This window comes from Amblyomma americanum, chromosome 10 (genome assembly GCF_052857255.1).
Source record: "Amblyomma americanum isolate KBUSLIRL-KWMA chromosome 10, ASM5285725v1, whole genome shotgun sequence".
NCBI lineage: Eukaryota > Metazoa > Arthropoda > Arachnida > Ixodida > Ixodidae > Amblyomma > Amblyomma americanum.
In genome coordinates, this window is record NC_135506.1 from 115,171,993 (window position 1) to 115,316,171 (window position 144,179).

General features: G+C 47.8%; 2 protein-coding genes and 1 pseudogene across 2 annotated transcripts; 2 read left to right on the top strand and 1 right to left on the bottom strand.

Annotated features, from left to right (window-relative positions):
- Positions 1–21,028: 21,028 nt before the first annotated feature.
- LOC144108647 (uncharacterized) lies at positions 21,029–66,863 on the bottom strand (annotated as a pseudogene).
- Positions 66,864–78,701: 11,838 nt separating this feature from the next.
- LOC144107722 (sodium-dependent proline transporter-like) lies at positions 78,702–102,910 on the top strand. The gene is made up of 4 exons (XM_077640855.1): positions 78,702–79,258; positions 80,053–80,184; positions 92,590–92,765; positions 102,749–102,910. The coding sequence occupies exons 1-4, from the start codon at positions 79,117–79,119 to the stop codon at positions 102,908–102,910; spliced, it is 612 nt and encodes a 203-aa protein (XP_077496981.1). The 5' UTR covers positions 78,702–79,116.
- A 1,295-nt stretch (positions 102,911–104,205) lies between these two features.
- LOC144107485 (sodium- and chloride-dependent glycine transporter 1-like) lies at positions 104,206–134,094 on the top strand. Its single transcript, XM_077640505.1, has 10 exons — positions 104,206–104,332; positions 106,427–106,561; positions 113,720–113,823; positions 116,937–117,064; positions 118,189–118,301; positions 119,080–119,211; positions 123,715–123,814; positions 126,563–126,663; positions 132,184–132,342; positions 133,768–134,094. Exons 1-10 carry the CDS (start codon positions 104,216–104,218, stop codon positions 133,936–133,938), a joined length of 1,260 nt encoding a protein of 419 aa, XP_077496631.1. The 5' UTR covers positions 104,206–104,215; the 3' UTR covers positions 133,939–134,094.
- Positions 134,095–144,179: the final 10,085 nt, after the last annotated feature.

Genomic DNA, 144,179 nt, shown 5'->3' on the forward strand with positions numbered 1-144,179 from the left:
TGGAAACGTCCAATCCTTCCAACGACCAGATATTCTGGACGCCAGGGAACCTCTCAACGACGGGCAATGAGGCGGCCAACACAGCTGCTCGAGCTCTTCTCCTCCGAGCATCTGGCGCGCAGCCTCTCACTACACAGTTAACAACCCCTCACCCTTACTAAGCCACGCAGAAATTACGAAGTACTATAAGATCATCAGAAGGAAATATCTTCTTCCTCACAAGACCCTTAGCAAATTTGAGGAGCGCATAATCAGGCGACTACCAACTAATACTCTGCCCAATTTCTACTTGGTGAGTAAATGGTATTCAGACGTACGATTCGTCCTGCCCCTTCTGTGGAGCAGTTGGCACACTCTTTCATACAGCTTGGCAATTTCAAGAAAACCCAGACTTGGACAGCAATCCCGATCCGACATATGAGCGCTGGGAGGCAACCCGTCACAGCCACAGTTCCCTTGACCAGAAATCGTCGGCTGAGAGGGGCCGGAATATGATGGCGACCAAAGGGTTCTCCTACCGAACCCACCCAGTGTTTGTGCTCCTAATAAAAGTTTTTCCTCTTCCTTCTCTTCAAGCTCGCACTCGAAGAAACAACCATCTCCCCATCCGGGCATTGATGTTACGCTTGAGGTGCGGTCACTAATTCTGGGCGAAGAGAAGGGCGACGACGGCACTAAAACGATGCTAGGAGACTACTTTGGCAACTGCGCGGGCATGGTGCCAGCGTCGTCTATGACGAGTCTGTGCGATGATGAAGATGACCAGTTGTCGCTGTCGACATGCACCATAAAAACAGTAACATCAGCACTGAGCAGCGAAGCGCTGGGATGGATGGATAGAAATAACATTATTTTCCACTTATTTTAGGTGTTCGTGGCCCTTACGGGTCACTGGGGGCCGTGGCCTATCAGGGTCAAAGGTGCTTGTCGTGCAGAGTGTTGAGTCAGCTCGGCTGACGTACCCGCGAGCTAACTCGTCTGCTGCTTCGTTGCCCCTCATCCCCTAAAGTCCCGGAACCCATACTATACTGAAACTATGTTTAGTGTTTGTTATGAGTCTCGTTGTGTGTAGAATACGATTGGCGATCCTGTCGATCCTGCCTCTTGTGTAGTATTTGCACGCTACGCTTGCTTGGAGCCCGTCACTATAGTGAGGTTTTGTCCTGTTCCGTTGCCGACGCTATTTCCAAAGCGATGGTGGCTTTTCCAGCTGCCACTACACTATGTCAAGGAACGAAACAGCGCAACTGAAACGAAGGTCCAGAAAAGGAGAAACACGGACAAGCGCTGACTTACAACTGACTGTTTTAATGGGAAAACCACATATAAATAATCTCTTTGAACTCATATTTTCTAGCGCTTAGTGAACACAAGGGACAAGAACACAAATACACAGGACGTACGCTAGTCTTCAACTGTCGTTTAATCGAAAAAACATTCAATATAAGACATCTTGTCTTCACCTTGTCCCTTGTGTTCACTAAGCGCTAGAAAATATCAGTTCAAACAATATCCAACTAGCCCAAGTTTCTGCCTTACTAAATAATCTCTAATCACTGCGTCACACCCCCACGTCATGATCACAAACTACTAACATATAAAGAAAGGAAGTAACATTTGCTGGATCTTAAGCGCCTACAGGCTCCCACGTTGTTCCAACAGCCATATCTCACGCTAAGACAAGGCCATCGAAGCGCTGCTCACACAAGAGTCACCTTCTGTGAAGATATTGCCACGCTGCTGACTTTCCGCCGGCGCCACCTGGAGGTCGAACTGTGTTCCCGAGCGCGTGGCCGAACGTCTTCTTTGTCCAGAACGAGTGCGGCGGTGTTGGCAAACCTCGCCCGAGTGAACAGCTTTGTTCTCTGTATTTTCGCCGGTGACAATATGATAAGCTTATCATCATAACAACAGTGAAATTACTTGCCAACCTTCCCGACCCGGCCTGCGAGGCGCTCCTCGCATGCATAAACTCGATCTGGCTCGGTCAGACACCCCTGCCAATCGAATGGAATACTGCCCTGGTCGCTTTCATTCCGAAAGCCGGCAAAGCCATAAACATGGATAACCTCCGCCCTATCTCCCTCACGTCTTGTGCGGGAAACTGATGGAGACCGTGGTCCGAGACAGGCTGTCCGAGTTTTTGGAAAACCAAAAACGTATTCGCAGACGCCGTTATCGGGTTCCGCCCGCATCGGCCCGCGCAGGATGTCCTGCTTCAACTAGACCGCGAAATTCTGAATCCCGTCGAATACCCGAGTAAGGGGGCTTTCGATAATGCCACACACGACATAATTCTGACGCACCTCTCCCAAACCAATAGTGGACACTATTACCCCGCTGGGCGCGGTCCTCTCATCCCTATTATTCAATTTGGCAATGATGACACTCCCGGCTTAGCTGGAGAATGTCGAATGCATACAGTACGCGCTGTATGCCGCCGACAAGACCACGTGGGCTAAACATGGATCGGTAGAAGACAATGAAGTCCAGCTGCAGCAAGCGGCGAAGATCGTGGACGCCTGCGCCCGCCGGTGCGGCCTTCAATGCTCCCCGGCCAAATCGGAATTTGTGCACATTCGTCCCTCGCCGAAGTGCACTACCAAAATCGAGCGGTCCCTAGCGAGCGGACCGATCCCAGAACACGATGCGATCAGAGTACTGGGTCTCTTTATTCATAAACACCGCCGAGTGGACACAACACTGGCCAAACTACGCAAGGTGGGGGACCACGCGGGCCGCATGGTCCAAAGTAAGAGTAAGAGACAGGACACACCCTGAATCGTTCTAACGGTGTTGCTAGGTCTGAGCCTTACAAGATGTGGACAGCTGTACCGAACATGCACGGGTTGTCACACCGGCTCAAAAAGGTGGCGACGAAAAATGGTTTCTCGGTGGTGTTGACGGCGCCCAATAAACTGGGCAGGTTGTGCCGTATCGTGAACGGTGACAGCGGAAACAGCAGTGCCTGCACCAAGAAACACCGAAATAGACTCGTCAAGTGCCAAAAGGATGTCGTATATAATATCCCCTTGCCCTGCGGCAAACGATATTTGGGGCAAACCGGCCGCAGCCTGAATGAGCGGCTGCAGGAGCATCAGCAGTTTCCATAGAATGCCATCTGGCCGAACATTGCAAACTGCGCGCATACAAGCCAGCATGCATACCAGAATGGGATAAGACCGTGGCTGTAGGAAGGCTGAAAACGAAAGATGGAAGGGAGATCCTTGAAGCCTTCCACATTGCTAATTGCTAAGGCAGGGGAAGGCTGTGCAAGCAAACAGTCTGTGGCCTTAACAAGGAAGGAAATGCGCTATTTAGAAAGGTATGTTTCACGGTGCAGTGTGTGATTGGTAGGTTTGTTCACACTACCTTGAGTCCATGCGTCTCCAGTGTTTAGTATTCCATTTAATTTTACTATGTTTGACAATATTGCGTTTAGGGCTTTGTTTGATGTGTTTTTTAGGACCATTAGTGACGAGTTTTTATAACCACGTTTATTCGGGCATAGTGTACGTACCATCCAATTTTGCTAAGTTTATATTGTCGTGTGTAGGCCTTCTTTATAGGTCCCGTTGTTTTTACAGTTTTCATTCTCTCCGTCCTTTGGTGTGGTCATCAGCATTCGGTAGGCCCTGGTATTCCTTCCTTTATCTGAACATTGGTGCTGTTGGCACGTGTTGTTGGTCTTTCTGCAGGTCTCTCGTGCGGGTTTTAGCTTCTTAATAAGTTTTCATCTGATACAGACCACACACCCTTTTTATGTTTAACTTTTAGATCCTCCTCGTTTTTCGTTTGTGTTTCGCGCCACATTAAAGCACCCTATCAAGTTACATTTCGCTTATCGTGTATTGCTAGATGTCTTCGGGGTGCTCCCGAGTGCATGTGCCATGTTCATATTGTTCCATCAAGCTTCATTTCATCGTCATTTGACGCGACGGCAACTGATAGGTGGCACTGGTGGCGCAGAAAGTGTATAAATACTGTGTTTCAAGTAAAAGATCCAGTTTCAAGTCCAGCGTGTGTCCTGTCTCTTACTCTTACTTTGGTCCCTGTCTGTGTTTGCGCTAGTCAATATGTTTCACTGCTACAACCAACTAGCCCAAATGAAAGCCTTAGCACCGCATGGTCCGCCGGGTTTCCAATAACCACGGGGGGTTACGGTGCAAAGAAGCCTTGCTGCTGGCGCACGCATTCGTAACCAGTCGAGCCTTGTACTGGACTCCTTACCTCCACCTTTGCAGGCTCGACGAGGACACCCTCTAGGTAATTCTCCGTAAAATTTGCAAGCGTGCTCTCGACCTCCCGGTCACAACGTCCAACCAGCGCCTCCTGAGCCTGGGGATGGTCAACACCTTCGCGGAGCTTCGAGAAGCACACTTGACGAACCACTACACAAGACTCCCTTGGACGCCGTCGGGTCGCAGCCTTCTTGCCCGAATCCACATCCACCATCCAACACTGACGGAAGAGCGCGTGCGCATCCCCGAAATATGGAGATACAACCTGCACGTGCGCCCTCTTCCGGCCAACATAACTCGAGACGCAAGGGTGGAAGCCTTGGCACGCCACTATGGGAACAAACACAGAGTATTTTACGGGGACGCATCCGACCCACACCATGGGGGTTGGTACACGGCCGCAGTCATTCACCAAACCATCGCGGTGAACGGCCTTACGTTCGAAGCACAACACATGCGGAAGATCGAGGCGGCAATCGCTCTCGCCACAGCCGATCAGGATTCGCTGGTCATCATTACCGACTCGCGAAGGGCCTGCAAAAGCATCGAAATGGGCTTTTGTTCTCTATTTTGCGTACGCATACTTCAAGATAGTAATTATCTCAGGGCTCCCGCGTCCCACACGATAATATAGACTCTCGCGCACACGGGTCTCAAGGGCAACGAAGCGGCTGACGCAGCTGACCGCGCGCTCACTCTCCGGGCATCACCCTCGCCTTCTCCTGGTGTGGGCTTCGACCTAAATACGGCTTTTACCTTTAAGGAAATTACACAGCATTACCAATTAGGCCATGCAATTTTTCCTAAGCCCTGTGGGCCTCACGAAGGCGGAGGAGCGTTTGCTCCTTCGCCTTTTTACTAAAACTCTGCTGTGCCCGGCAGTTCTAAAATATTTCGACCCCTTGTGCACAAGGAAGTGCCCACACTGTGAGAAGTCTTTGGACATTTTAGAGAAGTCTTCGGAGCAGTGAGAGGGGATGTTGACCAGCTCACGCCTGCACAACCAGAAAGCGCTGGTGTAGCGGGCGAAAAAGGCGGTCATCTCCAATTCGGTCCTGGACTGACTCAACTATCTTTTAATTGCTCATATATCAAGTCTCATTCATTCATTCATTCATTAGACATTTTCCACATGGTGTGGCCTTGCCAATCGACCCCGCACCTTCGCGCCCGAGCCGCAGCTACAGCCAATGGGTTCCTGTAAGGAGGAGCACACCTATTGTTTGTAAGGAACGGCGCTTTAAGGGCCACTCCGCGCCCTCCCTGTAAATACTTCGGCCATTAAAGTTTTCAGTCAGTCAGTCGGTCTGTCGGTCGGTCGGTGTAGACAACGTTGGTGTTGCTGAATTCCCTGCTGAGTGCTCGGACTCTGGCTAGTCTTCTTTCATGATGCATATTGGGGCCCAGGTGTTTGGGTATGGGTCTCACCAAGATGTTTCTATCTGCATCCTTTATCCTTTCCTAAGCGCTGGACTTCATGGGGATGACGGCAGGCTCCGCGAGCGTCACACCGTCAGCATCACCTGATGCATCAGAGCTCGCCGAGGTCGCGGCAGGCTGGTTATCCAAAGGAGCTGCTATGCTATTAGACGTAGTTTGGTTTTCAACAAGCACCCCGTCACATTGCACACTGCATGAATGCTGTCGGAGACATATCAACAGGTGCTGGTTCTTCCGCAGTCCTTATGTCGGGGAAATAGGGGAAAGTAGCAGAAGCGGCGTCATGAGCATGCAGTGGTGTCGCCTCGCAGACAGCTTGTTACTTGCTCACTGTGCTCCGGTGGCTTTGGAACAGCAGCGGCAGCGTTCTGCGGGGGAGCAAGCCTTCTTTCCGCCTCCGAGAAAGACGGCGGCTTGATTGAGCCACCATTTTAATGTGTATCTACGCCACGGCGACACGGAAGAACACATCCCTGGTCTTGGTGGCCGAAGACCCCACAGCGGGCGCAGGGCGGATCCGTGCACTGTTCCCTAAAGTGCGCAGTTGACCCGCAACGCCGGCAAACGCGTTGCATGCCTTTGTAGTCGCATGTGACGCGATGGCCAGCGACCCTGATATAATTGTGTACGGGTAACTCCGGTCTCGTTTCGATTCAGGCTTACAGTGCCCCAGTCGTGACGGTTGTACGAGACCCCATGATACCACGACTGACGCGCAGAACATTGCTATAAGAGTCTGAGGAAGCCTTAACAAGGGCGTCACTTGGTTAAAGGGTGGGCAAAATTAGAACAGTCAACTGGGTCACTCCGGTCTCATTTCGTACACAGGCGGGCACAAAAGGAACAGTCACCTAGTCTAATGCCGGGCTGCTATGAAATGATGGGTACGCGTTGCTCGGCGAGCTGCTGCTACAGGTGTTGCTGATAAGAAGAAAGGAAAGGAAAGTGTACGGGCCTGCCTACTGGCTCAAGCAGAGCCATGCTCGCTGCCGCGTGCTGAAAGTAGGAGAGTTATAGGATAGGAGGGGGGGGGGGGCAAAGGTAGGAAGAAAAGGCGCGCGCTAATATGCCCCGGGGCGGATCCCGGAGGCAGTTTAATAACGGGCTGACCCGTGCCAGAGTGCTTCAAGCCAAGTACTCCTACATAATCCAAAAATAAGTTTAATATGTAAAGGGAAGTTTATTGGCACTCCAAAACCAAATCAACAAAATCAAAACCCGTCTGTACATGACCGCAACGAGTGTAACAGGCTAATGACCTAAACATCGGGTGATCACATAAAAGGTGCACAGTACTTATTTAACATTGATAAGTTCTGTTAAAATGGCGCGGTACTGTACGTAAGAATCAGCCCTCCCCAAGTAAACTGGGAGGGGGGGAAACTGCAACATGCCAGGGCTACCCCTCAGGACAGCTACATGTAAACAAACCACAATCTAATTGCAAAACAGCCAGAAAAGGGGGGGGGAGCGGTCTAGCTAGTACCCTAGCATCGGAATAGATAGTTGGCCCTCCCGTATATGACAAAGAAACGGGTGTGCCAGCGCCGCAGAAACAGCGCCTCCCCATCCGCTGCAAGTCGGTCAGACAGGTGAGGAGACGCTGAGTCCGCAACGCTGGGTACACTGCTCTCGCCGGCTGCCGCCGGGCTACGGCCAGACAGCGCTGACGCCACAATACAAACATAGCGCCGACAAAAACAAGTTTGCCAAACTGGCTGCGTGGTTTGCGGACACCTGGCCCGGCACGAACAGAAAACATGCGGTAAACCAATCGCCACATCGCCCGCGCGACGGGAGACATGAAGAAAATATGGCGCGCCGTTTCTTGCGCTACACACTGCGCGCAGTGGGCATTGGGCACAACGGCCCACGATGCGAGTCGTTCTCGCGTGGGGAGGACGCCCCATCTCCTCCTCCACTCAAAGTCGCAGACATCGGGAGGGAGGCACCACGTACGCCACTTGTGTACCGCGGTGCGCCGCTTTTCGTCGGGGCCAAGGCCGGCGCACGCGACCATCTCGCTGAGCTGAGATGCAGGCACCTCGCTCAGGTAAACCTCCGATAGATCAGAGGCTACAGACAGCTTAAACCCCGCTGCTGCTCTGTAGAAGGCCAAATGCATCTCTGCTTGCGGGCCTGTATGTCTATCCGGGGTGAAAGCACGACGCGCCGTGCTCATCCAATAGAGCATGCGCGAACGCCCCAGATACGACTCATTTCTTACCAGCGCGGTTGCAAATTTGGCTCCGAGAACCCGCGCTACTGTAGCTACACAGGGTAGCCCGAGTCCTCCCCGTAAAGGCGGCAGCAGGCAAAAGCGTCGAGCTACCTGCGCAGTACCACCATCCCATAGAAAAACGCCCACGAAGGACGCTAGCCGACTCGCGGTACGGCGCGGCATCACTACCACGCGTGCTACATAGTGGACAAAGTGCATGCGCCGCCCTTCACCACGGCTATCATTGCCTCCATAGAGAGGTCAAACTGAGCTGCCATTGCTACCGCAGTTGTCGTGCGCTCAACAACCTCATCCCACGTCTGGCACGAAACTACACCCTGTTCGAAAAGGACCCCCAGCACCCGGACTCCGTCCACGAAAGGAATAGGCACCGGGAGGGGATCACAGAAGGGCCCAAAACGTAGCACCCGGCTCTTGCTGGCATTGAGCTCGGCGACAGACAGCGCCACGTAAGCCTGAAACGTGGCCAGGAAACCCTCAAAACTGCGGGTCTCCCGGAAGAAGATTGAAATGTCGTCGGCATAGGCCGATACGACGATCGTTTCCTGTCCTGTCAATGGAAAGCCGCGGATGCGTTCGCTGGAGGCAACGCTGCACAGCAGGGGGTCCAATGACAGGACGAACAACGACGGAGAAAGAGGGCATGAAAATTCAAACAGCGCTAGACATCAGAACCAGAAAGAAAAGGAGACAAGCACAGAGAAGACAAACACAAACTCTTTGTGGTCCTGTTGTCTAGCGTAGTTTGCATTTTCTTGTTACCATGGGACACCAACTCGCCCAATCTGCCGTCCTTCTAAAGAGGGCATCCCTGACGCACGCCACGCGTCACCGGAAAGAAGGCGGTTACACGACCATTTAAGGTTAGGTCGGCCGTGAGGCCAGAGTACAGCAGAGTTACGCAATTAAAAAAGCTGGTAGGCAGCCCAAAGCACCTCAGGACGGAAAATAGGTAAGGGTCTTCCACCCTGTCAATTGCCTTCGCTTGGTCTGCCGAGACGAAAACACCCTTAGTCCCCTTCGCGTGTGCGTACGCGAACACATCGCGCGTGAGCGTGACTGGCGCCAAGACCGAGCGGCCTGGCACAGCGCAGGACTGGCAGGGGCTAACGAGGCTCGGCAAAAAAGGCCGCAAGCGACTAGCCATGAGCGACGCCACTAGTTTATAAGTCCGTGTTGAGCAGGGTTATCGGCCGCCACGCCGCGAGGCATGACGACGTCATTGCCTGCTTCGGGACTAACACAATTCGGCCCTTGGCAAAGGACGGCGGCTTAACTCCTTCCTGAGGAAAAACGTTGACTAGGCTCGTAAGGAAGTCACCCAGCACATCGAAAATGACGTAGTAGAAACCGGCGACCAGGTCGTCTGATCCCGGTGCAGATGCACGGTTCATACTACTCAGGACTGCGAAGAGATTCTGCCTTTGACGCGGAAGCGCAAAGTGCTGGTTCCGCGTCGTCGGGTAGGTGGGGGAGGGTTGCGCAAAATGCGTCTACCGCGGCTTCAAACCCATCCCGCTCACATAGACCCTGCGAAGCAAAACATTCCGCAAAGTGCTCGCGGAAGACAACCAAAATATCGTTGGCCTGATCACAGATCGCACCATCTGGCATGGTGACGCTATCGATACGGGCCGGTCGATCCCCCTTATGACGAAGGTGGCATGTCTAAGACCTGCGGTATCCTGCGCCGGCATGTGGAGGCTCGCTGCAGTACAGGAGGCCTGGTGTTGGGATTCAGGTAGCAGCATCCCACCGCTGCCACCAGTTGTTGGGATTCATGTAGCGTGTCTGGGCCGGAGAAGAGGCGAGGTCGATCGGAGGAAGAAAACTTGGAAAACTTTATACAAAGACTATTTACATAATGTACAAGTAGGGCAACTGAGAGTGCTTCTCAGTAAAGAGAGCTTCTTAGCAGTCGGGAGTCTCTCCCAGCAAAGGGCATCTGTCAAGAAGGGGGCTCTCTTCCGGTACCAAACCAGAAGCTCCTTAAATACTCTTCGTATTCCCCAGATCCCTAGCTGGGGAATACAGTTCGAAGAATGACGTCCAATCACACGATAGCACTGATGGTAGCACCCACGGCAGGGCGGTCCTGATGTTCTCTCGCAGCTCGGTCGAGGGAAAGGGAACAGGAGCCGGTCACGTAGTCATCCACGCGACTTCCTGGTGGGCGCGCACGTGGGTCCGGACTGCGCCCATGTGGAACCGGAAGGCGCCTGCATGACACAGGAATGCGGGCTGCCTCCCAGCAGGGGCTGAAAGATCTTGTACTGATGACTGGAACGCGGAACCTCTGTCGAAGGCGCAGCTCTCGGGCAACTGTTCAACCCCAGCGTGACTGAAGAGGGCAACACTGATCTTGTACTTTGCCGTCTGATGACCGGAACGAACACGCGGGGACGCTATTATCGTCGCTGCACCCGATGACCTGTTCGAAAACGAGGGGACGCTATTATCGTCGCTGCACCCGATAACCTTTTCGAACACGAGGGGACGCTATTATCATCGCTGCACCCGATGACCTGTTCGAACACGTGGGGACGCTATTATCGTCGCTGCACCCGATGACCTGTTCGAACACGAGGGGACGCTATTATCGTCGCTGCACCCGATGACCTGTTCGAACACGAAGGGACGCTAATATCGTCGCTGCACCCGATGACCTGTTCGAACACGTGGGGACGCTATTATCGTCGCTGCACCCGATGACCTGTTCGAACACGTGGGGACGCTATTATCGTCGCTGCACCCGATGACCTGTTCGAACACGTGGGGACGCTATTATCGTCGCTGCACCCGATGACCTGTTCGAACACGAGAGGACGCTATTATCGTCGCTGCACCCGATGGCCTGTTCGAACACGAGGGGACGCTATTATCGTCGCTGCACCCGATGACCTGTTCGAACACGTGGGGACGCTATTATCGTCGCTGCTTCCGACATTCTTGCAGCCACGTTTCTTCCAGAGGGCTCATTCACCTTCGCGGTGGTTTTCAGGGAATCCTCCCCCATGTCCAAATTCGCCAAACTCAACAGCAGGAAGGGAGCGCGAGCATAACAGCACCCCCGCCGCCAGATATTGCTCCCGGAAGATTAACTGCTCGCACGTAGCTCGGCTGACGGGGCGTGCCATGAGCCAGATGCTCTCTGGGAGTCTTCGGATGACCTTCAGTGCCGAAGCTCGGCATCGCTTCCCCTCTTCAGATGGCCGTTTTGGGAAATTCTCTGCAATGCTAGCCAAAAGGGATTACAGACGCCAAACCACACCTTAGAAAAGCAAGCGCCCTCAGAACCCACTCATCCCGCCAGACCAAAACTCAGGGCCAAAACTGCACTTAGCAAAAAAAAAAAAAACTTCGACTAAAACTTGAAGAGATCAAATGTTTTGCCTGAATGAACCCATGGTGTCTCCCGACGAGGAATTTAGACAGGGCACCTATCCAAGGCGTGTGCTCCCGCTCGAGGTGCACTCGGAAGCAAAAAAATTCGCTAAATGAAATCAGGTTGGTGCTTACAGGGCACACGGTACGGGAATAGTTGACTGGTTTTGGCCAACGTGGCGTTCAATTTTGCCCGCCCCAATACCTGAGTCAAGGTACGTTACACCACTCGCTCTTACTTATCCTTGGCCGAAAGAAAGAAAACGTATTCCTAGGTATGTTACCTGATTATGAACAACATTATTGCAAAGAAAGTTGGAGATATACGCTCTCCATTAGGAAGAGAATATGAAATAAATCTCCAAAACTAAACATTTTGGGGACATCCCCTTTTGGTAAAATCTTTACCAGCTAAAAGGCTCGGCTTCGCCCGTCGGCATTTGTGTGGAGCTTGCTTTTCTAGTAGCGAACCTCGAAGCTGTGGTGCTGGAGTGCCAGGCTCCACCTCAGTAGACGACCATTTTTGGGCGACATATTGTGCAGCCAAGCCAAAGGCCAATGGTCCGTTTCTACTGTGAAACGGGGCCCGGAGACGTAACATGCCAGTTTTTCTATAGCCCTAACGAGGCATGCGCATTCTTTTTCAGACGTGCTATACGCCTCTTCCCGCGTGCTGAGCTTGCTGCTCAAGTAAACGACAGGCCGTGTGTGCCTGCCATCGCTTTCCTGGCAAAGATTAGGTCGCTGGCATCACATTGTATGATAAAGGGTTTCGAGAAATCTGGCGCTGCCAGTATTGGGCGCTCGCTTAGGGCCGTTTTCAAACTCTGAAATGCCTTTTCTTTCTTTTGTTCCCAAAAATGATTGGTAGGCTCACTCTTTCTCAGCGCGTTGGTCAGGGGGCTGGCTAAATCAGAGTAGTCCTTTACATAATGCTGATAATAGCCTGCTAGGCCAAGAAAAGCCCCGAGTTCCGATTTTGTGGTTGGGCGACGGTACTCCACCACGGCAGCCACTTTAAGTTCTGCAGGTCTGCGTTGGCCTCGTTCAACCACGTGCCCAAGATAGTTCACTTCGGCGCACCCCAGGTGGCATTTTCCGCCCTTACCGTTAAACCAGCCTCAAGCACTAGGCTCAACATAATACGCAGGTGTTCAATGTGCTCCTCCCAGTTTTGTGAGAAAACGGCCACGTCGATCGTCAAGGTAGGGGAGAGTGAAATCTGCAAGTCCCCGCAGCACTGGTCCATTAACTTTGAAAAACAGGACGGAGCATTTTTCAAGCAGAAGCTCAACATTAGAGGGCGAAACGTGCCCGCGGGGGACACGAATACTGCATACCTGCTGGTGCGCTCAGTGAGTGGCCAGTAACCACGAACTAAATCCAGTGTGGATATGTATTATGATTTAGCGACAGTTTCAACCCTCTCCTCGATGTTCGGAATGGGGTAGGTCTGGTCCACTGTGATTGAGTTCAGTCTCCGGTAGTCCACGCAAGGTCTCGGATCCTTGCCTGAAAACGCTACAATAATGACTAGTGACGTATAGTCACTTTCGCAGGGCACTATGACGCCAAGTTCGCACATACGGCGGATCTCCGTCTCAATGATTTCCGTTTGTCTTGGAGAGACACGGTACGGTTTGCTCCTGATCGGCTGTTCGCTGGACAGCTGAATGTCGTGTTCGATGAGGGTTGTTTTTTCTGGCTTGTTTGAAAACACCGTCTCAAAGTCGCGGACGATGTTTTTCATGTCTCCTCGTTGACTTTCCGTCAAACGTGGCTCTCTGTCGATTGAATTTAGCAGCTCATTCGTTGCTTCCTCGTCCTCATGAGGGACATAAAGTATGTCTGAGCTCTTCGTCTGGCATGTTCAGCGCCATGTTAACCATGGCCTGACGCTGTACATAAGGCTTCATCAAATTACTGTGGATTATCTGATCGTCTTTGTTCTTAAATTTTACCTCATAGTTGGTGTCCGAAAGCTTGGACACCACCTTAGCTGGCCCTTCCTATTGCACCTCAAGCTTGTTCCTTTTTGACGGACGCAGCAACATCACCTGGCCGCCAGATTGAAAGGTGCGCTTGCGTAGAGATTTCTCGTAGTACACTTTAGAAAATGACTGCGCTGCTCTGACATTTTCTTCCACGAGGTCTCTGGTTTTCGCAAGTCTTTCCAGCAGCTTTAGAACGTATTCCACTACACAGGGATCCTCTCCGTAACCCTCCCATGACTCCTTCAGCATGCGCAACGGGGTCCTCAAGTCACGCCCGTAGACTAGTTCAGCGGGGCTAAATCCTGTGCTAGGATGGGGGACGGATCTCATTGCAAAGAGTGCTGCTGGAATGCAGCCTTCCCAATCTCCCTTATTCTCAAAACACAGAGACCTGGGTATCCGCTTTAGCACTGAGTGCATGCGCTCGACTGGATTTGACTCAGGGTGGTGAATGGAACTGCGGGTTATTTTAATCCCGCACCGTTCAAAGAACGTTGTTGTCAAGCAGCTTGTGAACACGCTCCCGTTATCGCTTTGTATCTCTACAGGAAACCCCACGCGAAGAGAGAAAATTGACAAAAGGGCGTCTACAACACATGCGGAACTTAGCTCCTTCAAGGAAATGGCCTCGGGAAATTTGGTTGCCACGCACAGTGAGGACAGAATGTAGCGACAACAAGAGTTGGACGCTGGCAGTGGGCTGACAGTATCTATTACAAGACGCCGAAAGGGCTCTGTAATGATGGGAACTAGTGTCGCGGGCGCTTTCCATTTATCCGTCGACTTGCCGACCTGCTGGCAGGTGTCGCAAGATCTAACAAGCTGTTCCACATCCTTCCAGCAGCCTGACCAGTAATATTCGAGGGCTAATCTAGCTTTTGTTTTCTTTATGTCCAGGTGGCCCACCCATGCACTTCCGTGTGCGAGCTCTAGAAGCTGCCTCCGGTAATTCTCAGGCACCAGGAGTTGCTCATATGCGCGTCCCTTTGAGTCGCATGTATTCCCGGTACTGAAGGCCTGATTTTTCATGAGAGCTGATGTTCTTTCTGGCGACTCCCTCTCTCACATTATTGCTTAGAGGTCTTAACGATGGGTCGCTTTTCTGCTCTGCAATGAGTGCTTTCCGATCAACCTTAGTCAACTCCTCCCAACAAGTCAAAGCAGGTGTTAATGTCGAACCCTTCGCGTTGGTTCCTGTTGCCCCGTTCTCTACGGAATCGGCAGTTGCTTGGATTTCATGAGCTACCACTGGTTCGAGAACACCTTCATGGTCATGCTTATGCTGATGAGACGGATCAGTTTTCCTGCAAGGATCCGCCGGCTGGTCGCGAGAATGGTTCGGTGCCTGCTCATTTATCGGAGCGTAGTCGAGTTTCTTTGCGAGCTCTCGTGCTCGAGAACGTGTTTGCACCATGCAAGCCAAGCCCGAGGTGAAAGAGAGACCTTTCTCTTTCAGCAGCTGCTCAGATTTCTTCGAAAACAGGTAGGGCAAGTGTGCCGGCAAGTTTGTGCTAACTGCCGCTTTTGTGTTTAGCCTGCCAAAAGTCCCCTCTACAGTCACCTTCGCTGTAGGCAAGCTGTCACTATTTGTCGAGAACGTGAGCCAGAACCAGAGAGGTGTACGTCTCCAAAAACAAGATTTAATCAAACAATGCACATCAACTGCAAAACTGAATAATAAAAAGGTGGTTTACATCACATCGATAAGCATGCACAAATCAGAGTTTCCACGCGCAGGTGGTGGTAAGAATAACGCCCAATAGTTCTAATAAGAGTCTTTGGAGTCAATGTAGAATAATGAAAACAGTCCAATCGGTACTCAAAGTGGTTGGTGGTGAGGAATGTCGCTGAAGGAGACCTCGCCGGGGCCTCCGGAGCGAAGCCGAAGGAGCGTCTCGACGGTCCGGATCGTTGCCGGGGTTGCGTCGGCCCAGGAGGGCAGCCTCGGTGCGTGTTTCCTACACCGGCGTCAAAGCTCGAGTCTCTTTGCCTCAACTCGGGGCGGCCGCACGGAGGGGATGCCGTTGCATACCGTTCTCCTCTCCCCGCGGGTGCGTTGCGCCCATGTATCTTCGCGGCCATGGATTCACACGCACTTGCGGTCTCCGGAGCTGTGCGCCCACGCCGTCTGCTTTTCCTCCGTCTCCACGTAAACGATTATTGCTTCCGCGCAGACGCGCGCACTTTGCACCGTCTGCTCCGTTCCCTCCCAGTGTCTATGTCGGTTTCGTCCGCTGCGTGCCGTGGTTTCTTTGGCGGTTTGACTTCTTGCCGCGGCGTCTCGCACTCACTCGTGACACAAGCATGCACTCTGTTCTTCGGCGACCGGCTTAATCCAGGCGCATTCGCCGGTGTAGTCCGTGGAGGAAACACAGGACGGTTGAGTAACATCCATGGTAGCCGCTGAACTCCGTAGTGCTCTGAATTTCTTGCCATTTATCACCACGTCCCGCATGTATGGATCCAGCAATTTAAGGTTTTCCTCCGACTTTCGCATGCACGCGAACACCATCTTTTGCTGTTTGCAGTTCAATGAGATGTGAGCCTCCTTGTATCAATTATAGCAGACAATTGGCTTTCGCACTTCAAACGCGCGAGCTGCTGGTGCCTGTTGTTTCGGCGAATCGGCAGATTTGGGTGACTAAATCTTTTTTCGCTACCTCCTCCTTTTGATCCCGCCTCCTCTGCTCGGTAATCCCGGCGTGCTGGTGGCACCCTTCGGTCTGGGATTCTCTTTAAATAGGTTTCTCCCTTTCCTAACTTGTTATAGTACCCTGCCTTGCTTTGGAGGTTTCGACGAACGTAATACTCGTCTGCGAGCTGTGCCGCTTTGTCTAGGTCTATATCTGTTAGCCTATCTTGCAGCCATATCCTCCCCTACTGAAAAATGCATATATGTTTGAACGGGTCAGTAAATAGGATTATGACACATTTGGTCTGTCTTTATAGGATGGACGTCCCAAAGCGGCTCAGTCTATGAGGGACGCCGTAGTGGAGGGCTCCGGATAATTTCGACCACCTGGGGTTCTTAACGGGCACTAACAATGCACAGTACACAGAATGTTCACATTTTTTGTCCATCGAAGTGCTACCGTAGTAAGTGGGTTCGAACCCACGACTTGCATGCACTGTGTGATGTAAGTGCACGGTAATTAACCACGGGTAATGGTAGCTATACGGAGCCCTCCACTAAGGAGTCACTCAAAGGCTGAATCGCCTTGGAAGCTTCATCTTATAATGTTAAAACGGAATGCGCCATAATCCTATTTGTCTCCTATTCAAACCTGCACACATTTTTCGATTGGGTCAGATCTACTGGAATCGCGCTATAGTACTGCTCTAGTGCGATGCACTCCAGTACCTTGTCATGACTTCCGTGCACCTCAGCGGTCTTAAGCAACTCGATTAAGTTGGCTTTAAGCCGGTACGCGAAGTCAGTATAAGACTCTCCGCCTTTCTTTGCCTGCCTGAATCGCTGCCTAAAGCTTCAGCAGAAAGACGGTACTTTCTAAGCAGCGCGCTCTTTACGTTCTGGTAGTCATCACAGTCTTCCCGTGAGAGACGAGCGACCACTTCGGACGTCATCACAGTCTTCCCGTGAGAGACGAGCGACCACTTCGAACGCCTCACGCGGAAGGAGAGGAAGTAACTTCTCCGACCAAGCGCTCTTGTCGATGTGCACCTTCCCGCATGCACGTTCGAAATTTACCAAAAAGAATGCAATATCGACTGCCACGCGGTATGGTGAAACGAGATCCTGCAAATCTCGGCCTCTCTTGCTCCTCTACCGAAGCTACAGGGCTAAGACGCGTCATATTCCCTCCGTTCGACGCGATTTCGAGCTCCTTCATTTTCGAGCATGTTCTCTTCGTTTTTTCCTCTGCCTCACGGACCTCCCGTCTCTTTTGAGACAACCGAAGCTCTTCTTTTTCTTTCTGCTCGAACGACACACGTCTTTTCTGCTCTTCTTTGCGTCCAACAATCGTTTCCCAAGCCTCGTCGACCTCCTCAGTAGTCACCTCCTCCTGCCGCATAACCTCAAGAATTTCTTTTTTTTTTCGAAGAACGTAGCGAAATCCTCAGCTCCTGGCAAGTTTCGAGCAGCTGCTGCAGTTTTAACTTCTCCATCGTGAGTTCCATTATGCGTTAGCAAGCCACTAAAACAAAAGCTCTAGCTTGAAGTGAACAAAACAGTTTCCCGAAATCAATTTCCCAGACAACAGGAATCCGCACCTAGCATCTGCCTGTGCTAGTACGGTCTGGCGAAATGAACGGAAAACATTCGGCACTCACCCTGCCAAGGTATAGCTGACGCCCGTCAGTCCCGTAGCTGCCGAGGTCCGTTGGAGCCGGTAACTTCACGTGGACGTCCCACCGCTGCCACCCAGTTGTTGGGATTCAGGCAGCAGCATCCCACCGCTGCCACCAGTTGTTGGGATTCAGGTAGCGGGACTGGGCCGAGAAGAGACGAGGACGATCGGAGAAGAAAACTTGGAAAACTTTATACAAAGACTATTGACATAATGTAAAAGTAGAGCAACTGAGAGTGCTTCTCAGTAAAGAGAGCTTCTTAGCAGTCGGGAGTCTCTCCCAGCAAAGGGCATCTCTCAAGATGGGGGCTCTCTTCTTTGTACAAAACCAGCTGCTCCTTAAATACTCTTCGTATTCCCCAGATCCCATAGCTGGGGAATACAGTTCGAAGAATGACGTCCAATCACACGATGGCACTGATGGTAGCACCCACGGCAGGGCGGTCCTGATGTTCTCTCGCAGCTCGGTCGAGGGAAAGGGAACAGGAGCCGGCCACGTAGTCATCCACGCGACTTCCAGGGGGGCGCGCACGTGGTCCAGACTGCGCCCATGTGGAACGGAAGGCGCCTGCATGACACAGGAATGCGGGCTATCTCCCAGCAGGGGCTGAAAGATCTTGTACTGATGACTGGAACGCGGAACCTCTGTCGAAGCCGCAGCTCTCGGGCAATTGTTCAACCCCAGCGTGACTGAAGAGGGGCAACACTGATCTTGTACTTCGCCATCTGATGACCGGAACGAACACGTGGGGACGCTATTATCGTCGCTGCACCCGATGGCCTGTTCGAACACGAGGGGACGGTATTATCGTCGCTGCACCCGATGGCCTGTTCGAACACGTGGGGGACGCTATTATCGTCGCTGCTTCCGATATTCCTGCAGCCACGTTTCTTCCAGAGGGCTCATTCACCTTCGCGGTGGTTTTCAGGGAATCCTCCCCAATGTCCAAATTCGCCGAACTCAACAGCAGGAAGGGAGCGCGAGCACAACACTGGGTTCCCTCCTCCAGTACGCGGTGGTGCCCGACGGAAACGTGTCCAAGTACTCGTGCATCGCGGAGGTCAGTTCACGTGCTCGCTTCACTATACGCATTCGACGCAGCACGTCATTGAGCGCCGCGGTCCTCCGTGCGCGCTTTGCTCGACCTGCTTGGCCTAGGCAGCCGCGCCATCGAGTCTTGAGGTTATCCCAAGTCGAGGGAGTGAACTCGACGACCCGAGCACTGGACTCTGACAAATCTTCGCGGATGCAGCGAACGCTCAATCCATCCTCTAGGAGGGAGACGTCCATTCGCCAAATAGCGGGGCCACCAACGAGACCCGGAGCGCACCTCAGGCAAACCGCGACCGGAAAGTGATCACGGAGCGCTCCGGCACCGGCCGGAAAGGAGACAACCTCGCAGGACCTTAACTGCAGGACGAGGACTCTAGGTAAATACACCCGATCGATTCGAGTGGCGCTGCGACTCCTAGCACGTGTGGCCACGAAGAGGTCCCCGTGAAGCTCGATCCCCGCGTCCCTAAGGTGTAGCCGGCGAACCAGTTTGCCTAGCTCTTTGGCGTGGTAATTGGACGCGCCTTGATCGGGGCCCTGAACGTCGCGCAACGTGTCCAGGAAGCAATTAAAATCCCCCAGCAGGACATATGGAACAGGTTCAAGAAGGTGGGATGTGAGCGAGCGGTAGAAATCGTTTGTTAATGCACGCGGGACGGGTGCGTATACGTTCACACAGCGAGTCCTCCGCCCGTCGAGGAAAATATCAACCACCAGTATCAACGACCATCATAACCAAAGGTACAATGGGCACCCGCGCGAAAAGCCTGCGTCAGCAACACGACACCCACACTGCAACACCGCGAGTCCGTCAACGAAAAGAAAGCATCGGCATGAAAACTTGAACGAAAAGAAATAACATCTGCAGGCGTGCGAAAATTGCCCTCCTGCAAAAACAACCGTTAATTTGGAAAGAACGTGCAAGGTGAAGCCCCTCCCGCTGCTTGTCGGGAGAGCGAAAACCCTGCATGGTAAAAGAAGCAAAAACGGAAAACAGCCATCTTGAAAATAAAGAAGAGAATAATGCAAAAAACTAAACAACGAAACAAGTGAACAAAACGGTGACGGACTCACGGTAGAGTTCTGCGGGCAGAGTTTGTGGGTGAGTTGATACATCGGCGTTGGGGGGGGGGGGGGGGCGGCTAGGCGTCCTGGCTGACGGCCTCGCGGCAGCGGAACGACGCTGCCAAGCGTTGCCAACGGTTGCGCGGTGGAAAGGTCCGGCCGATGCGCGCGGCGGCGGCCGGAACACTTTCACACGCACCGACACACACCACAGCACAAACACCGTCCAGCGTTCGCCAAAGGCGCCGATAAGATAGCGGCGCTGGGCGAGCGCCAAAAAAAATTGGCAGTGGCTTAGCTCAGCTATGCCTGGATATACGTAGCGAGAGCTGTAGTTCCCTGCTGGATACGCATGTTGTCGAGTTTGTTGTAGGGACTAAAATGTGAAGATTGAAGAAGTACTCGGTGAGACACATTGCTTATTTATTCAATTGTTTTGAGAGAGACAAACAATGCCCGATGATCGGCAAAATAAGACGCAGTTGTCTCAATGCAGCCTACACAGTATTATGGCTGGTTGCTTTCTCTCAGATACGCAAAGTCAATCCTAGTGGTCCAGGATCCGGTGTACCTAGGTTCGAACCCGGCCGCGGCGACTGCGTTTCGATTGAGGCGAAACGCTAAGACGCCCATGCGATGTGCGATGTCAGTGCACGTTAAAGATCCCCAGGTGGTCGAAATTATTCCGGAGCCCTCCACTACGGCACCTCTTTCTTCCTTTCTTCTCTCATTCCCTCCTTTATCATGCCGGTGCACTTTGATGCGTTCAGCGGAACGGTAGGTGTGGTCCATGCGACGCCTGCCGTGGAGACCGACACCGCGGACCGCGGCCGTAAGGTTAAATTGGTTTTTGGGGAAATGAAATGGCTCAGTATCTGTCTCTCATATCGGCGAACACCTGAACCGCGTCATAAGGGAAGGGATAAAGGAGGGACTCCGGAATAGGTGACGAAGCGCGCGGCGCACCCACTCCTCCCCGTTTGCCATGGTAACGGCGCATGCGCACAACTTTCCTCCCCCATGTGCCATGGTAACGGCGCATGTGCACAACTGGCCTCTCACGTGTACCGCGAAATGCTCGACTCGTGGCCAAGTGTAGCTCCCGCCAGAAAAGGCGGCGCCCGAACCACCGCCGGGCAGGGGAGGAGGAGGACCGCTAAGGCCCGGAGTGCTGGGGCGAGGGCGCCATGGCGGAAACTATTCATTTCTGGTGACGTCCATGAGGAAGGAGGTCATCGTCGTTCGCCGTCCTCGCCTTCTTCGGCGCCTGCGTGACGGAAGAAGGCGGCGCGTTGCCGTCAGATGATGACGAAAGCTGGTGCTTGGGGTCCTCCAGGTCTAGGACCTTCCGGAAACCCGCCCGCACTTTCGCTACGCACGGGCCCCGCGGGCAGGGCGACCGGGATGTGCGGCGCCTGCAGTCGCGACTCGCTCGCACTGCCGCTGCCGTGGGCGCCCTTGACCGGCGTGTGTAAGGCGTCACTGGGGGAGGGTGAGGCAGGCGACTCGGTGCCCGCCTCCGTGTCGTCGTGCTGCGCTGCCGTCGGAACGTCGAAGAGGGAGGCCTCCAGGCTCGGATGCTCCTCCAGAGACGAGTCGGCCGAAGACGACTTCTCGGCGTCGGAGGCGCCCTCCGGCTGCTCCGCTGTAGACTTTGAAGACGAGGAGGTTGTCAGCTCCTTCCCCGCCTGGTCGTCAGCGGGGCTGGTGACAACGTCGTCCCACTGGACAGCAGGCTCAGCCAGGCTCGTCACCGCCTCCTCCACCGCGCCGCTGCAAACGGCGCCAGCCGCCTGAGATGACTCCGCCAGTCCACGTTGATCGCCAGGCTCCCGGGGCGCCTTGGCAGCCGCAGACGCCACTGCCGCCGCGTAGGAACGCGGCCGGACTCAACGCGGCCGGGCGTGGGTTGGGCACCTTTTTCCTTCTTTCACTCCCTCCTTTACCTCTTACCTTACAGTGCGGTTCGGGTGTCCACCGATATTTGAGCATACTGCGCCATTTCCTTTCCCCAAAAACCAATTATCCGGGGTTCGAACCCGACCGCGGCAGCTGCGTTTCAATGGAGGCGAAACGCTAAGGCGGCCGTGTGCTGTGCGATGTCAGTGCAAGTTAAAGATCCCCAGGTGGCCGAAATTATTCCGGAGTCCTCCATTCCTTCTTGTTTTGCCCTTCTCTCTTCCTCCTTTTAGTCCCCTAATTCCTCTTCCACAGTGCAGGGTAGCCAACCGGAACCCCTTTCTGGTTAACATCACTGCCTTTCCCTCCTCCTCTTTATCTATCTATCCTTTCTTTCACTTCTTCCTTTATCCCTTCCCTTACGGCGCGCTTCAGGTGTTCGCCGATATGTGACACAGATACTGCGCCATTTCATTTCCCCAAAAACCAATTTTCATTTCATTTTTTCCTTTCCTCTCTGTCCTCCTGGCCATGGCAGTTGTGGCTGCGGCCGAGCCCACGGAGATATGACAGTCACTGCGCACTTCCCTCAAAAGACGCAGCCGCGCTGTTCAGTGCCGCTCTGACAGCGTGGTAGTGGCGGTGAAAAAAATTAATGTGGATTAGCCCAGCTAATCCATGATATACAAAGCGAAAGCGAGATTGAGGTCACCACTGACCCACGGAGCCGGTTGTGCGCTCTTCCTTTCGTGGAAATGAATGGTCTTTGCAAAGTTGTCAACGCCAATGAACTCTATGAACGCCGTCGACTCACTTGTTTCGTTTGGTTTTTGAGGAAAGGAAATGGAACAGTAACCGTCTCACATATCTCTGTGGAATACCGAACCGCGCCGTAAGGGAAGGGATAAAGAAGGGAGGGAAAGAGGAACGAGGTGGTAGTGGTTGTTTATTAAAATAATAGTAAAAAGGAAGGAAAAGGTTTTTGCTAGCCCTGGCATCTGCCATCGATACTGAAGCACCTGAGCTGGAGCAGCGAAAATAAAGGATAGCAGGCAGAATGGAGAAATGAAATGAAAGAGGTGAGGGGACAGGAAGAGAGGATAGGAGGAGAGGTAATATGTACAAGCTATTTACACAATAAGAAATGTGTCCAGGTTGTGCGCGTGATTAGTTCATTTTAGAGGAATTAAATCACACACGCGCACAGCACTGTGTTGGATACAACTGGAGTGGGGCGTCCAGTTATTAATCGTTGAAGGTAGAACTCGCGGAGCGTTCGGTCACTGCGTGTAACTGCCTGACAAAGAACAGACGGGACGTTAAGCCCGTATGTTCGAAGAATGCACAGAGGCTCACCAATGTTCGCTCACGAGTGCGCGCACTACCCTGCGGCCACAATAGCATCTTGATGGAGTCTGGTAGTATGCCCTGCGCCCTATAGGCCGCGAGCATATCGCGACGAGCATCGGCGAACGCGGCACAGTGAAGGAGCAGGTGTTCTAGTGTTTCCACTGCACCGCATCCGTCACACACATCACTCGTCGCGATTCCGTGACGCACCCGTCGTTCCCCGGGCCACACGCAGCCAATGCGCGCGCAGAGGATCATTGCACGTTGTGACCGTGTAAGTCCGCGACAGCCGGTGATACTGTCGATGCGTTCACCTCCTGCGAGGCGTGGGTCGGGGTGCTGCTTTCGAAGATGGTCGTGGATGGCCGCACACACGTCCTCCAGCGCAAGGGGCAGATCGCTGGCAGGTAGTTGGTGTGCAGCGGTCGCGAGGTCGTCAGCTTCTTCGTTGCCGGCGATGCCGCAGTGACCGGGCACCCACTGTGCACGCACTGCACATCCTCTCTGCGCGAGGCTCTCGATGCGCGAGCAAATTTCCCGCACTAGTGGGGTACCGCGGCCGTTAGATTGCAGGCGGCTGAGGGCAGCGCGGGAGTCGCACAGCAGGGCACTCCTGGGCGGCGGAGGGCCGAGGGTGAGCAGCAGGTCCAGCCCGAGCCGGATCCCCATCAACTCCGCCGTGGTGGAGGAGCCCAGGAAGGCTGCGTGTTGCTGGCTGTGCAGTCGCAGGGCGGGGATGGTAGCCGCCGCAGCAAGGGAGCAGCTGTCGCGGGCCACTGAGCCGTCGGTGTACACGAGGAGATGGTGCTGCAGCTCCTCGTGTATGACGGCTCTGGCCAGCTGCTGCACAGCACAGAGGGGTGTGCGCCGTTTTCCCGCAATGCCGACGATCTCTCGCTGTACCTCCGAGGCAGCAGGCCAGGGCGCGCAGGAGCCGTAGGGGGGGGGGGGGGGGGGGCTTGTGTCAATTGCACATACTCGAGCAGCACCGCGCCCATTCGTGAGCGCGGGTGGGAGCGCATACGCTGCAGCAGCGAGCCGCCGTCCGGTGCGCGGTGAAGCCGGTCGATGTGATTCAGTGCCCTGCGCGCTGCTTAGAGGTCAAGTGGCCACGCTCCTGCCTCGGCCAACGTTGCGGCGCACTGCGAGTTTCTGGGCAGGCCTAGGCACACGCGCAGGGACTTGCGGTGCTGGAGCTCGAGTTTCTTCCAGCACGGCTTGCGCACCGTGACGAGCGGCAGCGCGTAGAGCACCGCGCCCAAAGCTGTGGCATTGTATAGCCGCAGCGCGGCTTGCTGGGAGATGCCCTGGCCTCGAGCGGTGAGCTTGTGCAAGGCGGCGGTGATTCTCATCTGCAGACAGGCCTTGGTCGCCGCGGGGCGGAAGGAAAGGAGCCAGTAGATGTCTAGACCAAGGTACCGCACCGATTTACGGCAAGGAATCGGAGTCCCGTCCAGTGACAGTGGCGCAAGGTGCGCGTGCGAGCGCGAAACGCAGGCCATGACCACCGATTTGCCCGCGCTCAGCGACAGACCAAGGCCGCACAAGCTGGCATCGATTACGGTCAGGGCTCCCTGAAGGCACCCCCGCACTTGGAACGCCTCGCCCGGCGGTCCCCGGCACCACAGAGCTATGTCGTCTGCATATATGGACATGTACACATGGTGTCGGCGCCCGTTCACACCGGCCCCCTCAAGCACCGCGAGAATTGGTGCGCGGTGAACGTTGTCAAAAGCGCCGGAGACGTCCAGTAGTAGCAGCAGCGCAACCTGGCCTGCCTCTCTGGCATGCTCCAGCGCTGTAACAACATCCGATATATAATCAGCCGTGCACCGCATCCCACGGAAACCCGTCTGCCGCTCGTCAGACAAATCAGCCTCCGCAGCCCGCTCGTTCAGACGCTCCAACGCCATATGCTCCATGAGCTTACCTGCCGCCGATGTTAATGACACTGGCCGGTATCCGCTCAGCTCTGTAGGTGGGCGCCCTGCTTTTCGGATGGGACAAACGACCGCGGTTCGCCAATCCTCCGGTAGCTCCCCGCGTTCCCACACCAGGTTGGTTGATCTGCTGCAGGAGGATCTGTCGTTGCTGCGCATCCAGGTTTTGCAGCATCTGGTATGTCACCCCGTCCGGACCGGGCGGCGTATTTCCGTTTGCTAGCCGCGCGGAGCAGCAGTTGCCATGACAACTATGTACATGCCATGGTTGCCTATGCCAACGCGCACGCGGAGCAGCTCTTCCCATGGCAAAATGTGGAAAATAGACGCGACGCCGGTAATTGCAAATGGCGGTGCCCTACCGCCTCTGGGTGTTCGTGCTTTTCGATGACAGCAACGATGACTGCCGCTTGCGGCGACTATCAGACTATGAGAGTGCCGTTTGGACAAGCTTAATTCAAGGTGGGTATTTTGTTCTCTTTCATTCTTTGCATCGACGCCGGTGAGGCGGTGAAGCAACGATGTCGGCCGTAGGGGTAGTATGGGATAAGTTTAATAAAGGTGAGTAATTTATCTGGGACAACTGTGCTGTCCCAGTTTTTTTTGTGTGTGTGCTAAGAGACTACATGAATACATGGCGTAAAAGAGTGCCGTTTGGCCAATTTATCTGGGACATTGGGCTGTCCGTTTTTTTTAGTGCGTAAGAGACTGCTGAATACATGGCGTAAAAGAGTGCCGTTTTGGCAAGCTTAATTCAATGTATGTGCAAATGGCTGCGTTGCACGACCGCAGAACAGTTTACCCTGTGGACTTTCTTCTTAGAGCGGAACAGAAAGAAGTTGTGAAGAACTAGGTACCGTGAATGGTATACAGGTAAATATTCTAGGTAATGGTTTTTTTTTGTTAGAAATTTTCCACAACTTGGGCTATTTTCATCTTGTTCAATCATGCAAATGTTTTAGAACCTCCTGGTATTTTCTGGCTTTTTTTGGATATGCTCAAAATTTGGTGCCTACGCATGCACGCAGTTTACTTGAAAAATCAGCTGGTGATGACAACACCTGTAGTTCACTTTTTGGTGTTTTCCGTCTTATTAAAGCTCAGTTTTCGGTGACAGCAGTTCCTTTGACATTAGAATATCATAGTCTGTCGAGTAGCAGGTCAACTTTAATTTATCCTGAATGTTCTTTTAAGTTTTGTTTGATTTGTGCCCAGTCATAACTGAAGCTTATATTGTGTGTAGTTATGCAGCATTCATTTGGGGACTGAAATTTTTCAGAGCACTTTAAAATTACTCTCAAAAGTGCACTTCATCCTTAAATAATTTAGTTAACATGAGGTTCACGATTGCTATGCACTGAGAGAGCAATAAAAACTGCTCATAACTGTACGTTGTACAAAGATTGCTTTTGAATATCGGGTCTAAAGCTGTGTAAGTGACGTTGTATAATGACTAATAATAAGCTGGTCCATCTAAAAACAGATCTTTCATATGCACAATTTCATATTCCAGAGAGCTGTGGCGTACAGTTTCTGAACGGCAAACACTGAAATATACACCTCATTAGTGTTGCACCCAGCTTCAGTGTATGTTGACTCGAGATAGATTGCTCGAAATGTAGGTGCATGAAACTATATCTGAAGGGAATCTAGTGAGGAAATCACTTCCAGTTCTCAACATTTGACAGGCTCATACACATAGTGTAATGCTGAACAAACTTGCAAAGGCTTAGTCCCGTTTTGAGCTGTGCTAATTTCCCTTGCAATTCTACATGTATGAAATTATATGCATTTAAAAAAAAAAGATGAGGCCAGGCATGGTGTCAGTGAGGTCATTAATAGTTTCATTCTTGCTGAGATGGCCGCTTGTGGTGCTAGCTAAGCTTTCTCCAACCGTTACGAATTGCAAACATGCTCATGACAGAAGAAGAAAGTTGGCACATTTTGTAGGTGCCAGTCAGAGTTCTTTCATACATTGCACAAGTAGTGTACTTTATTACATAGATAAGCTTCGTGCAGTTACTATAATCTGAACTGCATGAAAAGGTTGATGTATTGTGAACATGGTTAAACAAGAATAAAGGGAGGCCACAGTAAATGTCATACTGTCACTCACTTTCGAAAATGACACCTAACTTTAGTTACATCTTGTCTTCTCTGTAGTGAAGCATAAGATATTAGAATACATGGATCACCACATAGTATTTAGCTAGGCCTGCTACGTGATTTAAAATTCAATTTATTTTCTCATGCTGTTTCGGTTTAGACAGCCGGACAATGGCTATGACATAAAAGGTCAGTATAGGTCACTGCTTCTTCATTTGTAGTTATTCTCACTCTTGAGACAGGCTGGTTTTAGCATTGCAGTTATTGAAAACAAAGAAGGAGCAGTTATATTGCAGTTTATTTTATGCCGCATGTGGTGTACACCGACCTTTGATATCACAACCATCTCTTTGCTGCTGGAATCAAAACATCAAGAGGAAATTCGATTGTAAATTATTTAGCGACTGATGTGTATGGGGTGATCCATATATACTAATGTCTAACGCATCGTTTTAAACAAGAAAACACGCAAGCAAAGATTTGGTGGGTATAGTCCTGTAAAAAAAAACTGAAAAAGCAAGAAAGGAATGAGCAAACATGAGAACTACACACACACACACACACACACACAGAATTTGAAGAGCAATGAAGAGAGGAAGCGAGTGTGTTCCATGCCTTACCTGCATTATGCTTCTCACATCAAGAAAGGTGCAGGCAGGTAACGAGTAAGCCTATGTTTTTGGTGCCATTTATGCGAGGAGCTCCAAATTTTTGTGGACTTCGGCAATACATTTTGCTGCATGAATGTTCTGTCTTGTCAGGCTTAGAGTGGCGTTCTTATGTCGTTTTAGAGGCATAACTGCTTCATGCTTTTCCAAATACACATACTGACTATAAATATGAGAAAAATGTGGAGATGGTGCTAAGACAACGGCGACATTCTTGAAAGAACAAAAATGAACAAGGATACTGCACCATTTTCACTATGAGCTCAGGCCCATCTATTGATTTGTTGAATTCCAACAGCATTTTGTGAATGAAGATTCATCTAGGACCACTGTTTATTTCCAGAAATGAGACCACTGCCACTTGGAACAGTGAATTGCAAAAGCTACAAAGGAATAATTTCAAAGCATATTAGGAAAAATAAATCTGTCACAACAAGAAACACACTGACATCAATGGCAAATATGTTGAGAGATGTTTGAATGAATAGACTCTTTTGGTACAACCTTTGTCTTTCGTTCCATCAATTAACGGCCACAAATTTTAGACCTCCTCTCGTAAGCTTGCCAAGGTGTACCCAAGGTTGAGCAAAAGATTAAGAGCTCAAAGAGTTAACAAAAAAAAGACATAAGCAAACACAATGCGCCTCAGGGCCATCAACACGGCCCTTTATTCCAACTTGCGGCTCATTCAAAAACATCCCATTCGGTAATACTCTCTCGGGGGCTAAGTTGGTGCATGGTTTTGAAAGCAGACGCGCAAAGCAGACAACGCTGGGGGAAGACAGACGAAACAAGTGCAACTGTTTATTCACCTATTGAAGCAAGTGAATATATAGACAAAAAGGCAAGAGCAGAGAGGGACCTACACATGCGCACAAGCAGAACCAATAAGGTAACAAATGGCTATAGAAAAAAGCGTCACAGCACATATCTAAAAAGACACTTTCTTTTCTGTCAATTGTAACGGAGCCTGTGCTTACATAATCTCTTCTGCCTTTGTTGATGTGGAACGCCTCTATAAGATCACGAGCTGTAGTACCTTTGCCCCTGCTTAGGATTTTTGTTTCCTTCAGCTTTGCCTGGCATTTTTTCTTCTTTTTCCCTGCAGGCTTTACAGTAATGTGGTAAGAAAGAACCCGTGCCGTTCTTTAATGCGTGATTATGGTAAGCAAGGCTATCATTAATACATCAGCCCGTTTGGTCAATGTAAGATTTACCACACGTCAGCGGGATCTGATAAACTATGCCCACTGCACATTTCACAAACAACGTCACATGCTTTTTCTGGCATTCTGCTTTTTCGGTTTGTTTGAATCCATTTTGCCACACGAGAACAGCTTCTTGGGGGTGGAAAAACTACACGATCTTTAAACTTTGCCTCAACATGTTTCAGATTGTGTGCCATCTTATGAATATAAGGAATTATCACAGGTATAATTTTCTGTTTGGCAACATCGTTTTTTGCTCTGTTATTACACTCTTCTTTTTTTAACCTTTTTCAGTAACACTTTGGCAACTGAGCAGAGTAGGATAGCCAGCTTGTTGAAGCCTGGTCTAGCCTTTTTGCTGATCTATTCACTCGGTTTCCCTAGTGAATACACAGTTGCAGAGTTGCACTCGTTTCGTCTGTCTTTCTCCTGTGTTGTTTGTTTTGCGCAGTCTTCAAAATTCCATTCGGTGACACCTGACTGCCCCAAATGGCGGAAGTAGATGCACATCTGCTTCTGGCATTTTAGCCAATTAGGTGTCACTGAAAGGGATGTTTTCAACAGGGACACAAATTGGAATACATGCCGAGATTCGCCTACCGTGTGGGAGTATGCCCATTTGGCAATGCACTGTAGTAAATGCAAGAAACATGGCTGCTGCCCTGCCCTTGAAAACACAGTGTTCTTTGCAAACACAAGAGGTAAAGCTGAAAGGAAGGTAACTGAGGCTTTCATATCGCTAAGAATGCCGACAAAAGTATATGAGCACGCCATCTATCTTCATCATTATCATCATCAGCATGACAGCGCCCACTGCAGGGCAAAAGCCTCTCCCATGTCCCTACCATTAACCCTGTCCTTTGCCAGCTGCGGCCACCGTATCCCCGTAAACTTCCTAATCTCATCCGCACACTTAACTTTCTGCCGTCCCCTGCTACTGTTGCCTTCTCTTGGAATCCACTCCGTTACCCCTAAGGACCAATGATTGTTTTGGCTTCGCATTACATGCGCTGTTCAAGCCCATTTCTTCCTCTTAATTTCGACTAGGATGCCATTAACCCGTGTTTGTTCCCTCACCCACTCTGCCCTCTTCCGGTCTCATAACGTTAAACCTAACATTTTTCTTTCCATGGCTCGCTGTGTCGTCCTTAACTTAAGCTGAACCCTTTTCGTTAGCCTCTACATTTCTGCCCCATAGGCGAGTACCGGCAAGATACAGTTGTTGTACACTCTTCTGTTGAGGGATATTGGTAAACTGCTATTCATGATCTGAGAGAACCTGCCATATGCGCTCCACCCTTCTTATCCTTCTAGTTATATCCCTCTCATGATCAGATCAACAGTCTCTGCGTGCCCTAAGTAGACATATTCCCTTACCACTTCCAGCATCTCGCTTCCAATTGTGAACTGCTTTTCCCTTGCTAGGCTATTGAACATTAATTTGGCTTTCTGCATGTTAATTTTTAGACCCACCGTTCTGCTCTGCCTGTCTAAATCATTGATCATGCTTTGCAATTCATCTCGTGAGTGACTCAGCAAGGCAATGTCATCAGCAAATCACAGATTATTCAGGTATTCTCCATTAACTCTTATCCCCAGCTGTTCCCAATTCAGGCCACATGATGTTATAACCCTTTTTTTGCTGTAGTATGCAGTCTCCCTTCATATTTTGTGCGTATACAAGGTGTCCGATTTAATTCAATACAAATGGTTTATTAAACATTGCATTTGCTGTGCACCACACCTTTGGAAGTTGAATAATCGGTGAGGCTGATGCCTCAGTCAAGTGCAATGTAAATAATAAATGCTTATACATCTAACACTTTCAGATTGGCTTTTTAAATCCTGCGTTTAGGTCATATCTATAAGGAATAACATGGCACATCCTGTATACCATGAGTATTCCGCCCAAACATATTCTTTAAGAATAAATGAAAACACTGAAATGGCTCCGTTGCGCCATCTTCTCACAATATGTCCAATGCTAATGGCAATTGCTAGAGTTTAGCAAGGCCGGAAATAAAAGCAGCGTTTTACCGGACGGACCATAACAGGTTCTCGCACCACATCGCTGGAACTCCTTTATAAAAATTTATTTCTTGCCAACAAAAAATATTTTTCTAGTTTTTTTAATATGCGAAACTAAATGGGTTGACCATTTGGCTGATTTTTTTGTCTAGCACCGTTGCCCACATAGCGTTTTCTGGTCCTCAATGTGGCCGTTTCCGCAGAAATCTATGTACTTTTTTATTAAATGACAGAACAACGCAAGGTTCAAGTTTAATTCAAAGAGTGCTAGATCAAGGTTTCAGGCAAAACTCCAAAAAAGTTTGCTTAAATTTAGACTCCATGTTTAGTTTAAAAAATGCGGAAATCTTCAAATTTTTCTCCTGTTAAGCACTTCCATTTTAAACCAAAATGGCATCATCCACAGTTTATTTTTTGAGGCATGACAGGGCATCTCAATACCTGACTACATGCGGAGATAAACTTTGCCAACAAGGACCAGTTCCTGAACAATAATTCTTGCAAAATGCCCAGATGAAGGTGATGTTTTACACTTTGGAGCATGATATACGGAGAAAAAATTTTTTTCTTTGAAAGAAGGTCTCTACACTTCTGTTGGGACTGGTCTTCCATGAATTTTCTCAGCAAAATTTAAAATACCAAGAATTTGGTGCATCTCCTTTCGCGTGGAATGACTCTGCTGTCCCCAAATTTAATTCCTGAAATCGACTGGGAAGTACTGTAAAAAAATTGTTTCATGAACCTCGACGGCTGTGAATAGTGACGGAACATTCAAGAAACGGGCAATTGTCTCTGTTAAGGTTTTCTGCCTAGATACATGCCTTATGAAGCATACTTGTCCCCAACAGTTTTATGTTTTCTGGACCACTCGTTTCGTTGCACTCCTAGGACCGCAGCCCAGGTCTAGACAACTGTTTTTTTTTCAAATTTATGAATTTTAAATTTCTTGTATGAAATTGTCTTCTCACTTTAATATGTCAACAAACATTGAATCTCAAAATTTCAAAACAAAAATTTGAGCTTTGCAAAACAATAAGAATTACAAGAATGACTTCACCCTGCAAGAACAATGAATGTTGAACTAGCCTTCTGCCATATTTTCTTAGCTTTGCAGGTTTCAAGAAAAATATATATTGGAAAATAATGTTCTGCACATAAAACAGTGACATTTGGGGAGAGCAGTCATAAAATTATTTTTAAATTGCTCAAAAAATTTCATGTAAATACTGCTAGAAATAAACTAAATTTTGTTGAAAGTTGCGTCCCTTCTGAAATGGAGGTGTGGGACAGACTGCCGGACATATCATGCTGACTTGAAATCCTATTGTTTACATCGAGTGCTGTATTGCTTGCTGCATTGCCTTTCTGACTAGTTCTCGCATTTCCTTGTCAAGTGCGAGTGAACTTTGAAAATGGGCAAGGTGCCACCTTTTTTTGACACAGAGTGGCACATGACCAGAAATGTTGTTTGAAGTAATGGCCATTTGGCAATTACTAAGTGCCAGCAGACTGGTTGGAAATATGCAGAAATCACTCTTGCTTGACACTTCAGCAGCCGACCATGATGCAGGAATACTTTACTGTAAGACTGTTTATTGCCATGGGTGCACTCCAGAAACTTCACGTTGTAGCACTCTGTATGTAGCCACTGTCTGCAAGTTAGCACATCTGTTCTTCCATCCCTATGCATCACTCCCACTATAGTGGCAGTGTTTATCATGCTGTTCGTCCTTTGATACAGCCACATTAAAAGATGCATGCAAAGTTAGTGGGCTTCCTCATAACAGGAACATTGAAAGGACTCAAAATAAACACTGAAGCTTGTTTGGCTGGCTGCTGTTTACTTCAGAAAGTTTTGCATAATACATTTTCTGTGTGCTCAACTTACTGCCCTACCATTTATGTATTTTTTTTGTCATAGCAGGGATGTGGGGCGTTCTTTAGGAAGGCCATGCATATTATGCGAAACCAGGTGGTGTTTTTCGAATATTGCATGGTTATAGAGGCATGCCTCGTTAATATGGTACTTTCGTCCCCCGTCAAAACTGTCCATAACAAATTGGGAAGCAAAATAAAAAGAAGACATTTATTCAGATATATACACTGGGATTACAGTATGCTTTTCTGCATAACAACAAGCAGTGAATTGCAAATTATAATCTTAGAAACTTGAACATTTTCCCGCTCGCAAAAGTTGTACTGCGGTGCGAAGTGCCTCACAGGCCGTGAGAGACATGATGGCAGGATTCGCACTGGGTGTCCGATTCTGTATTTGCTGTTGTATCCACAGTGGCCCTGTAGACGACTTGCTTGTTCACCAGTTGTTCATCACTTCCTGGTCTACTGCATCCGCTGCAGGCATTCCTGAAGACTCACGAGGAGGATGTCATTGATGCGCACATTCATTTGCCTGTGACCTCCCTGAGAGGAATGCGGTTTCTTGGCTGCTCTGTATCAATGATGGTGAGCCAATGTATATGTGGGCTTTGTTGGCTATGCAGAATCCTTCCAGGTTTCTGTGTGCGTTTGTACCTTTTGTACTGGAGTTATAGGTTCCCTGGTTCACCTATCTGTTTGCATATGTTTCTGTGTTCATGTTAGCATCATTTGCATGTTCCCTAACGAAATTCTAATTCTTGTGCAGGATGTCTGCACAATGACACACACTGCACTGCTGAGTTGAGCCGTTCCCAAATCTGGCAGTATCGATGCTAGAGTCTGTGCGTCAAAGCTGAGGTCAAGTGTTGGACCTGTCTAACTCCCAAAGTTTAATTTCGGTTTCATTCCTCACTGGTTGGACTAAATTCAATTGTTCTTGCTGTTTATGCTTGTAAATTTAGAGCTTTGAGCTGCTGTTAAGCTCAGTTCCTCTGCACTTAACCGCAGTCATATCTCAAGACCAAATACCGCTTAATTTTCACTGCAACTGTTTTTCTTGTGTGCTTTTTTTTCTCCCGAGTGGTCATCATGCAAGTGAACAGCTTTGTTTTCATTATTTTTTGAGTGGCTTTGTTCTCTTGGCAGGTGCAGGTTGGCGCAACAAAGGTTGACGAAGCTTCCATTATTTTCTTTACAATGTTGAAATGCTTATGGAGGTGGTCATTTGAAAATTTATTTTCACATCCTGCAGCCTCAAGTGAAACTGTGGCGTGAGGAGCGGAAAAAATATGCACCCCAGTGTGCCCTTCTGAACACGTGCCCAATGACAGCAGGGTCTAATACATTGAATATTGTGCAGTGGAATTTTTTCCTTACATATTTCTTTGTACACTTTTTTCCCAGAAGTGGTTGCCCTCATCCTACAAAGTAATGCAGCTAGTGCTGTGCAGAAAAAAAACACTGCCATTAGTTTGCTGCCTCATTTTCAAGCTATGCAACAGCTGAAATGCGTTGGAGACTATACCCCAACACCCGCCGCGGTGGCTCATTGGTTACGGCGCTCGGCTGCTGGCCCAAAAGACGCGGGTTCAATCCCGGCCGTGGCGGCCGAATTTCTAGTGCACAGGATTCATTGTACATTGAATCCCGCTGTCTTAGGTACGCTTTCTTTAACGGCAGACTGGGGTACGTTTAAATGATTGTTTTCACGAGTATTGCAAAAATGTAAAAGTCAGAGAATGGTGATTTCCTCAGCTTTCATTGCAGAGTATGCAGATGCCAACATACCTTTGACATATTGTAACGGGAAGAAGCATATCTGATAACCTGAGAAATTGTCTGAACAGAAATTATTCATAGTCTGAAAAGAGAAAACTGCACATCTACTCCGGCCGACCTTTTACTGCAGAAACCTGCCGTCATGATGATGATTCTTATTCATTCACAGTGCCAGCACTCTTTACTGCATACATTTTATCATAACACAAGATCACGGCACGCTCTATTAACCGCCCCACTACGAACGTCCTCCCGGCTTAGTCACGGTAACCCGATAGCACGCATCAGTGGCCACACGTCAGCTTACAACAACTCATTTTTCCCCAACGCAATAGCGCTATGGAATTCACTGCCTAACGGCATCGCTGCATGCACTGATCACAAAACATTCCGCGAGAAAATAAAAATTCACCTCACATAAATCTTGATCACTTCTGCGCTCTTTTGTAGCGAGTATTGCTTGACATATCTTTGTTAAATGATGTATCACTTGCTGGAAAACCCTGATATGACTACAACCCCTTTTATGTTTGTTTGTATGTTTGTTCTTTTTATTGTTATGCATGTTCCCATCGTCGCCGTTGGAAACCAATATGCCCCCCCCCTTATGTAATGCCTTCGGGCCTTTAAGGGATCAATAAATGAAATGAAATGAAATGAAAGTCTGTGCAAGAGTGCGAACAGTAAATGGCAAGCAGCAGCAGCAGTGCATCATCCTTTCCCCTGTATTCATTGTCTGTGTACTTAACCAAAAATAAAAATTACGATTACTGACGCTGCAAGACCAGGCCCCTTCTCATCAAACAAGCCATTTCCTACAGTGTACTTCGCACCAAGGCACTGCGAGTTTTCTGTTCGAAACATAAGTTAAGGAGCTGCACACCAGAGTTCACACAACTTTCTGCACAGTGCGGATGTCAGACGAGTGATGTATTCCTTCCAGTCCACATAAATTGGCAGTCAAACCACACCTTCGGTCAAATGCAGCGTCACACTGATGTGGATGTTAGTTTTCTGTACAGTATGGTACACTGTTAAAGGGAACATGCGGTCACGTGAAGTTGACTTTCCGCGAGGCGCTGCTGAGGAAAGCCGGAAAGAATGCCAAGCTGATTATGGTCCGGAGTTTTTTTCGGCATTCTGTCCCCATGCATAGATGTCATTTTTCACACACGCAGCACATCGATTACCTCTTCTCGCTGCTGAATTGGCTTTTTCCATTCTGTGGTCGCGTTTCGTGCGAAATAAGCAACATTTTTTGCGGACTAGATTATCCATGTGTGAGTGACTTGGTTCATATGCCACTTAACGCGTACAGTACACGTTGACAAACAGTAATAAACATGCTCTTCTTATTGACAGATTCATGCACTAACACTGCGCCTTGGTTTAATCGGCACCTACATCGCTGAAACAATAACAAAAAACGCCTTTACAGACAGGCTGACTGCTGGAAATGCTACAAAGGCTTGAAATGCTACAAAGCATGCGATAAGGATTATCAGTTGATGTTCAAAAAATGGTGTCATTGCATGGCATCAATTTTTTGGGAAGGAAACATTCAAGTATTTTTTATTTATTTACACATACTGCTGTCTCTTCTCTTAGAGGCATAACAGGGGTGGGCTACACAGCATTTGTTTACAACAATGTCAATAATATAGTTAGGCAGTTGTTTTTGAAATTGATTACTTAGCAATGCACGCAGATCACCGTCTAAGTTATTCCGTAATTTAACATTCTGTGGACCTTGATATGCCGGCCTGTTGACATTGCAGATCTGCAAGCTTGAGCCATTTTCGCAAACCACCCAAGACAAACACATTAGGTAAAAAATTGTGAAGCGTAGTAGTGATGTGATTGTTAAAGAGTGCAGGAAGACGGGACACACGAAAGGAAGACAAGCAACACAACCACTGAAGCAAATGAATCATTACCAACTCGCCCAAACAGAAGCTTTAATTTAGTGGTGATATGTTCACTTTTTCAAGAACTGGTGAGCGGTTTCAGCAGCTTTACATCGTACCAGTCTTTTTAGTTTCCATTTACCCACTGCAGTATATTTTCTCACATTCACACTGCTCTGATATAATAACAACCAGCCCTTCTGACATGTATGATCCTGACAAAACTCAACGAAATTTGGGTGCGCAGAAAAACCCATATACATGCGCCATAACCCACAGCAACATTTCCAAGGAAATCATGAGGGAACATGCACGCTCCATTCACTGGCATAATGCCAGGCAACTGGTACACATGGCACCAGCACACCAATGAAGTTTTTCCTACACAGCCACATTCTGCTAACATTTGAGGCTAACAAAACAGAAGATAGCAGTGCAGCACAAGGTCATGACTGTGACTCAATATTTCTGGATAATAGGATTTAACAAAAGTGGCCATGGAAAACTCTGTCAAACATGCACATAGCTAACATACAACAGAGGAGAACCGTACATTGGTGAGTTGTTGGTATACCATGGCAACAGCAGCACCACAAGGCACAGGATCAGCACAGCCCCCTAGTTCTTCTGTCAATATCTTTTGGCGCTTCTTCTACCCCAGATTGAATATTCTATATTCAGTACTTCTCATGATAACTTGGTATCTTGCAAATACTTCAAAAAAATCTATATTTAGAATGAACTTAAACACTTGTACCCATTCTTGAATTACTCTTAACATGCTTCAAGTTTTTTTTTCTGGGAAGGGGGGGAGGCGAGATGCTGGCAAAAAACTTCAAACATGTTTGCTATGTCCTTTTGCATACATTCCTCCCAGATATTTTTGGGGACACTGTGTTATCTGTTCTTATAAGGAAACACAGGTTTTTTTGTAATGCTCCTTTCCTTATTCTCAATTTGCTGTTAACTATTGTTACAACCCTGCTAGGGACACGTTGTTTGACCCCTCGTTGACCTTACGAAAAAGAAAAAAAGATGTCTCGGGGAAACTATCCTTGGAATCTCCCACGCACGCCCCCCTTGTGTCGGACCGTGAGACGCGACCGACGATGGACAAGATAACGAAAGGAAGCGGGCAGAAGCGCATTCTCGAGGACGAAGTAGCAACGGACCTCCGTACCCTCCTTGCCCATTCCCACAGGGCTCAGCGTGCTATGTGCGGCGACTCTTCCGATCTGTGAATCGTGTGGTGAAAGCGGCGGAGCCTTAGTGTATTTAACGAGTATCCTGAGTACGAACGATCGCTCTGGGCCCTGACGACAAGGCTCATCCAGTTGCTCGACGCTATGAACTTTTAATTCTTGACTGTTTGCTCTTTCTGTTTCCTTTTAAATTATGTAATCAAGTTTCATGAAAAGTGCCAGTAAACCCGTTTGTTTTTCGTTTTCCCAAGCTTGAAGTTCCATATTTCTTCAACCCGAAGGCTCAGACACGTTACCCAACGGAGCCCGGCTTCGAGTGAACCCCTGCGCCACAACACTATGAAGTATTTACTTTTCACTGTTCAGACATTTTTTACAGTTGAACATAGTCTCAGCAGATACTTTCTTGTTACACTGTACTCAGTACCATAAGTAACTCTTTTCATGAAAAGTATTTTCAACAAACCTGTTTTGTGCTCATGTGCCCAAACTTTGACCTACAGCAGACAGATCTGAGAAAAACGCACCAAGACTTGAATGCCACTCAATGTTATTTCACAATATCAGCATACGGTGATGCCAAGTTCAGCAATACATAGTACCACAACTTGTTTGGTAGACTTCGCTACAAATGTATTAGGCTGTCTTGCCAAGCTGTTGCCAAATACAAGACATGTTAACCAGTTGTAGCATTTGTCATTATGAGCATGCAGTGGTGGTGAAAAACACTTACAGTAAAAAAAAGAGAGAGAAGAGGCTATCAAATACAGATGCTTTGCTGAAACATGTTGATGACCTCTGTTAACACTAGTTATGTCAAACTGAACTGGTAGCCGCATTCACACTCATTTGAGGTGCTGAATCGAGCTGGACTGGTGAGAAACGTGCTTATGGAGTGTCTTTATACAGTTATGAAGGCATCAACTGTGCAGCAATTGTAAACGTTGTCACTGTCATTTTGGCTCAGGAGGGCTAATATTTTAGTGTGAAAGTACTACTTCACAAGGTCTAACTGGCTCACAGAGTTGGTGTGAAGCTTGATCTTGAGGATGACCTTGGCAAACATAATAAATAAATATTGCCGCAACTGGGATTCGAACCCGCGGCGGCGCGAGCAGATCAATTTCGATGGCCTGTGCACGAGAGCACTATGCTGCTGCCACAGACGACCCCGGATCGCGTTAAACTGCAACACATGCTCGCGCTGTGCATTGCATGTCGTCGTCTTCCATCAACTAAAACTACTCTAGAACTAATCACGTCGCCAGAAGTGCCGACGCCCTAGCAAAGCCAAACCATGAGACAACCAGGCTAAACATGTGCTTTCACACATATGCTCGGTTTAACTACGTTAAAACCCTACAATTCCCCCCCCCCCCCTTGTGCGGTACCCGTTTACTATACAGGGTCACAGTGGCTGAGCTCGCGCACTGCGCTCAGTATTTCTAAGAAAATTAACTGTGTGAACTCGCTTAATTGAACAGCTCAGGCCTGAAGTGATCAATTTCGAATCGCGTCACACGGAGGTACTATCGGCAGGCAAAATTTACGAGGTGGGAGTGTACAGGGAAGAAGAAGAAGATTGGTTTTTGGGGAAAGGAAATGGCGCAGTATCTGTCTCGCATCTTGGCGGACAACTGAACCGTGCCGTAAGGGAAGGGGTAAAGGAGGGACTGAGAGAAGAAAGATGTGCCGTAGTGTATGGCTCCGGAATAATTTCGACCACCTAGGGATGTTTAACGTACACTCACATCGCACAGCACACGGGCGTCTTTGCGTTTGGCCTCCATCGATAACGCGGCCGCCGCAGTCGGGTTCGAACCCGGGAAATCCGGCACAGTAGCCAATCGCCACGTAAGCCAATCGCTCGAAGTGTCTGAACGAGGGGACTTGCATTCGCCACACGCTGGTAGCATTTTTAAAGCACTAGGTCGCGAGGAAGCCCCACAATAACTTTTCTTCCCCGAGAACACGCACCCCAATAACTTTTGCTGCTGGTGGTACATACACTTACGAGGTATGAACTCGACTCTGTCCGATAGGATTACGCAGCAGTAAAAGCCTCCGAAGAGAAAAATGACCATAAGGTACAACTGCTGTTTTCCCAAAAATTAGTACAGTACTAACGAAGGCCGTGTAGGTGGCCGCGCAGCACGGAAAGCTCACCTGAACTGGCTCCAACGTGTCATACTTGAACACTGCAGCATAACTTTTTTGTTTGCGCTTAAAGATGCTAAGTGCAACAACAAACGCAAGAATTGATTGTAAAACATTTTATTCGCCGGGAAGAGCTTGGCAAGAGGTCGCGTTAAGTGGTCGAGAGTACATAGCCCTCGACGACTTTGTCAGCCCACTCCACCGCCAAAACTTGCGTTCTGGGGTCAGAGCTAGCCAGCACGGTCTCCCACCGCTCGAGAGAAGGAGTTGTAACTAGATCACCCGGAGGTGGCTCTATTTTGCAGTCCCACAGGATGTGATCGTAGGTAGCACGTTGGCCACAGTGTTTGCAGTTTGGGTTGTAAAGATCTGGATAAATGTGCGCGAGGAGTGATGGGGTGCGTATCGATCTCGTCTGTAGACGACGCCACGTAACCTCTTGTTCTTTAGTAAGTCTTTTGTCTGGAGGGGGAAAATTCTCCTCTCTAGTTTAAAATGATTGGTGAGATCATGATATGTGATTATTGAGTCCTTCGTGAAATTCAGGGAGCCAGACTCATCCACTGCCCGGTCGACGAAACCTCGGGCTTTATTGTGGGCTGCCTCGTTCCCCGGATTCCCCGAATGGGCTGGGACCCATATCAATTCGGAATAATTTGGTGAGAATTTGGTTGCGTTAAGGATTCTAAGGGAGGTGTTTGTAATTCGCCCTTTAGCGAAATTATTGATACCCATTTTGGAATCGCTGAGGATGATGCTCCCTTGGGTATGTGCTAGGGCGAGGGCTATAGCCGCCTCTTCTGCCGTTTCAGAGGATTTCGTTTTGATTGTCGCCGAGACGATGTGGTCACCATTCTCGTTCACAACCACAACTGCAAAGGCATTGGTATTTTTGTATTCTGCCGCATCTACATAAAGTGTTGCAGCGCACTGTCTGTATTTCTTATGTAAGGCTTTGGCTCGTGCTTGTCTTCTACCCTCATGGTGTAAGGGGTGCATGTTTTTGGGGAGTGGTTTGATTAGTAGGGCCGTCCTATAGGCGCGGGGTAAGTCTACTTTAGCATCGTTATTCGTAGGTTGAAAGTTAATTCCGAGCCTGGTAAGAATACTCCTGCCAGTTCTGGACTTGGCTAATCGCGCTGTTTGAGCCATTAAATGGGCTTCTTTCAGTTCATTGTAGGTGTTATGTATTCCTAACCTCATAAGCCTTTCGGTTGAGGCATTTAGTGGGAGTCCTAACGCAGCCTTATAGGCCTGCCGTATCATGCTATTCAATTTGTCCTTTTCTGCTTTCGAAAATTTCAGATAAGGGGTGGCATAGAGTATCCTGCTCAGCGCAAAGGCCTGCACTAGGCGGCATAAATCTCTTTCCCTCACCCCTTGTCTGCGGTTAGCTATGCGGCGGAGTAATCGCGCCGTCGCTTCTACCGTGCGTTTTAGCTTAGTGAGTGTGTCAGTATTTTTCCATTCGTTTGTAAATACAACCCCAGTATTCTCATGGTCTGTACCTCTTTGACAGATCGTCCATTAACATAGACGTTTATTTGCGGGGGGGATGTCGTGGTACGCCTACCTCTTTGTTTACGACGGATCACGAAGAGTTCAGATTTTTGCTCAGAACAAGTGAGGCCGGAATCCCATGCGCATGCCTTGATGATGTCCACTGCTGCTTGGAGTGTGTCTTCTATGTAGCCTTCGCATCCTTTGGTTACCCAAAGTGTGATGTCATCGGCATAGAACGTGTGATGTAGGTCTGGTATTTGTGCCAGTTTGGGGGGAATTTTGATGAGGGAGAGGTTAAAAAGGAAAGGGGACAGGACGGAGCCCTGTGGCGTTCCTTTACTTCCTAGTTTGATTGGGGCAGACTCTATTGTTCCGACCGTTATCACTGCTGTTCTGTTAGTGAGGAAGGATCGGATGTAGTTGTACGTCCTTTCTCCGGGGTTGATTTCTGACAAGTTTGTCAAGATGGCTTTGTGGGCGACGTTGTCGAAAGCTTTAACAAGGTCTAAACCCAATATTGCTTTCGTTCCTGTTCCCTCGTCAGCTTCAATTATGTCCTTGTTAAGCTGCAAGAGAATGTCCTGGGTAGATAGTTGGGCCCTGAATCCTAACATTGTTTCAGGTAGGAGGTTCATGTCCTCCGCATAGTTTTGGAGCCTATTGAGGATGACATGCTCCATGAGTTTGCCTAGGCATGATGTTAATGAAATTGGGCGTAGATTCTCAGTGCTGAGTTTCTTACCCGCTTTAGGAAGAAAAGTGATTTTCGCGTGTTTCCACTCTGGTGGTATGTTGCCTGCATGCCAGTATTTGTTCATAAGGTCTGTAACCGCCGCGATCGACGTTGCGTCTAAGTTCCTGAGAGTCTTATTTGTTACTTTGTCTGGTCCTGCCGCAGATGTTGTCCGCAGTTTTCCAATTGCGTACCAGACCTCTGCGTCTGTGATGTCTGCGTCTAAGTTTGGACTAGGAGTCCCCCGGTAGTCTGGTTGTGTGGTACTATCATCCGTGTTTAGATAACGTTCTGCTAGCTCTTTGATTAGGTCTTCAGTTGTACCCTCATATTTATGTATGAGTCTGTACAGTTGACTTTGTTGCACGGGACGTGTTTGTTCTGGATCGAGCAGGTGTCTTAGAAGATGCCATGTCTTCTTATTTCCGAGCTGTCCATTGACGCTTTCACATATTTGGTTCCATTGTTGTGTTTGGAGAGTAAGTGTATGTTCCTCGATTCGCCTCTCGATTTCAGCGATCTTTTTGCGTAGTCGCTTGTTGTGTTTTTGTTGCTTCCAGCGTTTTTGGAGGCCTTTTTGTGCCTGCCACAGGTGTAACAGTTTTGAGTCTGCAATCTGCTCCTTCTCAACTGGCACCACAACGCTAGTGGAGCTGACATCCTCATTCAGGGAGATAGCCCAGTCGCTAAGGTTAGAGATCTCCTTTGGAGCTGTTTTGTCGCGAAGTTGCCTGAACTTGTCCCAATCCGTGGTTCGTATTTCTTTTGCTTTGTTTTTAAGTTTTGTCGTGGGGAAGGTGATGCTAAGGATGAAGTGATCACTACCAAGGTTTTGCCCGGTGTTGACCCACTTTGCGTCCTTGACGTTTTTAGAGAGGGATAAGTCTGGAGATGTGTCTACACATACACTGTTACCCATGCGTGTGTGGCCGCTCGGGTTGTTTAGCGTTGTGAGCCCTAGTGACTGAATGATTTGCCAGAGCAGGTTCCCTTTCGGAGTTGCTTTGGTATATCCCCATGCTGGGTGTTGAGCGTTGAAGTCTCCCACAATTAATAGTTGAGCCCTAGCAGCCAGCTTTACTGTGTTTATCAACAAGTGTGGGAGTCCATTGCCTGTGTTTCTGGGAGGGTTGTATACATTAAGGATGAAGAGATTTGAGCCTCCTTTTTGCCTTGGTACTATTTCAAGTAGGGTGTAATCTTCTTCCGAATCATTTATAAAATGTTGAATTGCGGTGATATTTCTATGCACCAGAGTGGCTGTGAAGGAGCCGGCTGCGTTACTAGTATCATAATGAGGTGGCAGATATGCTTTATAGCCTGGCAGTGTAGCCCTGCCACTAGCTTCTTGCAATGCAATCACGTCTGGGGTTGGAACAGACGGTGCTTGTTGGATGTGGAGCTGCAAGTGGGCCCGCTTGCGGCGGAAGCCTCTGCAGTTCCATCGCCAAATTTCAAACTTTTGGCGTGGTGCCATGTTGGGTTATAGATGGTTGTGGCGTCGTGGACAGATCCAAGGTGGGGGGTAGGCGGGCCTCGATAGTTGTAAGCCTATCCATTATTTGCTGCATGCAGGTGGCTATTTGGGATACCTGTCCCTCTAGTGTTGCAAAGCGAATATCTATCTCTGCAAATTTGGTAGTAACGAGGCCTTGGAAGGTTGCTTGTTCTGTTGATATAGCGCTAGTTCTCTCTGACAGAGTATTGATGTCTGCCCTGAGTTTGGTAGGCGCTTTCGACGGCTGCGGGGTGTCGGCTTCCGAAGCCTCGGCCTTTCTTTTGGATTCCTCGCCTTCTTTTGTAGGATGCGGTCTTTTAGTTGCTATTCTGGCGTCTGTGTCCGTCGCGTTATGGGCTGAAGACTGGGACGCGTTGGAGGGAGTGTGGCAAATAGCGTCTGTTTCCATCGCATTATTGGTCGAATCCTGGGACGCGGTGGGTGGCATTCTAGCCGCAGTGGCATTCTGTACCTTGAACAAACAGCGCGAACAAAGACGAGCACAAAAGACAAGAAAGCGAACGACACGGCGCTGACTAACAACTGAGGGTTTATTGCTGATCACACAAGTATAAATACATGGATGTCGGCAATGAGGGAAAGGTTTACAAAGTGCAAAAAACCAAAAACAAAACGTAAATGTGACAACAGCAACATAAGCACGCTAGAAATCAGCAGAGATTATCAACCCCCAGGAGTGACAGCTCTTTTTGCAGAAGTGTTAGCGAAGGGGTACTTATACATGCATTTCCCTGCTTGAATATGTTGTATGCCTCGATAATTTCCCTCGCAGTTTTTTCCCGATTTTTGGCAATGACCTTGGTTTCATGATATAGCGGTACGCACTGTTTTTTCTCTTTCTTTGCCCATTCACAATCCCGGCAATGAATGCCGAGATGACCTGAAACTACTTTTGACACTTTATAGCTGTGTTCGCTCAGCCTTTTATTTATGCAACGTCCCGTCTGTCCAACGTACTGCCCTCCACAAGGCAGAGGGATGTTATAAACAACCCCCTTATCACAAGGAACGAAGCGTGACTGGTGCTTAGTTGTGCACTTCGCCACTTTTCCTTTGAACTCATTAACAGATCGGCACAAACCGGCCAGACGATCAGGCGCGGAAAACACAACATCAACACCTGCTTTTTTCCCCACTTTTTTCAGGGAGTGTGAAATTCCATGTAGATATGGAATCACAGCGACACGTTTGCGGTTGTTGTCCGATCCCTGGCCGTCTCGTGTAGCTGGTTCTGACTTGCTCTTCTTTAGGGCCGACTCAGCTACTGACGTGATAAGTTCTAGTGGGTACCCTACCGAAAGCAATCTTTTTACCTGGTGTGATACGCTGGAATGCATTCTGTGGTGGCAGGATTTTGTTAATGAGCTGTTCAAACAGGATCCTATGATACCCCTCTTAATGAGCTTGGAATGGCAAGAACCATAGGGAAGAAGGGGCTTGTTACCTCGGGGCTCGAAAGCCCAGCAAACGTGGCTAGGAGTGAAGTACAGGCCCTTGTGGAGGGCAGTACGTTGGACAGACGGGACGTTGCATAAATAAAAGGCTGAGCGAACACAGCTATAAAGTGTCAAAAGTAGTTTCAGGTCATCTCGGCATTCATTGCCGGGATTGTGAATGGGCAAAGAAAGAGAAAAAACAGTGCGTACCGCTTTATCATGAAACCAAGGTCATTGCCAAAAATCGGGAAAAAACTGCGAGGGAAATTATCGAGGCATACAACATATTCAAGCAGGGAAATGCATGTATAAGTACCCCTTCGCTAACACTTCTGCAAAAAGAGCTGTCACTCCTGGGGGTTGATAATCTCTGCTGATTTCTAGCGTGCTTATGTTGCTGTTGTCACATTTACGTTTTGTTTTTGGTTTTTTGCACTTTGTAAACCTTTCCCTCATTGCCGACATCCATGTATTTATACTTGTGTGATCAGCAATAAACCCTCAGTTGTTAGTCAGCGCCGTGTCGTTCGCTTTCTTGTCTTTTGTGCTCGTCTTTGTTCGCGCTGTTTGTTCAAGATGCTTAACCAACTAGCCCGCCAAAACGTGTTAACGCAACTTATTCTGTACCTGATGCGCTTGTAACAGGCGTTTAATGTCAGCCAACTCGTTTTTAAGGCTGGCAATTTCTCTGTCTCGGGATTGTAGTTGGATCTGAAACTCCTTCTCTCGAGCGTCAATAGATTGGGAGGCCTCTGCTGGCCAGCTCACCTTTTTATTGGAGCGGCTATCGCTGCGTCCGCGGCTTGAGCTTCTCTTGTCGTTCCCTGCAGGGTTCCCCAGGGGCGGGAAGGAGCTGGAGTTGTTCCGGCTGTGGCTGCCTCCTTTTCCGGTAGCACCGTGTTCCTTCTTCCTGGGCCTAGACTGGTGTCCGTGTAGTGATGAGTCGTTGTCCCCTTGCTTGGGTGTCTGGTTGCCATGGGGCGTTCCTTGTTTGTTCTTGTTGATCAGCCGGAATTTGCAGTTCCGGCTGCTTGTGTTGTGGCCCCCGTTGGAGACGATGCATACGGGTTGGCAGGTTGGCTGTTCTCCCTGAGGTGGAGGCGAGTGATTTTCTCCGCAGCGGCGGCAAAGGTTCGTTGTAGGTTTGTAGCAGACATCGGCCCGGTGTCCTACTCTCCTGCAGTTGTAGCATACCTCATGTTGCTTCCTGAAGGGGTGGACCCGAAAGACGCCGCACTGATAGATTACTTGGCTGGGTAGCTTCTTTCCAAAAAAGGTGATTTGTATTGTTCTGGATTTCCCGATCCTTCGGGCATCCACAACTTCTATTCCTTCGTTTCGGTGTCCGAAGCCTTGGCGAACCGCTTCGGGCGAGTCTCCCGCGTAGGCGTTGTAAATGACCCCTTTTACCGAGTCTTCGGGCGCCGCCACGTACGACGTTACGTTGTAGGTTTGACCTTGGAGGTTCAGTTTTTCAATATTGGCGTATGCAGTCGCCCGTTGACGATCGGGCGTGCATAGCGTAAAGGTGTTGTTGGCCGTATTGACTCTGATAATGTCTTCATTCTTCACCGTATCATACGGCAGCCTGGCCACCTCGCAGGCGCAGAAGAGTAGTAGTCCGGGCGCAAAGTCCCTCAGATTCCAACCTTGTGGTCGGCAGACGATTTTGTAGTCGTCGGTCGGTAAGCGCGGGAGGAGGGCTTTCTTGCTGAGTGCAAGTAGCTTCTTCCCGTTCTTTCGCGATGGAAAATTGGAATTAGACTTGCCTTGGCCGTGCCGCTGCGCAGGCTCGTCGTCGGTTGATGCGGGCCCTTTATTCTTCAGGCCTCGTTGTCGGTCGCGGTAACGAAGAATGGTTTCCCATTTTCCGGCCTCGAGCTCCGACGGTGATATTTTCTCGCCTTCCACGGCGTACTCTATCTGTGCGGGTCCCTGGGCGCTCAGTTCCCGGCGGAGAGGTGACGAGCTAGGTCGAGCTCGATGGCTAGGCCGGCAGTCAGCCGGCAATATGCCTAGGTGTCCGTAGATTGGCAAAATCCGGCTGCAGCAGGCACTGGACAATGGCCCGGATGGCGTCCAAAATATTCGAGCCCGAAGGCTGACTCTTTCTGCCGAAAAGTGGCTTCGAGGCGGGAGCCCATGCGAGACACGTCAGCACAGCTCCGTCCTCCTTCTCTTCCTACACAAGTGGAGATATCAAACGCAAGAACAGCACCAATTCAGCCACAGATACAAACGACCCGCGGCACGCAGGACGATGCTGATGTCGATGGGCAGGTCGTCCCAGGCAGACGGCGCTACAACGCTACCTACGAAATGAACTTTTTCTGCAACTGATTCGAAATGCGCTGGAAGCATGGCTCACAATTATTAAGAAATGACACCACAATAGCACCATAAAAACAATGAAAGCTGACAGCAAAAATAACGAAAGTACAGATTTTAGACAAAACTGCCAACCATAAAGTCAAAACCGAAACTGCAAGGAATGCACTCGGAAGGCAACTTCACCATTTTTTTTTGTCATCGAAGCGCTTTGACCTACAGCTGCACCAACTTGAGTCTCAATTTTGAAGCGTGAAAATGTTATTTCTAAAACCGGCGCCATTTTTTTCCGGTCAGAGTCGCGACAGCGCCTGCGTCACGGCAGCGGCAGATCTGCCAGGCATGAAAAGTATTTCAAGCAGAAATTTACAAGCTACATATGTACACCATAGGTCTAGATACTCTTTCTCGAATCAAATGCTCTCTCGTAACCGAAACAAGATTGGTTTCGGTTCCATAGCGTGCACTGCCATCAGACAGTACACGGGCCTCTAGCATTAACGCCTCCATCGAAATGCGACAGCCGCCGCGGGATCGAACCCGCGTCTTTCGGGTCAGGAGCCGAGCACAATAACCGCAGCAGCGGCTGAACGGAGGTGCTGGCATTCATTGAGGTATGTGGAAGATATGGCGAAGCTATTATAATTATGCAGTCTCAATCCCTTTTCTTGAGGTGTCATATCTCGTTTCACAATTGGACGGGTAAAGATTGCAGGCTGAGATAAGCCGCGTTTACAAGAATACAGCAGTGCCGCACCGCATACTTCGCGGACGCGACACGCCACTATTAACGTATGTGCTATCGGGCACAAAAGTTTGCGGGACGAGAGTTCTTGGAAAAACGTTTATTGCAGCTCCACCTCGCTATTCAGTCGCCAGATAATGTATGAAGTATACTAACGAGTGCTTGGCTAAGGTGGCCTAGCTTGGCCATTGTCTGGGCCCTTGGCAAGTTTCGACTTTATCATAATGGCCGTTCTTTTGACGTGGTCACCAACCACCATGCCCTATGCTGGCTTTCTTTGCTAAAAGATCCCTCCGGTCGCCTGCCCTGGCTCGATGGACTCTCCATCTACAAGAATATAACATACGTGTCGTATATCGGTCTGGCCGCAAGCACCATGATGCTGATGCCTTGTCCCGCTCCCCGCTGCTGGCCGAGCTTGCCAGCCTCTCTGCCCTCGAATCCGCTGCGCCTTTGCTCAACACCTGCGACATGACTTCTGAGCAGCGTAAAGATCACTGGATTGCCTCTCTTCTTGATTTTCTCTCTGCCCCATCTACGGCACCAGCGTACCGCACGTGGAAAATTTTTAAATTGTAGGGTTTAACATCCAAAAACAATCCGGCGGCTACAAGGGTCGCCTTAGTGGAGGGCTCCGGATTAATTTCAAGCACGCAAAGAAGACTGAAGAGACATACACTTAATGTGACCATGCTGCCTCGAGAACTTTTGCATAGGCTGTCAGAAGCAAAAGGCCAAGGGCTATCCCGAACTATTTCCTGCGTACTGTCTCATGGTGTCAGAAGCTTCAAACCATTTAGGTAAAGAGAGCTAATTGATCAACAGCTCAGAGCGAGACTAACACCGTTCTTGCTTCAGGTTGTTGATCAATTTGACCTCACCATGACATCTGCTAGGCATCCTGGTTAGCTTAAATGTAGAGTGACTGCCCAGGCAAGCAGTGGTCCCTGGTTTTATCCCCAGACTAAGACGAATTTTCCTTCAGCTGCAAAGCTTCTCAGAAAGCTGTCTAGCTTTGCTCTGCAACCGTATAACTGCGATCAAGTAGAAACTCATGAGTAATTACAGCCTAAATTTAAATGCACTTCACCTCTAGTGTTTCCCTTAAACACTTTGGACTACATTCTGAATGTGCATTCCAAGAGCATCTTCCATTCCCCAATATTATCCTTGCCCTAAAACAGTTAGCAATCTGAAACTCAAAACAAAACAATAGGCTCCATGCTGACACTGTCAACAGGAATTTTCTATTCAGTATTGAAGAATATATGCGTCCTATTGTAACGATATTTTTGATACAGCATTGTGTACACAGACTTAGGACACAAATCAATCGCACTCTCACTTTACAGTTCTATTCAGTGCCTCTCATGATGAACCTTCATGTCTACTCTTTGGTTATAAGAGGGTTTTTGCTGCAGTGCTGCCTCCATTACCTACCCCTTTCCAATTTCCTATTCTTCTTTTGCCAAGGCTGTGGAGTCTGAGTGCACCTGTTTCAGTTAATAGGTATATTTAGCAGGCTAGTAGCTGCAGTCCACAGAGTGTTTGAAGTTACTTTCCTTGCAATGGAATAAAATGTAGCAGGAAGCTTTTAGACAACTGGATTCTTACGCTGCAAATCTGTTGGACCTAACATGTGCTTTCTGGCAGTTTCTCAGGGTCATCTTTCTGCATTTTTGGAGTACACTGAAACTTAAAATTAGAGACAATGTTAGATAATGCTTTGTGCAACATGCATGGAAGCAACTTCACATTTTTTTGCCGTGGCTGCAATCCTAGCAGGATGACCTAGAGCATGAAGTAACACATGCTGACGTTTTAGTTTAGGTTCCCTGTTGGGCTTTCTAGAAACTATATGCTTGCTGCATGAAGTCGAGGGTTGGACGGATACCTGTATGGTCGGGGCTGTACGTGGAGAAGGCAGAACACTCAGCAAAATAAAATGAACTCCTAAATGACGTTTCAGCTCCCACACGGGAGCCTTGTTCACAAACAGGTGCAGACGTGTAAGGCTGGCTATTTAAGCTTGAAAATGTGCCCTAGGCAGCGGGCGTATGCACTAGGAAGTGCCCCGTCCGTGCAATTAAGAGTGTGTTTGGTTGTCTGGATCATTAAGGATTCTAGATATAGACAGCTCTGGAGATTCTTTTCTGTTTTCAAAATGCACTCGTTGCTCAATCTATATGATGCTGCTTGCTTTCAGAATTTTCGAAGAGTGCATTTGACGAACCTTTCTTGTTTGCAACATCATACTGGTGTTGTTTCAACCTTTCAACGGAGTTTCCACTTTCACCCACATGCACATGGTTTTACAGTCTCTGCAGGGTATACTGTACACTACGCCCGGAATTTTTTTTTTTTTGGTGCGGACAACAGCTTATACCTGGCTTGAAAAGCGATGATATTCTAGAGTTTTGTTTTTATTCATTATTCTCAGCAATCACTGTCTGCAACTCTCTACTAACAATCATCACATCATCTAGTACAGAAGCATCATTCCATAAAAGGTTGAAAAAGTGTGTACTTTTTAATTACCTTCATTTGCCATGCCAATGAACCCTGTATTTATTGTGTATGGCTTTTATTGCTTGAGTGCTTTTGTATAGTATTATGTTCTCTTTTTGCCATGTTCCTTAATGAGTTTGTAAAATTGAGCATGCTTAATCTATTTTTTTGTTGTGATTGTTAATTCCTGCTGTACCTGTTTTCCGATATTTAGTTGCTATCTGCCATATGTTTAATATGTGTCATATATACAATTAATAACAGGAGGTCCCCCTGACAGTTTCTACTCGGGGCCTCCTCCTCTACTAATTTATTTACCTCAGGCCTGCAGTAGTTTTTGAATAAACAATAATGTATGTCAAACAAAACTTTGCAGTGGTTATTCGTCATCTGCATGCCGCCTTGCTCACATACTGTTAGATTCACACCGCCTGCTAAGCTAGACCGCATGCTGAAGGTCAGATTTTGAGTTAACGGGATTGGTATATTATTCCAAGATGTTAAATAGGCCAAGGTATTTGGTCCTGATGATATTCCTCCAGTGTAATTCACAAATTGTGTATGATTCACCTACTTTGCTAAAAGCTTTGCAAACTGTTCATATCACCTTTACAAGAAAGTGTTGTAATCACTTCGATAGGTACAGAGTTAATCATATTACTTTAAGAACAAGCAAGACATTTATGTTTAGGAGTGCTTTTTATCTCAGGTCTTGGATTAAGCATGTGAATTACATTTGGAAGAGGCAGCCATCAGCTCCTGGTTTATTACAGTAGAGATTCGGTCATTTGCAAAGTGATTTCAGAATACAGCTGATAGTCAAGTCTGACCTATACTTGAGTATGGATGTGTTTATTGGGGCTTGCATACTTGGCCACTTATAAGTAAATTAAAAAATTCACAACAGTGCTGCTTGATTTCCACCGGGAAATTAAAGACAGCAACTCAGAATGACGGAGCAAATGCAAACTGAAATAGAAACAGCAGCAGAACGACCACGGGAAAAATCTTTGATTAAAATCTTTCTACAATATTTACTTGCTAAAACTGCTGTAAACTGTGAGAAATATACTCAACCAACAACTTAATTACATATTCAAGCATTTCAAGCATGTTTTCCATCCTTCTGTTTTTTACCTATCCTAGAGTAGAACAGCTTAGTGTCAAGTACTGTTCATATATTATCCAATGGTACTTTCTTCCATGATTTCAATGAGCAGACTTCTTTTTCAATATCTTTAACTCCTTGGATGCTATGGGGTGGTGCAAGTAACTATTAAAAAATATATTGATGTTCAGAGAAGTAGCCACCTTTTCTTTATACTGAGGACACTAGATAAGCTCCAAGCCATCAAAAGGGGGCTCACTACACAACATCAAAACAGTCATTATGCATTGGATAAAAGGAGCAAGCACATAAACCACGCATGGAAAGCAGGTCTCTAAGTGAGAGAAGCTTGCACTTTCAGAAGCAATATCACTTATGTTTAGGACCTACCAGATCACAGATTGCAGAAGATATGTGGATGCGACATCGAGCTCAGATTAGACACAGAGCAGTGGATGCAATATTAATAATGACTACTGTTTGCACAATTTATTTAGGGGAGGTTGTGCTTAGTGGGATTTTTCCCTTCCTGTGCCCAATGTTAAGATAAGACAAGTATATGCCATCATGAAACTGTTTGCAACAGTGTCTAAATTAAGGAAATGATCTTACAGCCCAATACACTGTTCTAGGTTACCTGACACAATTGACACAAGCTCCTTTATTTCAGTTTCGCCTAATCAATCATGCGACAACGTCGCCCGTAACCGCGCGCAGTTTTCATGAGAGGTGTGAGATAGATATGAACGTTTGACGATTCAGCAATTTGAAAAAAAAGTGCCACAACCCAAGACGAAGAATGGGCAAAATGAGTATGGACTGTCGTGACAATTTTTGCAGTAAACCACAAAAATATACGCTGAAAACCTACATCATACAAAAACTACTCCGGCAGGGACATTACAGCAGCCCCGCAGAGAAAAGTCTCAACATAGCGACGGTTACGCAGAAAAATCACCGACAATGAAACAAAAGTGCCAGAAGGAATGTTGGCTTTCTTATTGTGAAAGGCCAGGAATTTTACACACTGCCTGTGACACTCACCTATTCGCACAAATGCAGGCCAGGCTAGCGTTACTGCAATACAACTTGGGCCTGGCAGACGCTTGCATTTGTCGGGAACGGACGTGGGCAACACTCAGTGCTGCCAACCTCGAAAGCCACTTCTCCCCCAAATCTTCACTCAAACTTCCCTAGATTTACATAGATCCGAAAAATAATATTCAGGCATGGAAAAAAGGTGCGTAGCTGAATTGTGAACTCGTTTATTTCGCAGAGACCCTTTTACCACACTTTGGCAGCAACTTTGAATACAATAACACATTGATTTCCCATGCAAACTCGCGTAGCACATGATCACGGGTAAGGAAAGCATTAGTTAATATCAAAACCTAATAAATCCTGGCCTAAGCCCTGAAATGAATGAAAATCTAGCAGTGAACACTTACGCTCACCGGCTGCAGTCAAAGAGCGAGGGCAATCCACTTTGTGCCCAAATGTGGGCGTGAACAAACAAACGCTAAAACATAGGACACGTCATTCGGGTGGCATCCCGACTGAGTTTCACTCCTGTATATACATTTCTTTTTTCATGAGGCCAATTAAGCGTTCGTTCACTGCAAAACCATAACAGTTGGCCCCTCCTAGAACCCGCTTGGCGTGAAGCGTAGCTGCCGGGGTTTGCGTCACCAAGCTGTTTCTGGTCTTTGTTTGCATCAGGTTGATCTGAGAGAAAACTCTCTCCACTGTTGCACTGCAGTGCGGCAGAGAAGCTTGTAGACGAAGTCGCTCAAGAGAGGCAACATTGGGCTCCCGTCTCCTTGCCTGGCGTCTGTCACTCGTTTCCAAAAGCGTTGAACGCTCGCATCTGCCGGCAGGTCCATTTCTGTATTGAGGAGCACTCTCCATTCTGCGTCAGTTTTGTTCATTTCTCTTTCTGGCACCAGAGAAGGGAATGAGGTGGCAAGTGGGGCTATTGAAGAAATCCGCTTTTCGATGACAACTTGCGGGTCGATTGCCTCCAGTCTCTTCATCTGGACGTTGTCCAATGGGAATCTGGTTAATATCTGGCTTGCCGTACCTCGTACCTCCTCCCGGCCCGACCACGCCACCTCTATCCCAACAACGCTTTCCCCTTGTGCACATGGCGCATAACCAGATTCTCAGAATCAAGGTGGTGAAGAAACAGTGAATAAGGAACCGATTCACATCGAAAAATTAAAAAGGCCCGTGCGGAAAGTAAAATTTCTCTAGATTACAACAAAAATCCCTTTTCCCCTAAACAACGTTCAAATTCCCTGGATCTAGGGGAAAATCCTTAGGGGCGGCAGCACTGGCAACACTGCACTTGGCTGCAGCGTCTGTTTTGGCAACATTGCACTTGTCGGGAACTGGCGTGGGCAACACTGAAGTTGGCTGCAGCGTCTGTTTTGGCAACATTGCACTTGTCGAGAACGGGCGTGGGCAACATTGGGCTTGTCTGCAACAACTAGCAAACGGAAATACGCGTCCGGGCGCCGTGCGGCGGCAGCGCTGCAGCGCATTGTTCAGTTCCGCCGCAGTGAACGGCGCATCACATGGACCTTCCGAGGCGACGGGCGAGGGACTGGTGTCGCTTCTGGGGCTCTCAGGAGGAGCTATGTTAGCTGCGTTTGCGGGGCTGGGCGGCGCGAACCGATCGGCGAACCGCTCTGCCAACTCTTCAAAGCTGAGCCCGCTGGAAATTGCGAGGGCGGCCAGTGGTTGACGGTTTGCCTGTGGTTCGGTGATGCGCGGCAGGCTGTACATCTTCCTCCATCCTTTGACATAGTGAAGTCCACTGCCGGCGGTATAGCTTGTTGGCGTGGCGGCGCGCTGCCGCGTCCAAGCGGTTGTAGACAGTCCAGTCGGCGGCTCTGTCAGTCCGTCGCGCCCGTCGCTCTGCGCGATCTCTCTTCTCGCATAGATTGAGCAGCTTCACATCAGGTGTGGACTGCCCTGCCCTTACCTCTGCTCGTTGGGTGGCTGCGAGAGCGCTTCGAACTAGACTTGAAAAGAAATCTGCGCCAGTGGCCGCCGCCTCGTCGACCGCCCGCCTGAACGCACTCCAGTTGGTAATGGAGTAGGCACGTTTGGGGCGCGCCTCCAACGCAGTGGGTTTGATTAGGATGGAGTAATGATCCGAGCCCCAGAGAGATGTTGATCGGCGCCATGTCACCTCGATGCCTCTGGATGCGAAGGCAACGCCGATGCAGGAGCCGGTTGTTCCGCGTCGTCGAAAGGTGGGCTCGCCGCTGTTCAAGGGGGTGAGTCCCATCTGCGTTGCTGCGTCGTGCAGGTCGTCTCCACGCGCGGAATGACGCACACTGCCCCACGCACTATGGTGGGTGTTAAAATCACCACAGATGATTTGGTGCGGGACAAAGCACGAAGACACAGCCCGAAAACACAGCGCGTTCCACGCGACAGCTGGACGCACATAAACACTGGCCACCGACATGTCAACACCACCGACGCGCACTGTCACCACCACGCACTCCTGGGCGTCAGATATCGCCGCCGCCGAGCCGACGAGGGTATTCTGAACGTCCTGCCGCACGTATATCGCGCACCTTGATTTCCCGGGGCGATGAGATGTGTCACAACAGGGCACTGCGGCACAGGTGGGTTCCTCGCACGTGGTGGCTGAGTGGAGCCAATGTAGCCAAGTAGCCGCATCTGGGGCTCCCCGTCATGTGAACGTACGTACGTCTCCTGCAGCGCAATAACTTCCGGCGAATCCTGTGCGATGCGAACTCGCATTTCGGCGTACCGCGCCGCAAGTGAGCGCACGTTCCACTGCAGGATGTATGGTATGCGGGAGGCAGTCCGGCGGCTAGCCATCATGCTGGCTTATCTGTGCGGGAGCACCCGCTGCTTCTAATGGTACCTTCGACTGGTCGCTCCGATTCTCTCAGTTAGAGCGACCGGAGCGGGGGCAGCTCCCGATCTGAGGAGGATGCAAGACTCGCCAGCCGAATGTGCAAGTGCTTTTCAGAGCAGTGAGAGGGACGGAAATCGCAGGAAAGGGCTACTTCCTCCAATCACAGACCACAGCGCCGCCGAGCAGCCGATGCCCGCAACAGGAGTGACAGTTTCTGTTTGCGGCGAAGTGCAAGCGAAAGTCCACGAACGTATCCCTACCGTCCTGACAGCTTCCTAGTATGAACACACCGACGACCGCTTCGCAGCAGCTGTTATTCTCCCTTTACGACGGTAAGTTTGCAATACGAAGAGTGTGCACAGTGCGTTGAAACCCACAACTGGCTCTTTCCAGCGCTCAGGATTTGTGTCACTTGGTCAGCTTGGTGTGGTGTGTGCGCCTCACTTTCGAAGTACTACACATTATTAAAGCAGTTTCACATGCTATATGACTGAGCGAGTTCTACGACAAGTGGCGCGACGTAGTGAAAAATTTCCTACCTTTCCGTTCGAACCTTGTCGCTCTGGCCGCGCGAAACAGGTGCGTGCACCGCGGCAGTAGAAATTGCGAGCGTTGTAGTTTCGCATTTAAAACAACCTTTATTTGTTATGTGCATTTACGAATTGCGTTGTGGCCTGTCCTGGACATGTGCGCTTGATAGCGAATGAATGCGCCAGTGCACAGCACCAAGTATGCGGGCACGCTGCTCACCAGCTCTGTAGTAGGCTTGCAGTACGTTCAGGACTTAGCAGCAGTGCCAGGCTCTCTGCCCCGTATCATGTGCTCGTACCATCTGATACCTGTTACAAGTCGTACTCCGTGCGATGGTACATATGTGTCAGAGGAAGTAATGACGGCTAGCGGCGGCTTTTTCGTGCACAACTAGGTATGGGCACCGAGGCCGCACGGCTGCTTGAGCCGCCAAAAGCCTGATCGTTGCACAATTACGCGGAGTGTCGACCAGTATGAAACGTACACTTTAGCCCGATTCAACAATAACCCAGGTGGTTTTTTCGGGCAGCGTGGAGCGGTATGTGTACATAGCGAAACTTCATAATATGCAGTGGAATCATCAGCAAGAGCGAAACTCCAAAATGTAATGTGTTGCCACATGAAATTTAGTACTGGGTTCATAATAAACTGCAGCCTCCGCGGTGGCTCAGTGGCTACGGCACGTGCTGGCCCGAAAGACGCGGGTTCGATCTCGGCCGCGATGGTAGAATTTTGATGGAGGCGATATTCTAGAGGCCCGTGTACTGTGCGATGTCAGTGCTCGTTAAAGAACCCCAGGTCGTCGAAATTTCCGGAGCCCTCCACTACAGCGTCCCGCACAGCCTGAGTCGCTTTGGATGGTAAACTCCCATAAACCAGAAACAAAACCATAATAAACTTCATCGGTTATGTCAGCTCACCAGGAAAGTATATGCATTGAAAAGTTGTTTACAGGGCTGAGGACGTGGGTTATTTTGTTCTTGACAGCTATTGGATTTAACACACTTTACATATTGTGAATATTTTTTGTCGGTTTCTGTGGCAGACTCAGCAGGCATAAGTTACCTTCTGTCTATCATCCATGCGTGAGGAAGTAATTTAAATGTTTCCCAATTTTTGTTCCTGAACAGAGAGCCAAGGAAGCGAAAATCAAGTACAGCTGCACACAGTGCCTGAAAATGAGCAGTCGAGCAGCAGCATGACCTCACCTTATGGTATGTATATATACCGCCAGGTGCAATCTCACGTCTTCGATGTGAAACCATTTACCTTCTTGCAAAGCCTTGCATGTCTGTAATAACATTTGTCATGCAGCAGTATTAGTGCATGTGCATTTTGCATCTATAGTAGAGCAAGCTAACTGCAAGCATCAAATGTTACGAATGTGCTTTTTTTATTCATATCTTGTGACAGGACCATGAACTACAGGTGAAACAAAGCTGCTTCTGGACTGTTATGTACGCTACACGCCACAGGTGGGGCCTCAAAGGAGGTTCCGCAGCAAGAAGATGATTTATGAGCAGATTGCTCAAGACATATACTCAAGACATGCACAGGAATCCCGTGTGAGACAAGGTTCAAGACGCTGGCCAAACGAAAACGCAATGTGGACAGAAATAGTGGAACTTCTGGACAGTCTCGCTGTGCAGTGCCATATGGAGAATAATTTGCAGCTATCAGAGCAATTGATGACAGCATTGAGCCTGAAGTTCTGTGAGGTGTGGGAAAAGTTTCATACAAAAAGACCATCTCAAACACTGCTAGTGCAGCTCCTTCGAGTGTCAGCTGCTCTGATGGCATCGAGGAAAGCGTCAATGATATATCATCTGATGACCCTACGGTAGATTCTGGCTCATCATTTGAGGAGAAAGAAAATCAAAGGTACCGCACAGACAGAAAGATGCGCCCGAGCACATCTAGGATGCAGGAAATGGCATTATTTTTTGAGGAAATGCGAAAGATCAACAATGAAAAAGAAGCTCGGCGCGAAGAAGGAGAACAGAGAAAAGTAGATTGGCACCAGGCACTACTCAAAGCTCATGCGGAGCAAATGGCAGTGCTGAAAGATATTTTGAACTCAAAATAAGAAATAGTTCTTGATTGAAAGAGCATATTTATTCAAGAATATTCCTTGTCAAAGAGTGCTGTAGTCAAGAATGCTTTGTTTATACCTTTTGAAAGCCACAACATGTGTTCATAAAAGTGCAATGAAAGTTTGAGCAATTAAAAGTGCGATAAAAGTATGGGCAATGCAATCGTTTGTTCTCAACATCATTGCAGCTTCAAAAGAGCTGTGCCAGAGCGTCCCTTTTCAGTTGGGGGCGCTGAGAGCGCGAGTGACAACGGACGAACTCCACGTGAGCTCCGCTGATTTCGTGTTTTTACCCTAGACAGTGAGACCCTACAATACTTCCGTTGATATCACCGGTTTCCTGAAGACGAGCGGAATCCAGGGACACCAACCAGAAGTACGTACAACAAGTTTTGACCATTTTAGGTCAACTTTTCCCCGTGACCAAGCCAGATGCCTCGCTAGGCCTACTGCGCCGCGCCGAAGAATACGGAGCTCTGCGTCGCAGTGGCGTTCGCCACCTGCGTCGCAGCAGCGTTCGCCAGCTGGGCAGCGTTCGCCAGCCGTGGACCGTGCCCGCGCGCCGTAGTTCGCCATGAGGGTCACCGTAGAAGGCATCCCAATTTCTCGAGAAGAATTAGCAGCCAGTGATTGGTTGACTAAAGTTAACAAGCTCCGAGAAGCGCGAACAACATCAGGGCCTGCCGTGCCAGATTTCCCTGGAGACAAAGCGGGACCGAACCAAGCGTCCCAAATCGACAATGGGCTACGGGCGAAGACGGAAGCTGAACTCACGCCTCGGCAACGAGGACGCTTACTAGCCAAAAAATCTGTAGCATCGAACCAGCCTCGCTTACCCAGCAACGCTCTCAAGCTAATTGTGCGCCCACGGGGCGGACTGTTACTCTCCAAGATTACAACCTACCAACTACTGGAAGCAATTTGCACTGCTGCTCGCTTCACCAGGGACGCTGTTCGTCACGAAGAACTAATACAAGCTAACCTGATCCAGAATACTTTCGCGTACTGCACCCCAGTCGTCGAAAGAGCTGAACGGATGATGCAACTCAAAGAGATCACCGTTGACAAGGCGTATGAGATATCCGTCTACTGCGCTCCAGATGATAGCTCGAGCCGTGGTGTGATTCGCGGCGTCGACCTCCGACTGGATCGAAATACAATCCAAGCAGAGTTACAAGACAACCGTAACCCACCCATTCTGGACTTTCGGCGGCTCGGGAACACCACCGCAGTACTCATCACATTCGCTCAGCGCCAAGTGCCTACCTGGGTCTACTTTTGCAATAGTCGCCACAGATGCAACTTATTCAAGAAGAACTACGAGGTGTGCTATCGCTGTGGCGAGCTCGGTCATCGAGCCGATGTTTGTGCAAGCACAACTACTAAGTGTAGAGGTTGCGGACTATCCAATCCTACCACCGACCACACGTGCAAACCAATCTGCCGCCTGTGCGGCAAAGAACATTTCACGGGCGATAGTCGCTGCAGGGAAATCTTCAGGATTCCTTACGAAGTCATGCGCTGGAAGTGGGAGAAAATTCGAAATGCTGAGGCAGAGAAACTCAAGACCCAAGAGACCGCTAAGCGGATCACACTCCAGCGCACCAGCCGATGGGACCGGCAACGCTCCGATAGCCAGCAGCGGCAGCTCCGAGACCGCTCGAGCTCTTTTCCACCGCTCAAGTCTCCCGCTCCACGGATGGGTTCTCAGGGGACTTCCCGGACCAATCCCGGGCCACCTGCAGTCGTCCAGCAGACAGGGGACTCTCGTCATCCTTTGCAGCAGCCACCTGGTCTACTACCATCTCTACCCGATCTACGAGAACGTCAAGAACCGGTGAGTACGCAGGAAGGGACTCCCACTACTCTAGACACACTCAAAGCGATTATGGAACTGACAGCAGTCATCCAACAACTTATACTCAGAGTAGAGGCTCTCGAAAAGCCAATGGCCACACTCCCTTCGTCTCCCCCGCATCCGCAGGAATCATATGAATCAGTACCTATGGATATCGCTCCTCCCAACCGATCCGCACAAAAACGCAAAGCAACGTCCGACACCGACTCACCCGCGGAGGGTTGGCAGGCGCGTTTTGCCAAAGTTGAGGAAAGCTGCAACCTCAGTCAAACTCGCATCAAGGCTTTAGAAGCACACATCGAACGCTCACTCCACACAATCGGCTCACAAGTCACGCAACAATTTGACATGCTGAACAAAGCTATAGAAGCACAGGGCAAACTCCTCGCTGCCGTGGTACCCGCGGCCCCTGCGCCGACACCCGTTCAAACCCCTCAACTATCCCCGCCTAATCATGGCGAGCAGCTCGGGTAACACCACCATCTGGCAGTGGAACTGTCGTGGGTTCGCGCGTAAGCGTCCGGTCCTCCAGCAGTTCCTTGCCTCGAGTGATCGCCCCGAACTAATAGCTCTCCAGGAATGCGACAAGAACACGAAACTTGCCGGTTACAGTACATACCTATCGGAACGAGTAAAACCTCGAATAGCTACTCTCGTCAAATGTAACCTCACTGTCCTCCAACACAATTTAGATCCAACTTTCCCCGAATACGTCTTCTTAGAAATATTACCCCGACCCTCGCGTAAACGTTGCACTAGTCTGTTTATAATTAATGTCTACAGCCCTCCCCGAGCTCATAAGGATATTTTCGGTCCGCTTTTCCTCAAAGCCCAGCAGCTGGCGCAGGGGCAACCCCTCCTCATTCTCGGTGACTTTAATGCGCATCACCACGCTTGGGGCTACCACTATGACTCCGCTAAAGGTCGACGCCTTTGGAATGACTGGCATATGAATCAGCTGACTCTTATCACGGACGTGTCCTACCCCACTAGACACGGTACGGGCCTACATCGTGATACAACGCCGGACCTGGCCTTTACGACCTCCGGAGTTAAAGCGACTTGGTGTCACACTCACGAAAACTTTGGGAGTGATCACTTCGTACTCGAAATCGTAATACACGAGCCTACCAGGCAATGTACGCGGCCAGCTCAGGTGATTAACTGGGACTCCTTCCGGACGCACAGGAAACAGCAGGACAAACCTCCCGCTATAACTGATATCAAGGCGTGGACAACCGAAATTGTCAAACAAGTGGCCGACGCCACTCAAACCGTCGAGTTAGAGGACAGTATCCCACACTGCGACCGCTACTACGTCCATCTGTGGGAGCGCAAGAAGTCGCTCGAAGCTCTACTTGCCACTCGGAAATGGGACCGCAATATCCGACGTAGACTGGCGCGCGCACATACGAATATCGAGAAATATGCAATAGAACTCACTCGACAGAGCTGGCACAACATATGTGACCAGATGAACAACACTCCAAACGCTCGTAAGACGTGGAACCTCCTTCGACATTTACTCGACCCAGCAGGAGGCAAGCTCCAAACACGCCAACAGCTCGAGCGAATCTTCCACCAGTATCCTGGCACGTCTGACGAGCTTATACAAGAGCTTATAAATACTTACATCCGCCCTGAACCAACAACCAACCTCCCTTTCTATCAGGGCGCGGAAAATCTCTGTCTAGACGCTCCGATCACTTTAGCGGAGGTCCGAGCAGAACTCAATCACCTCAAGACGACTTCGGCGGCCGGTCCTGACCGCATTTCAAATAAAATGCTTAGGAATCTAGACGACGCATCCATTCATGCTCTTACCGACTATTTTCAAGAATGTTGGGCCAGCGGTACCATCCCTCAAGAGTGGAAATGCGCCAATCTAGTCCTCATCCCCAAGCCAGGCAAACCACCAACCTTGGCCAACCTCCGTCCTATCTCTCTCACGTCCTGCGTTGGGAAGCTGATGGAACACGTTATCCAGACCAGACTCTCACGATACCTTGAAGACAACCATCTTCTACCAGACACTATGTTCGGCTTCCGCCCTCATTTAGCAGCCCCGGACATTATGCTTCTTCTCCATCATCAGGTAGTCATGAGACGTACACTAGACACGAAAGTCATCGTCGGCCTCGATGTTGCCAAGGCATTCGACAACGTCCTACATGAAGCGATTCTTCAACAACTTCAAGCTCTCGGTGTCGGACATCGCATGTATGCGTACACCCGAAACTTTCTCACCGTCCGCACAGTGCAACTTAAAGCCGGCACGGGAGATCCTTCCATCATCTCTCCGGGAAACCGTGGCACGCCGCAAGGCGCCGTACTTTCGCCGATGCTTTTTAACGTCGCACTGATAGGCCTGCCGAAGCTACTGGCCGACATCCCCCACCTGCATCACAGCATTTATGCTGACGACCTCACACTTTGGATCACGCGCGGCAGTGACGGCCAGATTGAAGAGACTTTACAGACCGCGATCGAACGGATCGGAGATTATCTAAGTACAGTTGGCCTCACGTGCTCGGCGACAAAGTCCGAGTATATCATCATTCCTTCCCCGGGACGACGCCCTTCAAAGATACTTCCGGACATCAACCTCCAGGTGCAAGGAAACCCGATTCCTCGAACAGACAACATCAGGATCCTGGGCTTGCATCTACAGGCCAACGGCAGCAACAACATCACGATCCAACGCATCGACCAGTCGGTTGTGCAGATCGGACGCCTCCTTACGCGAATCTCCAACAAGCATCATGGCATGCGAGAGTCCAACCTCCTGCGCCTCGTTCAAGCTTTCGTCTGCTCCCCCATCACCTACTCTGGACCCTACTTACGTCTCACTCGTGCCGAAAGCGAACGGCTAGACGCGTCACTTCGAAAAGCATACAAGACGGACCTAGGTCTTCCCATGTCCACAGCTACCCATAAGCTCATGGCTCTCGGAATCTCCAATACCGTGAGCAAACTGATCGAAGCAACCCTCACCGCCCAGTATGTGCGGCTCTCACTCACACACGCTGGCCGAGCGGTACTGCAACAAGTTGGGATCTCCCCGCCGAGATCGGCCCCCAGTTACGCTGAACTTACATCGGAATATCGCCTAAATCTCCGCATTCCTCCCATTCCAAAACGGATGCACCCGGAACACCACGCCGAGAGACGGGCCGACCGGGTTCGTCAGTTCGAGAAACGCTTCAGCGGACGTCCGGACGTCACGTATACGGACGCCTCTTACCATCCATCGAGGCCAGCTATGGTGGCGGTAGCTCTCGCCCCTCACCGCAGCTGGTACACAGCCTGCAGCATTCGCAATGCAGAAACAGTCACCGCAGCTGAGGAGGTTGCCATTGCGCTCGCGCTAGCCGACCCTAATACCAAATTCGTCATCAGTGACTCTCAACAGGCTATTCGCAATTACGATGCTGGCCGTATCTCTTGCCAGGCGTTACACATTCTACGTTCTACAGCACCCTCTTCCACATCTCGCTTACTTCTTTGGGCTCCAGCCCACGAGTCGCTCAGCGGAAACGCCCAGGCACACACTCTCGCTCGAGATCTCAGCTGCCGAGCCGAGAGTGTGATCAGCCACCCTGATTCCGCTGACACTAATATCCCACGCGCTTCTCTACTCACCACTTACACGGACATACTCCAGCACTACCGACTCCAAAGGTGCACATATCCTCCCGCACACCGCGATCTAACAAGACGCGAGGCCGTCCAATGGCGCAAACTACAAACTGGCAGCTTCCCACACCCCCTCTTATACAGCAGGATCTTTCAGGAACAGATAGCCCCCATGTGTAAACACTGCTCAACTCCGGCCACACTCATACACATGGTGTGGACTTGTACACATTACAACACAGACAACGCAAACACCCCAGACACGTGGGAGTCTCTCCTGTGCACTTCCAAGCCAGCAGACCAACGCTGGCTTATCCAGCGCGCGGTGGAGGCCGCGGCATCCCAAAGGATCCCTGCCGACCTCCTCTAAGTCAGCGCAACCGGTCCTTTGACTGGTCCCCTGTTTTTGGGCGCAATAAAAGAGTTTACCTACCTACCTCCCTTTTCAGTTCTCCAAGCCTCCGAAGGGCACTTTCCCGAGCAGTGTGTCTGCTGGTCTGTTGCCGAGTCTCCTTGCTTGTGCCTGCAATGCCTTCCATCCATATCGTCATCACTTGGCACATCACAGTCACCAGCGTCCAGGCAAATGTTATGAAGGACACAGCAACTGAGGATGAGTTGGGTTATCTTGTCCACAGTGTGAAATTCCACAAACCGCAGCTGCCGAAATCGTTGCTTTAGCATCCCAAATGCGTTTTTAATTTTCACTCGTGTTGCAGCATGGCGGTAGTTGAACGAAATCATTGCCCGAGTCATGGTGCCATAATTCCCTGAAAGGTGTGATCATATATTCCCTTATTGGATATGCTGCATCGCCTAAGATGTGGTAGTTGTTATTTTCGCAAACCACTGGCAATTCTTCCTGCACGTTAGACAGCCTGAGGACTCTGGCATCGTGTATTTTGCTGGGTGTTCCAGTGAAAACGTCCAGAAATCTGCACCTTGAGTCGCAAATTCCTTGCATTGTCAGTGACACCTGGTCATGTCTGTTTACATAGGTAGACTTAACCTTGTCCGGACATCGCATACAAACATAGGTGCCGTCAATGCAGCCAATCACATTCGGAAAGCCAGCAATCTGAAACGCATTAGATGCATAAGATGACATTTCTGTGTAGCATTATATGCATGCTACTTCCATGCTTTTTTCTTCTCTACTGTATAAATGCTGAGAGTTTGACTTTCAACCTAATAAGCAATTGCGTCAGCTACCTGCCCACAACTGTTAGGCAGACCTAGAAAAAAAAGAATCCCTAGAAAGCTTGTAACATCATCAGGAAGAACAGTGCGAATTAGACAAGGACTAAAGGAAGAAACACATAGACTGGCACTTTTTCCTTCAGTCCTTGTCTAATTGGCATACCAACTCCAAATGGCATACCAACTCACCCAAGCATCAGTCCTAACGAATTGTAACATCGTAGAAAGGGCTCACTTTCTCAAATTCTTGAGCCACAGCTTCTTTGTCGCTTCCAAAGTAAATGATTTCTGGGGCAATGTCACACAGAAATTGCATCACTCTTGTGATTACCACTTGCACTGTTGATTCGGCCATGTCGAAAAGGGTGGCTACTTGCCGCATTGACGCCTTGTTGCCAGCGTACCTGGAAATTATCATTACATAAGAATAGTGTACATTCATAGAGCATCAGCGTGAAGATATGTGTGCGGAGATGCGCTGTGCTTCGTCCCTGCAGATCACTTTGAAGTGCCTGGCTGCACTCCAGACACTGAAGCACTTTATAAAGCACGATCGAAGAGGCGGATAAAGAGATGTAAGGAAATCCTTATTTTTCCCACTGCCGCCTTCTTGGAAACCTGTGCAAGTTTTGAACAGGCGTGGTTGACATGCCGTATTATCAGCTGCAACAATCGCCTGCCTGCTACAAGAATGATGAGAAAGGATATATGACGGAAAGGTGGTGGCGGCAGCAAAAACTCTTTAGTTCCAGCAGAAATCACATATTTGTCAGGCAATGAATGGGATTATGTTTATCACGGTGCAAAAGAGTGGTTATATACAGTGAGGCTTCTTTGGCATCTTTTTTAATTATTTCCTAGTGATACCCTTGACTGCAATATAGTTCGCGAATAGTCAGTAGACATAAGTCGTGGAGTTTAAATAATTATTAATGTGAAAGCATTTTATGGTTATGTTGCATCAGCAAGAATTGTGCGCGAATTCTGTCCGCACGATTATGTCACTCTGTGGAGATAAATGTGCAAAAGTTTGATTGTGTTAGGCAGTGCGTGAGTAGTTCCTGAAAATGAAAGTTCGGTTGCTGAATTGCAATTAATTAAATTTAATTAGTGAAAATAAATGCTGTGTTTGGAGCAGGTTTTGTGACTAATTCAATGAAAAACTATGTAAATGCATAGAAGGCTTACTTATTATAAGAAAAATAAAATAAATAATAAACTAGAAACAGAATAAAATAAGAAAAAACTTTTGAAAAGAAATTTTTAAATAAACAAAATTAAATACAAAATTTCAAGTGATAAATGGAGGACACACTTAAGTGCAATCCTGCCATTTTACCAAAAAAGAATGGCTGCAAAATACGGATATACAGTATTTTTTATCGCTTTAAAGAATAGTCATGCGGCCGATCGACTTGGTATGCACAAAACAGCACGGGAAACGCACCCCAAGAACATACTTTTTTCTCGATTCAGTATACAGAATAAACAAAAGACTGCTCACCAAAGAAAGGAGAGAATGTGCTCTTCTGCAGTTTTCACCGCAGAGCCACCGTGAGTTCGGTCCGAGGGGTAAAACCAAGACACCGCGAATCTCTCGATTAGCTCACGGCATGTCTTCTCAGGGAGACGAAAATTCCTGCGAAACTGGTTCAGAACAGGCATTTATAGACAGCCGCTTTCACAATGTTGACGTATCTTTTTCTTACCTCCTCCTCGGAGTAAAGCCGCACTACTGTCTCCAAGAAGTTTGTTACTTTCGGTATTTTTTTCGGAACACCGAAGAGTTTGACGAACATCAGCTCGTAAGCTCCACAGTCTTCGTTTGAACTAGTGGAGTCACTGCTGTCTCCTAAGTCCAGAAGAAGCTTTGACGGGGCGCCAAATGTCGCAATCTGCTTTTGCTTTGCCATGATATATTACGGCACAAAAATAGCGTAGGAAAGACCAACCTTCAGAACGAAACGGAACTATTGGCGCCTTCGCATTCGTCGATGCAGAATAACTGGTGGCCGTCGAAATAGGGCGAATATCTGTCACGTGACCACAACTCTGCGGGAGCGCCCAGTCGCTCTGAGAAAAAAGCCGGAGCGTCTCGAGCAGCTCTGAGCGAGAGCCAGCCGAACGTGGTCAGAGCGCCAGATTGCGACCAGCCGAATGTGCGTTCGCCTCTCAGAGCGCTACAGAGCGCTCTGAAGCGACCAGTCGAAGGTACCATAAGCAAGCCCGGTGTCCATCGGTGCCCTACGGGAAAAGTGCGCTGAGGGCGCGCGATCTCCGCGTCCCGTGCGTCAGGGGGCTGGCCATGAGAAGCGGCCGCATGCTCGGGCCGCGCTGTACGGGACGCCGGGCAACCGGATCGCCGCTGCCGCTGCCGGCGCTGCCGTTGCTTCGGTGGCTGCTGCTGCTGCTGCTGCTGGGGTGTTCCCCTGACGGCCTGCGCATAAGAAAGCGCGCGCGGCGTCTGCTGATGTTGCTGGGCTGGGGCCGCTGTTTCAGCTTGGACGACGGCTCGGACAATCCGCCTGGACATCGGTGCCATGGATGTGGCCATTAAAGTAGCAACGTGACGCTCTCGCTGCCAGTGCGGGCACGCTGGGTCAATGGCTGCGTGTCGTCCCCCGCAGTTAATGCAGCGGGGCTTGCTCGCGCAGGTACCAGGCTCGTGCGGCCCGCTGCAGCGCGTGCACCCGCCGCAGCGCGTGCATCGGGCAGGAGCAAGACACACCTCAGTGGCATGCCCCAGGCTGGCACTCTTGGCACACTGGAGCGGCCGGGGACGGCAGGGGCGGACCTCAAGCCTGCGCTTGAATATGGTGATGAACGCCGGTGGTGTCGGCGCCGCAAAATGGAGAGTGAGTGTGCTGCCCGACAGAGACGCCGACACCATCGGCACCGTTGACTCCGCCGCCGCTAGCAGCTCCTCCGCCGTCCTGCGCCCGTCCACACCGAAGACGAGGCCGGAGCTTTGGTTCCGAGGAGGAGGCTCCTTGGCGCAGACCGGCATGCTGCTGATGACGGGTGTGGCTAGCAGGGCCTGGATAGCATCGCTGCTCCCCGCGTCCACTGCCACCACATTCCGCCGCATGTTTACCCGGATGGCGAGGACGCCCGGGTGGGATCCGATCTCCTCGGCCAACTCCCAGCCCTGTTCCCTGGTGAAGGCGGTGCCCCGGTTCGCCGGCCGAAACAGCACCGTCCCCACCAGGCTGGACGGGACCTCCACGGCAGCCGCGGCTCGCTCCAGGGCAGCTCTCCGACGCCGCTGCGCCTTGGTAGTGATAATGCGCCACGGGACCAGGCTGGCCCCAGCATCAGCGTCGCCGCTGCCTGCGGGGAATTGCTGCGGCGCGCCGCGGAGTTGGGCGCGCTCGCTGCCAGCAGACGAAGCCCCAGCCGCAGCCTGGTCTCGTGCGGCGGGATTTGGTGAGGTCGCAACCGTTTTTCTTCCGGACGCCGTCGCCCCACCAGCAACAGCAGCAGCATCAGCAGCAGGCTGGAGGTGGGCTCCATGGGGCTCGTGCTGGGAAGGCCCTGCTCCTTCGAGTGTGGAGGGAGAGGGAACAGTGACGGTGGGGGGCCTTCGAGCTTCCCGCTTGGCCACCGCGATGTCCCTTTTGGTTTCCGAGTCCCTCTCCTCCTCGGACCCCGTTGAGCGTCGCCGTTTCCAGAGAACAGACTCGTCAATCGGGGTGCACATGCTCTCCTCGGCTGCAGGTGTCCGCGGTGAGCCCGCAGCAGCAGCATCGGGGGAGAGGGCATCACAGCTGGTTCCCCAGGTGTAGCAATGGCAGCAGGAAGCGTAGGGGTGGCCAGAAATGGCGGGGAGGGAGCCGCCATGGAGTTCTGCATCTGGTGAGCGAGCGCCATGGCGTCCCTCAAGGCTAGAACGCGTGGGTCCGCCGGCGACACGTCCAAGGTCCCGATGACGGACTCGAGGTTCTCCGAGGTGGTGATGAGCGCCGCCGTCAGGCACCTGACCGTGTCCCGCAGATCAGTGATCTCGGCCTGCATTCGGCGAATGGTGCTGGACGACATTGCTCTGGTTGGCGTTCGTCTCCGTGATCGTGAGCGTGAGCGGCCTGCCCTGCGTTGCTCATTGTCACCGCCGAACACAGGCCTTCGCTCGTTCACGGTGTCTGTGGCCTCCATGGGGAGACCCCGCAGCGCCGCGAAGCCTTAGGCCCAGCGTCGGAAGGAGCAGAGAGCTAAAAAACACGTCCGCTCGCTTCGAGCGCCCGCCGAAGAATTCCGGAAAGAGGAACGAGAAAATTGAAAATTGAAATTTGGATTTTGAGGAAAGGCGCGGCGCTGCGCAACGGCGGAACACTTATCGCTCAGTGGTACCAGCGGCGCATGTGCAGTAGTAACTAGGGAGCGAGAGAAAGAGTCGGCGGCGGCCACCTGCGCCGTGTGTGACGTCACTCGTGCTCCGAAATACGCCGGCTCGCGCGAAGCGCGGTGTTGACTAGCGTAGTGAAGCTTTTTGCTTCAGAATTTAATTATTGGCGGAGCCCTTATAGTACAAAATTTCGGAGGTGCGCTGGTCGTGGGTGGTGGCCGGCAGCCAGTGTCTGATGGGGACCTTCTCCGCCCAATGCACCAGCCTCAGTTGCGAGCCCGGGTCGAAGCTAGAGACCACGACCTGCCACCCCTCCGAGTCTGCGAGGGCCCATTTGACCGGTGGTTGCAGGCTTCGGCAGGTGAAAATAATGTGGTCGAATATGGCTCTCGGGGCTCCACAGAGGGAACATTCGGGGATGTGAGCAGAAGGGAAGTGAAGCGGCGGTAGGAGCTCTCAGTCCGGAACCCCATTGGCGTAGGCAGCTGTCCGGGCTCTTTCGATGAGCTCTTTTTGACTCGTTTCGTCCGAGCTGGTGAAAGATGCCTCCGACACGTCCTGCGTTGGCTGTTTAATAATAGTGACCCCCTGATTTCGTTGGCAGGCCCATACCATATGGTACAGGTCCACCTTCTACCCGCAGAATTTGCATTGTGAGTCAAATGACTCCGGATCTATTGCGTGTAGTCTTCGTGGGTTTCTGTAAAAGTTGGTCGGTAGCTTTCGGAGGTGTAGTTCCCCCACTTTATTTAGTGTCTTAGCCGGCGGAGTGTAGACAGGACCTGATAATCTTAAGAGCTGAAGTATGTCGGTGTAAGTTGGAGGTTCCATGACATCCGTAATAGGTGCCGGGAGGAGAAATACTTGAGCTGAGTCATGTGCGTTCTCGTTCTCTGGGATGCCCTGTTTACCTGGTACCCATATTAAGTGTTTATGTGTGGGTTGGTAGCCACAGGTGTAGCTATCTTGTAGGGTTTTGCAAGTAGCGCTGGAGAGGGAAAGGTGCGAGCCTGGAGTTGTAGCCAGGTCATCTGTTGTTTTGTCAGCGATGTGTGTGGCGGGGTTGAAGCAGACGTTCTTCGCAGTAGTGTGGTGTGCGTAGTATTCTACGACGGACGTTCATGAAGTGTGGCTCGTAGATTCTCTATTCCGACCGGAAAGTGGAAATCGTCGTGATAGCTGAAAGTGCAAGACCGCACCGCTAGCGGTGGTGTTGACGGTGGTTGTTCTGCGACGACGCCCGATGGTGCCTTGTGGGTGATAAAAATGGGAAAGGCTTCGACCGAGACGCCGGCGCTGTTGGTCGAGCACGCTGCAACATGTACTGGTGGAAGAGAGCGTAGAAAGTATGTGTTTGCAAACTATATTTCGCTGATTAATGCGCTAAGCCTGCAAGCTTAGCTCTACAATATTTATTGTGCGAGTTTTGGTTTAAAGGTACCGCGACAGCCTATATTCTCGCATACACTGCTTATTGGATTTAATTACCAGCACGTGAAATTACAATTCTCCGAAATTTCAGTGGATTCGGTGCGGCAGATATTTTTAAAACGATTTTTTCTTCCTTTTGTGAACAGCTTGCTAGACTGGCAATCTCTAATCGCTGACGTCACAAGGGCATAGCTAAACTACAGTGTAGTAGAATATTCTAGTTCACTGTAGCGGCGGTCGCTCGAAAAGCTACTTAAGAGCGTGAGCTCTTACTACTAAGTTTGTCAAAGACACGTCCGTCTGCAATGAAGGTCAAATTGACCAAAACAGGAACCCCGTGGCCACACTATATCACAGAGCAACGGTGGACGCGTAGCATCTCTATTGACACCTTCACTTTCGACTGACTGACTGATGTTACTGAGAGGAAGAAGGAGAAGGAAAGAGCACGGGTCTGCCTACTGGCTCAAGCCCAGCCACGTTCGCTGCCTCGTGCTGAAAGTAGGAGGAGTAAAGGATAGGATAGCCAAGAGTGAAAGAAAAGACTTGCCGCGCTAATAGTCCCCGGGACGATCCCGGAGGCAGTGCAATATATACCGAGCCGACCCGTGCCAGAGTGCCGCAAGCCAAGCACTCCGCTATATTCCAAAAATAAGTTTAATATCTTGGGACAAAGGACCCGCTGCAGATATTAAATCAGGTATCAGGTATGAACCATAGTGAACCCGTTATACTATATGTGCCAGTATAGAGGCCATTGAAGTGGGACCCCCTCGGGACCACGATTTGCATAAAATTTGGGGACCACCCGTTTGACGCAGAATGTTTGAAGGGATGTCAAATGAGTTGGCATGCTCCCAACGATAAAATCACTAATTGAAATTGAGCTCAAAACATGTGTGGGAGTCACAACGATGACCTTTCCTCCCCCAAACCGTGCATTCCGGGGACCTACAGACGGCCATTATGGTCGAACCATTTGTCGCAAGGGGTTCAGGATGGTGTCAAATGATTTGTCGTGTTGCGGTGCACACGTTTATAAAATTTATTAACTGATATAACGAGGAAATATACCGGATATAGCGAAGGCAGCTGTAAATCGCAATATTAATGCAAAACCCACGGGGTAGTTGGCGCTGCTTGCATATTAGAAGGGATGTCTCCGAAAAGAAAACATCCGCGTAGATTTGGATTTGATCTTCTCCACGGTGGCTGAGCACACCGATGTAAACACATAAGCTCCCGTAGCTAACGCTTTTAAATCGAACACTGATGCTGTGTTGGCGGAGAAATTTTTGTTAGCTTATTGAATAAAATGCATTTTTCGTGTTTTCTTTTCGTAAGCCTTCGGGATAGTATACGCGAGATTAGTGACCCTTGACAAAGTGGGCTTGTTCCTGGCGTCCGTCTTCCGAATGTTGAGGAAACAAATCGATGTATTATTTCCTTGTAAGCATGTTATTCGTAATGTTATGCGTGTAGTTTCTATTTAGCTACGAAGTTCTCCTGTATATGAAAAGCGGCATGTACCGCGCCTGTCTTCGCCGGTGAGCGCCGTGAAGGGCGTGACGGTGGCGCTACGTCGCTGACTACCAATTTCTTGCCCGCTGTTCGTTGGATGGATAATTAAACTCAAACTATCACAAGATAGCATCAGAAATACGCTTGCGGCATGAAAAGAGCAAAGTGCCGCATACGAAGCCTTCCCCGTTGCATGCATTCTTGAGTAGGTGTGTGAGTGTGTTTGTAAAACATACATTCTTTTCGAATGTTAGAACCTTTTTGTAAAACCAAGTCTGTGGCAAAGCCGAACGGGCCTGGAATGCTTCACGGCCCGCACCGACGAGTAGCCGCCGCCATCTTCATTCATTGCGCCCCGGCTACGTGCGAACAGCAAGCCACTGGAATGGGGGGTATACATAATACCCTCGACGAGCTAAGTGAGGCTCATAAAACCGCTCAGAGGGAACGCCTCTCGAGGACGGACACCGGGCGATATATCCTAGGCGACCTGGGCCTTTGCCCCGCGGACATGGCGACAGAACTCGCAGCGCTTTCCGAAGGCACTGGCCTGACGCTCAAGGTCCAACCTTGAGCCAAATACATGCTACCAGGGCGACATGATGATTAACGAATGGCCCGGGCGATGGCCATAGAGAGACAGTAAGCGGACGATCTCTGTTATACTGTACGCGACAGGTATACGGTCTGTGTGATTACGCCTGATTTCATAATTATCAACGCGGTGACAATCCTTGCCCCCTCCATCAAAGATGCAGAAGAGGCAGCCATAGCACTGGCCATTAGGGACCACCGCACGGATACGATCATTAGTGACTTCAAATACGCGATCACCGGCTACCAGAGGGCAGAGTGGATACGCTAATTGCACCCCTTATCTGGAAGGAATCATTTTTTGCCGAATTATTCAATTACACCACAAACTAATCAGCAATTTAATCAAATTGTTGAATTAGCTAATTACTGAATAGAATAAAAACGCAAATAAATTCAATAGTTGTCAATTAAGTCACCGAAATATTTATTAATTAGGCGATTAATTAGCTGCCTCAGTATTGAGTTCGATTCGTGAATTATTTCACACATTCACCGGTAATTTAATAGATTTCACGAATGAATTAGTTAATTAGTACTTTGCTTTGCTTACTAGACGCCCTAGCAACGCGTGCCACACGTCTTCAGATTTGGTATAGAACCGAAGTTAGTTCAAAAACACGAATTAGATACGGCATAGGCATAAAGAAACGAGCACGCAGCAGCATAATAAGCAGCAGTAAGAGAAATGCTCTCGCATTACTTTCGCATGCTTTCGCATTTCGCAAAAGAAAATTCCAGGGGTGCACTCAAGTCTTCTTTGGTGCACGCCTAGAATTTTCTTTTTATTTAAGGTGTCTCAATCGCCTCAAAGACAACTGCCAATTATGTAGGTGGAGTCAGCCGCCAGATGAGAAAGAACAAAGGCGAGGAGGAAGAATCTTATTCTGTGGGTTCGAAGAAGAAGAAGAAAAGCCCCGACGGCTCTGTTCTGCTGGGATCGATCGGCTAAGTTTCGGGTGGCTGATTGTGGCATTTTCTCTCTGCGTCTTTGCGCGGTAAGGCAGTAAGCCCGGGCTATGCCCACCCAGTCTCCCGGCCAGGGGAGTTCCCTCTGGTCGGCTTCTCTGTCCACTGATCTCCTACCGTTGGAAGCTTTCTTGCGCAGTGGTGTTGGCAGTATCCCTGTCGCGCTGGTGCCTAAGGATGGTGGTGCTATCAAGAAGAACAACCCTGGTGCTGTTTGGGCTGCTCTCCAGTCGGCGACTTCTCATTATGAGTCAATCTCAGAGTTTGGACGCGGCAGGATTCTGTGCAGATCGCCAGACCTCGCCTGTGTAAGAGATGTACTAAACTCCTCATCCTTTGCCTCCCTTCGGGTAAGTTCCTTCATCCCTTCACATCTGGCATGCACGAAAGGTATTGTACGAGGCGTAGACTCTTCCCTGTCTCCGGCAGAGACTCTTGAGCTTCTGTCGGCTGCAGGTGTTGTTGCTGTGCACCGCTGTAGCCGGGATGTAAACAACGTGCGGATGCCCACTGAATCAGTGATTGCTACATTTGCCGGCACTTCCTGCCCCTCTGAAATCAAGGCATGGCCTCTAATTTTTCGGGTAGACCCATTATCATCTCGGCCTCTGCAGTGTAACAACTGTTGGCGCTATGGACATAGCGCTGGCGGTTGCAAATCCAACTTGAGCTGTTGCAATTGTGGGGATGGTCATTCAACGAGCACCTGCACTGAGAAGAATGAAAAGTGTTGCCTTTGCGGTGGTGCTCACTCTGCAAACTACTCAAATTGTCCCTCTCGAGCTCAGGAAATCCAAATTCTGGAAATAATTGACAGGAAACGCTGTTCGCGCCGTGACGCTATTTAAGAGGTCAAAGAACGTGCCCACGGTTATGCAAGGTGTCATGTTAGACTCAACGCTGTCCCAGGCAATTGCGGCTGCTGTGGAGGCTTCGATGTCTAAAATGGTAGAAAAGATTGTCGCAAGTGTGTTGGAGTGCCTTACAAATGTTCTAGTGACTCAGATTACACATGCCGTGCAGGCTAGTTTGGCACCTCTTTCGACAGCAATTCCCTCTCCTCTTATCCGGTCTCCAATTCCAGTAGCATCACAACCCCAGGAACAAACTTCTGTCCCTTCCGCTGTACCTACCTCGGGTACTTCGAGGGATGTTGATATAATGTATGATTCCGAGATGGTGGAGCCTGATGCGCGGCTTCTTAAGCGCAGTGGGTCCCCCATGTCTCATTCGTTGTCTTCTCTGGGCACCCAGCCCAAATCAAAGAAGCAGCAGCTTGGCACTAAACCCAAGGATACCATTTTGGAGCAGGCAGTTGCTGCTGCTAGACTTTCGCAACCATAGCGTCGTTGCGAGTTCTACAGTGGAACTGTCGCTCTATTCTTTCCGCTTCCACAGATTTACACTGCCTTTCAACTCAGCTTAATCAGAATGTCATAATTCTGCAAGAAACGTGGCTTTCAACCGACAAACATTTTCATATAAAAAATTACCGTTCATTTCGCCTAGACCGCCAGTCAAGAGGCGGGGGTTTACTAACTTTAGTCTCTTCAAAATTTTGCCACACGGCTGTGGTATCTTTTCAACAAATGTCTCGTGACTGTGAGAATTTGGCAATAGACTTTGTACTTCCTGGGTGCTCTCCATTTTCAATAGCAAATTGTTATTTCCCCAATGGAGTCCAGGATGTTAGACCTCTGGACTTTTTACTCGTAAACTGTAAAAACCCAGTTCTCGTGGCTGGGGACTTCAATTCTCACCATGTGTATTGGGGTTTTAGGACTAATACATGCGGCAAGCGCCTTTGGGACTGGGTTTCTGATCACAACCTGATGTGCTTAAATTCAGGATCGGCCACTTAATCTTCGCTCACACACTCAATCTGTTTTAGATCTCACGTTCATTAGTCCTGGAATTGGCGTAACGAATTGGTCGACAGTTGATAGCGGCAACTCAAGTGATCATATACCTACTCATTCTGATATCATATGTCGTGTTACTCCAGCGTCTTCTCAGTTGCGGTCTCATGTAAATTATGACAGATTTCAGACGGCGTTGCGCTCTGCCCTTGCTCCAGTGTCTAACATCGCCGAGGTCCACCAGTCAGCAAGCATATGTCTGGCTATTGAGGAAAGCCGTAAAAAGTCGGAGTTCCTGGTGAGGCCAACAAAAGGGAATTCTTCTAACTGGTGGAATGCGGACTGTACAAGAGATTACAGGCGGAGGAAGCATAGAAAAAGCTTCTTCATAACCAATGTCCGAATAACTTGAGCGATTATAAATTTATTGCAGCCATCTTTAAACGCACAGTTTCTCGCGCAAAGAAAAAATATGACTCAGAACACTTCGATTATCTTTCAAAGGCGGGCAACCGACGTGCACTATTCGGTTTTCTACGGTCTAGGAAACAGCTCATGTCCTCTCATAATTTTCAGTCATTAGTTATGTCACCTGTAGAAGCTATCCAGGCGGTTGAATTAATAGCCACAGGCCTGCAAAAGCGGTTCTCGTCTTTACTACCTTTGCGACCATTGTTGTTTGCACCAGTCGTGCCAAATGATAATGCCTCACAAGTAAATCTATCAGAGCTTTCACAAGTTGTCCAGAGATTGCCAGCTGCTGCTCCTGGTCCTGATGGTGTTACCGCAAAGATGCTCAAGATTCTATTTGAAGAGTCTCCCAACTCCTTATTGCACCTAATAAACTACTCTTCAAACACGCTTGGATACCTTCTGAGTGGAAGCTGTCCAAGGTGATCCCTTTACTTAAAAACCAGGGTGGAGGTTATGAATTGGATAATATTAGGCCAATTTATTTAACATCAAACGTGGTAAAGTTGATAGAAAGGGTGTTACTAATTCGGGTGTCAGCCATTGTGGACCGCAAAAGTATACTCAGCCCGTGCCAACTCGGTTTCCGGCCACGGTGTTCGATATAGAATGTACATGCTGATCTTGAGAGCAGAATTCTCCTTGCTCGTCGTCAACGCCTGGTCGCGGCTTTGGTTACGTTAGATGTCGCCAAAGCTTACGACAGTGTAGAACACTCCATCCTGATACATAGGCTACAGTCTCTTCAATTTCCAGATTATATAGTTGCATGGATATCTGCATTTCTTCATAACAGAGAATTCTTTTGCGTCCATAATGGTGTTCATTCAGAGAGGTATAGACAAACGCGAGGTGTACCGCAAGGAGCTGTTCTTTCTCCTGTGCTCTTTAATATTCTGTTAAGCTCAATTCCTCTCCACCGCCATGTACGCACTTACGTCTATGCGGATGACATTGCGTTTTTTGCTGCTGCGCCGGATATACATTCTCTGTATGGTCTGTTGCAGTCATATTTAAATACACTTGAGCACTGGTTGAGCGCATTACACTTGAAGTTAAATGTTGGCAAGTGCGCCACTCTTGTTTTCCCTCTATTCACTCCTGTAGTGGTCTCTCTCACTTGCCAGTTAAAAATAATACCGCAGGTTCAATCGCTAAAATACCTAGAGGTCATTTATGACAACAAACTCACCTGGCGACCTCACATTGACCACGTCGCGGCGAAAGGGGCTCGTGCCATGGGCATGTTACGGAGATTATGTCATCACCGGTACGGCATGCGCAGAGATGCGCGATTAATGATCTACGTAATGTATGTCAGGCCAATTTTAGAATTTGGATCAGTGTTGTTTTCAGGCTCGGCTACATATAAACTTCGCCCTCTCGTCCTTTTAGAGAGGGAAGCACTTCGCATGTGCCTCGGCCTCCCAAAATTTGTGGCTATCAATGTGCTGTACCTTGAAGCCCGCATTCCGTCTCTCTTATCACGACTTCAATTTTTAACTGTGCAACCTTACCTCAGGATCTATGAATCCCATTTCCACCGTTCCCAAAGCATTTTCTGTTCTCAGCCGACCTCCTTTTTTGGTGTCCCCTGGTCTCGTTTCAATTCCCCTCAGGTAGTGTTTGTGCAAAGATTACTTCAGTCTTTAGATGCAAACATTTATGATATCCTTCCTGCGCTTCGCAATGGACCCGCTATCCACATTGTTTTCGACGACATATTCCCAAAAAATGCAAAACTTTTGCCACCGAGTCTTCTAAATGGTCTTCTAGAAGATCATCTGAGGACCCTACCTACAGATATAGCAATGGCCACTGATGCATCGCAATGCAATGAAAAAGCAGGTGTGGGAATATTTTGCTCGCATTTAGACTGGTCCTTTTCTCTGCGCCTTCCAGATTTCACCCCTATTTTTCAAGCAGAGTTTCTAGCAGTTGTACTTGCTGTACGCAAGCTAGACCCCTCTATTACAGCAGTTGCAGTAATTACTGATTCTTTATCTTTGTGTTCGTCCCTCGCTGCACATGTTGACGGTCCCATTTTATCAACTTTCTTATCCCTACTTCCTCCGAATTTGAGCCTTGTTCATTTAGTATATGTTCCCGGTCACAGCAGTGTGACAGTAAATGAGATTGCTGATAATCTCGCAAAGGCTTCCCTTAGCGGCACCGTGTTGCCAATCATCCCGGCTACAGCCTATATTACAGCATCTAGATTTCGGCGACGTGCGTTTTTAAGCACGCAAGACACATCACTTTTAACATCGGCGGATTATGAGCGCCTTAAATATTATTGGAACACGAAAATTTGTTGCTCTCGGCAGCTTGAAGTATCACTGACGAGGCTGCGCTGCCGCATCCCCCCTCTAAATTTCTATTTAAACAAGTCGGGTTTGGCGCTCTCTCCCCTTTGTGCATTATGCCGTGAGCCTGAATCTATTGAACATTTTTGGCTGTATTGTCGCCGATTCAACTCTCTGAGAAAACGGTTGCTGGAGGAGCCCTTGCAGCATCTTGGCCTTAGTTTGAGCAGCCCGCTCTTGCTCTCATTTGGCGCCACCACATTTGGGTTCAGCCACAGATCTGTTTGTACCGCTGTTCTAAATTTCCTGATAGAATATCACCGACTGCCTTGCTAAGTGTTCCAACCTTTTCTTTTCTATCAATTATTACATTTTGACTAAATCATTAATATTTAATCCCTCTCTTTATTATTATTCTTAAAATTTTAAAATCAAAACACTCATCCCTTTTCTGTTCATGACGAAAAATTCACCGGTGTTGCGCTCCCACGTGCTTTTCCTTTTTGTTAACTGCGTTCAGGTGAATAGCCACCCGATTCTTGGCAGATCCCCCAGTGTGGGTATGTGCCATCTTTTGATAGGCTAACAACAACAACAACAACAACAACAACAACAACAACAACAACAACAACAACATCATCGATCAGAAAGATCGGCGACGACTTCTGTGAACATGGAGACCGCAAAGCTTGACCGAGTCCACCGTGGTCAATCCTCGGGCACTCGCTGGGGCTACCAGCTTAGCTGCCTCGGCATGGTCATGGGCATGGGCAGCCTGTGGCGATTTCCGGCTCTCGCCTACGATTACGGCCGCGGTGAGAGACAGCTTCTGCCGGACGCTAGCCGGGGCTGTGGCAGTGTCTTGTTATGCAAGTGATTTTATCGCTACAGGAGTGTCGCCGGCGATTGTTGTGGATTTACTCCCTATAGTGATAAGTGAAAGTAGGTCATAACACTGCCTCTGGAACCATAATAATTGAACGTGGCGCATGAATGCTGCAATTGTTTACAGTAATTTTTTGCGACGTTTTTTTCCTCGGGAAACATTACAAATTCTGCTAAGTTACACAAGTATCCCACAATCGAGTGCAGCTGCTGGAAAATGAAAAGTTGGAGTAAATATGTGCATTCAGCTGCTTCTCACAAATTGCGCGGCCTAACGGAATTTTCCAAATTCCAAATTCTAGGTAGCATCTGTCAATCTTTTCTTGTCCCCGAAGCTCTTGTCCCCGAACGTCAAGTTTTAATTTCACTTTTTTTGTGTCTTTTTAGAGTTACATTAAATCGCAAGAGGAGTACACTGTCACCACCTGTGCCTATCTGTGTAGGCTTCTTAAAAATCGTACAATACGTGCTTGATTGAATTAAGCCAGCAGGAAGACCCTTTTGACAGAATACCGTGCATTAGTGCGAATGCCTTTTCTCTTTTGAATTTGTGTTTAGTCGTTGTACGAGTAGTATTCTGGCTGGCAATGGAAAAATATAAAAGTATACGTTCGCCATACAGGACCGGTTCACGCGTATTGTGCGCAGCCCATGACTACGCTTCAGTCGTAGTGACGCTTCCCGTCGCATTATTTCTTTATTTTTCCGCCCGCATTTCGATCAGGCGCCTTCCTCATCTGCTACGTCATCATGACACTGGTCCTGGCCTTGCCTCTCTGCCAGCTGGATATCGCGCTGGCCCAGTTCTCCGGCTCCAGCATCAAGGCTCTCTGGAAATGCATGCCTCTGGGAAGGGGTGAGTGCGCCCCTATAGCCTGGACGCGTACGCCTGTGCGCGTTGCGCATTGACCTCCGCAGATCCGTATGTCCTCGCGACAGGACAAAAGATACAGCAAGATTTTTGGAATAAATAATGGCGTGTCCTAATGTCAAGTGCAACGATGACGTTTTCTGAGGTCAACAAAAGGGAAAAACAAGGAACACCAAGAAAGAAGATACAACACACTGGCATGCAGCCTGAGCTAATGCGCTATGTATCTTCTTTTTACGCGATAGCGTATAGAGCTCGTTCGGTCGAAAAGCCATCGGCGTAGTCGGCACCAAGTGTCGGAAATAATCGGAGGCTGCGTTAAAAAAATTATGTCATTGTAATTTGTAGCTCTAGTGATCGACGATTGACTGATGCGTGATAGGCGATAACGAGTTAATGAAAACATTGTAATTGATTGAGAAATGACAAAATGAAAAAAAATGAGAAAAAGTTCTCAAAAGTGCCGGAATGCTCAGAATGATAAACATTGCTTGATGGTGCTGATTAAGAAAATTAGACTTTGTCATTGACCCATTAATTACTGAAACATTTAAAAAAAATGAAAAATGTTTTCGAAGGTGTCAAACTGCTCAGAATGGAAAGCCTAACCCACTACGCTACCACGTCATACCCTATTAAGGCGGTGCTTAAGGGCCCTGTCCAATTTTTTGCTGCCCTGCGTTTCTGTGCCGTTTACTACACTGCGAACAGGAGTCAACTCAACTGGGAGTTTAAATGTTTGGCGTCGTCCTTCAAACTCCATATATGAAAATATTTGCGCCATCAACATGGAGAAAAATGTTTTAGACGACCTATTTTACTCCCTGCACTGAATAATGGGGTATAAAGGAAGATTTTCCTCCTTTTATTTCCCATTTTAAAATGAATTTTCTTGGCGTCAGTATGCCTTGGGCTCCCAATAGAGTATAAAAAAAATCATTATGCGCTGTCCGCACCCCCACCTAGGGTGTCGCCTGCTTCTGGTCAGTCGTGTGATAATGGCGGTGAGGGACGACCCCTTGGTTACCATCGTCACTGGATCTCTGCTCACTTCTGCTCCTTAACGGGCGCCGGCTGTGGTACGCCATTTACCGTTACAGTAAGCTACATAACTGAACTGCTCTTCAGAAGCCTCCAGTGCTCTAACCATACCTGACCTTCATGTATTAGTGTCGCCACCGCTTCAGAGACCCCGCTAAGGCCTCATTCTCGCAGCTTCTTTGGGTGTGGTACTCGTGGTGCGTTGCATCAATACGGAACTGTGACAGAGCATAGCTTCAACGCCGAGCTCTTGAATGAGGTAATGAAGCTACATTTTTCTCAGTCACATAAGAAACCAAGCTCTAAAAAAGGGAGGATCAAAGAAAAATTATCACTGCCATACCGTAACACTTTCGGGGGTGCTTTCATTTCAACTTAATCTGCTCTTGTTTTTAGTCAACTATAGCGTTATGCATGACCATGAAAACTACCCCGAAGCTCCCTTTCAGCTTTGAATTATTGATCCTAATTTTACGTAGGCAGCAAACTAGCTGGTAAAGCAAAAGTAGACGACATGCAGACGACTCCTGCCGCCTCTGCCCGCGCCGCCGCCGGGCTTGCACACGGCGAAAACAACGCATGATGCGGGTTCACATTAGGGCAGCGCAGTTTCCTAAGCTGGGTTGCCGGCGGTCCCCGCAGCTTCATGTCCGTTTCCGACACTGGCACTGCTGTAAGAATGAACCTGGATGGGATAATTAAACGACGCGATTTTTTGGGCTCTATTTCTGTGGGTAGTAAAATTTTTACTCCTTTGTATAGCAAAGCAAATAAAACACTACTTTGGGGTGTGCACATCGTGGGAAACATCACCAACTTCGGAGCGTATAAATACCATGGACAACTGGCGGCACCTCAGTGGACATGGGAACGGCCCAACAGTGACGATGCTTGACATTTCCTATCTTCGATTTGTTCAGGTCCTGATCTGCATCGAATGCTGCCCTTTCTACGACACAGAACCAAACTACCAGCCACTCATGTGCCTGTGCCAGTCAGCAACAGCACCCGGACGTACCACCAGGCGGCTCTAAACGGCTTCAGTGCTTTCTGCAATGACACGTTCGTCTGGCACAAGAGGACAGCCACATCGGGGGAAACATCACCAACTTCGGAGCGTATAAATACCGTGGTCAACTGGCGGCACCTCAGTGGACATGGGAATGGCCCAACTGTGACGACGCTTGACGTTTCCTATCTTCGATTTGTTCAGGTCCTGATCTGCTTCGAATGCTGCCCTTTCTTCGACACAGACCCAAACTACCAGCCACTCATGTGCCCGTGCCAGTCAGCAACAGCACCCGGACGTACCACCAGGCGGCTCTAAATGGCTTCGGTGCTTTCTGCAATGACACGTTCGTCTGGTACAAGAGGACAGCCACATCGGGGGAAACATCACCAATTTCGGAGCGTATAAATACCGTGCTGAACTGGCGGCACCTGAGTGGACATGGGAACGGCCCAACAGTGACGATGCTTGACGTTTCCCATCTTCGATTTGTTCATGTCCTGATCTGCCTCGAATGCTGCCCTTTCTACGACACGGAACCAAACTATCAGCCACTCATGTGCCCGTGCCAGTCAGCAACAGCACCCGGACGTACCACCAGGCGGCTCTAAATGGCTTCAGTGCTTTCTGCAATGACACGTTCGTCTGGTACAAGAGGACAGCCACATCGTGGGAAACATCACCAATTTCGGAGCGTATAAATACCGTGCTCAACTGGCGGCACCTCTGTGGACATGTGAACGGCCCAACAGTAACGATGCTTAATGTTTCATATCTTCGATTTGTTCAGGTATGTAAACAACACTCGTTATAGGCTAAACGCTCAGGTAGTCATTCGTTATTGCTGTTCCCATGTCCACACGTCTTTTGCGACATTTTCGATGAGTGCTTTGATGTACTGCGAATGCTTTTGTTGTGTTGTGGCGACGTCGAGAGGAACCCTGCGTCCCAACAGGTCTAAAAGCGATAAATCTTCTGCACGCACAGAAGGTGAATGGCAGAAAGAGATGCTTCAGCATTTGCGCGAGTTGAAAAAGCAGACAGGCACTTTATCCCAGGGGCAAGCTGAACTAATAAAGTCAGTTAACGAAATAAAAACAGCACAGCAATCCCTTGAAGCGAAAATCACAGCTATGAATGACAGGATATCTTCAGTTAAAGCCAGGTGGGATGATCTCGAAGATATAAAGCAGGATTTCTACGCTGCCAATCAGACGATTCAAAACATTGCTCAGGAAAACTGCGATATGCGTTCAAGGCTTTAGGCACATGAAGACAGAGGTCGTGGCGACAACCTGTTTTTCGGCACCACTGATAGCGACGAAACGTAGCATGAAAGTGAGAAGAAGGTCATTGACCTAATAAATGAATATATTGACGCCAATATTACTCATAATTCGGTTGAGCGTGCGCATCGTCTCGGGGGTCGTTATGAAGAAGATCGATGCAGGCCTGTGATTGTCAAATTCCGTACCTTTAGGTTCAAGCAAATGGCGTTAACACAACGTTCAAAACTGAAAAGCAGCGATGTGTCTGTTTCAGAGGATTTTTCGCTTTCTACTCGCCACGCTCGAAAGAAATTGGTTGACTTTGCCAAGACTTTACCAGGGAAGCCTAAGTTCCACCTTCGGTATGATGAACTAATTGTGAATGACACGATAATTTATTTATTTATTTATTTATTTATTTATTTATTTATTTATTTATTTATTTATTTATTTGTTTATTAGTTACCTGCATCGCCCCGCAGGGCATTACAGCAGGGGGGTACAGACTTCACTTATAGGTATAAAGCAATTATTGCAGTGCATGGAAAAATGCTTCGTTAGATGTAATACATACAATGCTCGATGGCAAACTGTTCCATTCCCGAACAGTTCTAACAAAAAAAGAATAACGCAAGACGTCACCCTTGCAAAAAAATTCTCTGACCTTCAAGCAGTGGTCCAGTCGCTTTGATATATAATGAGGTGCCTGGATATATTGTTCGCGGTTTATGCCAGTTTTTGAATAATAAATGTCATGGAAAAATTTCAATCTGATGTACCTTCTACGGTCCTTCAACTCTTGCCAGTTAAGTTTTCGTTTGCTTTCCGTCATATAACTTGCCAATTATAATTACCAAGAACAGGTCTAACTGCCCTATTCTGAATTTTCTCTAATTTTCCTACACACTCAGATGTGTTTGGGTCCCAGCAAACACATCCATATTCTAGTATGGAGCGTACATAACTGAAATACAGCTGTGTTTTTAAGTTACTTGGTAAATGGCTAAAATTCCGCCGTAGAAAACCCAAACGTGACGCTGCCTTATTCGCAATATAATTAATGTGCTTATTCCATCGTAAGTCCGATGTAAAAAAGACGCCTAGATATTTAAATGACTTACTTATGTTGAGAGTAAAATCATTAATTCTATACCTATACGGATGATTAGCACGTTTTCTTGTGAAGGTGACGTGAACAGTTTTGTTTATATTTAAGGACATGTCCCAACGTACACACCAGTCTGCCACAGTATCTAAATAAGTTTGCAGGATTTGTGAATCAGAAGTGGAATTTACTACTCTGTAAACAACACAATCATCGGCAAACATCCTGAATGAAGACTGTATGCCAACTGAAATATCATTAATATACAGCAAAAACAAAAGTGGTCCCAATACTGAGCCTTGGGGAACTCCCGACGTAACTGGTGCATACTGTGAAGAAATACCGTTCAGAACAACAGCCTGCCTTCGTAACGACAGATATTCTGCAATCCACGCAATTACTTTACAATCCAGGTTATACGCTTTCAATTTGGAGAGAAGACTGTGCGCGTCAACATCAAATGCTTTGCGGAAATCCAAGAAAACGCAGTCCACAATTTGTTGCTTATCGATTGCCGATGCCAAATTATGAACGAACTCTACCAGCTGCGTACTGCAGGAAAATCCACGCCTGAAACCATGTTGACTAGTGCATAGGGGATTGTGTTTGTTGAGATGGGCCATAACGCAACTATATATTACATGCTCCATAATTTTACAGGTTATGCTGGTTAAGGAAACGGGTCTGTAGTTCTGAACGGAGTTTCGCATACCACTCTTATGTATGGGCACGACACGCGCTACCTTCCAGTCAGCAGGCAAGTCGGTTTCATTAAGAGACTTCTGGAACAGCCGGGTGAAATACAGACATAATGTATCCGCACAATTCCTTAAAATTGCGGCAGGAAATGTCATCAGGGCCACAAGCCTTAGCCTGATTCAAATCCTTCAATAATTTACGCACACCGTCAACACAAAAAGTAACTTCCGGCATGCAATCTATTTCAAGAGGTAATGCAAAACAGACATAACGTGAACTAGGTGGCAAAAACACAGATGAAAAATAACAGCTAAACATTTCAACTTTAGCCTCATCATCATGGATGATTATCTCATCATTTTTCAGTGCAGGTACTGAGCTGTCATCCTTACCATTACGCTTCACATATCTCCAAAATTATTTGGTATCTCTGACAAGTTTTTCTCCTAAATTCGAAAAATACAAGTCTTTAGCGATGTGAGACTTCTGTCTGAATTCATTTTTTATTGTTTTCAGCAAGGCCAAACACTTTGGCGATTTAGACAACTTGTATCTTCGATACATTCGTCGCTGTCTGCGAACAAGGGCACGTAACTCGGTGTTAAACCAGGGTTTATCTCGAGCTCTCTTACTTGATATAACGCTTGATGGAATAAAAGCTTCACGTAATTAGAACAATTTCTGTTTGAATGTATTCCATAGCTGCTGTTCAATATTTAAGTTATCCGCGAGTTCATCAAAAGTGGGAAAGAACGAATCGAAAGCAGCGCTAATCACCTCGTAGTTGGCCCTGCTGTAGACATAAATCTTTCGCCTAGGTGGTTTTGCAACCTTCACATAGCGAACTAATAAATCTGCTAGAATAATATTGTGATCGCTCAAACCAGGCAACACTTGTACATTGCATACAACATCAGGCACGTTACACAGCAAGAGGTCGAGTACGTGACCAGTTCCGTCCGTTCGTGATGGCTCATGCACATACTGACAAAAGGTGTTGGAATCTAAAATGTCAAAAAAAGTTGAGTATAGATTCCCTCGAGCTATATCTCTTGGTTCGTCAGCTGACCAGTCAATGTCCGGAAGGTTAAAGTCCCCCCCTAAAACAAGGCATTCAGTGTTAATGGTTTCAAGAAAATGAGATAAGACAACTAGCGGCTTTACAGAAGGACCAGGAGGCCTATAAAATGACCCAAGAACCATTGCTTTCCCGTTCGGCAGTCGTACTTTGCAAACAACCAATTCAGTTTCACTATCAGAGAATTCCATTTGAGCGCACGGGACACTTTTATGGACCAAAATAAACACTCCTCCACCACGTGCACAACGGTCGCGACGAAAACACTCGTACGTGTCAGGAAATATTTCAGCGCTTGAGATGGTCGGATCGAGCCACGATTCTGTTCCCAAAACAGAGGTCGGCTGGACGGTACGAAGAAGAAAGTGAACGTCATCAACTTTATTTTTTATACTGCGGCAATTGATTGACAAAATGCTGACTGCGCACATCGCAGAATGAACAGTGGTTTGTCATTGTTCCCGTACGGTGCCGGCTTCACTGTCCCATTGGAAACGCCTACTACCCAAATGAAGCGCATCATATTTCAGAACTGCTTTCACGCCTTTTCCGCCATTTTGTTTGGCATAATCCCATAATTTCTTTCTTTTATCACGGAGAGTACGGGAAAAGTTTTCAGATATAGCAACACTGGATCCCTTGAGCTTGAATGCATTTGCAAGCACAGCCTGGCGGTCTTTAAAGGAATTGAAGCGCACAATGATAGGCCGATTTTTTCCTTGGGAGAATTTACCCAGCCTATGAGCACGTTCAATAGACACGGAAGACAATTCCAGCTTCTCAGTGCACTGACTTATGATAAGCTCCTCAGATTTGGCTGCCGTCTCACTGTCATCAGAATCAGTTAAGCCGTAAAAAATCAAATTATTACGCCTTCCACGATTTTCCAAATCGTCTATTTTTGCAATCATGCTTGTCAGAACTTCATTATCTTTTCGTTGTTGGTCTTCAACGTTGGCTAGAGCTGTTTCAATTGCGTCAATTTTTCCTAACTTAGTTTCCAATACAACAAGCCGGGCTTTTACGCCAGTTACGTCCGTGGTAAGCTGCGATAACTTGGAAAGAATTGTGGTTTGACCATTCAACAGCACTTGAAATTGTTCAGCTGTTGTTGGGCCAGGGTTACTCTCAATATCTTCGCCACAAATCAAGATTAGCAGATAAAACGGTGGGCTACGAAAAACTGAAAAATGCCTCTTAACATACAGACGATTTGACAACACAAAACCGCGTGGCTTACAGGAAAAAGTAAGATAAAGCATTTGGGGTGGAACCGGCAAAATGTAGCGCGACGGTTTCAAAGGGTGAAAAAGACCAACCTGCGTGAGCAGTAGAAAGCTTGTAAGGGTCACCGCCATCTCGCCGGTTCCACGCCCCATCGTTGCAGTGGTGCTCCGATGCTTTTGTAGCCGACACTTGGCAGCGTCGACGCCCACTTGGCAATGTTGCCAGCTCGGAATCACAAACTGTTCAAATTCGTCACTGGCTGGGCACTGTTGCAATTCGAAGTTCTCAAACAATGCAGTCGTACACGAAGAACCACTGTCGACTAATTTCGGGCATACGTCGTCGAACGGAAATCCGTCAGGAAGGACCGCCGCCAAAATGTTCGCCGAAAACACCTGCGTGAGCAGTAGAAAGCTTGTAAGGGTCACCTCCATCTCGCCGATAACATCCAAATGATAAACCGCAAAAATCATCCTCGCACTGGAGGCGTGCATGGCGACCCGACTAAACATAAAAAAATGTAAACCGGCTTCTCACACTCGTGCGCGCACTAAGCAACTGGAAACATCGTCTTCTAGTGAAGCGCAGGGCGCAGGAAGTTAGAGGTTATCGATGGGATGTGGCGTTCGTCAGGCATCTAAGGCGGTTTCAGTAATATTTGCCAATACAAGAAGCATAACAAATAAGCGCGATCAACTTGGCTCAGTTGTTCCGGCTACAGACGCCGACATAATTTTAACCGAAACATGGCTGAATGCAAGAATTCACGGTAGTGAAATTTTCCACGTGTAAAGGAAGTTCGATATCTACCGTCGTGATATAGAAAGCCGGCACGGTGGGGGAACCCTAATTGCTGTGTCAAGATCAATCCCGTCGTTTTCCATTGATGTGGGTTCTAGCTTGGAAACCGTATGGGTTGGTACCACTCTCAGAAATAGCAGACTAATACTAGGCGTCTGTTATCGCCCTCCAAATACCGGAGCAACGATGCTATTAGCCTCATCGTGTCTCGCTATCCTGCCTTACCTATATTCTTGTTAGGGGACTTTAACTTTGCTAATATTTCAAGGGAAGGTCCGTATCCAATCATTTCTCTATTCTCGGCCCAATGTCAGAGTTTTCTTGACCTGTGCTCATGTTTTCAACTCACTCAGCTTGTCAAACAGGCAACCAGGTGTACGTCACCGTCCGCTAATACGCTAGATCTAATACTGAAGACTCACCCGGATTTGCTTTCTTCTATCACCCATCTTCCCGGCATTAGTGACCATGCTTTGCTTCACTTCGATCTAAAAATTTCTTTTCCACGCTCACCAGTAAAAGCTAAGCAGATTCGGGACTACAGAAGAGCTAACTTTTAAGCTATTAATGAGAACCTTTGTCGATACTGGGACACGTACGCAAAAGATTTTGAACTGCGTTTTGTACAGCAAAGCTGGGATTTATTTGCTGCGCAGCTTACTGAGCTCTGCAACACATTCATTCCATTACGATGCATTAGGAGCAACGCTAGAGCCCCGTGGTATAGTAGAATGCTCGCCCGCATTTCTAGCAAGAAAAAGAGGCTGTTTCGTCTAGCTAAAGCTCGTAACACGCATAATCGATGGGATGCCTACTTCTCAGTTTCAAAACAGTACGCTGATGCAATCCTGGATGCCAAGGATCACTTCTTTAACAGCATGTTGCTAAACATGCTAATAAACAATCCAAAGAAGTTTTAGTCCACTGTAAGCATGAAAGATAATAGAGCAACTTGTCTTTACAATGATTCTGGGGAGCCAATTCCGCCTGACGAGTCCCATTGTGTTCTGAACACTGTATTCTCGAATGCTTTTCGTCCGTGTCTGCAGAATATGTTCCACATGATTTTCCAGATTTCAAGTGTTCTCCGATGTTCCCAGTAATCATTGATCCGGGTGGCATCGCAAAAGTTATTTATGCCTTGAAAATATCATCCTCTTCAGGGCCTGATGACATAAATTCAAAATTTTTGAAGCAAACAAAAGTGTGGTCATTTTTTTGGCAAAAATTTTTCAGCAGTCTCTTGAACGCAGTGAACTACCCTTGCAATGGAAGACCGGGAAGGTGGTTCCGTTGTACAAATCAGGTAACCGACATTCACCTCTTAATTACAGACCCATATCATTAACAAGCATTCCTTGCAAAATGTTGGAGCACGTGCTGTATTCGCATATCTTCAACTTCTTGGAAGAGAACTCATTTTGCACACATGCGCAACATGGCTTCAGACGTTCATTTTCTTGCGAAACTCAGTTGCTGGTCTTTACACATCGTTTGCATGCTATTCTTGACAAACACTCCGATATCGATATCATTTTCCTTGACTTCTCGAAAGCTGTTGATAAGGTTAACCATAAGCTTCTAATGTTTAAGCTGTCTCTTTTGAATTTAGACCATAAACTTCTTTTTTGGATTGAGTGTTTTCTTACTAACCGCTGTCAATACGTAACACTTGACGGCTTCGATTCAAACCTAATGTAACATCTGGTGTCCCTCAGGGTTCTGTTTTAGGCCCGTTGCTTTTCCTCATATTTGTTAATGCCCTTTCTAAGTATGTGACATCTTCTGTGCATCTTTACGCTGACGACTGCGTTGTTTATCGGGAAGTTCTGCAGCGAAGCTGATATAGAAATTTTACAGTCGCACATTGACAGCATTGCAAATTGGTGTAAAATGTGGAAACACCAAAAACACCTTAACACCAAAAATTGCAAATTAATGCATATATCACGTCACTCCACTCATATTCCAAAGTACCACCTAATAACACTGAACTGGAAGCCATATCAACATATCGGTACTTAGGTCTGCTCATAACCTCAGCATTATCGTGGCAACCGCACATTGAATCAATAATTTACAACGCTAATCGTATGTTCGAGTATCTACGTCGAAATTACAGCAAGGTCTCAGTTTAATTAAAAATACTCCTTTATAAGACACTTGTACGATCCAAACTAGAATACGCCGCTTCCATATGGGACTCTAACCAAGCTAACTTGTGTCAGTTCATTGAGCTTGCACAGAACAATGCGGCTCGTTTCATTTAATCTAACTATAATCGCACATCAAGCTTAACAAGTATGAAGAACAGTCTTTCACTACCCTGTTTGTCTCTGCGTAGAAATTTCTTTCGTTTATGCATCTTTTTCAAAGTATACCATCATTCAACTTTAAGACAGCAGCTTATTCTAGAACCCGCTTATCGCTGGTCACGAGTCGACCACAAACACAAGGTTGGATATATTCGTTGTAACACATACACATTTTCTTACTCATCTTTACATGCGGCGACTGGAAGCGCCTCACGGCTGATATCGGATGCATCAATGATTATGCCCTTTTCAGGAAAGCTTTATCCGCTTTTATGTTTGTTGAGGACGTGGCCTAAGTGTTCCAACAATTTTTCATTTATAATGCTCAAATGAAGCCATGACATTTTGAGCTTCTTTGAAATCCTGTAACATCATAAAAATTATATGCTTAAGCAGTCGGCTTTGAATTTTTTTCCCCTCTTTTTCCACGGCTGCCTTCCCAAATGCCTTCGTACTCGTGAAAGAACCAATTTGAGCTGTGACACGTGTTTTGTTATCAACATTTTTTTATTTTTTAGTTGTTTGTTGCTTATATTATGTCGGGCTTTTAATGGTTTGTTACTGTTTCCTCTAATGTTTTTTGCAATTTGGTTACTAATACTGTTTCCTCCTAAAACCTGCTATATACAACTTTCTCCTCTTAACCAACATTCGTCACAAATGTTAACTGCAAATGTTCACTCCACTCCCCTCTGCAATGCCTCGGCGATTGAGGGTATTGTAAATAAATAAATATATAAATTTACTCCCATTTGGGCGTTTTTTTACAGTGAAATGTGAACGGTGACCAGTTAGTTTAGTTACCTTCCCTACTGAATCTTCAGTATTATACCTGCATTGATCAAAATGATTTCAGCTGTAAGGTGTTTACTCTTGAAAAATAAAACATTGCTATTAAAAGTGTCACGCGCTCGTCCTCAGTTTTGAGTGATTAGAACAGTCTCGTAAAGATAGCCATTTGAGAGCGCAGCCATTAGCTGCCCGTTCGTGGTTTGAACGGCGTTCCTCGTCGTCGGCCTCGGCGTAACCGCCAGAGCGAACAAGCGCAGGGGTTGATAAAAGAGCGAACGCGGAGCGCGGCGGAAGATGAAAGCACGGCGAGAGCCAAGAGAGCATGAGGATGAAATTGGAGGAGAAGGGTAGGGCGGCAGCCTGAAGATGGTCTCCTCAGCAGGCAGCAGCGACCCGCTAATCATAGAGGAAGAAAAAACTTTTTCCCCTCCATGCCGCTAATAGATGGCGCCAGAGTAGCGAGCGCTGCAATTCGTCCGCCCGAGGCGGCGCTCAGCGGCGGCGGATCGCTGTGCGCGCTGCAAACACGGAAACTCAAACAGCCTGCGCCCAGAATTGCGTCTTCCGTATGCGGTCCCCTGCTGCTCAATTACTGCGTCAGTTGCGCTCAAAACTGATACTACCGAGAATTGTATTTGTCCTGTAATTGTTTTTTTTTAGATTCAATAAACGGCCGTCAGCATTTTTGTGCATTTGAAAATTTGCGTGAAAAATTGTTTCTGCCGCATCTCTATAAACATCGTAAGTTGGTAACGCATTTTTTATTTTACGGCTAGTGCAATAGAATATTAGCTAATACTTTTTCAAGACTGTGCATGAGTTTTTACTTCTGTCATTCTTGTTTTCTGCCTGTTCTTCGCTTTGTCGATCCGAGCATTATGCTTTCGAGCGTACGCCCTACAGTGGACCGGTTGTCTTATTATGATGCTGTTCACGTTCTCGACGTGAATTTCTCGCCGTAATTCTAACCGTCAGCTGGGTCCGGCTGGGGGGTAGGATTCGCTGTTGTCGCAATAACTTAAGAAAAGGGCCCGCGGCTTCGCGTACTCTCGCAGGCATAGGCGTGGCCGGATGCTACTGCGCAGCCCTGGTGAGCGTGTACAACGCGGTGATGATCGCCTACGTCACGCTGTACCTCTGCGACAGCATACTCTACCCGGAGCTTCCGTGGACCGTCTGCGGGCCCGGATGGGGTGCCGACACCGCCTGCTACGGCCTCAGGGACGCCCAGGTGTGCGCAAGACAAGTCCAGTTTAACGTTGTCTGATTTGAAAGAACTCCCTTAGGATAAGGACGTGGTGCGAGATGGAAGCGCTAGCTTATCTTCTTAACGCGTCATTCTTGCATATTTTATTTCCTTGTGAAATTGTGGTAAACGCTGCAGTGTTCAACACTGTATGAGTCACTGTGGAGAAATCGACGTTGTCCAATAACGATTTTTTTTTTACTTCAAACACAGCGTCGCGACGAGGGTCGAAGAAGAAGGGAGCGCTTGTCCTTCCTTCTTCATCCCTTGTAGTGGCGCTGTGTTTCAAGTCAATCAACGTACCAAATAACTTCGTTTTACTCCAGTGTCGATAGATTATTAGGTTACCAGGTTCTAATGGCAAAGAGGATACTTTCACTGGGAATGGAGCTTAAAGGTTAGAGAAGGAATATAAAAATACTCGTACCGCCACTTCCGTCTGCCCTCAGAAGCAAATTCTGGTTACATAGAGGCAGTTTTGTGCGCCTACCGTTGGGCTCAGCTGCACCGCGATTCATTTGTAAACATTTATCACGGAGTCTTTTTAGCATTTAACATCAAAAGTTTGAATCGGGGGACGTCAACGAATGTTTCGTTTCTAAATCCATTTTCTCTCATCAATCAATCACCTTTTGCTGCCAAAAACTTCAACGTAGCGAGAAAGCGGCATAAAATCAATTTTTAGCAAGAATGAAAATTGGATGCAGTTATACAGTGTCCCCGTGAGATTAAAGGTTCAGTGCGTAAGCTAACGATTTTATTTATTTATTTATTTATTTGAAATTCCTTACAGGCCCATTGGGCATTGTGTAAGGGGGGCGAAAAAAGATATAGTACAGTGCAATAATAACCAAAGGAAACAAAAGGAAACGTACGCGACGCAAAATAATTCACTACAATACAGGATAATGTGCTCACCGAACGTGGAAACAAAGCGCGATTAAGGCAAACACGGAAACATGGCAAGCAAACATAAGTAAGAAAACATCCGAATGGCACGAGTGTAGCAGCAAAGCAAAGAGCAATAATAGACTTGAACGTAGGTGTGCTAAATGACGGTTTCAGTGAAATATGTGATGAGTTTAGAATGGAAAGATTCTAGATTAGACGCGGAAGCGAGGTTGTCTGGCAGATCATTCCATAATCTGATGGCTCGTGGAAATGCAGATGAGTTAAAAGCCAATGTGTCACCATATATTCTTGCGAAACTAAACTGATTATATAATCTTTTCGACGTGCGGGATGAGACATCGAGTTGAAATGAGGTAGTTCTATTGAAGTGCGCATATTTGTGAAATAGTGTGAGGAGAGCGATGTCACGGCGCGTGCTTAATGATTGTAGAGAAAGATCTGTTTTAATCTGAGTGACGCTTGAGCGGCAGTTAAAGTTTCGTGAAATGAATCGTGCTGCCCTGTTTTGGATAGATTCTAACGCGATGATCATGTTCTTATGATAGGGAGACCTAATGGGAGAAGCAAATTCAAGTTGTGGACGAACAAAAGTGAGGTATGCTAGTTTTCGAATATTAGATGGTGAATTTCGGAGATTACGGCATAGGTATCCTAATGACTTTGAGGCGACGGCACATATGGATGAGATATGGTATGACCATGAAAGATCTGAAGAAAAGTTAACGCCGAGGTATTTGTAATGCGGTACGTGAGAGAGTAGATCATTTTGAATACGGTATGTATAGCTAGATTTGTTATTTTTACGGGTGAAAGAGATGACTTTGCACTTGGATACATTAAGAGTCATTAACCATGAGTTGCACCAGTCGTTAATAGTAAGGAGGTCTGATTGGAGCGCCAGGTGGTCATTAGTAGATCTAATAGGGTGGTATATAATGCAATCATCCGCGAAGATTCGCATAGTAGAAGTTATATTATTAGGTAAATCATTGATATAAATAAGGAATAATAAGGGACCAAGCACACTGCCCTGCGGTACACCGGAGTTAACTGGGGAAAGGTTAGAGGACAGATTATTAACAAATACGAACTGTTGGCGATGCGAGAGGAAGTTACGAAGCCATGTTAAAGTTAGCGAGTCTAGACGGAGTGATGATAATTTCGAAATCAAGCGGCAGTGAGCTACGCGGTCGAACGCTTTGGCAAAATCAAGGAATATACAGTCAGTTTGAAGGTTATTGTTCATATTAAAATGCAAATCAGTAGTTAGTTCGAATAACTGTGTTTCGCAGGAGTGACCCTTTCTAAACCCGTGTTGATTAGTGTAAAAAAAGTTATTCTGCTCAAGATGACTAAAGACATGCGATGAAATTATATGTTCAAGCTTTTTGCAGCAGATGCACGTGAGAGATATAGGACGGTAATTTTCAGCGGAGTTTTTGTTTCCATATTTAAAAATGCCAGTGCATGTCTATTTTACATAAAAAAGTTACATTTGTATAAAATATTTTTTCTATTCTTTGTATCATGAGCAGTTATTGACCCTCAGTTTTCACTAATTATATCAGTGTGGTCATTTTTAGCCTTTTCGCAATAAATGTGCCCAATGAAGATAATTTTATGCCGCATCATCATGATCATCATCAGCCTGACTACGCCCACTGCAGGGAAAAGGCCACTCCCGTGTCACTCCAATTAGCCCTGTCCTTTGCCAGCTGCATCCACCCTATGCCTGCCACCTCATCTTATGCGTCCACCTCATCCGCCCACCTAACCTTCTGCCGCCCCGTGCTACGCTTGCCATCTCTTGGAATCCACTCCGTTACACTTAAGGACCAGCGGTTATCTTGCCTTCTCGTGAAATGCCCTGCCCAAGTCCATTTCGTTCTTTTGATTTCGACTAGAATGTTATTATCCCGCGTTTGTTCCCTCACCCACTCTGCCAACTTCTGGTCTCCTAATGTTACCCCTATCATTTTTCTCTCCATAGCTCGCTGCGTTGTGTATAGCTTAAGCTATACCCATTTCGTTAGCCGCAATGTTTCTGCCCCGTATGTGAGTACCGGTAAGATACAGCTGTTGCACACTTTTCTCTTGACGGATATTCGTAAACTGCCATTCATGATCTGAGAGATCCTGCCATATGCGCACCACCCCATTATTATCCTTCTAGTTATTTCCCTCTCATGATCTGGATCAGTTGGCAGTACGTGCTGTAAGTACACCTTTACCACTTCCAGCACCTCACCTCCAATTGTGAACTGCTGTTCCCTTGCTGGACTGCTGAACAATATTTAGGTTTTCAGCATGTTAATTTTTAGACCCACCGTTCTGTTCTGCCTAAGCTAACTCATTGATCATGATTTGCAGTTCACCTCCTGAGTGACTGAACAATACAATGTCATCAGCGAATCGCAGTTTATTTAAGTATTCTCTATTAACTCTTATTCCCAACTGTTCGAAATTCAGGCCTCGGAATACCTCCTGTAAAAAGGCGGTGAATAGCATTGGCGAGATCGGGTCTCCTTACCTGACGCCCTTCCTTATTGGAATTTTGTTGCTGACTTTATGGAGGACTATGGGAGCTGTGCAGGTGCTGTATATATATAATCTTACAGTATTTTCACATAACGCTCTTCTACACGCTGATTCCGAAATGGCTGTATCACTGCTGAGGTTTCCACTGAGTCAAATGCTTTCTCGTGATCAATGAAGGCAGCCTATAGGAGTTGGTTATATTCTGCTTATTTTCCATGATTGCAACGTGTCTGTCGCACCAGGACTTTCAGATCATCATCTTGTTAGTGTTTTCATTCCCATAAAACCGCTTGCCAAGACAAAAACATGTAAAGCACATCGTATCATGGACTTCACACGTGCCGATGACGCCTCAGTTATTGAGCATCTTGAAACATGCATTGTCGAATTTGATGGAACCGACGCCTGCGCACTCTGGAATCAGTTTAAGAAAATGTGTCTCTATTGCCTTATAAATTTCATACCTGTAAAATACAAAAACATTCGCAAGCAGACGCCTTGGATGACACGCAGTATCATTCATCTCAGACGCCGAATCAAAAGGCTAAAAAAGCATCGTGCACAGCAGAGCACAATCAACCACTTAAGAGAAAACCTCGCCCTTGCTGTACGCCGTTCAAAAGATTATTATTTCAAAACAACTCTGCCGAACTTCATAAAAAACGACCCGGGTAAATTCTGGCGCCACATTAGCGATAAAAAAGCCCCTATATCAGAAATGACTATCAACGGTACAACGGTTACCAATCAGCCTGCCATTGCTCACCATTTTAACAATTACTTTCACAGTGTATTTTCTAAACCAAAACCGTACAATGCACCAAGCACAACTTCAGCACATCCATCTGAAGTTAACTTCATCTCGTATGATGGTGTCGTTTCAATGTTACTAAACCTGAAAACTAAATCATCCCCAGGGCCCGACGATATTCCTAACGGTTTTCTTCGGAGGTATGCTGAATCTCTGGCCAGGTTTTTGGTTATTATATTTCGCGTGTCATTGTTAACCGGGTGTGTACCTGAGGACTGGAAGATAGCCCGAGTCGTACCTGTATTTAAAAAAGGCGACCGCCTTCAGGTGACCAATTATCGACCTATATCCTTAACGTCATCTTGCTGCAAATGAATGGAACATATTGTCGCAACGAGCATTAATGAATTCTTAGATCGCAACAACATTCTGACAGATTACCAGCATGGTTTTCGCAAAGGGTTTTCCACAGTAACTCAACTACTTTCAGTTATCCATTCATTTGCGGCATCACTTGACAATAACAGCCAGATTGACGCGATCTTTCTAGATTTCAGTAAAGCGTTTGACAAAGTTCCACACCACAGCCTTATTCTAAAACTAAAAACTATTGGACTTCCGCCTATATTTATTTCCTGGATAAATGATTATTTAACTAACCGGAGTCAACATGTTTCAATCGGTCGTCACCAGTCTGGCTGTCTCCCAGTCACATCAGGTGCGCCACAGGGAAGCGTACGCGTACTGGGGCCACTACTCTTTCTAATATACATTAACGACATCATCGGTGAAGTTTGTACTGGCGTACATATTCGATTATATGCTGATGACTGTGATTTATTTCGCGATGTTAGCAATGAAAACGATCAGAGTGACCTACAAAATACGCTTACTAATATTGTACAGTGGTGCAAGCGCTGGGACATGACACTGAACGCAGATAAAAGTGTTTCTCTTCGCATAACTAACAAGATAAACGCTCTACAATACGCATATAAATTAGAATCATCACCATTGCAACAAGTAGCGTCCGTAAAGTACTTGGGTGTAACACTTACTAATAACCTTTCCTGGAACTCTCACATAGATAACATCTGTTCACTCGCATTCCGTAAGCTCTGTTGTATAAGGCATAAACTTCGAAACGCCCCCGCTAACGTTAAGCTCTTAGGTTACAATACTCTAATTAGACCCAAGCTTGAATATGCTTGCATAATTTGGGACCCGTATACTAAGTCTAACATAAGAAAGCTCGAGAACGTTCAAAAAAAAGCAATTAGATTCATATATTCAAAATATCTACCCACTGACTCCCCCTCAGACTTGATGCATGCTAACGGTATTGAAGAACTACAGGTAAGAAGACGAAATTTTCGTTTAGATTTTCTTTCATTACTTCTTAATAATAAACTCAGACTTGACCCTTCTGCTTATCTTTCCCCAATGCCAATACGGAATACGCGACACTATCACAAAGCTCTTTTAAAACTATATTTTGCCCGGACTAACTCGTTCAAGTTTTCCTTTTTCCCACGCACCATATCTGACTGGAACTCATTAACCGAACCAAATCAACCCTGAAAAACAGACGCGTTCCTCAGCCATCTTTGATATTGCGTATTATGTATTTTTTTTCTGCTTTGTCTTGCATTGCTGTATTGTTATTTTACTACATTATCTTTGCTGTATTGTTGTATTTTTGTTGCTATACTTTTGCTTTTTGTGCACCTGCCCTTCCTGCTTGGACCTAACCATGGTCTGCAGTATGAACATAAAAAAATAAAATAAAAATATTATTTGATTGATAGTGCGAATACGATGCATTGTTGAATATTCTTTACGAAAGGCTGCCTGATAATTTGATTGATTAAAGTGTAAGGTTGCCCTGGCTATATTAGCAATTACCTTAGTAAATAACTTGCAGGCAATGGACAGTAAGCTGATCGGTTAAAAATTTTCAGGTCCTTGACGTCTGCTTTCTTATGAATTATGATAATGTTTGCGTTCTTCCAAGCTTCCGGTAGGGTCGAGGTCTTAAGGCATTGCGTATTCAGGGTGGCTTGTTTTTCTAGCACAACATCCCCTCCCTCCTTCAACAGATCTGCCGTTATCTGATCCTCATCAGCTGCTTTTCTCCTTTGCAAGGCTTTCTTTACTTCCTCTTTTGTTACTGGTGGGGGGACGCATTGCTGTGCGCTACTTTCTGTCTCATTAACCCTTTGATTACATTCACTATTGTACAGATTTGTGTAGAACTCTTAGGCTATTTTAACCATCTTATACATATTGCTAATGACATTGCCCGCCTTGTCTCTTAAAGCATACATCTGGTTTTTACCTATGTCTATAGTTTCCTCTTCACCGCTTTTAGGCTACCTCCGTTCTTTAGAACACGCTCGATTCTCTCCACATTAAACTTCCTTATTTCGGCTGCCTTGCGCTTATTTATTAACTTCTATTGCTTTACTAGTTCTGTTCTGTCTGTAGGGTAAGACGCCCTCATGCTTTGGCGTTTCTTAAGCAGATCTTTCGCCGCCTGAGATAGCTTGCCGTTGTCCCGTCGAACAGTCCTACCGCCTACTTCTACAAGGCACACCGTAATGATAACTGTCAGATTATCGTTCATTGTATTAACATTAAGACAGTCTTCCTCAGTTAAAGCGGAGTATCTGTTTTGCATCGATATCCTGAATTCTTGTATCTTCTCTTTTACCGCTAACTAGTTAATTCACTTCATATTCACTATCTTCTTGCATTCCCTGTTCAAGTCTAAACTAATTCGAGACCTTACCATTCTGTGGTCGCCACAGCCCACCTTTCCGAGGGCGTCCACATCCTGAACGATGCCAGGTTGAGCGCATAGTGTGAAGTCGATTTCGTTTTTAGTCTCACCACTGGGGCTCTTCCAGATCCGCTTCCAGATCCGCTTCCTGTTCCCTCTTTTGCGGAAGAAGGTATTCATTATCCTTAAATGATTTATATCTGCGAACTCTACTAACAGCTCTCCCCTGCTAATCCTAGAGCCTATAGTCGCCTACCGCCTGGTCGCCAGCCTGCTTCTTGCCCAGCTTCGCATTGAAGTCGTCCATAACTGCGATTTTACTTTGCTCATTGCCGATTCCACGTCTTCTTAGAAGATCATCATGACTTGATGTAGGCGCGTAGGCCTGCACCACCGTCAGCCTGTACCTAATGCTGAGCCTAGTCATGATAGTTTCCACCCTCTCGTTGATACTATAGAACTGTTTCCTGATAAATTAGGAATCGTGCACCTAGTTCTCGTCTATACGCTAATCCGCGATAGCACAGTATGTGCCCTTCCTTTAGTACTGTCAAAGCGTTGAAGGACTCTGGTACTGTATATGCCTCACACATGTCCTCCTAACTTCACTTAGCCCTATGAGATCCCATTTAATGTTCGCTATCTCCTCGAACAGCACTGCTAGACTATCCTCACGAAATAAGGTTCTAGCGTTAAACGTTGCCAGGTTCAGATTTCTATGGCGGCCTGTCGAGAGACAGAGATCCTTAGCATCCTCAGCTGCGTCACAGGTGTGACCGCCGCCGTGGTCAGTTACTCCGCATCCGCTGGGACTGAGGGTAGATGGTTAATTGGTTTGTTCATTGAAGGTTGTGGCCAAGTACTACACCAGGGTGGCCAAATCCTGTTCTTGTGCGGGAGAGCGTTGTCTGTTCTGGTCACCGAGATCAGGACACACCCCAGGCCTGGTTATGCAATTCCATCGACACGCGGAGATTTTTTTTTTCAAACCAGGTAGAGAATTTTGCGGCAATGCGATTCGAACGCCGGGTCTCTTTCTTGCGAGGCGGACGCTCCGCCTATACGCCATCACTGTATCGTGATGATCGTGTACTGCATGTTAACTTCTAGACCCACCGTTCTGCTCAGCCTAACTCATTGATCGTGCTTTGAAGTTCATCTCTCGGGAGACTTAGTGAGCCAATCTCAACAGCGAATCGCAGATTACTAAGGTATCCACCATTAACTGCTATTACCAGTTGTTCCCTATTCAGGCCTCGGAATACCTGTAGCAAAGCGACGAATAGCATTGACGAGATCGTGTCTCCCTGCCTGACACCCTTCTTTATTGGAATTTTATTGCTGACTTTATGGAAGACTATGGTAGCTGTGCAGTCGCTATAGATATCTTCCTGTATTTTCACACAAGACTCTTCAACACTTACAAGGAAGAAACAACGCGATGAAACAAGGACACAGTAAGAAACGAGACACATGAGCACTTGTGTGTCGTTTCTTCGTGTGTGCTCGTGCTTCATCGCGCTGTTCTTTCCTTTTAAATGGATTACCGACTAGCCCAAAACCTTGCTCATCTAATCTTCTACACCTTGATTCCGCAGTGCTGAGGTTTCCTCTTAATAAAATGCTTTGTCGTAATAAATGAAGGCTTTTAAGAGGGGTTGGTTATATTCGCCGCGATTCTCTATTTCCTTATTGGCAGTGTGAATATGATCTATTTTCGAGTATCGTTTACGAAAGGCTGCGTGATCATTTGGTGGATTGAAGTCTATGGTGGTCCTGACTCTATTAGTGATTACCCCAGTAAATACCTTGTAGGCAACGAGCAGTAAGGCGATCAGTCTGTAATTGTTCTAGTCTTTGAGATCTCCTTTTTATCAATTAAGATAATATTAGCGTTCTTCTAAGCTTCCGGTACGCTCGAGGTTATAAGGCATTGTGTGTACAGGTTAGCTAGTTTTTCTTGCACAATCCCCCCTCCATCCTTCAATATATCTGCTGTTACCTGATCCTCATCAGCTGCTTTCCCCCTTTGCATTGCTCCTAAGGCTTTCGTTACTTCCTCTTTCGAACTTTCGCAGCGATGGCTTACAGATAGAGCATCCGCATCGCGTGCAAGAGGATCACGGTTCGAATCCTGGTGTCGTGCAAGTCTTCACCATGCTAGCAAAAAAATCTCCGTGTGTCGATGAAATTGCATAACTAGGCCTGGGGTTCGGCCTGATCTCGGTGACCACAACCGACAAAGCACTCCTTCACCAGAGCAGGATTCTGCCACCCTGGTGTAGTACTTGGCCACAACCTTATGAACAAAGCAATTTAATGGCACATGCGTCCTAAATTTTCTGCTACATATCTGTTGCGTGTTGTGCTAAACAAAATTCTGCTCTGGCCGAGCAGCCATGTTGTGTGCAGCCTAGGCAGCGAAATCGTACGGAATAATGGGTACGTGACTACTCACACTTCATTTCATTGCTGCTTGACGCACTGTCCGTAATGAGAAATGTACTGCGTTGGGGCCAATGTAAGATTATAAGCATTTGCTGTGGTCCGTAATTATTCGTACTTACCCGACTGAGGGCACGACATTATATTGGCTACAATATTATGCCTGAAATTTTTCTCCGCAAGCACTCAACCACATACAGGGCTGCAGATGGTAACGGTAGTTCAGGAGGGCAAGGAGGCGCTTTTAATTCCTCAGATTGAGGGGGCGCGAATACAGACAGTGCGGTGTGCTTGCGGGCGGTATGTCACTTAAATGCAAACCTCAGCTGGCAGATGAAGACAAATACTTAATTTTTAGTGTGATCCCTTGCTGGGCTTCAGGAACTAATCGGGGAGGACGTAAATCAGCAGAGTGGAATGCAATAAAGTTAACGCGATTTTAATGGTTAAAACGTATCTTTGCTAGTGCAAGTCCGAACTCCTCCCGCTCTTTTCGCGAAGCATCTTCCTAATGAGCGCTCGCTATTGTTTCTGGCCCAGACACTGTGTGGTCGCACGGCGAGGCTCCCTGTGTACCTGATGTCGGGGCTCCTGGGGAGTGGCCAGGACTCCGAGCATCTGATTAGATTTCCTGCCATGCCGGTGAACGACACGGTCCAGTGCAGGAATGCCACACTGCCCTCCGCCGAGCAGTTTTTCTAGTGAGTGCCACGGCTGCGATTAGAGCACAATCATGCTATAACGCTTGTCCATTTATAGCGTTAACAAAAAACTTCGGGGGACACTTACGCTCCGGCTTAACGGTACGACACGATAGCGTTAATAGGCTCCGTCAGCAGCCTGGGTCTTGAGTGCGTACCACTTTTTGATGTGTATTTTTTCTTTATCACTTTTATTTTTTTTCATTTACCAAAAAACGCCTACATAAGGCCCTCATTTAAGAAAGTCGAAAGAACGTTCCTCAGTGGTCGAGGGGTAGCGCGCCTGGCTCGCGGCCCAAGGAGCAGCAGCTCGAGTCCCGGCTCAATTTTTGTTCTTTTCAGTGCCATTTCTTTCAGGGGCACTACGTAATGGTGGTCGAATGAAGCAGCGATCCTGCAGACCAATGAGGAATTGACGTCATCAGTGTTTTACAGTGCGATCGCTGTGGAGTATTAGAATTACTCGCGCGAGGTCGTGTTGCGACGACACGACTCTCCCGACCAATCCTGAGTTAGTCAACACACACCACAACGGCCCTGGATTTATTGCTGAACGGGACTCGTAACGCTATCGCGATAACAGGAACAGTGCAGAGTTGTGGTTTTGGCAGGCGGAGTTGAACTTACAGAAGTAATATACGGGTAATTAAATACGGCTGACGCCATGGTGGAGGACATCGGATTAATTAGGCCAGCTGGGGTTGATTAATGTGAGGTGAGATCGCACAGCACACGGACGTTTTTGCATTTCGCCTCCATCGAAGGGCGGCCCCGCGACCTTGAGATCATTAGCCGAGCGCCAAAGCTACTGGTCCACCGCGGAGGGTTACAGTGCATTGTGGGTTAGGGAATAAACACTATAATGATGCCACTAGCTGAAGTCAAGAAGAAGAAAACAGAATGAGCTGGGAAAGTAAAGCGGGAAACAGATAACCATAATCCTTTATGCTGACGGAGTGGATCTCGTGAAAAGTAAGTCTCAGGAAGCGGCAGATAGTGGAGTGGGCGGAGGAGATTAGGCAGTTTGCAGAGATAGGCTGGCCGCAGCTGACACGGAACTGGACAGATTGAGATCAACGGGAAAGGCTTTGTGCTGTAATGTGGCTGGGCTGATATCGATGGCGTTTCTATTACAAAAAAGCTGTAAGAAGGGCCACAACATTTTGACTATGTTTGTGTGAAATACGAGGACATTCGCAGATTGTTTCAGTGTCTGTGCGCTTATGCTTGTATTTATGCAACCATCACCCTACAGCGTCTCCAAAAGGCATGTGTGCAATATCCGTGCAGCAAGCGTGTACTGACTATGAGTCCAGGCATTGAGCACTTCGGCGAGTTCCGTATGGACCTCATCTCTTACGTGGGCGCCGTGTGGCTGATGGTGTTCTTCCACCTCTGCGGACTGGCAAAGTTCTTCGGAAAGGTGCACACTTCTCTAATCTCATATCAGCTCTTCATCATCTGTTGCTATCATAATCGATATTTTCTGTCAGTTGCTGCCAATTATCCCTCGCTGGCTGCATTGTTTAAAAATATGTACTCGTATGGAATATCTTCACCAATTTAATATTGCGCATAAACGTCTGTCTGGCGTGGTTGTGCTAATGCTTCCCTATGACGGCCACTCTTCAATGTTGAACTGAAACGAAATATTTTGCGCTGTGAAAGACCATGCATTCGAAAGTACCATGTACACAGAAGGTGCTAAAAATAAGAAATGCCGTTCGTAATGCAAGTGACTGCCTGAGGAATGGTTTGTAAAAAGATCTTCGTTTTTCAAACCACCTACTGCAGGTTCGCGCCTGAAATCTTAAAAAGCTAGAAATATTTTCACATTTGCCTTTAGGGGCACAGTCATATTTTTACGCGATGGTCCCAGCAGCGTTCTGAGTGGCATATTTCATGCAGCCATCTACTGCGCATGCGCAGCAAAGTCCAAGCCGCACGCGCGCTCATTTGTGTTGTAAACAGTGAAAAACTCTATATACCGGCATACCTAACCAAGGACTTGCAAACCACGCTTTAGCCCTGTCTTCACACCTCGTAATATGTAACTTGTTCGCGCCTAATGTTACCGGCATCTGGCTAGTTCTCCAATACCCCATACTACACAACATCCTGCAAATCGCCTAATTGCGCGACACGACGTCATATGGGTGCCTCGTTTGCTACACGGCTCTTCAAATGCTTGTACAGCAATACTAGTTCCCTAAAAGCAAGGAAATTTGTCACGATTAATTTTATGGCATATACAACTCATTGAGCCAAAGCGAAATATCATTTCTGGCACACGTTAAGCGGTTGTGGTGCCTAGGAGCCCTAAGGAAAGTCCTACTATGGATCTGGCGAACTTCAAGCAAGCGATTTCAAGCACGCAGTCTTCTCAACAACAACAACAACAACAACAACAACAACAACAACAACAACAACAACAACAACAACAACAACAACAACAACAACAACAACAACAACAACAACAACAACAACAACAACAACAACAACAACAACAACAACAACAACAACAACAACAACAACAACAACAACAACAACAACAACAACAACAACAACAACAACAACAACAACAACAACAACAACAACAACAACAACAACAACAACAACAACAACAACAACAACGGCGACAACAACAACGGCGACAACAACAACGACGACAACAACAACGACGACAGCAGCAGCGACAACAACGACGACAGCAGCAGCGACGACAACGACGACAACAACGACGACGACAGCAGCAGCGACGACGACGACGACAACAACGACGACGACGACAACAACAACGACGACGACAACAACGACGACAACAACAACGGCAACAACAACAACAACAACAACAACAATAATAATAATAATAATAATAATTGGTTTTTAGGGAAAGGAAATGGCGCAGTATCTGTCTCATATATCGTTGGACACCTGAACCGCGCCGTAAGGGAAGGGATAAAGGAGGGAGTGAAAGAAGAAAGGAAGAGAGAGGCGCCGCAGTGGAGGGCTCCGGAATAATTTTGACCACCTGGGGATCTTTAACGTGAACTGACATCGCGCAGCACACGGGCGCCTTAGCGTTTTGCCTCCATAAAAACGCAGCCGCCGCGGTCGGGTTCGAACCCGGAAACTCCGGATCAGTAGCCGAGCACCCTAAACATTGAGCCACCGCGACAGGTCTTCTCAAAAAGTCAGTCTCTTGATTCACAGCTGCTGTGTACTACATCGTCTAGTTCTGGTACTAGCTAAAAGGCTGGTGGGCAGGGAAGTTTCTGGTAGACAGGAACCATGAAGTTTCTTCTGACCACCCTAAAAGTGAACTCTGTGGGTGTTGTAGATGCACAAAACGACGCGATCGCTCTGTAAAGTTACTGTGAGACCATGATGGAACGATTATACCTTGGCCCGCTTGTGGAGTTCGTGGTCAGCCTCCTTTTTTCACGTTCCCTTGAGCTAAGCGCCCTTATGTGAACGTGGAGATTGGAGGCCTCACCGTACCGCCTACTTAATCCAGGTGTCGCTTGCTGTGGTTCCGTTCTGCTACGCCTGCTGCATGTTGGTGGTGATCAGGATGCTGCTTCTGGACAACGCGGTTGAGGGCCTGCGCTACCTATTCGCAGTCGACTGGAAGGCATTCGTCATGCCCTCGGTAAGCAGAAGGGCAGCAGTGTTATTTCGACTTTATAGTTGTTGTTGCGCAGACACACAATGGACAGTGCTAGCGCCGTCCGGCGCGCGTGAGAGACCGTCGACACAGGTGCGCCAAGCTTCGCCTAACATCCGCCATAGGCGCGCAAATGTAGTGACGCAGGAAGGAAGAGGGATGTGCGAAGCTCTGCGCGATTGACTCACGTGCATTGCTGCTGGCGTTGCAGTTGGCTGTTCATTACATGACGTTTACATGACTAGTTTGAGTTGAGGAGTTGAGTTGAAAGCCGATTACTGGGTTGATGTAAACACCGCCTAAGCGGGTCCGGGAGTTGAGGGAGCGAGTCCACTCAACTCCGCTACAGAGGGTGGGTAGCCTCTCTCGATCCCAACAGCAGATAGCATGTAAACTGGATCGAGTCGAAGAGATGGGTTAGTGGAAGGGGAGATGATAAATGCGAACCTGTGTCGTGCCGCAATCTTGAAGGCTGCCACTGCCCTGTCCCACTGCACTGCTCGACGCTTGATGTCACTGCAGTTGAACCGGTCTCGACTCGCTTAAATCGAGTTCATGCAAAACACACAGTCGCAGAGATGGGCTGACATTGCTCAACAAGCTCCACTGACTCGAGCTTCCGCTGGCAGGTTTATGTAAACGATGCTATATAGGTACAGATAGTGGACTATGTAACGCTTTCGTCATGCTGCTAGCCGACGTCAATCAATCAATCAATCATTTTATTCAGACATGAACTTGTATGCACAGTACATGCCCACGAGATGAGACAAAAGGAAGAAGCTGCTGGCATTCTTCCTGACGAGGCCTCACCCCGGGTCACACATCAAAGGCAGAAGGGTGGTTACATTCATTAAAACTCAACAAGCTCTTTAGTTCAATTTTCACAGTAGTTGAAAGTTAATGAAGGCACATAGGATAACAAAGAGAAAAGAAAAAGACCAGTAACGCTACAGTTCGCAATACAATAGAAAAATATGACAGGAGTGAGGCTATCACTGTAAACACTACATAGCACAAGTATTTGATGGGTCAGTCGTACGCATAAAAAGCATCTTCATTTTCTTTTTGAAATGACAAGTGGTTTTACAAGTTACAGCTTCGTCAATTATGGAAGGATACACATTGCAAACTGCAGAAATTTGGTTATCAATGTGTTCGGTGCCGTAGTTTGTCCGGGCACGACTGGAAATTAAAGAAGTGACTCGCAGACTATAGCGTATGTTTCTGTTCACGTACTTGTTTCTTAAAGATGTGATGTCCTGCTTTATTTTATGATAAATATGAACAGCAACTGAAAGCTTATAGCACAGTGGGAATGGAAGAACATTGAAGGACTGTAATAAGCAGTCACCTGAGGAAGGATTAGGAGAACATGCGCGCAGAGCTCTTTTTGTAATGATAATAATCTGGCTGTGTCAGTTTTGTTGCTAGTGCCCCAAATTAAATTGCAATACACCAGTTGTGAATGGATGAGGGCAAAATACAACTGCTTTTTAGCCTGTATGGGCAACAAGTACCTGATGCGATTTATCACACCAATAGATCGAGCTACACGCAAACGGACGTGATTTACATGGTCACCCCAGCCTAGGTCACTACGAAAGAATACGCCCAAGAATTTTTCAAGAATTTACGGATTCAATCAATGTATTGTTGAACTGGAGTTGGATGGGATAGTCTATAGGCCTATTTTTGGGACGGAAAATGATAAACTTTGTTTTCTTAACATTCAATTCCAATCTGTTCACTGCAAGCCACAACATAAGTTCATGTAGCCAGGAATTTGAACGACGCTCGAGTTCACGAAGATCTGAACCGGAAAAGAAAACGTTAGAGTCATCTGCGTACAGAACAATGCTAGAATAAGATAAAATGTTTGCAATATCATTGATGTATAGTGTAAAAAGAAGGGGCCCCAGTATGGATCCTTGAGGAACGCCAAATTTGATTAATACTGCGTCGGATATGGCATCATTTAGTCGCGTGAACTGAGTGCGATTTGACAAATAGCTTTGTAGTAACCTGTGAGGTGTTCCGCGGATACCATACGTGTATAACTTATGAAGTAGTATGTCGTGCTTGATGGAATCGAAGGCTTTGGAGAAGTCAAGGAAGACACCGACAGTGTAGAGCTTATGTTCGATATTATGGATCAGACTGTTTTTTATCTCGAGCAGAGCTGCCTGCGTGGATTTTCCGAGCTGAAATCCGTATTGCTCCTTGGAGATGATATTGTTGGAATGCAGGAATTTGTATACCCTCGTGAAGATCACTCGCTCAGCAACTTTGGAGAACAAAAGCAGTATAGATATCGGACGGTAGTTATTGGGATCATTTTTGTTGCCTCCTTTGAAAATTACTGTAACACGGGCAGACTTCATTTTATCCGGGAACTCTCCTGTAAGAAGCATTTGATTACAAATATGCGCAAGAGGAAGGGCAATAATCTTAGCAGCAGCTTTTATTGCAAGTGCAGTAATGCCGTCTGGGCCAGGAGAGCATGTATTACGAAATGAGTTTATAATGGAGAGAATTTCATATTCAGAAGTGGGGGATAAAAATATTGAATGTTCACAAGCTGGGACCAAAAAGGAGTCGACTGATTTTACAGCTAAGGGAAGACTATACGAAGTACAATTTCCTACATTTAAAAAATGGGCATTCAGCTTATTGGCGAGAGAGACACCGCTATACATAACTCCATTGATTTGCATTTCCGAAGGAAGAGCGTGCTGCTTCTTTCCAATGAGTTTATTAATGCTTTGCCACAGTGATCTAGTGTTTTGCATTGATGAAAACTTTAGGCGATAAAAAAGCGACTTTGCCTTTTTTAAGTCAAGGTTTAGTTTATTTCGAAACTTTTTAAATTCCTTAAAATCGTCTTGATTGCGTGTGTCAAGAAATCGTGCAAATAAGGCATTTTTTGTTTAATACGCTTCAGAAGGTCACCAGAGATCCACTCTTTTCTTGCTTTCCTATATTTCCTGACTTCTACAACTGGAAAGGCTTTGTCGAACGCATCCAGTGTATTCTCAAGGAAGATGTTATACGCGGCAGATGGGTTTTCTGTTTTTAATACTTCATCCATGCCAGTTTCAGACAGAAGTAAACAAAATTTATCAATGTTCTTTTGGTCATATGTCTTGCGTATAAAGACAGAAGTATCTGGTACCTTCGCACATGAAAAAAGTGCAAAAAAGGGAAGGTGATCGCTTATTCCCGAAGAGAAAACACCAGAATTGGTATTGCAGGGTGAAAAGTCTGTGAAACATACATCGAGTAAGGTTTCCGATTGACAACTTATTCGAGTGGGCGCATCAATGATGTTGTCACAGCCATAAGATAACATCATTTCCATTAATCTGATTTGTGTTGGATTAACATTCATGATATCAATATTCAGGTCACCTAGTAATACAACGTGCATTTTTTGTTGACTGGTAAATTCCAAAAGGTTCAACAAACTGGAAAAACACATCCACATCACTGTGAGGGGGACGATACACCACCATTATAGCTATATTATAATACCGGATAGTAACAACTTCAAAATTGTCAGTCACCAGTGAATAGTTGTTCAGTACGTCAAAATGCAGGCGCCTCTTTATTAACAGGTATACTCCCCCTCCTCGTTTAATTACCCTGAACTGAGATACGTTTTCATACCCTGCCAGGGGGATAACATCCTCCTGACAGCTAAACCAAGTTTCCGTAAACGCTAGGAAATCAAATTTGTGCGATAATGTTTCTGTTTCGCCTTCGATGTGCTCCATTTTATTTTTCAAACTCTGAGCGTTTAAATGATAGATAGATAAAGACTTATCTACAGAGTAGCTAGCATTAGTGAGCAAGTCTTTAAATGTATTAGTATTGTAGTAGGGCATGGTGACAAAAAGCGGATGTTCGTATAAAGTGCGTATACGAGATCAGACTACACTAGCTTAGCCAAGTCTTCCTCGCACCCAATCCTGATGGCCTTTGCCCCTGCTTCCTTTCGAACGTAGACCTTCCCTTCCTTTGTCCAGACAAATTCGTACCTTTTTTCTTTGGCGGCGGATTTTGCAAGCCACAGCAGTTTCTTAATCAAGACAGTCAGGTTGTCAACAAAATAGACACCGTCCTTGAGGCCTGCACGCTTAGCCATCCAGTTTGTTTTTGTCAATCTTTTCGCAAACCTGATCAATACAGGCGGTACAGTGTCTGGTCGAGCGGACAGACGGTGTAATCCCTCAATATCGCTCTCCGTGAGGCAAGGCGAGGATGCCGTTACGTTCGTCGAGCTCGTGCCTGAGAGCAGAAACTGATATCGCGCTCGAGTCCTCTGCGCGCCGCGGAAGAGGCAGACAACTGTGAATGCGAGCGACGTATCGCGACGCTGCTCTAGGATCCGCTGCTATTGCTGAATTTCGTCACTAATTTTTAATTACGGGCAAAGTGTAAATTTGCCAGGTTTTCCGCTGCAGGAATGCCCAATTTCGCATTCCAGAGCTCACTAAGCAAAGGAACAAGACTAAGGGAGATGGACAGTACGTGTTAATAATGGCATAGCAAGAGTTTTCGTCTCATCAAGGGACCGCTGATGTCCGAGACGAAATTCGCTGACTGGTCGAGAGAGATCGCGTCACGTTGCGACGTTATCACAGGCTAATTTGATGGGCTACCATGAATGGTCGATAGAGGTCACGTGACCTTTTTACGTCATCACAACCTGCTCACCGTGCCAATCTGACCACCGGATTGTGAGCAACCTACCCACTGCATGTGGCAGGTGGCTAACAAAGTAATAATTGGTCGAGAGAGCTCAGGTGACCCTGTGACGTGATCACAATCTGCCCACCGGACTGCCAGCAGCTTAGATAGAGAGTAGAAATCAAAATGAGAAAAAAAAATGGCGGTGGTTTAGCTCTGGTTAAACCTGGAGTGACGTGATAGCCACAGCTGGCCGAGTGGAACTTGCTGATTTGAATTGCAAAGTCAGTCTTTCGTTGCTCCGTTTCGCTGGGCGTTCCTTCTTCATCTTCGTCCCACTTGACACGGCGCATGCGCACAGCTGTGGCAGCTCGGTTTCGCCGGCGCGCCGCGCCGCCGGCAGAAGCAGCTGCTCCGCACCACGTGGCTGGTTACGCGACCAACCACGGCCTGCGCCGCCGGCAGTTGCTCCGCAACACGTGACCGACCACGTGACAGCGTGGCGGGCAGCCACGGTGTGGCGGCGCCTCCACGCTGAATAAGGCTCGAAATGCTACCGTAATGTAGCTATCGCTACAAAACGATATATGCAAATATCTGCACCCTCACACCTTTGCGCATACGTCCTAATGCAGCTAGAAGTGTGAATATGGGTGTTGATGGACCGACAATTGCAAACAAACTGATGAAAACGCACACAGAAGTTGCAACAGAAGCTGCGACAGACGTGAAATGTAGTGCTATCGCATTAAACTCTTACGGTGGTTTTAGCGTCCTCATAGTTTTATCCATTAGTAACATCGGGTAAACACTGGTAGCAGCAGTGGTAGCAGCTGTACAATATCAGTGAGGAATATCTTGCCACCAATACGCCATGCAGCACCACCTCACCTGAAGAGGATATCGGGCGCCTTCTCTCTATGCGCGGGCCCTCGCTCTTCTCAGCTTCCCGGTTGAGCCGTTTGCCACAACCGACATTGTGGCCCTTTCTCGAGCAACACGCAGGACGCCACATGATGTCAGAGCAGCCGCTTATACATCGTCCTCACTGGATCTAACACATTCTTCTTTTAGCTAGCTGACACAGGGGTAGGAAACTTGCACTCTTTAAATATATACCATTGTCCAGCCAGTGCAGACTCCAGCCCTATTGCTGCCATAGCAGCTGGAGGAAGCCACTTGGAGTGTCGTATCGTTTCACGGCAACATTATCCAGAAGGAAAAAAAAATTCATCACCGGGCGCGATTGGAACCACCGCCGGCGAAAATAGTCTCGTTTCCCAGCGCCTGAACCAATTTCAGCCTGTCGGGATCCGTGCATGTTCGTGGCAGGTGCTAAAATGATTCATTTTTAAACGTCAGTTCTCTTGCTGTTACCAGATGCACTGAAGTAGTTGAAACCGAAATTAGCCGGGGTTTCCTACCCCTCGAGGAGGGAAGTCCCGAGAGCGAGCTTAGAGTATGAGGGATAGAGTGGAATGTTGGCCGCATAGCTTACAGGAAGGGGAGTAGACCCCAGGGTTTATGCATATTCCTCTCTTCAAACCCCAAGAGATTGCGTGGAGGCAACTCCAAACGAATACTTTCCCCAACCCCGCGATATATGCCCGCGTATATCCATCCCCCTGAAGGAAATCTAACCTGAGACATTTAAGCCGGTAGAACGGAGCACAAAGAAGCTGCTGCCACATCGTGGTTCTTTCGATATTAGTTCCATGTACGCCTATTGATTTACGAGCATTGTAACAAACCGCCGTGTAGAGGCCCTCTTTCGTGTCTAACAAATCTCACTCTTTGTATCCCCTCAGGAAAAATTTATATGACTCTTAAGCGTGCCTCAGTTCCAACAGCGAACTCATGTAATTCAATGCAGTGACATTCGATGTTACTCTGGTTGCGCCAATTCATGTACTAGTGGGCAGAATGCAGTGTGAGGAAATATGATGATGACGATTAGTTTTTATGGCGCTAGGGCATCTGTGGCCGAAAGGCGTTATGGCACAAGTTTTTTTCGTTTGCGCATTTCACTCCAAAGAAGCCGAGCACCAGGCAGGGGAAAGCTTATACCCATTGCATCACCGGGGGGTACCCGGCGGCGCTTAGGATCGAACCCCGCACTTCCCGCACGCGATGCGGGTGCTCAAACAACTAGGCCACAGAAGCGGTGCGAGCAAATATGTGTAGTCGTTTTCTGCCGCACACAGGAGGAAATTAGACGCCAAAGCGCTCGAAGACGCGTTGATAACATAGCGCACCCGCACAGAAAGACGCCGTCGGCGGCGCAATGACACCACGCTAAGTGCGAAAGCGGACTCTGAGCACGGCGTTCTACATCGCTCATACGTTCACTTACATCCTCGCACCGCCGTTAGCTCTGCTTTAGATCACGGCTAACTTTACTAGGCACTCAGCCATTGTCACTTCTTATGAGTTCCTTTTTGCTTCTCACAGGTGTGGCACCAGGCGGCGCAGCACAGCGTGTTCGCCTTGGGCGCGTGGTTCGGACCGCTACACTACCTATCGAGCCGCAATGACTTCTTTGAAGACACTAGCTCGTGAGTTGCGTGTTGGTGGATGGATTCATCATCAGCTTGCGGTGGGACAGCATGACCATCATGGCCATCAGAAGCATGTTGTGTCCGCATCTGGACAAAGATCAGCTCTATCTGGTTCCGCTTTAGCTGTGACTGTCCTATCCCAAAAAAATTGCGTAATCTCGTCTCCTGCATGCCCCGATTGCCCCGAATCCAACGCTAATCTAGAATAAAATTTCCTTTTCTCCTGCCCAGTTGTCATTCAGTCCTCCTATTATCCACACTTCTCTGCCCCGACATGGCTAGCCTTGGTTACTCTGGAGCTGGATAGCCTCGATGCTTAGCGCTGCGTCGTACTAAAAGTCTTCCTTTCTCTCACATCTCTCCATCTCAGTGTTGGCCGCCCTCGGCTACCTTTAATTCTCTTCTCTTGAGATCCATTTTTAACCCGAAATCGGTTATCTACATTCTGCACTGACCTGCCGAATTTCATTTCAGATTCAGATTCAGAATAACTTTTAATATTTGAGCCGGCCCCCCTACCTAACCTCGCCGGCCCGGCACGCAGGCCTCCGGCAGAGGAGTAGGGGATTTATTCAATACAAGACTAGCACTTAAATTTAAGGGATGCTGTTGCTGCCAGTTGGGTCAGTTACTTTTGCACCCTAGAGTCTGGGCTTCTTAATACTTCAGTCCAAACTTCATTGTATTCATATTTGCTTTTTCCTGGAGCTTCTTCGCATTTTCTGATGATGTGGTCTATGTCAGCCACTCCTCCGCAAAATATGCATTTCTCTTCTTGACTTAGGGCCTTTTCGTCTTTCTTTTTAGGTTTAATCCATGCCCCCCATCTTGGGAAGGGGTAGTTTCCCGCTTGAAGTCTTCTTAATGCCTTGCACCCTCTGTAGCTTAGCTCCTTCGTGCCTGAAATGGGCAGCCTTCTTCTGTTCTTCCTTTGCATGGCCATCTTCTCGCATGGAGTATAGTGTTCCGCTTCCACTACCTTGGTCGCTCCAGCACAGCAGAGCCCTCGTCTTGATAATACAGACTTTTTCTTGATATTCGTTTGCATATCGTTTACTTGGGTTTGATCAACTAGGCGATTTGGACATCTTTCTGCCTGTCGGTAACCTTTACCGTCTCCATTTACTAGCCCACTGTGTTGTCCTCAGTTTGTTTCCAAGCCATTTCTTTAGCCCGATAATTCTGACTACACAGGTCAGTACTACAGTTCGGGTAAAACTCAAGAACAAACCGACAAACGCCCTTCAGAGGAGGGCCTCCAGCCAGTGGCCTCCATCGATTCTTAGAACGTCGTGCCTATTCTGTTTGTACTTGGTAGCGTGAAATAAGAGGGGGTGACCATTTCAAGGGGATCAGCCACGTATTTCCGGTCTAACAGCGATGTCATGGAAGCCAATTGATGCAAGTGGCGGGAGGCTCTGCTTTGAGGAGCACACGCCCTTTTGTTCGTGAGTCGTATAATACTATACAACGGGATACAACTCTTGCACTCTTTTATTGTGAGGCATACTAGTGAGCCGTTGTTCACAACTTGAGAGTTCCTGCCTACTGGCCTCCAAAGTGTTCTTATTTTTCCGGTATCTTCTTTCTTATGGACCGGATTCAAAGTGGCTGCTTCGTGCGCAGAAAGATGTACTCCCCTTGAAATTCCAAAACATTGCTTCCTGCCGTAAACTGATGCTCACTACGCGGACTGTTGGAGGCCAGTTTTGTTCGCGTACTCAGCGTTGTAGCTCAGTGTGCGCTGCAACGCACATGGTCCACGGTCATGATGATGATGATGAAGAAGGACCGGGCATTGAATGCAGGTAATACAATGGCTTATTTCCAATTTATTGAAGCCGCCGCGGTGGCTCAGTGGTTGTGGTGCTCGGCTGCTGGCCCGAATGACGCGGTTTCGATCCCGGCCGCAGAGGTAGGATTTCGATGGAGGCGAAATTCTAGAGGCCCCCGTACTCTGCGATGTCACTGCACGTTAAAAAACCCCAGGTGGTCGAAATTTCCGGAGCCCTTCACTACGGTGTCTCTCATAGCCTGAGTTGCTTTGGGACGTTAAACCCCCATAAACCATACCAAACCAATCTTTTCAACTGTTACGCTGATATATCTGATACAATAGATGAATCATCCTCTTGGTTCACCTTCTTGAAAACGGTTAAACTGTGATTTATAGAACTTAAGATGTGATTTATGTAGCAATCCCGTTGGTTTCTGGCATGTACTGTGCCAGAAATCGTTCTCATATGTTAGTGAAATGGTCGCTGTCATGTGTTGCTGCTTCTAGTTATTATTGTATGTATATGTATCACATTTATGACCTGTAATCAACTTTTTCTTGTTGCAGCGTACTTGCTGATTTGTAGCGTTCGTCACTGTGGTGACGAACCATTGCATTGGTGGAAATGTGGCGCCAATTGCGCCAATCTGCGCCATTGCGTTACTCCTGCGACGTGCTGGCACAAATAGTGATTTTTAGTGAAATTTCGCCATGGCAGCGCCAAAATATTATTCCAGGAACTAAGAGCCGCAGCCAATGTTAAGAGGCTGAGGCTGCCGCCCAAAGTGCACAACTGCTTTACCGCGCATCCTTCTGCCGACACGTCACAAAAAAGACGGTCAATCGAATCCAACCCCGAGCAGTTTCGCGGCGAATGTGTATGAAGCAAAACAATTGCTTTTAAGAGGCTCAAATAGTGCTAAATTTTCCCCCCTAAATCTCGCTTAACTGTTATTGAAGAAAACAATTGAAATAGACGTTTCTTAACATTCTCTATAATTGGAATTTCACTAATTTCAATTTTTCACACAACACGCAAATTAAGTGCATTAAAAAAAGGTACGTGCAGCGCGTTGTCATTTTTAAACCGTGGTATTCTCCAAATTGAAATTTTTCCAGCTACAAAGCCTGCTTCAATATGCTCTTGGCCATTCCTATCACTGCATGCGGAGTCCCAGTCATTTGACTTGCGTCGTCTTTTTCCTAGGTTGCACGGCAAAAGTTCATATGTGAAAAATTCAGTAAATTTGATTAATTAACCCGTAATTTCCCGCCGTGAGCGGACATCGGAACCTTTCCACTTAACCACTCCGCCTCCAACACCGTTTCGTAGGTCACACGTGTTTCTGGCAATCAACGCGGTGCTCTGCAACGTGGCCGGTTGCGTGATGACTTTCTCGGCACTGGGCCATGTGTCCGCCCTAAGAGGCGCAGTGGCGACGCCAGACGTCGAAAGGCCAGGTGAGCGCCGATTGGTCACCTTCCGATCGTGCACACGCAGATGCCCGAAAACCTTTCTGCGATATTGGGAAACCGGTTCAAAGAGATAGCGCTGCACCTTCTACTGTGCATGGTGCCAGGTGCACTAATTGGAAAGGTCTATAGCAATGAGTGGTGATGGGGTCGAAATGTTCGACGCGGCAAGGTGTCATGAAAAAGGTGTGCCTTGAGAAACCATCGAGCGTCTAGGCTCTCTCCTTCCGCGGAACAGTGAATAGATGGGCCCTCGGGAGAGGTATTTACAGCATGGAGACTTCAATGGAAAGCAATTCTTGCACAGCAGATTTTGGCAAGAAATGGTTGAATGCAAGGTGTAAGTGGCTGGATGGGCAGTGAAGTAATGAAGAAAATGCCAAGGCCACCTTCTCTGCTACGCTTTGCTAGGTTCTTCGTGGCCATGAACATTAGCGAACATGAATATTCGTGCACGATGGGAACAAATTTGCGAACCGGTGACACGGTCAGTTGGCTGCTCACAGCAAACAGGTGATTCTCGAACATTCGAACAGGACCACCAGCCGTAAATCGTGGTTACGAGGGCGTGACAAATGGAATCCATCAGGAAAGCCTAACCACATGTTCGAATGATAAACGGAACAGTTAATTGATATAAGGCTAGAAGAGTCAGCACAACCACACATAGGCAGTCGTCACATTTACTCAATACAAAGTACCTTTGGGCGGGTGATAATAATAATAATAATAATAATTGGTTTTTGGTGGAACGGAAATGGCGCAGTATCTGTCTCATATATCGTTGGACACCTGAACCGCGCCGTAAGGGAAGGGATAAAGGAGGGAGTGAAAGAAGAGAGGAACAAATAGGTCCGTAGTGGAGGGCTCCGGAATAATTTCGACCACCTGGGGATCTTTAACGTGCACTGACATCGCACAGCACACGGGCGCCTTAGCGTTTTTCCTCCATAAAAACGCAGCCGCCGCGGTCGGGTTCGAACCCGGGAACTCCGGATCAGTAGTCGAGCGCCCTAACCACTGAGCCACCGCGGCGGGGTGGGCGGGCGCACAGTTTTAGGTTTAAAGCTACGCTGCTGCTGCCTTCGATATACCCAGTTGTCCCCGCGCAGGCCAGGTGGTGCCCTTCGTGACGCTGCCCATGGTGCTGGGCACTTTCACCTTGCCCCGGGTGGCGAGCGGTTGCTTCTTCGCCGCTTTCTCCCTCCAGGGCCTCGCCGCGCAGGTGTGTCCGCCGTGCTCCTTCCACTGCCTTCAGATCGCTGAAACCCCACGGCGTGGAAACTACGCGCGCCTCTCGGACGTGTTGCGTTTTCTCCTGTTTTTGCCTTGACTGCATTATAACGAGTTCGAGCATTTTACCGACCGTAGCGGTAAAATAAGAGGGATAGAATAAATTCAAAACAGACTCTCAGATTAGCTGCGCTTAATGGTTTTTTTGCAGTTTTCTTGAAGACCAGTTAATCAAAACTTGAGAAAGCCCCTGAAGGCCGGCAGTCCGATTGCACGTCAGATGCTGTCATGTGGAAGGTCCGGAACGTATTCAATATATCTATAGGGCAAAATACTTCGCGGCCTCATACCTTGGCTCTTCAAGTTGCCATTGAATTGGAAGCACAGCAAACCAACAGCTTCAACCGAATTAGCATATTCATGCACCATTCACATTTCTTGAAAGCTCTGACCGCACTCTTAACTTGTTTTTGCCAAATACTAACATGTTGCTTGGCGGGAAACTATTGAGCACTGGTCAGTCTTGTTAAAATAAGACGTTTCTGCCTCGCGACGACGGCCTTGTTCACCACCAGACGGGTTTCCGTCAAACCTTGGATTTCATTAACATGTTGCTTGCGTGCTATCGTAGTTGGTATGAGAGCTTATGCTGGCTCCCCAGACAACTAATAGTGCGCTACAACAGACAGCTCTGCAAGTCGCGGTTTAAGACTGCTGCCCAAGAGCGTTAATGGGATATGTTAACACACTTTGCCACGTTCCGTTGACAGCTTGCGTTGGTCAACGGCGCCCTGCAACAGCTGCTCGCGGACATGGACGCCCGCCTGCCTTCCAAGAAGGTGTTCATTACATTCTCATACTGCCTGCTCTGCTTCCTCCTCTCCTGCTTCCTAGCCTCCCAGGTGAGCAGGAATCATCTGCTGCTTCGGCTGCACATGCATCTTACCCACGACATTAAATGGGCACTGCCCCTTACAGAAATTTTATTAGACAGTCTATAGAATGTACACTGTGTTTTATCTGTGAACTCTATAAACTTGATATAAACAAATTCAACAGAGTCTGCAGACAATCTGTAGATCTATGGTCATACACTCTAAGTAAACTTTTGTGTACAGACTGCCTATAGACAATTTTTAGGAGGGTGCGGGTAACTACATTCAATTTTTTGTTCTTAGTAAGAATTGACTCTATGGGCATTTCAGGGTAAGCTTGTGCTTGTTGGTACCACACGAGACAATAATTGCTGAAGAAGTTGGATTGAAAAATGGAACTTATTTTCCTCCCCTTCAGTTGAAACTCGAAGCGTCAAGAGGGAGAAGAGCTCCGTGATTACTCACTGGAAGTGGGTGGCGATGTAACCAAGCCTCAGAAATCTGCGCCAAGAAAACTGTGTTCACGTCAGCTTTGTTTGCTTGCAAAAACGGGCGGCGTTAATTATATATGTGTCTCATTCTGTTTACCCTTTCTAGCTTACAAAAGCTTCGTTTTCAGCGAAATTAGCCTTTTTTCTCATCAGAACGCGGTAATCGAAACGTAAAGATCAGCTTCTGTACGCCCTCGGTGTCCTTTTAAAGGGCTGCTGGTCGACCTTGCACTCGTCTGCTTTGAAGCATTCTCTCTCCCTTTAGCTTCGCTAGTATACCTGAAGCTGCATGCCTGGCCAAGCCCAGCGTAGCTCGTGCGGCGCCACCTGGCCAACATTTCCCGCGCTCCCGCGACGCTGGGCCAATCGTACGGCGCAATGCTACGTCAGCCTGAGAAGGCATTCACGACGTGCGTGCTCTATAACACATGAGTAATAATGAAGCATTACTGAGGAATTACTCAGCTTTACTGAGGAATTCACTTGATACAAAAGTGCACGAACAAAATTATAGCAAACGAGGTCCGAACTAATAACTGCCAGTGGCCCTCCTGCAAAAACTAAGTAGAGACAACGTGTTACACTTGGCTATAACTTTGCAGGAACGTCGTGGATTACTAATAAATGTTATTGGCTCTTATAGACACAGTGGCAAATAATAGAAGATGCCAAAATACATATAGCAACCTCTAACAACGCAGCGCACCTCCTATAAAAAGTAATATGCAGAAAACTGAAGTAATGTTTCAACACTCTCGCAAGGGAACAGCAGTTTATAACTGGTAGCGAGGCGATGGAAGTGGCAAGAGAATACGTCTGCTCAGGGCAGGTAGCGACCACAGATCGGGATGAGATTAAGAAGCATGCGGGGATAGGGAGGCCGCAGCTGGCACAGACCACGGTTAATTACTGAGATATGGGAGAGGCCTTTGCCCTGCTGTGGGTGTGGTCAGGCTGATGATAATGAATAATGTAACCAAGATTTATTCAAGGAATGGCGTTTTCATGCGTTCTGAAGTGAACGAAGGCGACCACATCATTTAACGAATGCATGTTGCGAGCTCCTTATTACGATTCAAGAAGAATGGTGGCTTGAGTTGCACATTTACGTGTGATGCGTCAGGTCGGTCTGCTTATGGCCTGAAAAATGGAGAGTTTCAGGAAACGCATGCCAATTTCCAAGAGGTTGAACAGAGGCACATCATTGGACCCAGGCTCACCCGCCAGCTTGAGATGTCAACACGCTCAGTGGGCAGAGGACGATGGCATGAACATGTTGGTCAGGCTGCACGGTTCCACGCGATGCGGGGTGCTTACAGAAAAAGCGCTAAAGTTACCTTTAATAAACTTCTATGAACACTTTTTCTTCACCGTCGGGTTGATTGTAGGGGGCCTCCTCAGGTGATCACAGCGGCCGCGGTCTCCCAAGTGCCCGTCGGCACGGCCCTTCAGAACTGTGCGCATTGCAGTAGCCGACTGACGACTGGGCGCGGCCTTGTAGGCGTGACTAAAGTCCAGCATGGGCTTTCCCGTAAGCTTGCAGTGTGCTAAGCCCTAGCTGGGTCTCACAGGTTCACTCTGTGCCCGGGTGTGGCATTGTTCTGTGAGGCATAGGAATGGATCAACTGTCGCGCTGCATTTACGCGTGTTGAAGAATGAAGGTCAACAACAACGATGTTTGCGTGTAGGCTGCTCTATGATGCCACAGCTACGGGAAATGCTCAGTGTCCACACTGCGCCATGAATACGACGAGCTGTCGGGATATTCCGGAGTCACGGTGGGAGAATGTATGTATTGTTACACCGTGCCCGGAAAGGCCCCTTATTAAAGGGCCTCAGAAAGGGGCTCTCAATAAAGTTGCGATATGTTTGGGATGCTATAAGGCACTACTTCACAAATATCCTCCAGCAAAAATTTTGTTAATGCGTTTTGTGAAAGTGAGTCATATGCGGCAAAAATTTGAACTTCGGCGTCTTCGCACCTTTCCCTCTCCTCTCGCACTCCAAAACGGCGGCGCTCCTTCGCTGGCCCCACCCACTCGGTCCGGAGTGGCCGCGGCCGTGGTAGCGCTTGGCATGTGAAAAAAATTGGCGCTGTGAACCAATGATAACCGCTGATTGCTGACGTCACTTGCACGACGTGACGTCGTATGCCAGGTTTTCGAGCGAAAGCTCGGCCCCGCGCGTGGCCGCGAGGTGCCGGGCTTTTCAAACATGTATCGCAAATTTCCCGCTCAGTTTTGAGGTCTCGTACGCTGTGTGGACTCTCGGTGGCCTGTGCTCTACATAGGGAAAGCATTGTAAAGCTCTTCAATGCAGAACGCATTCAAGGACTCCTACGCGAGACCTGAGATAAAGTTTAAGAAAGGCACCTGCGGGTTCGTAATCGGTAAATCGGCGAAGCTCAGTCTTATCACGAACGATGATGGTTGCGAACTTTTATGGCGCAAGGGCATCTGGGGCCAAAGATCGCCATGGCACAAGGCATTTTTTTTCTCTAGAAAGGACCAAAGACCCATTTCCCACTGATTTCAGCGTAGGGAAGCCGAACACCAGACCACGGGAGATATTATACCCATTTTATCACCAGTGGGTTCCAGGCGGCACATGGGACCGAACCTCGTACCTCCCGCATGAGAGGAGCATGCTCAGAACACTATGACCCCACCGCGGATTTTTATCACGAACGAATGGTGTAAATTGTAAGTCGCTAATCACACTTGGTTGAATAGCGACATATATGAAGCGACGTCAACAGCGAAAACGTGCGTTTTTTTTTCACGTTTAGAGCAGTAACCCACTAGCTGGAAATGTGAAAACAGTGAACGATTTGAGGGAAAAAAACTGTCTAAGCTCAAGCAGAGAGTGAGCACAATGCCGCACTAAGCGGTCAATTTTTAGTGAAACTTCAGGAAAGCAAGCGACAAGCGTCCGGGGTCCACAAGCGATTGCTTTGTAACAACGCAAACGCAATGATTCAGCAGCGCACGCCGGAGGAGTGGGGGCAAGGAAGCGTCAGGGGCAAACAAAAGCCCAAGGAGGAACGAAGAGCTTGACTAGCCATTCAGGAAGAGCCCATTTGGGCATAGTTGTATAATCTGATGTCTCTGAAATTGGCGTTAAAGTTGGTCACCGTCCTGTAAATCTTTGAGCCAAATTAAGCTTAGCACGTTATAAATGCAAGGTCCGCAGTTTGCTGGTTGATTTGACCTGATTTCAATTTTGGTCACTCTCTTAAGAGCTGGATTGTCTCAGGAGGGGAAGTTAAGGCCCATCTTCAAAATCAGCACTTAACAGCTGGACGTAGAAAGGAAGTGCTGAGGTTGGCTGTGAGCGTCGGCTCAAGATTTTTGTTTAAAGGAGAATCCGAGAAACTGCTTATACCTGCTTTGCTCCTCTGGAATAAAAAGTCAACTAGCAAAAATTAGCGTGCCATTTTATTTAGTTACTTTTTTGTGCTTGAAGGTTGGCTACTCTGCCTCTAATGGTTTTTTTTAAAGACAAACTGACGCAAATGTCAAGATTATACGAGAACTTGGTTAGACATTTTGCAACGCATGAAAAGCGGTGTTCATTTCACTTTTCCTTTCCAAGGTCTTGTTTCTGGCGTAACTATTTAATAACTTGATTTTCGTTGCGGTTTCCGTGAGGTCTTTATACCCCAGTGTCTCTGGGTCGAGACAATGAAGCTTACGCGCTACCCACAAGTGCACTCGCGATGCACGCTTTTCTATCCTGCAGAAAGCGACAGATATTTTGTTTCAGCACGGCAGTGGTAGAAAACATCGCACAATATTCAAAACATGGAAGAATGCTTTTGACGAAACTGAAGTAAACTAACAGTGCTGCCCGTTTCAGATTATGAGCTGCCTCCGGCATTTCGCAGGCAAGCGCGCTACACAGCTCCAGCGACATCCTTTATAGAGGCATGTCAGCTCAGGCACAGCGGTTTCCCTTCACAAGCAGTAGTACAGAACCTGCATATAGCGGCCTTCTGTGCGCAATAATCGTATCAGTATTCGACTGCATCTTTTTTCAGAACGGCTTCTACATCATCCATCTCTTGGACGCCTACGTTGGGGGTCTGGCCATACCTGTCGTAGCGCTGTACGGCATTGTGGCCATCGTCTGGATATACGGTCAGTGCTTCGCCACGTCACTGCATCTGCGTAGCTTAATTGCAATTGTGTTAATGCTGAGTAGAAGGTGTCGCATACTGGGATTGGCTCTGTATATCCGCTTAATGGCTTAGAAAGTCAGTCATCTGTGTATATATGTATCGAAGCCAGGGAAGGCATAGCTTGGCCATTGGCACTCTTTAATAATAATAATAATTAGTAACAAGAAGAAGGAGGAGAAGAAGTGCCTTTCGTTCCAGAAACTATGTTTACAATTTTAAGACAGGTCTGCCCAACCAATAAAGGCTTGTAGGGCAGTACCAGGCAGTCAGTGAATGACGAAGATATTGCAAAACAGGCCTGACAAAACAAGCAAACAAGAATGACCTTAATACCAAAAGTAAACAAGAACAAAGAAACTGTTTAATGTACCGACAGAAGAGTTTTTAAGGAATGTTTTAGTTGTTACAGCAAAGAAACTCATAAGTAGAGTCAGGCAGATAATTAAAAATTTTGGGTATCTTATAATTACGAGTGAAGAGGCCATAATCAGTGTAGCAGCGAGGCACCGTAAAACGAAGGTTATGTCGAAAAAAAACGAAAAATGGAAGGAATAAAAAATTCACTTTCCCAAAAGTGAGCACAATAAAATAGGGCATCAAAAGAGGGCAGTTGTAAAAACGAAAATAAATTGCAGTCCGGTGAAACGTCAATGTTGTGTGCCACGGATCGAAGAATGTTCCTTAGTATTGCATTTAATTTTATTTGCCAAGTTTTTTGAGCAGTGATACAAAACAGTGACTCCATGTCTGAGGATACGATAAATAAAGGAATGTGAAATAAGCTTGCGAGTCACATGATAAACCACGAAGCTTGTTACGTACTAAGATAAGATGACTATTCCAAGACATATCTCTGTCAAAAAGTATACGCAGGTATTTGACACTATTTGAAAAATTAATAGGAATGCAACAACAAATAAGACAATGTGAAGAATGTAAAAACAATGGCTCAACAAAGGGAAGCTTTTTATGTGGAGTATGAAAACAGACGAGTTTAGTTTTTGTTGATTAATTGAAATAGAATTCGCATTCGCGATTGGCGAGCGGTAGTACGCAGCTAGTGTGCATATAAAAAAAAACGACATGAGGCCAACCACGAGCAGTTACTACACTCGGACGGCTTTGGGAATCCAACCGTGGCAAGTGGGCTCAATCGGCTCTAGAGAATGGTAGAGAGAGATTTGAGGACTTCCGTCATTTCCAGCTAGCATTTGGGGCGTCGCGATTATTGGACAGTGTGTGACGTTGAACGTACCTAATCTGCACAAGAGCTCCGTGAGAAGCCGTGGTGGAGGACTCTGGACTAATTTCTACCGCCAACCGGAAAGTAATATTCATATCACTTTTATAATTTCGAAAACACAGTTACCCTTGGCGAGGTGGTCTAAGAAATTTTGGCTTTTTCGACGACTGACGTGCACTGGGAGAGGTTGCTTTGGTTGAAAGCTTCTCTAAAGCGCATGTATTTTGGCGCAATGAAGAGAGAATTGGTTAGGCCACAGCGCCGAGAGTAACTGTGTTTCCGAAATAAAAAAAAACTGATATGGGTAATACTTAATGTGGACTGCACGCCCTCTCAGTATACAAGGAACCTAACAGTAATAATTAAAAAGTTAACTATTCAGTATTCATTAACGAGCCTGCTAGTTAGAACGTCTTAGCTCTATTCTGATGTACTACACCGCTGACAATCCTATGCCGGGAAAAACGCTCTTCTAAATGAAAAAGCCTATATTTAAAGATCATGTAAAGTCTTAGATGATACACCCTGTATATGCGGGTAGGGGCCGCACTCGTCAATGTGCAGCTCCCTTCAACATGAGAGCCGATTATCGGACAAGATATGCAGGCCTATATCGGCTAAAAGTAACTGCGCTACACAACCGGCGTCGTGCATGGTGATGTTATGCGTGACAGCGGATGGAAGAAACTGCCGTCTTCCCCTGCCTTCACGCTTTAGAAACTTAGGAACTCCGGAGGGAAATATTGGGAGAGCTCAAGAACGTGGCTGTGTGTCCAGACAGCCATGTGGTGCATGCGTACGAACTATGTGGATGCGGTGGATCGTATACGTTTACTGTGGAGCCACGTGGACGCCACGTGGACTGTACGGCGCATGCGCACGCGCGTCGACGCGATCACGACTAGGCGCAAAAGGGGTCTATTATCCGGGCTTGTCTAGACAGCTTATTTTTAGGTTAGCAGGTAACACGTGAGGAAAACGTGGTTCATTTCCCAACTGACTTTTGATTTTAAATCTTCGTCGAGCTTTTTTGCCTCTGTCCACCAATTTTTGTCATTTAAACCAGCGTCTCACTGAGGCAAGTATTCCCTCATATTTATATTTGCTTTTTTTATGGCCATCAAATTGCGAATATATGAGGAAGAAATTTCTCAATGCACCTATCGCTGCAAAATGGTTTAAAGTAATTTTATTCTAATCTGGTTAGTGTCCCCCCTTGACATTTTTTCGAGAGCCGGGATGGCTGCGGCATTGTTAGTATCAAGCACTCACCACGGCAAGGGATCAGCATAGAACAGATTCGGAGGCAACAAAAACCGTCATGCAGCAGCGCACGGATAATTGTGGTTGGCTGAAAACGCGCGTTTACATAACGCAAACGCAAAAAACTCAGGTTTATCTGGTTAATAATCGGCCATTATGCGCCGTAGCAAATTAATGCCTTCTTAATTTCTCCACATGCAGGTCCCCACAACATCTCTCGGGACATCAAGTTCCTCCGCGGTCGTCCAGTTAGCAGGGCGTCCATGTTGCTGTGGCAATTCGTCTGTCCAGCAATTCTGATTGTGAGTGCGCTGCGCTGTTAGGAGAGTCAATGAAATATAGGTTTAGTGGTTAGTCCATGAATGAGGTGAATGAGGTGGCAATATCCTTAGGATAGGGTGTGCTAGAATTTAGTTGTGTGCCTTCTGCTGCTAAAAGTCTGGTTCTTCGAAATCCTGTACATCAACGCGATACCGTTAAGGAGCCTGTATCGCAGAAAAGCCGCAACCTTCGACGGCGTTCGTGGTCGGCGCCGTTGACTTGGAGAGAAAAATCCACGAAAATTCCCCACAGAAACAACCTTGACGGGCTACCTTGGTCACGCGAACTTGCGGCGTCATCACTCTCTGCCCACCAGATTGTGAGCAATCTGCCCACTGCGGTAGGTGGGAGTTAAACAACGTAGTCATTGGTCGCGAGAGGTTGCTCGGGAAGAAGAGCCAGGATCTCACAAGCCCCACCGGTGGCAGCGGCTGCCATCCCAGGACTGTGGCGCATCGCTTAACCGCTGCACCACTCCTCATGGAGTAATATGAGGAGTCCCGAGGATGTGTGAATGTAAGGGGAAAAGGACAAATTCTGCATATGTGGTCATTAACCCGTTATCGCTATCGCGTCATACCCTTAAAGAGGAGCTTAAGTGTTCCCTCCAATTTTTTCCGGCAGTTGCCTGCAGCGCATGAGTTTTTCGTCCTAGCGTTTTTTTTTTCTGAAGCGTGAATCGCATTTCGAATCAGATGAGCTAAGCAGTAAGGAATAATTCATGGTGTGTTCGCAGTCCGAGCGTGGCGCCCTCGATGGGGAAAAAAATTTTCATAAAATTTCTGTCTCTCTGTCGATCCCGATAAGTTGGCAGCCTTGTGCGCATAGAACCACTGCTAGCATGAATATATTACTTTGCTTCTTGCTAGCCATCCATTTCGCTGTACTTAAAGAACTGAAGGCGCACAAAAAAAAAGAAGCAGAATACTGACCCACTGTGAGGTATGAAAAATAATGGCGCCGCAAACTTAAAAGGATTACAGGGACCTAATTTTGAGGACATATTTCCTTCTTTACACTGATGCGAGCTGCACTACTATGTATGAAGCACCACGCGCTATTCGCCTACGACCACTAAATAATCTATAGTCGATTTTTATCATGCTGTTTCGGTTTCAACAGCCTATTGAGGACTGTGACGTCAACGTGTGTTTATAGATAATCTGAGGCACGAAAATGCACTGTAATCGCTGCGTCTACATTCGTTGTCATTCCATCTCTTGAGGCAGGCTGGGTTTAGCACTGCAGTGGATTTAAACAAGGAAGGAGTGATTTTATCTCTTTTTTTTTCGTGCTTCACGGGACCTATAAGCACATGTCGACGTAACACTAGTCGTTCGGTTGTTGAAACCCACACCGAAAGAGCACGAGACGAAAAATTCGATTATAAATTATGCATCGGCCGTAGGAGAATACCACATAGTAATTTATGTATAATAATGCCTTACGGATCTTTACAAAGAAGAAAGCATGCACCCAAAATTTAGGTATCTATACTCCTTTTCATTGTAGTCATATTACGGAATAACTGGCACTGGGGGCAGTAAGCATTCTCTTCGATATTGAAGAGAGCGTTATATTAATCGGGTACTCAAATCTATCAGATACCGCACTTCTGGCGCAAACAGGAAAGATGACACATACTGTTCAAACTTCCAAAGGAGTCACAAATAGTGTTAGAAAACTGTGTTTTTTTGGAGTACATGTACCTTGTCCTTACTGACGCCGCTGACGCATCAGTCAGTGCATCAGCGTCATCGATGGACTGCCTGTTGTCTCGTAATGGCCATCAACCAGCAGTTCGGAGGTCATTGTTTTGGTGGCAGGCGAATTTTTACGCCCATGGTGAAATTGAAGAGTTCTTGCTTCGAAATGAGCGAACTCCACGTAAACAGGTACTAAGAAAAACTCGAAAGTTTCTTATCCGCAAGAACTATAACCAGACTTTAAATTTAAATGTAAGTCAGAGCAGCTGTATAGCATCACGTACAGAAAAATTACGCACATAAATTAGTCAATATCAGGATGTAAATTTTGAATTAGGCCTATTTCAACGCCAATATCTAGATCTGACTTAGTCTTTCTCGAAAAACTACTTAATAGTAGCAGTATTAATTGAAGTTGCGCTGATTAAAAGAATGCTAAAAAGGGCATGCTGTGGATTGAGCAGAAATAAAGTAAGAACATTCATTGTGCGCCGTCAAGGCACTGTGGTGCTTCACCAACGCAAGCAAGTGAATGTGAATTTAAGCCTATGGCCACAAGCGTTTACATGACAGCCTTTTTAACTGCGAAAGCATTATTACGCTCACCAACACCACTGCCACCACCGTACGTACAGCTCCCATAAAAAGTATAGAGTCCAACGGGTTGGCTTGTGAGTACTGCAGCGTGCCTCTTTATACAACCTCAGATATCGTAATGTCTCGAAAGAAAAATTACTTCGTGCCCTCAATCCTCTCAAGCTTTGGACCTCTCGGTTCTCTAGGGAGCCCCGCTAAACAGCTTAGAAGCAAAACCTTTGGGCTGTAACTTTTGGCAGGGGGTGTACGTTCGTTGTTGTCCCGTTTCCTAGCAACGATGACGCCACATTTTGTGAAACTAAGCATATAAAACACAGTTACCTCCATTGTGGCTCGGCCAACCCCGAATTTCACCTCGCCCAACATGATGGCGGCCTCCACTTATGGCCCGGGCCATCGCCAAAATTTGGACCGGACCGCCGCTGAAATTTGACGTTGGCCGATTTGCACCAAAATCGATGTCCAATTATAACTGAGGGTGCGCCGACACTATGGCGATCTCCAGATTTGGCCCGGGTCATTTCCAGAAATTTTTCCTGGGCTGTGTTATTGTTGGCATAGCGATTACTCACGCACCTTACCCGCGTTACGACAACAGTAGCACAACGCCGTTGTAGCGTTTGGTCTTATAAATGCTAAGAATTTAATAACTCCTGTCGGGCACGTGAGTTTGCCGCAGCGGTGGCCTACTGGTTGATGAGCTTCGGGGCTCGATCCCCAGCGTTACCGGGTACCCATCGGGGATAAAATGGGCACAAGATTTCCCCTGGTCTGGTGCTCGGATCCTCAAGGGTGATATATTGATGGCGAAGGGTCTCTCGTCCCTTCTCGTGCAGACCGGGGCATGATAGTCATTGATCTCTTCAATCAAGTTGCCTTTCCGCCACTAAAATCAAACTATTGTCTATTATAATAGAGTACGAGACTCTTTATCACACTTCCTGATCGTCAAGAATGTACAGTGTCCTTCTTTGTGATTCAGCTTTATTCCTTGCACTGGAGACTCGTTACGGACACGGCTTCAGTTTTGGACATTATGCCGAAAATTTTAGACAGGCCTTTAGTAAGGTAAACTTTCATTCCGGCTAGCTCGTTTATGATCGAGAAGTGCAAAATAAAAAGCTTCCAGGGGAAAAAGTGGCTTCACTTACTTTGAGTATTTCTGTCTTTTTGCTCCTTTTTCTGTCGGCAAACTTTGGCACGCATCCACAGCACTCGGGATGCACACGCGAGATGCCCTTTTTATTACAAAATAAGCACATCCGCCCATCACACTTGGACATTTCATTTAGGGGCACGTTAAATGCCTTCTCGTCCCTTTTTCGTTCTTTTTGGCCATTTTTATTAAAATCGGCCCACAACTTTCATCGTGTTCTTTTATCAGATTTAATTTTTTTAAGTGTACGCATTTTGTGCAGGTGTCTCTTTGTACTGTTGTATGAAGTATTCTTTGTTTTTGTCTATTTACTCATTTTAATATTTGCGCCGCCATTATTTTCCGCATTGCCTTTTGGAAAATTTCCTTTCCTCCAAACTTTCGCGTTCAGCTAATAGTTTGTTACCGCAGTTCTCTATTAACTACACGGCTTTCACGTATCTGGCCTGGTCTTAACGTGTTTACGAGCGTTCACATACTCCTATGTGAATATGGTATCACGTATGCGAAAGCTTCTTGTTTTCGGTCGGCGATGCTGCAGATTACGCGCATTTTTGCTTAATTCCGATCGAATCAGACAAGTGCAGCATCCAAACGCCGTATTGAAACAAAAATACTGCCGTATGCTATCTCTCCGTGAAATTTCAGGGCTAACAAGGGAGCGGTTTAACTGGGAAATCATTTTACGGTGCGCGTTTAGCGTTACAGCAGTCTGTACATGGGCGGACGGGAACTGAACGGACAGAATTTGCGGGCAAAGGGACGCGAAAATAGAACTGTTAAGTGCATTCCTGCATTAAAACCATTGCTTTTCCGTAAGTAGACTAGCCCCAATACAGCTTGCAATGTACAATGCAGCTGGTGAGCCACATTCTACACAGCTTCTTTACACGACTTCATTGAAAACCACATTTGTAAAAAGCATTCAAGCTAACGATCTTTGCGTTACATTGCATGCCTCTTCAGGCCCTGCCACACAGGTGGTGCTTTCGCATTGCGCAGAGGTGCCTTTGTGAAACAGCCCACATTTGTCCTTTATTTTAGAAGAATGCGGAAGAGTTGCTCACGTTTTTCGCATGAAATCCTCCCTCAATATTGTGGTAAAAGAAAACCGTATTTCATTACCCCTTCTCATACCTTCCTTGCATAGGGGCCTGCCTGTGCCAGCTAGTGGCTCCTACTCTTTGGCTGTCTCTCCGTCTTTCTTATGGCCTTTAGCAGTAATTGCGCCAGTGCTTCAATGATGCCGTCGGTCCCGGGTGGGGGACAGGCATTGTTTTTTTGTGAAACGATTCGTTTACAGTCAGTAGTGGAAGACACAGAGCGGGTGGCCTAACCATTCAGGCGTATCTTCATTGGTGTGTCCGTAGTAGAGCCTGCCTTATGTTTTCGAAGTGGCGCTGCCAATTCGTGGCGACAAATTGAACTCTTGGCCTAAGCCTTCAAGAATCGCATAGCAGGCCAGGAAGCTTTTTCTATCCATTTCAAGTGCGTGGCGCGCATTTCCTGGACAGTGGCACTGATATTCACATCACAGTGCAAAAAACTAATTCAAGCTCTTGCGTGCATACCCTGGTCCCAACGAGCGCTGGACATGAGTAAGCAGCACGCCAGCGTTCGTAGTGGCTACTCTTCTGCCGTCCCTTGTCACTTCGCTCTGGTACCATAAGTTTCGATGTGTGAAAAGCCAAAGGCTATCCTAGCTATGCGCTCTTAGCGAATAAAGGGGAAGCCAAAATTGAGTAGCGAGGGCAACGTAATAAGGCAAATAGCAAGAGGAGAAAGTAGTTTTTGGAAAGGTATATCAGGTGCGCAAATGACGCAGAAGCAGTGCCAAAGCTAGAGAGCAATATCGGAATCAAAACCATTAAGAAACAACCTCAGGAACAAAGGTTGTGAAGAAAAGGCGCGGACATCATAATGAGGCAAGAAGGATTATTCTGTGGGCAGTTCCTACGCTGCGCTTAAAAGTTTCACTAAAAGTGCCGTTTCGCTTGAATTGTATCAGGTCTTACGAATGTTTTTGCTGCTTTTCTGTGCAGCTGACCGCCCTGAGCCCTCTGGCTACCTTCAGCGGAGTTTTGAAGATGGGCACTTACCAGTATCCGCTCTGGGCCAACTTCATGGGCTCTATGACTGTGGTTGCGTGCCTGGGAATCATTGCGGTCGTCAGTATGATCGTTTTCAGAAAGTACAAACGGGTAAGGGGCACTCCAACGGGTATAGTTCTGTCTAAACTACTACACTGATCCAGTACATTTTGCTCTATGAACTGCTCCATGTTATTTACTTTTACATGACATTTCAAACTTTCAAAAATTTATTGGCTCCGCGTCAACAGACGCAAGAGAGAACATATACAAACAAGCGGAGGTAGCTTAGTAATTATGTTTCAGTTTCGCAAATCGAATGTTATTTTTAAATTTCACGAATAACGTAGTTACCGGTCACAAAGCCCGCATTCCAAAGTGTGTCTGTGCTAGTGCTCAACTTGGCACACTGTAACGGCGTACGACTGCTTTGAGGAGTGTGCTCGGGCATGAGGCGCCGTTGTCCTCAGTGGCACAGTTCTTGCAGATTGCGGGCTTGAGAATGACTGCATCAGAAGAGTCAGTTACCACGAGCGCTCTTGTTCGGTCTTTCATGCAGATTTCTGCTTTCGGCTGTATTCACTTCTGGGCAACAGCTGCAAGTTTATGCGCATTTTATTCTCGATTCTGCTCATTAATGAATGAGTTTTATGGTGTCCAGATATTCCAACGAATCAATTCTTCAAGCCTTCTAATCTGTTCCCCACCAACTAGGTCTGCTATGGCTTCGCAAGAAGTATATTCATGTGGTGAACCATAAATTCTTAGGAGTCATTTAAGCACTTTCTCGGGGAGAGCGCACCTGAGACTGCCTACCTTAGATTACACATCTCTCAGTAGCCATCTTGAACCGAGCGCTTGCACTGAGCGATGATAGAGCGGCCCGAATTAGCATTCTGCGATGTCCCCGGTGTCATGCCAAGGTATGTGCAGTATCACTGAGCGCCACATCACGATACGGATGTGAGGTGGAGTGCCGTCGAACGTACCCCACTGGAAGAGTTGCCGAACCGATCACAAAGGAGTCGTCACAAGCAAAGTGACAAAGAATCTAGCGTAGCATGGACGCTGTTGGTGACAATATTGCTAGTGGCTATTAACCGGATGTTTGACTGCCGGTTGTTTCTGGGGAATTGTTGAATTAAATGCGTGTTTTTTCTGTAACCTAAACATCTGAAATTTTTTTTGTTGCATTTCACCTGTTATAAGAAAGCACAAAAAATCGTAATGGTGATTTTTCTTCCAGCATTATCTACATAAATATTCAAATCTAGTGACCTAGAATGGTACGCACCCATATAGAATGTTTTTGAAGAAAAGTTTATTCTATGAATGCGCCAAAAAGCTGTGGCTCGGTTAAAGAAGTTATAAAAAGCGAACATTCGCTACAAAATGATAATCCTATTTCAGTGAAAATAATACAGAACGGATATGCAGAAACGGAAAATTAAAATGTGCGAGGCCTACCTTGCGTTGTAAAGCTGCTCGTGCGGTGTGTCGGTTCGCGCCTAATTTAGTATTCTTGTTACTATCCAGGACATCAAGGAGGCGGTCAAGCCGCATTCGCTATGGGGTCCAAGGGACCCCGCACTCCTTGAAGCCTACAGGAAACATCAAAGGTCCTGGCGGTCTCGGTATCGGCTTCGAGCGGCAGCACACCTTAATGCTAGCATGCAGAAGATAGGTGACCTGCCAGAAGAGGACTGACGGGATTGAACCAGGCTGTGCTGGGTCACCGGCCCACGGCGTTAAGAAGGAAAGATTAATGCGATCCATCGCCAGTGGTTGTGCCGTTAAGCCGCAGTTCTCGCACCAAAATTATGAACGTTTCACCTAATACGCCTGTTTTATTTATAAAATCGGTTTACAATATATCTGCCGTTTTATTTCAGAATTCTGTTAAAAAAAACAAACTTCTCTTTGCACCAACACACTTTTCATGCCACCAGGTTTGTACGACAGGTGTACAGTGGGCGAACAAATTTCTCTGGACCGCATGTGCCACAAACCAAGCTCTATTAGTCACCGGCTGGAAACCACACTTATGGAGGTGATTGTCAATGTTCTGTTCTCTTACATCTACAAGTGTGATCTCCAAAATTCGGCTAATAAAGATATCGGCTTTGTTCTCGAAGCACACCATTAAGACTAGGGTTCTCAACTGTATATGTTTAGAGCTTTTACTTGAATATTTCAGCTTGTACTGCCTTACTTTCGCAGCCCGAGAGAAGTCTACCCCTAACGCTAAGTTAAGAAACTTTTCTGCCGGGATTTTTTCGTATTTCCAGCCACAGGGTCCGCATGTCATAAAAAAAGTAAGTTTACCTGAAAGCATAGTGTATATTTCGGTTTTGACACTCGCTCCCCGCTGCGGGGGAGAGCGTGCAGAGATAACATTCGCACTGTATACATGTGGGGACCGCCGCGAGGCGGCGGGCTCTGCAGCGCGGAGACGTGATGGGGAAAAAGTCTCTAGGAACCGAGCAGGTGTTGAGGAATGAACAGAGAAGCGCCCCACGAAAAGTGGAATTATAATCAGAGCGACTCAGAAACACAAAAAAAACGGCCGAGGCTTAGCTTGGTTAAGCCTGGTGATTGCGAAGCAATAGTGTGTTATTCTCAGATCATTTTCCTTCTCTCGAAACGCACGTTCCTTCTCGAGCCACTGCTGCCGATGTTCCGGGGTTTCTTGGACACTCCTCTGCCGTTTAGTCGCGTTCTGAACTAGTAGAAGGAGACTCACTGTCGGGCAAACTCATAATTTCTTCCTTTGCTTCTGCTGTTTCCACAGAGGAGGTTGCACGTTGTCGCCGAGCTGCATACTGGGCACGTCTCTTAGGAAGTCGTTCTTCTCGTTCTTCTTCCGTCTCCGTAGCTCGCTGATGCTTCCTCTTTGCATTCTGCCGAGCTGCCTTGTTCGTAGGCACCATCGTAACATCTGGCTGTATGACTGCCTTGGCGAGAGGAGTGGAGCTGTTCAGTTCAGTTCAATTCAGAAAAACTTTATTTCTGGCAGATGGTGGTCTCCCTACCCCCTCTCAGGCTCGGCCGAAGCCTAAGCCCGATTAGGAGAAGAGGCCGTCGGCTGAGGACGGTGTAGCTGATGCTTCACGGCCTCAGCCGCCACGCGGGTGGCTTTGCGCTGCGCGTTGGGTTCCGCGCTCCGCAGGAGCGCCTCCCAGGCTTCAAAACTATTTATTTCTTCCTTAGTCCCTGGTGAGCTAAGACATTCCCAAGTTATGTGGTTTAGTGTACCCCTTTCCCCACAGTCGATACATTTTTCGTCACCTGGGTTCTTAGCAATTTTGACTGGCGATATGTGTACCCCCTGCTTGGATCCTCCTCCAGATATACGCCTCTTTGTGAGTAAGGGATACGTCTGGAGGAGGGTATATTCTTCTTCCTAATTTGTAACCATCCGTAATTTCCTTGTACGTGATTGGGGCATCCTTAAGATTTGTGCAGACCGGTCGCTCCGCTGCTGCCCGGATGTAGGTTACTCGGGCTAGCAGGTGAGCGGCCTCGTTACCAGCTATTTCTTCATGTGCTGGTATCCAGAATAGTGCAGCAGACCTATAATTTGGCATGCTTTCCAGAATGCGTTTGGCTTCCCAAGAGACCAAGCCCTTACTAAAATTTCTGACAGTGGATTTACTGTCGCAAAGAATGTACCCTGCATTAGATCCTGCCAGGGCGAGCGCCACCGCCACTTCTTCAGCAGTTTCCGTGTTCTGGGTTCTGACTGAAGCTGTGATCAGGGGTTCTTCCTGACCGTCTACAACGGCCGAAACCGCAGCCCCCTCCAGACCCCCAGCAGCGTCTACGTATGCTACCTCCTCAGCAGGCAGCTCTCTGAACTTTTTTGCCATAGCCTTGGCCCTATGTTTTCGTCTATCTTTGTGGAACTGAGGGTGCATGTTTTTCGGTATGGGAGGAATTTTTATTTTGGACCTGATGTCGAGAGGTATATCTACCTTGCCCTCTATTTTGCTGTCAGGCTGTACCCCCACCCATTCCATAATTTTCCTGCCTGTCCGGGTTTTGCTAAGTCGTTAAAGCTGTGAAATTCTAACTGCTTCCTTAAGCTCCGCCCATGTGTTATGAACCCCCATTTTTTCTAGTTCTTCAGTGGATATATTTACACGTAAACTTAGGGCTCTTTTTACACTTTTCCTAATGATTATATTCAGTCTGTCTACCTCCCCTTTGTTATGTTCCATGAAGGGGGTGGCGTAGCAGATCCTGCTTGTGATGAAAGCCTGCGTGAGCCTGAGCAGGTTCCGCTCCTTCAACCCCCTTCCTTTGGTAGCTATTCTTCTAATTAACCCTGCTATCTTATCTGTATACTGTTCCAGTTTCTTTATTGTGCTAGCGTTCTTGCCTTGGGAATTGATGAAGAAACCAAGGATTCTGATTTCCTCAACTCTGGGAACCTTGCGGCCCTCAACTATGATGTTGATGTCTGGCTTAGGTCCGTATATTCCTTTGGCGTACACTAGAACCTCTGATTTTTGAGGAGACCAGGCCAGCCCTCTCTTTGGCATATTTAACAATGATGTCCGCAGCCTGTTGTAGCTTATCTCTGGCTTCGAACGTACCAGGTTCGCTGATCCAAAGATTTATATCATCGGCGTACAAGCTGAATTTGAGGTTTCTAATTCTGTTGAGCTGGGGTGGGAGTCCTCTCATTGCTATATTAAAAAGAAATGGGGATAGTACTGCCCCTTGTGGCGTGCCGGACCCCCCTATCTTAATTGGTTCCGACTTTGCATCCTGAAACCTCAGTATCGCTTCTCTGTTTGCGAGAAAGTCTTTTATGTAGTTGTATGTTCTTAGGCCCAGGTTTGCTTCCTTTATGCCTCTAAGTATAGCTTCATGCCTAACATTATCGAATGCCTTAGGTCTAGGCCTAATATAACTTTCAACTAATGTGAACGGTTCCTGATTATATCCTGCTCTAGTGTTAGCATTATATCCTGAGTGCTTAACCCTGGTCTGAAGCCAACCATCTCGTGTGGCCATTTGTTATTGTCCTCGATATGCCTGGAAAGTCTGTTGAGCACTACATGAGCACTACATGCTCCATTACCTTTCCTACACAGGACGTAAGTGAGATTGGTCGCAAACTATTGAGTTCCTCGGGTTTCCCCGGTTTTGGTATAAATACTACTTCTGCCTGTTTCCAGGCTTTGGGAATCTTTCCGGTTTCCCATACTTTCCCAATGTAGGCCGTGAGGTTGGTGACGGATACATCATCAAGGTTTTTAAGTACCTTGTTGCCAATGCCATCTGAGCCGGGTGCCGACTTAGTTTTTAGATTGCATAACGCAACACGCACCTCCACTTCCGTGATTGATGCATACAGCTCCGGGTTGTCCTCACCACCATATTCTGGTAGAGGCCCAGCCGGTTCCTGGTTGATATATACTTCTGCCAGACGCTCGCATAGTTGTTCATCTTTGCCGTTGAAACTGTGCCTGACTTTCGTTTGTCTGACTCTTGCCTCTGATTTGGTTTTATCTGGGTCCAATAAGTGTCTGATTATATTCCACGTCTTTGTCAGACTCATTCCCTTTTCCATCTGGTCGCAAGCGCTTAGCCAATTTTGCTCGCATACCTGAAAGGCATGCTTTTCTATTTCCCTGTTGAGTTTGCTTAGGTCCCTCGTTATCCGCCTGTCGTTCTTATTTTTCTATTTCCTTTCCTCGAGGGTCGTTTTCTGCCGAAAAAGACTGAGAAGCCTGCTGTCCACGTTTTGTGGGGCGTCCTTGTCCTCTACCTCAACTGTAGTGTCCTCTACGTGTTTTTTCAGCAGGGTGGTCCACTCGCATATGTCGGTTATGCTGCCCATGTGTTCTGCTTCTCTTATGGCCCTAAATTTATCCCACTCCGTGATGGTTGGCTTCTTATATTTTCTCACCGCGATGCCCTTTCCTAAAGTGAGGGATATGATGATGTGGTCGCTACCTAGGTTCTGCCCTGTGGTGGCCCAGGTAGCCTTAGTAATGTTTCTGCTGAGGGTGAGGCCCGGAGAAGTATCCACCTTTCCTCCTGATCCTTCTCTCGTTGGCGTGCAGGGATCGTTATGCAGTGTGATTCCTAGGTCTTGAATGCATTCTAGCAATTGCCGACCCTTGGAATTTGCCTGCTTGTAGCCCCACTCCGGATGGGCCGCGTTGAAATCACTCATAATAACTAAGGGACATCTGCCTGCGATTTTGATTGCCTCCTTAAAGGTGGCTTCTAAGTTGAATTTCTGACTTGGGTTGCTGTAAACGTTAGGAAGAAAAATGCTGTTAGATTCCCTCCTTCCGGTGATTATTTCAACAAAGACGGAGTCTGGTCCTTCGGACTCTATGTCATGTTTTATGACGGCCAGATTCTTTTTAACCAAAGTTGCCACCCTGGAGTCCGTCTTCCCGTTCCCGTAAAACTTACAGCCGGCTATTGTGGCCCCTGTTTTCGATGTTTCCTGCAGGGCCACGGCTATGGGTTCGACACCGCACATCGTTATGTACTGTTGCAGTAGCGCTCGTTTTCTGGCAAAGCCTCTGCAGTTCCACTGCCACAGAGCTTTAATCTCCGGGATTTCCTTGGGATTACTGTGATTGGGTTCGTTTTGTTCGTTTAAAAATTCCTCTATTCGGTCAATTTTGTCCCCGAGGCTTGTCCCGATAGTGTTGACCGCAGCCGAGAATGCTTGCATTTTTTCGTTTATATCTTTTATCTGTTCCTGAAAAATCTTAAAATATCCCTCGTATCCCTTATTTTTGTTTGCCTGATCTCTGACTTGTTTTTATAATGGGTCCAAGTCTCCACTTTTCCTTTTTGGCGGTGGGGGTCTGGCCTCGTCTTGTTCCATGCAATCAGCTGACTCTGTTTGTACCAGGCCTGTCGTAGTGTTTTCCTCCACTGCCGGTCTCTTAGCTGTCGCCGCGGCATCCTGGAGAGCCTGGCCGTTTGAGATCTGAGCTTTAAGCACCTTAATTTCCTGAGTTAAGGATGTTATGAGCTCCCTCTGTGTTGCATTTGCTTTCTTTAGCTCCTCTAGTTCTTGATTTATAGCCTGGGAGGCGCTGCTAGCAAAGCTCACCCGTTTGGCTTCTGCTCCATTCTGCTGGTCCCAGGGGTTTGTCGGGTCCCTAGACGGCAGCCCAGGACCTTTCCGTGTCGCCGCCAGGCTCTGCCTACTTCCTGTGGTGGTCACCTCTGCATCTGCCGCAGCGTTGTCCCTAGTTGCAGATTTGGACCGGGATCTCGATGCGGTCCTGGATCCTGGCCTCGAACTCGACCTGGACTCCGAGTTGGATCTCTCCCTGTGGCCTGGTTTTGTTCTAGACATGGGGCGGCTCCTGTCGAAGCTGCCAGTTGCTTCCTCTTCTTTTTGGTGCTGTTGTTGTTGTATTTCTGTTTTCTCCCATATCCTTTTCTTCGTGAGGTAAGGGATCCTATAGATGTTCTTGCACCTGTTGTTTCTGAACAGATGTGGTTTTCCGAAAAGTTGGCATTCAGGATGACAATCGTGCTCTTTCTCTGGGTTTTCTTGGCCGCATCCACGGCACGTCCTCTCATATGGGTTTGGGCATACGTCTGCCCTGTGTCCCAGTTTGCCGCACTCGTAACAGACCTCATATTTCTTTTGGTACAAGTAGCACCTCATACTCATTCCCAACATAAAAATCGGCATGGGAACTCGCCAGTCCTCAAAAAGGACCATGATGGTCTGTCCCTTGCCGAATCTTCTCACCCCCAGGATGGGCGGGTTGCGTTCATCCATTCTGATGATTCCTTTCAGCTGTTCACTGGTGCGTGCGGTGTCTATCCCATGAATAACACCTTTCCCGCAGTTTTCTGGGGCGACCTCGTAGGCCGTGACGTCTACAACGGAGTCCATGCTCGTGGCCAGGCCCTTGATCCTCAAGTATTTACGTGCCCTATCTTCATTCGTGGTAGCGATCAAGATGGACTGCTGCTTTAAGTTCGGGATAACCGTGTCCTTCGCCGCTTCCATCAGGTCGACTCCAGCTGCCTGGGCGATCACGCAGGCTAAGTTCAGGCTTCCAATCTTATGGAGGATGCTCCCCACTCCTCCGCTTGGTCTCAGCACTATCTTCAAAGCTTCGCTTGGCAGTCTGATCGGTAGTTTTTCAACCGACCTCTCCGCTAGTCTTCTGCCGCGTAGCGGCCGGTATCCCTTCATCCTCGCGGGCTCCTCTCCACCGCCGACGCTGGCCAGCACTGGCACATCCCGCTTTTTCTTCCTCTCGAACCAATTTCCTTCCCGTAATTCTTCTTCCGCAGCTGTTCGTCCATCTACGGTAACCATGTTGAAGCTCGTAGCGACCACTTCGGCTGCCGGGGCCGGCGAAGACCCGGCGTGCATGGCTAGGCAGCAAAGGCTGCCCTTCTGCCTCAACACGTGGTCGAACTTAAAATGGTCGTAAAACCTCAAAAATTCGGCCTACCTTCGAAATAATGGTATCCGTAGGCAGGGCTTGTACATCCAGAGCCAAATCCAGCGATATTTTCTATCGATGGTGCTCCTAGTTTTCATACGCAGCGGATTTCTACAGAGCAAACGGACGCACGTCCGAGCAGTGCCGCGTCCATCGCCGGTCCGAGCGGATCTGTTTTATACAGCTGGTGTGACGTCACTCTGACCGTAGTGCCCCCGGTGAGAGGAGCGGGAGTTAGGCCGCCGTTGGTGGCTACCGCCTCGCCTCGCGACGGCGTGAGATGGGGCCCCGTTTTTACACAGCTTGTGTGACGTCACACCGACCGTAGCGCCCCTGGTGAGAGGAGCGGGAGTTAGGCCGCCGTTGGTGGCTACCGCCTCCCCTCGCGACGGCGTGAGATGGGGCCCCGTTTTTACACAGCTGGTGTGACGTCGTCTAGGTCACGTAGTGTGACGTCACGCAGCGAGGTCACGCTAAAGGTGGGATTCCTCCGCCGGCTGTTGAGGTGAGCGGACGTGCGTCCGCTGAGCTCCGTCGACTACGGGGGCTGCGCCGCACCCAGGGCCCTGGATGCGCACAAAACAAGCTGGAATCATCGACAAGAGTCTACCGAGCGCCGGCCTGGCCGAAATTATCAAGGTGGGAGCGGAATTTTTCCATCTTAAGAGCCGCACAAGTGCCGAGAGCCGAGGGAGCTGCTAAGCCTAACGAGGCCTAGGAGCGAGAACAAAGACCGGACCCCCTCGACGGCACTCCGGGGCGACTCCAACAGACATGGAGGTCGTAGAGGGGATTGAAATTGATCCTGAGGAGATGAAGATACCTGGACAATGGTTCAAAGCCAAGAAAAACGGAAAGATAATACCGGAAGAGACTGAAGCCGGCGGCCACATGGCAGCGCCGGAACAGCGACGCAAGGAAAGACGCGTGCGGGAAAGAAGCTCGCCGAAAAATCGGTGGAGAGGCAACGAATGAAGATTCCAAGCGACTACGAGAAAGTTATTATGAGACCGCAAGGAGGCCTGGAAAGACTGATGAAGTTCGGCGGCACCTACCTGGCTGATGCAATCAGCAGGGCGGCAGGCATAGGCGACGAAGGAGCTGGAGACATTTTCACCTTCAACTTAAAACAACAGTCCGTGCTCATCGCAACGTTAGACGAAGGGAAAAGAAACCGCTACATGGCGGTGCGTGAAATCATCGTGGGGAAAGAAGCTATAAGCGTCAACGCATATATGGCGGTACCAGAAGACTGCGGGAGGGGTGTTATATACGACGCCCCCACTTTCTGGTCGGAAGAGGAGATTATGAGGAGACTAAAACTCTTTGGAAATATGAACCCCCGGTTCTAGGGGTAAGAAGATTGGGAAAGGACACAAAAGCGGTCCTCATCCTGTTCGAAAGCAAGGAGGTTCCGTGGCGGGTATTCCTCTCAGCGGCGCCAACCAAATGGGTACTTTACAAAAAAAGTACGAGGTCTGCTATGCATGCGGCCGCATGGAACACAGGCAAGACGTCTGCCCGGCCCCCGAGAACAAGAGATGTAGAGGCTGCGGGGAAGAAAACCCTCAGGATGGACATCAGTGCCAGATAAAATCTCAGCTCTGCGGCAAGGAGCACCTACTCGGAGACAAGAGATGCAAAGAAATATATAGAACTCGGTTCATAGTCAAGGAAAGAACGTGGGAAAAGAAGAAAATCAAGGAGCAGCGAAAGCAGCAGCAGGAGCAAGAGGCAACAAAGAGCAAGGACCGCCGCAGGGACGACAGCTTCCAAAGGCTGGGCGAGAAGCAAGCGGATTCCGGAGAGGCTCCCTCGAAGGAACCCAGGAGATCGAGATCCAGGGACCCAAAGAACCTCTGGGGCAAGAAGAGAGACCAGAGCAGAGATCCGAGCAAGGACTCGAAACAAGTAAGCTTTGCAGAGGGGCAGTCCCAGGCCAAAGATGATAAAGATAAGGAGATAGAGCAACTTAAAAAGAGAATAGACGAGCTACAAAAACTCGTAAACAATCTTACACAGATGTTGCATGAGACAAAAGGGAAGCAGAGCGTTGCTCCCCCTCCCCTCACACAACCTGAGCAAGCGCAACAAGTGGTCCAACAGGTTGTCCCATCGGCACCCAGAGCGCAAAAAGATACGAGTGAGGCTATAGAAGTAACAGACCCACCTAGGAGGCCGCCGCTTAAACGTAAAGGGGGGGATGAAGAAACGGACATATGGGTAGTACTAAAGCAGGAAGGGGAAGCCCATAGAGCCGAGATGGCGGCAATTCGAACAGAACTACGCGAATTCATGACGCAGGTGTCGCTGCAATTCCAGAACATGAACCAGAGATTCGAGAGTATGATGGCAGAACTTACGGCCCAGAGAGCCGATATAACAACTCTGGTGGAAAGACAGAGGACCTATGAAGAGCGCCAGGCCACATGTAAGGAAGAATTAACTCAGTTACAACATGGCCAGACGCACTAAACAGAAATCCATAATCTGGCAATGGAATTGCCGAGGGTTCCAACGCAAGCGAGCGCTGGTGCAACAGTACATAGAAACCCTGCAGGAGAAGCCGCTAGCAATAGCGTTGCAAGAAACTGGCAAAAAGATAACACTCCCGGGCTATCAAGCCTTTCATAGCAATCGGGGGGGAAAACCGCATGTAACAACGTTGGTTAAAAGAAACATTGTGACAATAGAACACGAAATTCATTCGAAAACAATAGAAGGAGTCTTAGTGGAGATGATTACGGGTAGGAAACAGGAGCCCAGCCTCTTCCTACTAAACATCTACTCGAGGCCAAGACAACAAAAAGTAAGGTTCAGGGCCCTCTTTCGTGCAGCTTTGAAGGCTGCAGGTAGGAATCCCCTTGTTATAGTTGGAGATTTTATTGCGCACCATGAAGAATGGGGCTACAAGAAAAAGGATAGCAAAGGCAGACAGCTGTGGGAGGACATCCAAGAGCTAGGCCTCACGCTGCACACAGACTCTGGCTGCCCGACAAGAAAAGGAAATAGCGTAATGGCAGACACATCTCCTGATCTGACGCTCTCCAAAAACGCACCTGCGATTAGGTGGGAGAATACAGAGCAGGACTTAGGAAGCGACCATTACATAATAGCAACTACCCTGGAAACAGGACTTTCGGAAGATCGCTCTCAGCAAGCGAAGATCACGAAATGGGAAAGGTTTAGGGAAATGCGGGAAGGTATCCCGGCGGAAGACATTACTGACATAGAAAGCTGGACGAGCAAGCTTAAAAAGCATGTAGCTAAGGCAACAGTAACTTTAAAAGAAAAGGACGCCCCAGCGATAGCCGACAGCAAGCTACTCCACATGTGGGAGGCAAAACGCGGGTTAGAACGCAGGCTTAAAAAACAAAGGTGGAACCGGAACCTGAAAAGGAGGATAGCTAGACACAATAAAGAAATCGAGAGGTACGCCATGCAGCTATGTGAACATAATTGGTGCGGCGTATGCGATGATATGGAGAAAGG

What these genes read in the sequence shown, in the direction of transcription:
- LOC144107722 (XM_077640855.1), top strand. Translation starts at nt 79,117, where the DNA reads ATGGAGACCGCAAAGCTTGACCGAGTCCACCGTGGTCAATCCTCGGGC. An exon ending in CGCCTACGATTACGGCCGCG is followed by an intron (nt 79,259 to 80,052) that starts GTGAGAGACAGC and finishes CATTTCGATCAG; the next exon opens with GCGCCTTCCTCATCTGCTAC. An exon ending in ATGCATGCCTCTGGGAAGGG is followed by an intron (nt 80,185 to 92,589) that starts GTGAGTGCGCCC and finishes GTACTCTCGCAG; the next exon opens with GCATAGGCGTGGCCGGATGC.
- LOC144107485 (XM_077640505.1), top strand. Translation starts at nt 104,216, where the DNA reads ATGAGTCCAGGCATTGAGCACTTCGGCGAGTTCCGTATGGACCTCATC. An exon ending in TCCAGGGCCTCGCCGCGCAG is followed by an intron (nt 118,302 to 119,079) that starts GTGTGTCCGCCG and finishes TTCCGTTGACAG; the next exon opens with CTTGCGTTGGTCAACGGCGC. An exon ending in GGCCATCGTCTGGATATACG is followed by an intron (nt 123,815 to 126,562) that starts GTCAGTGCTTCG and finishes CTCCACATGCAG; the next exon opens with GTCCCCACAACATCTCTCGG.